Below are 104,127 nucleotides of genomic sequence, written 5' to 3'. Positions count from 1 at the left end.
TTAGATGCTGCGTTTGTCAGTGCAGCTAAACCATATCTACAGCTCAAGGTGGACATTAAGCCATCTGAAGACAGTAAGCAGACTTGTTAAATGTTCTCTCATATAACCAGACCCCTCATTTTACCACAGTTAATTGTTTTTATTTGAATATTTTTTTGTGTTCCTTGGCATCACCATCTTTAGAACTTGAACAATATTTTGTTTCTATTTGCATGTGTGCTTTTATTCAGTTTTATACTTATAGCTCTATATATTTACTTATCGAACTCTGCTTCATAAAGTACTATTGATCCATCGCCTTGTTTTCCAACTTTGTTATTTTCTTTAGGTCCTGTTATGGAAGACTGGGATATAATAAGCCCCAAAGATGTGATTGGTTCTGACCAGCTTCCTGGTGATAGGAGGTCCTTGGCGGCTACTGCCCTTCCTTTCACCCAATCCCTGCTGTCCCAGGTTACTGATGTCGCTATCGCTCTTCACCCTGTCAGACATCTTTTTTACCTGCCAGTCACTGCTGCCTTGAGTCAGGTCCTTCTGATAATGCTCAATAACTCCACTAGGTTAGTGTTTCTCTCTATTTCCCACCTGTGGTTTAATGTTTGCTCTCTGTCTGTCTCTGTTCAGATGATGGGACGAACATTGTCCAGAGTACAGCAGGCCTTGAGCTGGACTTACGGGGAAGAGGTGAAGCCTTTCAAGCCCCCATTGAGCGATGCTGAGTTCCATAGTTACCTCAATGGCCAGGGCCAGCTGTCCCGTCCTGAGGAACTGAGGCTACGCATCTACCATGGTGGGGTGGAGCCTTCACTACGCAAGGTAACAGGAACGTCGTGGACAAATTCCAACAACAAAAGTGCTTCAGGGAAGCACTTTTCACCCTCAGTACCAAAGGATATTGTATCATAGCATATCACATATGGCTGAATCCTAACATGTAACTTCCCCTAACCATTGCATCAATAATGTCAATAAGGAATTTGTGCAAGCATTTGACTTGTGATTAAGAAGGGCCCACGGGCTCCTTGTGTAAACAGAGTATCAGTTTAGGTAAATCCCCAGAAAAGGTTTGTACAAACATATCAATTTGATGGTAGGATGAACAGTGTTTGTTTACTGTACTATGGAAACTGAGGTTTTAGATTTATTGTGTGTTCCAAAAATATTTTATATTAATTTCAGATATGTCTCTTTCCTCTGTGGCCAGGTTGTGTGGCGATACCTTCTGAATGTGTATCCTGATGGGCTCACTGGTCAGGAGAGGATGGACTACATGAAAAGAAAGACCCGGGAGTATGACCACCTGAAGGGAGAGTGGTTAGCAAGGGTCAGTCCAGAGGACCTGGAATTCATAAGAGGCAACGTATTGAAGGATGTCTTGAGGACCGACCGGGCCCATTCCTATTATGCCGGCTCTGAAGACAGCCCCCACCTCACTGCTCTCACCGACCTGCTCACCACCTTTGCCATTACACACCCACAGGTGTGTAGATATCTTTTGTCTTCTCTTCTGATTAGTTGGCTTAGGGTAGCACTATAGTAGACATGTCTGCATTTCTTTTAATATCTTCGACATTCAGAATTACTAAGGTATGGTCAACTTTAATACAATCCTACACATTTTGCCCTGAGACTGAAAGATTCCGAAATGTTATACAAACTTCCATGCCATTCTACGTATTTCTTCTTAAAATAAAGAGAATCATTTCTAGTCTTAAAGCAAATACATTAATTTGATATCTGCATGAGCATGTCTAACACAATCAAAAGGGGCAATACGAATACTATTAACATGGGCTAACTTGATGTAACTGATAACAGAGGTAGCCAACATGAGCTAGATGGATAACTGTCACTTTAAAAAGAAATGCATTAAAATTATATAATGTGCATTCTACATTTATCTCAAAAGTATGTTTATGCCAACTGAGTAAAAAATAAGGAAATTGTCACATAAAACGGGCACCAGTGGGCCTTCTGTTGCCCATCCCTATTCTAAGAGTTGTGGCATTATGAGGTCAGTATGTTCAACACTGGTGTATGACATGCCACCAGCATAACAGCCTACAGTACATCTCACTGTTGGCTTGCCTCCAAAGAAAAGCAAGGTCAAAAAGAGTCATGACTGCATTTACGTGTGTGTTCTGCTGTGAAAAAATCTGTTGATTCTGTTCAGTGTTTAATCAATTTTCAACTTTGCTTTTTAGGTATCATACTGCCAAGGCATGAGTGACATCGCTTCTCCGATACTTGCTGTCATGGACAATGAGGCACATGCATTCATTTGTTTCTGCGGCATCATGAAACGCCTGGAGGGCAATTTCCGCCCGGATGGCCAACTCATGTCCGTCAAGTTTCAGCATCTGAAGTTGCTGCTGCAGTACTCAGACCCCGAGTTCTACTCTTATTTGGTGTCCCGCGGAGCTGATGACCTGTTCTTCTGTTACCGCTGGCTGCTCCTGGAACTCAAGCGGGAATTTGCCTTTGAGGATGCCCTGAGGATGCTGGAAGTCACGTGGAGCTCCCTGCCCCCCGACCCTCCTGAAACGGAAGTGGAGCTTCTTGGGCCACCCCTGGAAATGGACCAGACCCTAGTGACCTCTGAGAGTGGCTTTGAAAAGAGGCTCCCTTTCACAGGAAATGAAGAAGGGGAACGGAAAGAGAAGCAGCGGCGACGACATATGTTGAGGCCTTCAAGAGAGGAGGCAGACGGGCTGGGGAATGTCAACATAGAGGGGGTAGAGGGGGTAAGGAATATCGACATGGAGGGAGAGGGGGAGGACAGACGAGAGGCTGAGGGGAACTTAGACATGCACAACATTGGGAAGGAGAAGGCGCACCCCAACGCAACGGTTGCTGCCTTTGAAGAGCAGGGGAGTTTTGGTGAATTCAAGTACTACAGCGCACGTAACGAAGACAATTTTGATTTCGAGGAGAGGCCCCCACCAGAGGGTCCAGTTGGACTGGAAGCCTCCTTGCAGCTTGTGTCAGGTCTACCGGTCCGGCAGGCCACTGAAGACAGCGAGGAAGATCCGGAGGAGAGAGTGCCTCTTATAACGGACGAGGACAAGTCCTCTAGCCCAGAGACTGAAGAGAGGAGTTCCCCCAATGGGCAGACGACCTCTCCGGCCTCCCCGTTTCCACCTGGTTCCTCTCCTGGTTCTACTCCCTCCCCCTTGAGTTGGAGGGGTGACTCCCCAGACACCCCACCCCCAAAGTACATCTCCCCCATTTTACCTAACGAGTCACCAGAGAAAGCCACAAGAGGGATCTCTTCCTTTCCCTCGGTCCCGAATGGAACCGGAGCCGACTCGCCCGCCACCCCGACTGGGAGGTCTTTGGTTTCCTCTCCGCTGCTGTCTCGATCTCTGCTCTCGTCGCCTATTTTGTCCATCGGGAGAGCTCTTCCTTCCCTTCCCGTTGGCACGGTGAAGTCCTTTTCCAGTAACCTTCCCTCTCCTTGCAGCAGGGCCTCGAGCACCATGCCCACTCCGAATTCTACCAAATCGGAGAACACCACCATTAAACCTTGTTCCCTGCCACCGCCTCAAGAGTTTGGCAAAGGGAATCCTTTCATGTTGTTCCTGTGCCTGTCAATCCTCCTTGAGCACCGAGACCACATAATAAAGAACAGCTTCGATTACAACGAGCTGGCAATGCACTTTGATCGCCTTGTTCGCAGACACAACCTGAGCAGGGTGCTGCAGCGAGCCAAGGCCTTGTTTGCGGACTACCTGCAGAGTGAGGTGTGGGATTCGGAGGAAGGGGATGAGGTCAGCTCGGATTCGCCTGTCACTGGCACTGGTGCTCTGCACTCGCCGCCTTCCGCCACAAGGCCTCTTTTTACCCCTTTTTCATCCCCGCTGCCATCCTCCCCTAACTCCACCTATAACCTGGTTGACACCGTACCTTCCCCGAGTTCACCGGCCTCCCTCTCTCCCTCCTGACTTATGTGACTATATCCCCAACACACTTAAAGTACAATGACTAATGGTGGCCTACTTTGTTTCTTTGTCCCTTTATCGTACTGTTGCTCATCTCATTTAGCTCTCCACCCATGCAAAACTTGACTGGAAGGTTACTACTACTAGTTTTCCCTGTTTGCTATTAGTATTGCTTATCTCACCATCTCCTCAATTAACAAGTCCCCATGCTTACTCTTGCCTAGCTATGCACTGTTCCGTCAAGTCTTCACTGTTTCATGATGACCATGTATTTGCCTTCTCTTTTCATTATTGGGATAATTAAACGTTTCAAACGAATTTTAACTTCAAATGGTTGCCCATGGCTGGATACATGTGTTCGCCACGGGTGGCATTGTTTAGAAACTCATATTGGATGAGTCACAACTGTGTCTTTTTCACTAAAGAGCTGTGGTTGTGTGATCACACTGCTACGGACCAACACTGCCTCTTTGCTAGTCTGGACTCCTCAGCATAATGGCGGTTTGTGTGTGGTTAGTGGTTGAATCCCTACCCCCTTTTACCTGTAGTTAGAGGTAGTAGTGGGCACTGGATCTATGCTCTATACTCTTTTTAAGAAAACATCCCAGCATAGGGATTAAGTCAACACAACAACAACTCAAGAGTTTTTCTACATTTTTATATTCATGAGTCATAATTGCATATACGTAAATTACGTATTCATAACTGGGTTTTGTTGATCACCTTGACCATCACTTCCTTTTCTATGAAAATGTTTTCAGTAGGTTGCATTTTAAGTATCAGTTGAACCGAAATTGTCCTCCCCTCAAAAAAAAAACAATGAAGCTTAGTTTGCTTTATGGGAATATGCGCGGCTAAGAAAACCTATTTTGTAAGAGGCTTTATAGGAAATGAACGGGGATCAGTGTAGTTTAATGGCCAGTTTCGTTGTTTGTTCTGTCAAGTGTCTTTGTTTGCTTTAGATAGTAGATAACCAATACGACAGGGCTAATCGACTCCACTCCTGGAGGGCCCAAACACTTTCTACCTGACAGTCACTTCTGCATTTCTACCTGATTGCCCTCATCTGGTGTTAACAGGTCTGCATCAGTCACGTATATGGAGAAAATTAAGAAAAAATATTTTGGCCATTGAGGATCAGAGTTGAATAGCCCTGTGTTACAACGTGAATGGTATATGATTGGGTAATGTTTTGCTATTGAGGGGTTCAATAAATCAATGGATCATTCAAGTGGTTAAACGGTATGGCCCAATGACAAGTGTTACACACTATGCACATAGGTACTACTGTAAATTGTGCTAAAACATTACATCAGATGTTTACTAATCTTGGCTGTACAAACATGAATGATAAGGATTTTTATATACAGTGTCCTCCGTAAGTATTGGTATATCAAATAGTTTTTTCTTTCAACTCATATACTTTAAGGGTATTTTTGTGCCTAATTGTTTTCTCCATTTAGAAATGGCAACACTACGGGAACCACAGGTCTTGTATTAAGTGTGTCACTACGCTTGTCCTGACATAACAGCACGGCCCAGGGGTCCAGCAGACAATGGTGCATATTGACTTACCTCAGAAGACCACCAGAACTACAGTGGCTAAGGTACCATGCACTACTGTAGCTAGCCTCAAAAACAAAATGACCAGTATACAGTTTGTTAGTTTTTTATTGTGTGAGCTTGATAGCCTACTCGTCTTTATTTACTCCATCAAAAAGATTAATCTCATATTAAACTGCGTTTGTGAAGCTAGTAAGTTTGATGAATTTGTGGGACCTACCAAAACCAGTGTTTTAAAAAAACGTCTCAAGAAGATTCTACATATCAGAAAAGGGCAATGTGGCACACAATGCCTCCATTTAAATGAAGTACATATAGCTGTAGGTGTTGAAGACATTTAGATGAATTGTGAATGTAAGATCAATTGTGAATGTAATCCCTTGCACTTGTGGGAATTGGCCTGTATTGTTAGGACTAAATGTAAATAATAATGAGAAATATGAAAATATATGCACACCATGGTAGCAATTAAAATGGAGTGTATGGAGATAGAATATCTTATTCACAGGAATTTCACTTGATTTTCCATTTACTATACTTATTTAAATATATTAATCAACTATACAGTAACAATTTCAGCGTTCCTACTGTAGCTGTGTCGGTGAGGCAAGAGTCGTAGCTGCAGTGTCGCTGTTGTGTGAAGTTAGTCAGACAGCTTCAGAAGTTGTTTGCAGAGATGAGGGAGCCCCACCAGAAGGACAACCATTTCTGCAGCACTCTTATCAATCAGGCCTTTATGGTAGAGTGGCTAGACAGAAGCCCCTGGTGATTAAAAGGCATGTGACATGATGCCTGAGGGACTCAGAGCATGAAGAAATAGATTTTCTTGTCTCATGTGACCAAAAGCGAACTATTAGGCAGGAATGCAAAATGCGGCATCTGCTGAAAAAACAAGGTACTGCTCATTACCTGGCTAATACCATCCCTAAAGTGAAGTCTGGTGGTGGGAGCATCATGCTTTGGGAATGCTTCTCCCAAAGCATGATGACTAGTCAGGATTAAGGGAACCTCAAAAGCTGATCCGGAGGGCACAGGACCTCAAACAGGCAAATCTTCATGTCTCAGCACAATGACTCGAAGCACACTGGAAATGTCCTTCAGTGGCCCAGCCAAAGACTGGAAGTGAACCCTACTCGCAGAATCGCAGTTGACCGACGATCTGTATCCAATCCAACAGATTCAGAGGATCTGCTAGGAAGTAAAAGAGAAAGTGTGCAAATACAGGTGTGCCAAGATGGTAGAGATATACCTGTGAAGACTTGAAGCTGTGATTTCTCTTAAAGACGCTTCTACAAAGTACTGGATAAAGGGTCTGAATACTTACGTACATTACTGGTTTTCATTTTAAATAAATTGGCCCAAAATTATAAAAATTTGTTTTTCCTTTGTGATGATGGGGTACTGTGTGTGGATGGATGGGAAAACATTTTTTTTATCAAAAATTAATGTCTCTAAAACAAACAATTGTGGAGGAAGGGGTCAATCTAATTTCAAGACAATGACAATGTAGTGTGTACCAATACTGGAATACAGTCTTACTATATATTTAAACAGTACTTTATCATCACGATGTACAGTACGTACTTATTTTGTAAAGGTATGCGAATTGTCATCCACCACAGGTAAAACTGTAGAGCTGTCAGGCCTATAGTTTCTGTGTTCCAAATTAGAAAAACAAGTTACCAATCTCTGCCTATGTAATATTACCATGTGAAGGAAAAGAATATGCTGGAATAACAGGTTTTCCTGTGGTTGCCTGTAAACCGTAACTTACTAATTAAATCTGATTTGTTTCTTTAAAACTTTTAATGAGATTGGAAAGTTTATCTGCTTTAAAATTTTTAGGACAAGCATACATTCAGGTCAGGTAAGTCAGTATGTTTATTTTCATTTCTCCTATAAATTTTATATGATCTTGAGATACAATACAATAAACAATGCTCGCAATTAACAGAAAATAAAACAGACAAAGTATTACAAGCTAAACAGTATATACAGAATTTAGATATAAACATTACAGAATTTGTGAAGCCATTAGGTATATGTTAGTGTCTTCATGTCAATGTATGCACAGTAGGACACTACACTACGGTTGTTTGTGCTCTGATCTTCAAAATAGCAGTGTAGTTATACAGTAGCATGCTTAAACCAGACACTTGGGCAGCATTTTCCTTTTAAAAACCTTTAAAAGATGGACATTTTATAAAATGTAACCTCAGAATAGACTCAGAGGGAAAAATATTTAAATAGATAAAATGATCCCTTGGCTAAATAATGTCTTTTTAACTGGAGGCTCATGTTAAGTCCAGGTTCCCATCTGTTTCTCCCTGCACCCAGATTATATCCCATGTTCCTTTTTTAATGTTTCTAAATGACAAGTCTGTTGAATAAATACATTACAGAAGCTCCTTGTTAATAGGTAGAACCAGGATTAGTGATTAGAAACTCAGAGAAATGTACATGTATTGTGTGTTCTTCACAAAGTCCACATCAAAGCACTAGATGAAGCATTGTAGAGCAGGTGGGATTATTGATATAAACACACACACAGACTCACCTGGATGAACGCATAAAATGATACACATACATGCATATGAAGCTGCACAATCAGACGGCGATTTTTTGAATTTTAACTAGATATCATACTTTGTTAATATCCTCAATTTCAATTTAGAGGATTTGTTATTGTATATTTCCATCCATATCTGTTTACAATTTGAATGGTGACAGAAAAATCTATCTTCAAATTTAGACAGTTCCTCCATGTTGCTCAGTCATCAACTTCGCTGAAAGCAACAAAATGAATTAGGCCAGTTGTCACCCATACATGCATAACATAAACAAGCATGTTACATATGAAACATAAGTATACAACATGAACAAATCTGTATGTTTAAAATAGTGTCAAAGTAGTGAGTATAAATGGCATATTTGTCTAGTGTACTGGAAATCTGTACCCATCAATCTATATTGTGTTGAATACAGGTTATGCTTTCAGCCTGTCTTTAATTATCATTACACCTAATACTTAAGTCTGGGCCAGATATGTTGGAGGTATAGATTCAAGCTGGCAGTTAGGTGTTAATTTTGCGTTTACTGTGTATCAACTAAAATGAATCGTACCATCAACCATCTGACATTACTATGCTGCTGAGTTATCTTGCCAAATTACATGATCTAATCCAAATATGGAACTTGTAACACTAAGGTGTATCATCCCTCCGGTTATACTTCAAATAACATTTTTAGCCAAGAAGCACAGTAACATTGTTTAGGTTCCACTGATGTGTTCCAACCTGAGAGGGGCGCCAAAGCCTTACGAAGATACTGCTGAGGATTCCATGATCAACTCTCCTGATTCTCTCATTCCAAAACAACAAGGAAGCCTGAGTCGCAACGTTTTTGAACACTGTTTAGGTTGAAATGCGACCCTGTAAACACTGTGGCAAATGCTGAATAATTGCAACTGTGTCCCAAATATGACATTATTTTTGTATTATTAAATAGGACAGTTATTGTGTTGTGGTTTTCAGTTTGGCTTTAGATGCACACGCAGACATGCACATTCACGCTAATATCGGTGTCCAAAAAAATATATACATCTGGAACATTAATACATTTTAAAAAGCATAATAAATGTATTCTTTGGACAATTTTTGACGTTTCACATGCATGTTGACTAATTTATCCCAAAAAATATTTTTCAAAAATGTTTTTCCTTTTCCATATGGAAAAGTAGGGTTGGTAATTTCAACAAAAGTTATCTTCAATGTTAAAAAAGCATAAACTAGTTTGTTGTGCTGGATCTGTTCGTTTTAGGTAAATGATACCGAGGTGATACTAACAATTTCAAAACGGTCTGGTATTTAGATTATTTTAATTCAAGAACATTTATGTTTATGCATGAAGTGCATTTCAGAACTTGCTCAGGGTCCCATTTCTTTTTCAAAAATAACCAGATGATCAAGCAGGATATTTTTGCATGCTGAATGTGTGTGACTTTTATTATAATTTTTCATTGAGCCAAAAGAAATAATTTTGAATGCTTCAGCAAACGATGCATTGACAATCATTGTTGAATACAATTGCTTGGACAGTCTACTAGTTTCCAAGTCATACATCTTTAGGGTTGGGAGAAATTGACTTTTTTTTTAACTTAGATTTCCTATATGATTCAGTGGCCAGATATTTCCCAGTCTTGTTGTAAATGTGGAAGTAGGCAGATGCTTATTTCCAGCCAACAATGTTTCTCCTGTAGCGTCTAGGATCTGTAGTCCTTTTTACTGTAGGGCTTGTTGCCTAGGATACTATCCATCTCGTGCACAATGGAAGAAGACAACTTTGGAAGAACCTGTACAAGGACAGTGACATATGTTACACAATGGCCCTAGATCAAACCACTATCAAATACAAAGCAACAACAGTAAACAAATACAAAGCAGATGATACCAAGAAAACAGACTATCACCCCATAAGGAAATATTTCCTAATAAGACTAAAATATAAAGTTAAAAAAAAAGTTTAAAAAAGTATAATAACAAGATGTTCTGGAAATCATGCAGATGCCACTTGCCAATTAAAGGCAATGCTTCGTTACAATACAATATCTATAAATGCAGTATGTGTGAATTGGAGTTCTTGCAAAATTGGATTCACTCAGTCTGTCTCTGTATCTTTATGTGGGCTTGTTACTTTGTGTGGGTCTGCCTGTCAATCAGATCTTTGTGACATGTCTTTTATATTGCTGTTCATTGATGCTTGCCAAGAAACCTGACAGAGTTTGAACAGTTTTATAAAAAAAAGTGTGCCAAATATAGGTGTACAAAGTTAGTGCAGACCTATCCCAACACACTCACAGCTCTAATTACTGCTTCCACCAAGTTTCAACAAAGGGATTTGAATAAATAACATTAACAGGACTTGAGATTTTTTAATTACAACCATATTTAAATTAGTTCCCAATGCATGGAGTCGGGGGGAGGGGTATTCAGACAATTGTTTTACCTCAGATTTCAACACCAAACTACTGTTGAGTTTTGCATACTGTTCCAACATACAGGGCATCTGTATTGCCACTGCTCTTAGGTTTAAGTTCTGTAACAATACCAAAGCAACAGTTGTTCAAATTGGCCCATATTAGTGTGCTTGCTTGTTGAATCTATGTAAAAAATATATATATAATCTTTAAAATGTGCATAAATTAATATGGATTTACATACATTGGGTATAAAAAGTCTACACACCCCTGTTAAAATGCCAGGTCTTTGTGATGTAAAAGAATGAGACAATTTTCCACTTTTAATGTGAACAATTCAAATGTAAAAAACTAAATGAAATCTTCGAGGGGGAAAAATGAAAAATAAAAATCTTACAATAACCTGGTTGCATAAATGTGCACACACTCTTATAACTGGAAATGTGGCTGTGTTCAGAATTAACCAATCACATTCAAACCCATATTAAATAGAAGTCACAAAATAATTTCCAAAGCAACAACAGAGACATTACCAAGAACTGGACGTCCCTACAAAATTGATGAAAAGATGAGAAGAAAACTGGTCAGGGAGGCTTCCAAGAGGCCTACAGCAACATTAAAGGAACTGCAAGAATTTCTGTCAAGTACTGGCTGTGTGCTACAGTGGGGAGAACAAGTATTTGATACACTGCCGATTTGACAGGTTTTCCTACATACAAAGCATGTAGAGGTCTGTAATTTTTTATCATAGGTACACTTCAACTGTCAGAGACGGACTTTTGTTTGTCAGAAACAAAAATCCAGAAAATCACATTGTGTGATTTTTAAATAATTAATTTGCATTTTATGTCATGACATAAGTATTTGATCACCTACCAACCAGTAAGAATTCCGGCTCTCACAGACCTGTTTTTCTTTAAGAAGCCCTCCTGTTCTCCACTCATTACCTGTATTAACTGCACCTGTTTGAACTCATTACCTGTATAAAAGACTTGTCCACACACTCAATCAAACAGACTCCAACCGCTCCACAATGGCCAAGACCAGAGAGCTGTGTAAGGACATCAGGGATAACATTGTAGACCTGCACAAGGCTGGGATGGGCTACAGGACAATAGGCAAGCAGCTTGGTGAGAAGGCAACAACTGTTGGCGCAACTATTAGAAAATGGAAGAAGTTCAAGATGACGGTCAATCTCCCTCGGTCTGGGGCTCCAAGATCCCACCTCGCCATCAATGATCATGAGGAAGGTGAGGGATCAGCCCAGAACTACACGACAGAACCTGGTCAATGACCAGAAGAGAGCTGGGACCACAGTCTCAAAGAAAACCATTAGTGACACACTATGCCGTCATGGATTAAAATCCTGCAGCGCACATAAGGACCCCCTGCTCACGCCAGCGCATGTCCAGGCCCGTCTGAAGTTTGCCAATGACCATCTGGATGATCCAGAGATGGGAGAAGGTCATGTGGTCTGATAATAGAGCTTTTTGGTCTAAACTCCCCTCGCTGTGTTTGGAGGAAGAAGAAGGATGAATACAACCCCAAGAACACCATCCCAACCATGGCCTAGCCAGTCTCCAGACCTGAACCCAATAGAAAATCTTTGGAAGGAGCTGAAAGTCCGTATTGCCCAGCGACAGCCCCGAAATCTGAAGGATCTGGAGAAGGTCTGTATGGAGGATTGGGCCAAAATCCCTGCTGCAGTGTGTGCAAACCTGGTCACGAACTACAGGAAACATATGATCTCTGTAATTGCAAGCAAAGGTTTCTGTACCAAATATTAAGTTCTGCTTTTCTGATGTATCAAATACTTATGTCATGCAATAAAATGCAAATTAATTACTTAATCATACAATGTGATTTTCTGGATTATTTTTTTTGATTCCGTCATTCACAATTGAAGAGTAACTATGATAAAAATGTGTAAGTGGGAAAACCTGCAAAATCGGCAGTGTATCAAATACTTGTTCTCCCCAATGTACATGTGACAACAATCTCCCATATTCTTCATATTAATGGGGTATGGTGGCAAGACAGAAGCCTTTTCTTACTAAGAAAAACATACAAGCCTGGCTGAAGTTTGCAAAAACAAACATCAAGTCCCCCAAAAGCAAGCGGGAAAATGTGTTATGGTGTGATGAAACCAAGGTTGAACTTTTTGGCCAGAATTCTAAAAGGTATGTTTGGTACAAAAACAACACTGCACATCACCCAAAGAACACCATACCCACAGTGAAGCATGGTGGTGGCAGCATCATGCTTTGGGGCTGTTTTTCTTCAGCTGGAACCGGGGCCTTAGTCAGGGTGGAGGGAATTATGAACAGTTCCAAATACCAGGCAATTGTGGCACAAAACCTTCAGGCGTCCGTTAGAAAGCTGAATATGAAGAGGAAGTTCACCTGTCAGCACGATAATGACTTAAAGCACACATCCAAATCATCAAAAGCATGGCTTCACCAGAAGAAGATGAACATTTTGGAATGGCCCAGCCAGAGCCCAGACCTGAATCCAATTGCACATCTGTGGGGTGATCTGAAAAGGGCTGTGTACAAGAGATGTCCTCGCAATCTGACAGATTTTGAGTGCTTTTGCAAAGAAGAGTGGGCAAATACTGCCACGTCAAGATGTGCCATGCTAAGAGACTCCTACCCAAAATGACTGCTGTAATAAAATCAAAAGGTGCTTCAACAAAGTATTAGTTTAAGGGTGAGCACACTTATGCAACCAGGTTATTGTGAGTTTTAAATTTTTCCCCCTCAAAGATTTCAGTTTGTTTTTCAATTGAATTGTTCATGTTATAGGTCACATTAAAGGTGGAAAAATTTCTGACATGATTTATCTTTGTCTCATTCTTTTACATCACAAGAACCTGGCATTTTAACAGGGGCGTGTAGGCTTTTTATATCCCGTGTATGAACTACATGAATAGGGTATTTTCTATTTATGATTATCATGCTTCTTGGTCTATTTAGCTACAATACCAACTTTAATGCTTTAAGGTTGTCTTAAATTCAAATTTCATAAAACGTTTTTTAAACTGTAGATTTCTATTAGCAAAGAATTATCATATTTAGCATAAACTAACCACAAAGAATCACTCTGGAACTGTTCAAGCTACAGCTAACAAATTAATCTTTCATACTGTATGTTTATGCTATACAGTACAAACTTGTAATTCTTAAAAATGTTTATGAACTATTGCTACATTTGGATAATTAGCATAACAAACCTAGTAGTAACAGTAACTATTGAACCATTCAATCTAGACACCAAACCATCTTTGTTTTCACGTTTTTAGGCTATCCGATCATTAAACATGTACATTACGTATACACTGTAACTATGTAAATGTGCATACATTTGCATGATTAGAATGAATAAACCCATTGACAGTAACTCTAGAACCTTTTAAGGTACAAATTAACTTTTTTCCACATATAATCTATCCCAACTTCAAGATCTTCAATTTATATCAACTACATACTTTTAACTACTTCATATATATATTTATATCAACTACATAAAATGTATATAACTCAACCCACTAAGAGCAACTATTGTTCAAGCTCAACACAACAACCATTGACATCAATCATCTACCTACATTTTCAACTATCATTACTAATGAAGTCACTACAAAATCTTGTTTCAAAACCATAAACACTTTCTTTTAAAAGCTAGCAAGGACAACACATTTACTTCTGTACATGTATTTTCTATTATTATTTTTGCACATCTCTTAGTAAGTAAGCATAAGTATGTGTGCATGTCATGTATTTGTGTGTGAGGACTATTCACTTCTGACCTGTATTGCCGCTAGGTTTTCCATCAGTTGGTCTTTGCTGGATGCCCCCAACAGCACAGAGCTCACTCCTTCATTCCTTAGGCACCATGCTGTGTAAGGGAAAGACAACATCAAAAGGTGAACAATGTTTGTGTTGAAGCAAGGAAACACACGTCTCCACACACACATTTTAAATACTTTATTTGGGTCACAAATCAAATGAAAATGTTAAGGGCCAAAATCATGATAAACGGTATTAATATACAAAGACACTTAAAGATGTATTAACATTTTTTATAAAGATCATCTTTGGCCATTGGCTGTAAAAGTGGCACTGTCAAGCCAAATGGGGTTTCCAAAATGTTGTACTATGTAATTTATGGTAGACGCCAATATGTGCCTCATGTCATCAAAAACACTCTCTTTTGGACTTGTAATTTCATGGCTAACTGAGGTGTGATAGTGATTCTCCACATATGAATGAATTACACATCCAGAACAAAATTGGTGGTTTAACTTAGCCTACAATTTAGCCTACAATTTGAAGGCCATATACTGTCTGTAACTGTACTGTAAACACGGCCAAGACGCTTGCTATCCACACAACCCATTCATAGTATGAACCAATTAATTGGCCTGAATCTGACATGTTAATTAATGTACTCTGTCCTTTTAAAATGAACAGACTACTGACTAACAGATGGTTAAACTCTGAACAGACAGATGAACGGAGAGGACAAACAGTAAAAATAAAAAAAGTGTGGTAGACGTGTTACCGATTGCTAGCTGGGCTAAGGTGCAGCCCTGCCTTTCCGCAATGACCTGCAGTTCTTTCAGCTTTGCCTGTTGACGGCGCCCCTCCTCACTCAGGATCTTGTCCTTCATCCACTGGTAGCCCTTTCACAGCATGGCACATGCACAAACACCCACACATCATATTTATTTTCATGACAAACATTTTTATTAGGTTTATTATCTAAACCTAAACCTTACCCTAATCCTAATCGTAACATCAATATCTAACATTTGTATTTAAACCTTACCCTTACCCTGTAAATACTACCTCTAACCCAAAACCTTACCTTAACCTTTATGGGATCTAGTTTAAGTCCTGTTTTTTAATGGTTGTGTGTATAAGATACCTGGGCCTCGCTTATATACTATATACACAACCATTAAAAAACAGGACTTGAACTCAATCCCATAAATGTTGATAATTTAGCTTACAATTTCACTGAACAGGAGGGGGAGCTATAGGCAACATGATACAGCACTCATGGATGGAAAAAGGAGCCACTGAGAGGATTGTGATTGTGTTATTCTGGGTGTGCATGCGTGTAGTAGAATCTCCAAGGAATGGTCTACTGACGTTAGCTGACCCATATTCACTGCAAATTCCCAATCCTCAATTATAGATGCAATCTGGGACTTTGGCGATTTACTAAATAATTGCTAAAATCTTCTATTTTGGGCTATAAGTGTACAATGTTGGTTATATGTGAATAATCTATAAGTAGAATCCCTATTATATATCAAATAATATGTCACATTTCACTTTATGAAATTCAAGGTTTGAAAGCCAGTGGCTATGATGACATGAGCAGCACTGCTTTGACAACCAGCGGCAAAAAGTCACAGATTGCATCTTCAAGTCAGAGGAGGGTCCTACAACCAAGTTCCATTGGAATAAACTGTTGTTACAGAAAGGAAGACAGTGCAGTGACAGGACTGAAAATGACAACAAGAAATACAACTAAAAATGGTATGAGTCAAAGGCAACCAAATTCCTGGACAAAAGGCAACAGTCAAAGGTTACCTTTAGCGAGGCCCGTGAGTACAGGGGTACACCACTATTGTACTTCCCTGAGATAATCCCGCATGCCAGCGGAGACCAGGTCATAGCACCCACACCTGCACAGATAAACATCCGGATCTAATTATTAGTCTCCATTTTTTTGTGTTCAAGTGTTTCTTATCATACAAGGAAAGCCCTCCTCGTTTCAGTTGGGTGTCTTCCATTTGGTAGCTAATTAATATCCAGCTTTAGTGCCTCTATAACGTGCATGAGTGTTATTTACTGTGAGTGACTGTCCCTGTGAATGGTTGTTTGAACCACAAGATGGCCTCTTTGAGCACATAGAAAAGACAAATGCTTTGGACCTGACACATTAGCAAGAGTATAATGTATATTGAGTAGGCAATAATAACAAACAGGAACAAGGGAACATGGCATGTCGCTCTCTTTTGCACTCTCCCACCAATCCCTGCGCGATATTCATTAATATCATTTTGAAGTTTATGCCACTTAATTGTTAGTCTGTCCATTCCAATCCCAATTACAAATTTCACCAGAAATGCATTTAACATTTTCCCAATAATTTATTGGAACGCATTGAAAATCATTATTATTACACCATTATTATTATTGAGACAATATAGTGTTAGATATTGCCAGAGGTATGGACAGCAGATATATGCGATCCTCTGTAAACCATATGATGCAGAGCCTATAACAAAAGAAAACACAGTACAGATTTTTTCTAAAGCTGAAACTGTTTTTTAGGAACATGTTACTCAGATGAATTCTACATTTTACAATCTCCCCTCATTATTGCAGAATTGGTGAGGTAATGAAAGATACATCAACCCCATACTAAAATGTAAACTGAAAAGTACTATGACAGTTCCATTCCATAAACACCAGAAAATTAACATATTCATTGAAAGTACAAATATCTCTGCCATAAATGTTTTTGGAGAGAATACTTTTTTTCACAGCAGTGCACAATTTACATTCCAATTCAAATGGTTGCGTTCAGTCTAAAACTCATGCTCAAATGCATTCATATTGGTTGTTTGACTTGGCAGTATGTTTTTGGTCCTGCTGCATGATGAAGCACTCTACGATGATTTTAAAGGCATTCGCTTGTATCTGAACAGACAAGATTATTTAGTACACTTCAGAAGACATCCTGCTGCTACCATCATTAGTTACATCATCAATGATGACTAGTGAGCCAGCACCAGTTGGAATCACATACCCATAACATATCACCCACATATAGTCATGTAAAAAAGTAAGTACACCGTGTGGAAAGTTCTTTTTTACTTACACTGATCAAAAAAAGTTAAGGGAACATGTAATCATCACAGTATAACACCAAGTCAATCAAACTTCAGGGATATCAATCTGTCCAGTTAGGAAGCATAATCAATTGTGAATCAGTGTCACCTGTTTTGGTGGAAAATGAAAGTGACATCAGGTGCACTGTAGAGGCAACAGCAAGACAACCCCCAAAAAGAGAATGGTTTTGCAGGTGGTGGTCACAGACAATTGCTCTCTCCTAATCCTTCCTGACTGATTATTCTCTAGTTTTGTGTTTTTCAGGTTGCACAGGTAGTCCAGCTCCTCCAGGATGGCACATCCACATGTGCCGTCACAAGAAGGTTTGCTGTGTCTCCCAGCACAGTCTTAAGAGCATGCAAGAGATACCAGGAGACAGGCCATTACACAAGGAGAGGTGGACAGGGCTGTAGAAGGTATCTGCTCCTGTGTGAGGAGTAACAGGAGGATCACTGCCAGAGCCCTACAAAATGACCTCCAGTAGGCTACTGGTGTGCATGTTTCTGACCAAACGGTCAGAAAGAGACTCCATGAGGGTGGCATGAGGGTCCAACATCCTCTAGCGGAACCTGTGCTCACAGCCTAGCACCGTGCAGTTCGATCAGCATTCGCTAGAGAACACCAGAATTGGCAGGTCCGACATTGGCGTCCCGTTCTCTTCAAAGATGGGGGCAGGTTCACACTGAATACATGTGACAGATATGAAAGAGTCTGGAGAAGCTGTGGTGAATGTTATGCTGCAACATCATCCAGCATGACCGGTTTGGCGGTGGGATAGTGATGGTCTGGGAATGCATGATCCTTGGAGGATCTCACAGACCTCCATGTGCTAGCCTACACTACCCTGACTGCTGTTAGGTACTAGGCTGAAATCCTCAGACCCATCGTCAGACCTTATGCTGGTGCAGTGGGCCCTGGGTTCCTCCTGGTGCAGGACAATGCGTGTAGGCCGAGTGTGTAGGCAGTTCCTGGATGACGAAGGCATTGATGCCATTGACTGGCCCTCACGTTCCCCAGACCTGAATCCAATTGAAAACCTCTGGGACATTATGAATCTGTGCCTCCGATGCCGTCAAGTAGCGCCACAGACTGTCCTGGAGCTCACTGATTCCCTGATCCAGGCCTGGGAGGAGATCCCCCAGGACACCGTCCACTGTCTCATCAGGAACATGTCCAGATGTTGTTGAGAGTGCATTCAGGCACGTGGGGGCCATACACACTACTGAGTCACATTTAGAGTTGCTGTGATGAAATTCACACAAGTTGGAACGGCCTGTGATTTCAGTTGTTTACTTTGATTTTCAGTGTGAGTTTGAATCCAGCCCTTGATCGGTTGGTGATTTTGGTTTCCATTGACCATTGTTATGTAATTTGATTCTCAATTAATTACATGATGTACAGTAAAGATTTTAATCTTTAATATATTTCCTTCATCGAGACCTGATGTATGATTTAAGTGTTCCCTTAATTTTTTCAAGTAGTGTAAATTTCAACCACATCCATTGATAAAGGCTACTAATTTAACAAATCATACAAAATATTTTTACTTGAACCATTCGTGCAATACAAATAAAAGCAATTTCCTAAAGCAGAAAAGGTTAGCACACCCCTACTTCTATCATCACAGAAAAGAGCTCAAATTAGAATCAGGTGCACTGAAATGGGTGCAATGGTTAGAAAACCATAGAGTAACCTGGGGGGGTTCAGGACTAGAGATTTGGTTTGGTTAGGCTGAGTCAAAGCCCATTTCTCCATCCTATCAAAATTCTGAGGGAGGACTTGAAGCTGGAAAGTTCATGAAGTACTGGAATGCTATGGTTGTATTTATTTCCTCTGCACTATGAAAATGCATTTGTGTTGATTTTTATATTAACAAGTTGCAAAGTATATAACCCTTTCAAGTCAATAGTGTTGAAGTGACATCACATATCCGCATGTCCAAGTGTGTAAGAAGCGAGGCTTTCTAGGGGTGCAACTATTCATTTCTATGTGTGGACCTGATGAAAGGCAAATGGTTTCTGTATGACTCACCTATTTTATGGAAAAGCTCAGGGAGCTGCACTTCCACCTTCTCCCTCTGGAACATGTGGTATTCAGCCTGCTCACATATAGGGGGGATCAGGTTGAACTGCCTGGCCACAGAGTATGCCTCCTACAGGACAGAATAGCAACAGCAACAATGTACTATGATAACAAGAGTGGGATTCCAAGTCATTTATTTTTAACTGTCAGGTGACAGTTTTTGCTAACAAATAGGTCTGTCCAGTTTCTCAAGGTTAGTAATTAGTTCATGTTTCTAAACTCTGGACAAAACAAGAACAACTTTATTATACTCCTTCCTTAAGGACACCAAATCTACCTGCTACTACAGAAAGGCTTGGGGGTTACAACTGGTCATGCAGACATGTTCAATCTCTGCACAAAAGTCAACTATATGAAAAGGTGAAAAACCAAACCCTCTGATAGGAAATAGGCATGAGAAACTTAACAACACATAAAAGCTGACTAATGCTGAACAATGGACAATAGATAAGACGAGGTGGCCATTGCTGATAGGCCCCACACACCCTGTCCACACCTCCTGCTAGGAACTGTCCATATGACTGTAATAGATTCTATCGATAAACCCATGGACCATAGGGGAGGTTGGAACATACCATACAAGCATACCATGTAGGATAAACCTTTCTTATTGGAGGATAATATACTGTGTTATGGTTGGCTACAATCACTGACCGCCTACTATGTGTACTGGCATAAAGGACTGTGTTAATTTGCAATTATTAGAGAGAAAAAATGAAAGAATGGAAGGTTAACATCGTAGCCTCATGCTGAATAAAGATGGCTCTCCCCTGACTTCTGGTTGCATTCATTTTGTTCATGGATCAAAACTGGATGGAATCTAACACCTCCAACGTAGCAGAAGCAGATTTTTCAAACCCCAAATCAGTAATTCACAGAAACTGTTTGCTAAAGCATTGTAACCTACTCTATCCCGCCCTGAAGGGCCCACATTGATGCTCACAATAAGACCAGCATCAGTTTCATGCAACACAAATACTGAGATTGACGATAAACATCAAAACATTTCAGATCAAATAGGCTGCAGACCAGCTTTAGGACCAAGGTCAAAGTAGAATGTGTATAACATCTGAGATGGTGGTGAAAACATTAAATAAACAAAGGGACTTTGTATGCAGCAATGTACCACCCTAAAATGTCAGTTGAAGGGAGTTTAGAGTAAGAGAACTGCATATATAGTTCAAATAGGAAAACTTAACCTGAAGCCCAAACATTCAACGGGCAAGCTTGACGATGAAATCTTGCCCTCAAGCAGGTCAACAAGTAATTGCAAAAGCCTATGATTTATGCATCTGAATGTCCGGCGTCTCCTCTCTAAACGTGACAAGCTGAAAGCTTTAGCTCGTACTCCTAGACCCGATGTTCTGGCCATGTCAGAATCTTGCCTCAGAATATCACAAAAACCAAGAGGCTCTCATTCTTGGTTACCATTTTTTTTTTTGGGATAGTTCCTTCAAAGGAGAAGGGGTGGCCATTTATTGTAAGGACAATCTGTGACACTGTCATTTTATCAAATATCTCTGCTCGAACAGTTCGAGCTGCTGCTTGTAGAAATCTGACTGTAAAGACAAATCTCTCTCTCACCATATGTTGTAGGCCTCCTTCTGCTAATGTCTGTGCTTTGACTGCACAAAGTGAACTTATTGATCCTTAATAAATTAAATCTCAAGTTTTTGGAAAAAGTTGTTATCTTAGATATACAGTGGAGAGAACAAGTATTTCATACACTGCCGATTTTGCAGGTTTTCCTACTTACAAAGCATGTAAAAGTCTGTAATTTGTATCATAGGTACACTTCAACTGTGAGTGAAGGAATCTAAAACAAAAATTCAGAAAATCACATTGTATGATTTTTAAGTAATTAATTTGCATAATTTGCATCAGAAAAGCAGAACTTAATATATGGTACAGAAACCTTTGCAATTACAGAGATCATACGTTTCCTGTAGTTCTTGACCAGGTTTGCACACACTGCAGCAGGGATTTTGGCCTACTGCTCCATACAGACCTTCTCCAGATCCTTCAGGTTTCGGGGCTGTCGCTGGGCAATAAGGACATTCAGCTCCCTCCAAAGATTTTCTATTGGGTTCAGGTCTGGAAACTGGCTAGGCCACTCCAGGACCTTGAGATGCTTCTTACGGAGCCACTCCTTAGTTGCCCTGGCTGTGTGTTTCGGGTCGTTGTCATGCTGGAAGACCCAGCCATCTTTAATGCTCTTACTGAGGGAAGGAGGACATGGCCCCATCCATCCTCCCCTCAATACGGTGCAGTTGTCCTGTCCCCTTTGCAGAAAAGCATCCCCAAAGAATGATGTTTCCACCTCCATGCTTCACGGTTGGGATGGTGTTCTTGGGGTTGTACTCATTCTTCTTCTTCCTCCAAACACAGCGAGTGGAGTTTAGACCAAAAAGCTCTATTTTTGTCTCATCAGACCACATGACCTTCTCCCGCTCCTCCTCTGGATCATCCAGATGGTCATTGGCAAACTTCAGACGGGCCTGGACATGCGCTGGCTTGAGCAGGGGGACCTTGCGTGCGCTGCAGGATTTTAATCCATGACGGCGTAGTGTGTTACTAATGGTTTTCTTTGAGACTGTGGTCCCAGCTCTCTTCAGGTCATTGACCAGGTGCTGCCGTGTAGTTCTGGGCTGATCCCTCACCTTCCTCATGATCATTGATGCCCCGCGAGGTGAGCCCCAGACCGAGGGAGATTGAACGTCAGCTTGAACTTCTTCCATTTTCTAATAATTGCACCAACAGTGGTTGCCTTCTTACCAAGCTGCTTGCCTATTGTCCTATAGCCCATCCCAACTTTGTGAAGGTCTACAATTTTATCCCTGATGTCCTTACACAGCTCTCTGGTCTTGGCCATTGTGGAGAGGTTGGAGTCTGTTTGATTGAGTGTGTGGACAAGAGTATTTTATACAAGTTCAAACAGGTGCAGTTAATACAGGTAATGAGTGGAGAACAGGAGGGCTTCTTAAAGAAAAACTAACAGGTCTGTGAGACCCGGAATTCTTACTGGTTGGTAGGTGATCAAATACTTATGTCATGCAATAAAATGCTAATTAATTATTTAAAAATCATACAATGTGATTTTCTGGATTTTTGTTTAAGATTCCATCTCTGACAGTTGAAGTGTACCTCTACATGCTTTGTATGTAGGAAAACCTGCCAAATTGGCAGTGTATCAAATACTTGTTCTCCCCACTGTAACTAACAGTGTCTTCTGACAAGACTTTATTGTAGTCTCACAGTAGTATTGTTCGTGTCCACAATGGAGATCGATTACTCCATTCAAGTATCGACTCTTATTAGTTCCAATTAAAACACTTTAATGAGAAGGCCTTCCTAACACAACCTAGCAGCTGTGCATTGGCCCAGAATTGACCTTATGCTTTCAGTAGTGGAAGTGTAGTCTTATTTTAACTACTATTTCCTTGCAGTTCTTAATAAACATTTCCCACTCAAAAAATACAAAAAACAGTTAAGCCCCTGGTTTAGCTTTCAATTGTCTGAGTTAGTCTAATGAAAATACATGCTCTGATGCATAATTTGTGGGATTGATCCAAAAATGTTTGACCCTAAAATATGCTATCCAGTGTTTAGTGATACATCTAAATATGTTGACAGTTTAAACAGTCATTTTGTTAGGACTGGCCATGCATTTGTATCTGCCTGACCTATTGTTCAGACTGTCTGCATCGATCCTAGCCCATATATTACCTGCCTTTTAAACCTTTTATTACAAACTGTGTCTCAGGGTGGGCCTGCGGTTTAAGCGCTTGCCTTCGATGCACATGAGGTTCTTTTACCAAATCTCTCTGCTCCATCTTTACCATAAATCTACTTTTCAGTGAAACACTTTAAATGGTGAAAAAGCTTGACCCTGACTATATCTCCTTCCTAAATTGCAACATTGCTGGAGGAGGGCCAGGATTAAAACCTTAAAATATATAGATGTATGCTATGTTTTGTAATGAACCATACCCTTCTTTCAAGACCGAATACATGACCAAACTTTGCGCTAGCTTAAAATAATATATCTGAACCTGCAACACAGACGGGTGAGTTTTCTTAAGCAGTATGTAGCTCTTGTTGCCCATGTATGTAGCTTTTGTAGCCCATGGTTCTGAGATGTATAATTAAACTGCTTAACAGTAAAACTATTAAGACCTCAAGTTATTAGGGGCCTTGTGAACTTGGCATAATTAATAAACATTAATGTAATTACATTGTTATTCATTCAAAGTCTGCAAACTGAACACTTCTGTTCCTCACACAAAACCTTCCTTTTCAACTTTTTTCAGAAAGGAAGAAAAAGGTGCAGTGGTCTCTTAGTTTTTCCCAGAGCTGTATATGCATATATTTCTTGACTGTGATTTGATTTGCTTTTTAAACCTTTAATTACAAACTGTGTCTCAGTTGCATTATGCATTTGTGACTCACTTGTGTACAGGTGCTGGTCATAAAATTAGAATATCATCAAAAAGTTGATTTATTTCAGTAACTATTATATTCATTCATTACACACACTGATATATTTAAAATGTTTATTTCTTTTAATTAACTGACAACTAATGAAAATCCCAAATTCAGTATCTCAGAGAATTAGAATATTACTTAAGACCAATACAACATTTTTTTTTTTTGAAATGTTGGCCAACTGAAAAGTATGAACATGAAAAGTATGAGCATGTACAGCACTCAATACTTAGTTGGGGCTCCTTTTTCCTGAATTACTGCAGCAATGCAGCGTGGCATGGAATCGATCAGTCTGTGGCACAGCTCAGGTGTTATGAGAGCCCAGGTTGCTCTGATAGTGGCCTTCAGCTCTTCTGCATTGTTGGGTCTGGCGTATCGCATCTTCCTCTTCACAATACCCCATAGATTTTCTATAGGGTTAAGGTCAGGCGAGTTTGCTGGCCAATTAAGAACAGGGATACCATGGTCCTTAAACCAGGTACTGGTAGCTTTGGCACTGTGTGCAGGTGCCAAGTCCTGTTGGAAAATGAAATCTGTATCTCCATAAAGTTGGTCAGCAGCAGGAAGCATGAAGAGCTCTAAAACTTCCTGGTAGACGGCTGCGTTGACCTTGGACCTCAGAAAACACAGTGGACCAACACCAGCACACTGGACTTCAAGCAACGTGGATTCTGTGCCTCTCCTATCTTCCTCCAGACTCTGGGACCTTGATTTCCAAAGGAAATGCAAAATTTACTTTCATCAGAGAACATAACTTTGGACCACTTAGCAGCAGTCCAGTCCTTTTTGTCTTTAGCCCAGGCGAGACGCTTCTGACGCTGTGTCTTGTTCAAGAGTAGCTTGACACAAGAAATGCGACAGCTGAAACCCATGTCTTGCGTAAAGTCTGTGCGTGGTGGTTCTTGAAGCACTGACTCCAGCTGCAGACCACTCTTTGTGAATCTCCCCAACATTTTTGAATGGGTTTTGTTTCACAATCCTCTCCAGGGTGCGGTTATCCCTATTGCTTGTACACCGTTTTCTAGCACATCTTTTCCTTCCCTTCGCCTCCCTATTAATGTGCTTGGACACAGAGCTCTGTGAACAGCCAGCCTCTTTAGCAATGACCTTTTGTGTCTTGCCCTCCTTGTGCAAGGTGTCAATGGTCGTCTTTTGGACAGCTGTCAAGTCAGCAGTCTTCCCCATGATTGTGTTGCCTACAGAACTAGACTGAGAGACCATTTAAAGGCCTTTGCAGGTGTTTTGGGTTAATTAGCTGATTAGTGGCACCAGGTGTCTTCAATATTCACAATATTCAAATTTTCTGAGATACTGAATTTGGGGTTTTCATTAGTTGTCAGTTATAATCATCAAAATTGGAATGAATGCATACATTAAACAAGTTTCACTTTTTTAATGGAATTACTGAAATAAATCAACTTTTTGAGGATATTCAAATTTTATGACCAGCACCTGTATATTTGTGACATGCTACCTTCAAGTTTACAACATTTTGATAGAAATCTATCTCCATACCAGGCCTCCAAATCACTAAGCCTGCCTCTGGTTGGGGGTATTGGAGGACAAAGTTTGGGAAACGCTGATTTAGAACATACAGAAGCACAGATTTCGTTCTGTTACTAAGTACTTGGTTATTAATCTGACACTACAAACCCTTGCTCCATCTGTCTGTATTCTGAAAGTTCAGTGCAAACAGATGGTCATGAATACTAAATGGTGCATCCAGAGATTAATTTGGGTTAATAACCAAATTAGGTAATTGAGATATGAATAGACAGTCAATCAAATTATTGGTCAATATTTCCAACAAATGTATTACATCTCACCATAATCTCCATTGAGCTCCAGCGTGATGTTCCCCAGTACATGGCCATTCCATGATTGATCACATGGCTCATTGCTCGCACTGTCTCTGCCAATTAAAATATATCATTCATTAATTGTCCCCAACATTGGCAAATAGGAGTGGAGTAGGTGAAACATAAAGAGAGTAGAAGAGTTTTGAGTAAATAGATATAAATCAGTTGGTATTTAATTTTACACAAAATATAATAAAAAATTCAAATTTTATTTATATGAAAAATCTGGCAGTCACAGTCTGGAGAATTTGATCATGGCAAAACAGCACTTCAAAATAAGAGGAGATCAGTAAGATTGTGTTTTTTTGTGTTTTTTTAATAAAAAACAGCCTGTTTTAAAGGCCTATTTTAAAGAGAAGTGTCTGCCGATTGATTGGCTGAGTAGTAGAGGCTGTGCCTAGTGGCAACAGCATTTCCTATTTCAACCGAGAACCCAGAACAGGCCCTTGATGACTCCATGTTTCGTGATACAGTACATCAGGAGAGATTGGCGTTCATGTAGAGAAAGGTTCAGCCTACCTTCCATAGGTGTGTTGGGGTCAGGTCTGTTGGCGAATACAACATCTGCATACTCTAGCTGTAGTCTGTCTAGTGATGCCCTTAGACCTGTATTGTTAAAGGCCAAAGATCATATAGTTACAGCAATACATTAGTGGTTAGAATGGGATCCCCGGGGGTAGTGTATTTTCTTGGATTTTGACTAGAATTTGACTAGATAAACAGTTAATTAGCCCAATGGGAATAAAGGGGACTTCTATATATTAATTTCACTGCAATCAACATTATTTTAAACTACATGATACCTTGACAGAATCTTTTGATAACACAATAATTAATAAAAAGGTGATTCCATATAACAATCTGACCTTTAACCAATTAGTTTAAGAAAGAAATAGGCTACCTATGTTAACATCTTGAAAAAACATGCAATCAATGAAGATGACCACCTGTTGAATGCAACCAATAGACTAGGCCCTTGGCTAATCAGGGAAATTAGGGGCTAGTCTAACAAAGAGGTTCCACTTCTTATTTGACCAATGACAAATATTTTCACATGAGCTAGTGTTTCCAAGACAATAAACATAACATTTTCATGGGTCTGATCATAGAATAATTAAGATTATGTACATATTATCTATAATCTCTGTGAGTAATAAAAATGGGCACTGATTGTCAATCAATTCAAAAAGTGATTGCTAAAATAATGTTCGCTAAAATAATTCCAGCATTTAAACCCTGCACTGTGTTTCCACAATTTGATGAATGGAAAGAAACATCTGTTACAAATTTTTTTTATTGCCAAACAACAATTGGTGAACCTCATTGGGCCCCCTGCACTGAATTGATGTGTTTGCTCCTGTATGTTGATGTCTCTGTCTTGACCACAGTATCTCCCACCTTGACCACATTTTAGTGTTCCATCTGAACTACAATGTTATTTGAAAGGTACCGCCAAAGCCTACAGCTAGTTTTCAAGTCCATGTGCTAATTTTCGTACAGCTGAAATGCAGTAATGTTAAATAATGGTGACATTGCCTGTACAGTATGTAGTTGTCTTGGCATTTCACATTCTTCAGATGTGTTAAAATCATAATTTATTTTTCCGGGAGGCCATACCAGCTTATGTTCAAACCCTGTGCTAACTGCTGAAAAATACATTTTCTCTTTTCAGCAGTAAAATATGCTATTTCAACTTTCGTTAGTTATAAGCTCACCCTAAGCTACAGCCCCTTTATATTAAAGCCACCATCAATGTTTTTTTAAATGCGCCCATGTGTAGTAGGTACTACAGTACACTCACCTAAAGGATTATTAGGAACACCTGTTCAATTTCTCATTAATGCAATTATCTAATCAACCAATCACATGGCACTTGCTTCAATGCATTTAGGGGTGTGGTCCTGGTCAAGACAATCTCCAAACTGAATGTCAGAATGGGAAAGAAAGGTGATTTAAGCAATTTTGAGCGTGGCATGGTTGTTGGTGCCAGACGGGCCGGTCTGAGTATTTCACAATCTGCTCAGTTACTGGGATTTTAACACACAACCATTTCTAGGGTTTACAAAGAATGGTGTGAAAAGGGAAAAACATCCAGTATGCGGCAGTCCTGTGGGCGAAAATGCCTTGTTGATGCTAGAGGTCAGAGGAAAATGGGCAGACTGATTCAAGCTGATAGAAGAGCAACTTTGACTGAAATAACCACTCGTTACAACCGAGGTATGCAGCAAAGCATTTGTGAAGCCACAACACGCACAACCTTGAGGCGGATGGGCTACAACAGCAGAAGACCCCACCGGGTACCACTCATCTCCACTACAAATAGGAAAAAGAGGCTACAATTTGCACCAGCTCACCAAAATTGGACAGTTGAAGACTGGAAGAATGTTGCCTGGTCTGATGAGTCTCGATTTCTGTTAAGACATTGAGGTGGTAGAGTCAGAATTTGGCGTAAACAGAATCAGAACATGGATCCATCATGCCTTGTTACCACTGTGCAGGCTGGTGGTGGTGGTGGTGGTGTAATGGTGTGGGAGATGTTTTCCTGGCACACTTTAGGCCCCTTAGTGCCAATTGGGCATCGTTTAAATGCCACGGTCTACCTGAGCATTGTTTCTGACCATGTCCATCCCTTTATGACCACCATGTACCCATCCTCTGATGGCTACTTCCAGCAGGATAATGCACCATGTCACAAAGCTCGAATCATTTCAAATTGGTTTCTTGAACATGACAATGAGTTCACTGTACTGAAATGGACCCCACAGTCACCAGATCTCAACCCAATAGAGCATCTTTGGGATGTGGTGGAACGGGAGCTTCGTGCCCTGGATGTGCATCCCACAAATCTCCATCAACTGCAAGATGCTATCCTATCAATATGGGCTAACATTTCTAAAGAATGCTTTCAGCACCTTATTGAATCAATGCCATGTAGAATTAAGGCAGTTCTGAAGGCGAAAGGGGGTCGAACACAGTATTAGTATGGTGTTCCTAATAATCCTTTAGGTGAGTGTATATACAGTGTAAATGACAAAATTGGACCCAAATGCCATATTGACTTTGTTCACTAAGTGTGACTTACCTTCGATTATGTGTTTTCTGGACAATCCTCTTTCTGTTTCTGCTCTGAAAAGCAAAAAAAAACAAAAACCTTTGCCCGGATATAAAACCTGAATGTCCTTGCTACAACTCACAGTTTCATGTCATACTGTAGCTTGATATATCCATATAAATTGGTTGAATGTGAAACAGATAGGAATAGGGAACATCCATACAATGTATTTAGCAGACAGGTATCCTCTTTCCATGTTTATGATGCAGTACATTGCAGTTTAATGGGTTCCTACGGTTATTGCTGGTGAATATCTTTTATTGGTCCGCAATGATAGAACATCCTATTAAAAGGGGTTGGCACACAAGCCAAGCGTGGCACAGGAAGCATCTCACTGCATGCTCTCACTAGAGAACATTTTTGCTATTTAAAAATGCCCAATGCCGCTAGTAGCCAGGATGTCCAATCGAAGGAGAGTAAATCAAAACAAAACAAAAAGACCTTGAAAACAGAAAAGGAACAAGCCAATCCTAGTTCAGCCGATTAGGAGGGATGAATATTGTTGTCGCTGGCAGGTTTAAATCCCTGGTTTTCTATGTGGCAGACTGTCTTTAATCATTACACTATTTAAACAGTAGAATGCAACGGTTATCTGAGCCGTTACATTTCTGCTGAAATAAAGTGGACAAAAACGGAACTAAAGAATAGTCTTGCACAAAGACTATATAGCTAATAGCTATACAGCCTATTTATAACGAAATCAATGATTCCAATCACTCCATGGCTGGTTCTTTTTTTTGGAAAACAATAACAGCATAAAAGGGTCACGTAATACCATTATTCTCGCAAATAAATGAAAATCATGGTATTTCAGATATGTATTGTTGTGTAAAGGCTGAAAAGCACCTAGTGGAAAAACTTTGAGATACAGAATTTGGAATGTCTGAGAAGGGAATCGAACTGGGGTCATAATATTGAAGGACCGGGATGTTCCCACTACACCACAGGGCTGGCAGGCAGACTGCATAATCTCATCGGGTTGTGATCTATTATACCCGAAATAGCACACACATGCATATTTTGAAAATCCACCAGAAACATTTACAATAATATAACTTTTAAAGACAATGGTCCAGTCGTCCTTTACACCAATTGTCATCAAAATCCATTCAGCTGTTTTGGAAGAAATGCAGTTTAAGTGTGTTTTTATCAACAGCAAAATCGTGAGAAACATTGGTTATGTTTATAGTGCCACCAAGCGGTATTTCTGTATGGGAGTTTTCCTGTCCATTTCTAGCAGACACATTCATGAGTATGATTTGTTTCGTAGCTGTTTGATGTTCCATTTGGGGTTAATGGACATCTAAAGTCATAGACCCGCCCAGCTCAATTTCATAGAGAATACTAATAATAATAATAAAAAAACATACAAACATAAAAGGGTTCCAACAACTTCTTTGCTTGGCCCCCATCACATTGTATGATTTTTAAATAATTAATTAGCATTTTATTGCATGACATAAGTATTTGATCACCTACCAACCAGTAAGAATTCTGGCTCTCACAGACCTGTTAGTTTTTATTTAAGAAGCCCTCTTGTTCTCCACTCATTACCTGTATTAACTGCATCTGTTTGAACTCGTTACCTGTATAAAAGACACTTGTCCACACACTCAAACAGACTCCAACCTCTCCACAATGGCCAAGACCATAGAGCTGTGTAAGGACATCAGGGATAAAATTGTAGACCTGCACAAGGCTGGGATGGGCTACATGACAATAGGCAAGCAGCTTGGTGAGAAGGCAACAACTGTTGGCGCAATTATTAGAAAATGGAAGAAGTTCAAGATGACAGTCAATCTCCCTCAGTCTGGGGCTCCATGCAAGATCACACCTCATGGGGCATCAATGATCATGAGGAAGGTGAGGGATCAGCCCAGAACTACATGGTTGGACCTGGTCAATGACCTGAAGAGAGCTGGGACCACAGTCTCAAAGAAAACCATTAGTAACACACTACGCAACACTACCCGTATTGAGGGGAGGATGGATGGGGCCATGTATCGCGAGATCTTGGCCAACAACCTCCTTCCCTCAGGAAGAGCATTGAAGATGGGTCGTGGCTGGGTCTTCCAGCATGACAATGACACAAAACACACAGTCAGGGCAATTAAGGAGTGGCTCCTTAAGATGCATCTCAAGGTCCTGGAGTGGCCTAGCCAGTCTCTAGACCTGAACCCAATCGAAAATCTTTGGAGGGAGCTGAAAGTCCGTATTGCCCAGCGACAGCCCTGAAACCTGAAGGATCTGGAGAAGGTCTGTATGGAGGAGTGGGCCAAAATCCCTGCTGCAGTGTGTGCAAATCTGGTCAAGAACTACAGGAAATAAGTTCTGCTTTTCTGATGTATCAAATACTTATGTCATGCAATAAAATGCAAATTAATTACTTAAAAATCATACAATGTGATTTTCTGGATTTTTGTTTTAGATTCTGTCACTCACAGTTGAAGACTACATGCTTTGTAAGTGGAAAAACCTGCATAATCGGCAGTGTATCAAATACTTGTTCTCCCCACTGTAAACAACAGGCTGGCCCACAGAAAAACTCACTGGCATCTTCCAAACAGTCCCAACCAACATGAACGCTAACAAAATTAACAACAGCAAAGCTGTAGGAATACATATAAAAGTTTATTTTATAAACAAGGTTTCAAAGCCAATTTGTGTTTTCTCAATACAGATATTTTCCAGTTATTTTATAGGACAAAGATTAAATGTAGGTTAATCTCTCCAATTTCAACAGAATCCTACAATTATTTGGAAATACAGAAAATAAAATAACAGTGTAGGTTTATTTGTCTTGAGTGACAAGTTTTTCTTCTTGGGGTTAGGTCAGATATTGTAATCGCTATAAGCTGTATATTAATATTGGGCACAGTTTCATAGAATGAATCAAATTTCTATATTGGAGTCCCTACTCTAGAATATTCAACAGCCAATCACTCTCACCATTATTTATCATCAACAGAGATGATAGATGAGACAAGCATGTACACTTTTGCAGCTGCTTTTAGCTAGATCTCTTATCAAGGAATTGTAAGAAACTTTAAACCTCATTTTTCACCCAAACACACACCCTACACAAACAAAAAGACACAAGAAGGCTTCACAAAATACATACTTTCCTCCCCAGAAGATCTTGGTGGTGATGACCAAGGTGGAACGTCTGTTAAAGAGACCGTAGTGTATGAGAAACAGGTGCATGGTAAACGTATGACTTAAAAACATGGAAGATCCAGTGTATTATGTTATAATCATTATTATATTTATAATTATTTTATTCTAATGATTCTGCATTTTTAGACCATACTGTTGTCCTGGGCCCAGTAATGATATAATAGGCAAATAAATTGCATCTGCTAATTCTCCAAACAAAAGTATTTTAATTTATTTTAATAATTGGTCATATTATCAATCAATGATTGCCCATGTGCCCTCAATATGTATTGGGACTGAAGCATATAAAATATGGCAGCATTTATATAGCACTTTTTATGTAGACCTTTATTACCACTGCTGCCTCTGGTTACATTACTGAACAGGAAAAGAGCTGGAAGTAGCAGTGTCCTCCAGATGTCTTTGTTTTGCATCAGTGCCCCGATTTCTTTTTAGATGGATAGTCTGTATGTAGCATCAATAGATCAAATCAGTCCATGTCAGTGTTTTACCCCTGAAAGACCTACAATGTTTCAAATGTTGTGACTTTGTGGAAGACTAATGACCTGGGGCAAGTGCATAGAGATAATTAGATGACTAGAGAAGAACATGTGCATGTATATATTGCCATTTTAATGTTATTGTCAACTAGCTGGGACTTCCAAATTCACTGACTGATCCTTTCTGATTACCCAGTGCGTCCTTAGCTGATCCTTTCTGATTACCCAGTGCGTCCTTAGCTGATCCTTTCTGATTACCCAGTGCGTCCTTAGCTGATCCTTTCTGATTACCCAGTGCGTCCTTAGCTGATCCTTTCTGATTACCCAGTGCGTCCTTAGCTGATCCTTTCTGATGACCTGGTTGTTTATGTGATTACTATTGTCTCAAGACAACTACAAAAGTCTTCCAATACTCTACTCACCTCCAACCTTTCTTCTTGATTATGTTCCCCAATACTATCTCTGCCCTGGAAAAAAAGAACAGAAATAAATCCTTACTACAGTACCACTTAACAGCTAATTAGTACCACACTGAATACCAGAGGCTATTTAGTGTTCTAGATTGAACCTTCTGGTTATTTGGGAGAGATTAAACAACTTTACATAAAAAACATTCTACAGTATGCAGGGCTCTCCAACCTTTGGGCATGAGAGCTACTTATAATATTTTTTTGCAAGCTTCGCATTTTTCAATACTGTGCCTTCAGAAAGTATTCAGCCCCCTTCACCTTCCCAGATTTTGTTACATCACAGCCTAATTCTAAAATTGTTTTGATAGATTTTATTTTCCTAAGGAATCTACGCACAATAACCCAGACAAAAAGAGACACATAGAAACCCATTAGCAAATGTACTGATAAATAACTTTGTGAAAGTATGTGAATGTCCTTATGAATAGCCCAGCCTGAGCCCAGTTTTGAACCTGAACATTTCTGGGGAGACCTGAAAGTCTGTGTAGAAATGGCAGGTGGGGAAGTGAGGGGCAACCTCCCAGTCGCGGTTTTGCGGAAAATGGGTTGAGCGGTATATCAAGGGTAGCCTTGCATGGCATATGCTTTCCTTCTTTCGCTTTTTCTTATCCCTGTTTCTGTTTTTCTTCTCCCCAGAGCTGTTCTGCTCTGGCCCTAACGTAGAGCCTCTGATGAGGTCCTTATGGGAGGCGGCTGGGCTGGCCCTAATGTACAGCCCCTGATGAGGTCCTTATGGGAGGCGGCTGGGCTGGCCCTTATGTATAGCCCCTGATGAGGTCCTTATGGGAGTGGCGGCTGGGCTGGCCCTAATGTACAGCCCCTGATGAGGTCCTTATGGGAGGTGGCTGGGCTGGCCCTGCTGGCTGCCTCCTCGAGGTTCCGGAAACTGCCAACTTTCTACCTTGGGGATGTTGGTGCGAAACTGATGCAGCCCGTAGAGGTGTGTTCGCGCCACAATATATATGAGCTGTCCAGAGCCCCGCCTGTGCCCAACAAGCCTTCTGGAGGTGCCAGGTCACCCCTATTCGTACACAGCTGCCTCTGGGGCCACAGCAGAGCAGCTCGGGAAGAAGAAAAAGGAAGAGGGAGAAGAAATCAAAAGGAAATGCTGCCCTCGATACCACTCAACTCATCTCCCAAACTGGCAAGGGGAGACTGCCCCAGAGATGACACAGCTACCCCTGGAGAGTGGTTTGTCGTCTGTTCTTGATTTTTTTATGACACATTTAAACCACGTTCTAAAGATGTGAAAAGGGGAAGATGGAGGATAGATCAGGTCAGGGACACAGCATCTCCCTGCTGCTGCAAATGTTGACAGATGTTATTTCTGCCCCAAGGACTAATGTGTTCTCCATGAATGGCTCTCATCATTTCCAATCAAGCATATCTGACTCCATACGACAGCTCTTATCAAACACAGGTTTGTAAGTGTATATTTGTAGCGTTGGTACTGCGTGTGTGGTGTGTATGCATGTTTGTCTGTCCGAATCTGACAAAGTGGTTCCGGCACAGTTCCCATTAAAATCTTAGATTTAAAAAATCTTCAGGTAGCATTTTAAAATCTTTCGAAATTCTAAAAATGGATTATGAAGCTCACAAAAGTACTATATAGATGATATGAAGGAAGTTGATATGCACCAAAAATTATAAAATGTTAGCATTTGTAAAAACAGTGAATTACAAAGCACACATTTGCAAAAATGTGTGGTATATAGATAACACTACCAAAGTGTGTAATATCTAAGCAGTCATACTTAGTTAAAGGTAACAGTACTAGTGGGTAATTTTGTCCTTTGGTGGAACTATTCCTTTAAGGTCTACTAAGAGCCATGGTTATCACTCCATCTTTTCTTTATCAGGCCACTCATAGTTGGAGGGGATAGAAGTTCCACCAGTCATGTTTGTTTAGTCCATTGACACCCAGTAAAACAGACAGATAGAATGTAAGCATGGTTCTGTGTGTTTGTGTGTGTGTGTGTGCATACAGTTAGGTCTGGAAATAATTGGACACGGATGCAGGTTTTATTATTTTGGCTGTATACCAAAACATATTCAAGTTACAGTAAAATAATGAATATGGGCTTAGAGAGTGCAGTCTCTCTGCTTTAAATTGGAAGAAGGGTTTAGGAATTACCGCTCTTTAATATGCAGCCCCCTCTTTTTCATGTGACCAAAAGTAATTGGACAGCTGTTTCAAATATTTCCGGACCTAACTGTATGTGTGTGTGTTTGTCTGCATGTGCACGTGTGTGCACTCACTTCCCAGCAGCGTAGACCTCTGCTGTATCAAACAGATTGATCCCATTCTCATAAGCCAATGTCATTATCTCCTCTGCTATCTACAGAGAAAGAAACACAGGGAGAGATAGAGGGAGTGATGACATCTGTCTGTCAAAGTTATTGTAGACAACAGATATTGTTTAAAGTGAAAGGACCTAATTAACACGAAGGAATTCTGCGTAGATACATAATAAAACTCCCATAGGTGCCTACTAAACAGATGAACATCACCCCGTTCTGTTATAAATATCTAAACACAAAAGGGTTCGTTTTAGACCTTGTTTTACTCTGCCTCCAATCAGGCCTTGTCAGGGGGATAATAATATGTCCCCAGAACAGCAGCTCTGGGGGGTCAAAGGACAAGGAGAAGAATGTGACAACGTGCTTGCATAACTGCCATTGTCAGGCTGTCTAGATTGGGCGGCATTACCACCATCTGCAGCAGTTTAATTTTTGCCTTTCTGTCTGCAATTTTTTTTATGAAATTCCATCCATGCCATGGAATGTGTCCGTTCCCTGTGATTGTCTCTATTACAGGAGATAGGTCTTAAAACTCACAATGAAGTTCCTAAATGATCCATGGTATGACCAAAATTGTAATAATTCCATATATAAGCATAACAGAAATTGAATGAAGGACAAAGAAAGGAAAAATAACACCAGGGCATGAATTAAGTAACTAAACTGGATATTGAAATCTGGATTCATGGTAGAGTAAGGATGGATTAGGATATTGTTCTATTATAAAATGGACATTGAATCAATGGAGCTTGTCTCTGCTTACCTCGTCTGTGATCTGTCCTCCGAAGGTAACCCATGTGCCTGTGAAGAACAGAGAGAGGACTGGACTTAACCTGTGTCTGGGAAACCATCGTTGTGTACGTGATACAGGTCTACATCTGGGGTAGTAAACCTGTGAAAGGGTCCCCACTAGGAAAAATAATCATGTTATGGTTCCTGGAAAACTCACAGTTGGCATATTGTTAGAATTGTTGTTACTGTTGGGATTAGGCATTACAGCCATGTCCCCAGGCTATTACACACAGCGCATATGAGTCTGGAACACCTTCCATAAAAAGTTGGCCTTGTAGGAGGGACTTCACTGAGGAAAATTTTTGTCATCTTTGAATTTTGCCGAATAACAACACTGCAAAGCTTGGCTCCAAATGGAGGCAGGATTCTGGCAGGGCGTAGTGTACTCGCAAATACAACTTTCCAGCTACTTAATTAGCAAATTTCCTACTGCATCTGAGCTAAGAGGTCAATGCCACACAGAGAAGAAAGACTATCCTGAAAAAATGTGGTAGATCTATACTACAAATGTCAAGGAAGCACCCAGTTAGAAGTGCAAACGCCATCTCTTTATTCAATCAAATGTATTTATAAAGCCCTTTTTACAACAGCAGTTGTCACAAAGTGCTTTTACAGAGACACCCGGCCTTAAACCCCATTTTATTGGCAAGACATTGGACAGATAGGTCCCATTACTGAGCGGGATGATTTTTCTAAGGATTGTTAAAGTTTACCAATTGAGCCAATGGTTATTGAGATGCAGATATCTGGCGGTATTCTTATAGGCTATGGAAGGCCATGTTACATCAAGGGCCAGAAGGCCATGTTTACATCAGATTTGTGCAGAACTGTCTGGGAACAAGATTAGGGCAAGGTTAAGTTTAGGGTTCGGTTAAGGGTTAGGATTAGAGTTATGTTTAGGGCTAGGGGATAGGGAACATGGATTTTTGGTCCCCACAAGGATAGATAAACAAACGTGTGAGTCTGTGTGTGGCTTATGTCTGTGTCAGCCTATGCAGGAGTCTATTTTCTGCAGACTATCTGGTAAACATATACAGAGCTTAGAAGTTGATTATTTTGTAACTCCCTGCAATAAATGTCCTGCCGTACACATGAATAGTGCATTGCACTGAATTCAATTAATGTACACACTCACCTAATCCCAGACAGGATACCCTGAGTCCAGACTTGCCCAGGTTTCTGTGAACAAAGAGAACATTTTCGCCGTGAATGCGGACATTTCTCTTCATGTGCTGTGACAGAACGAAAGGATAATAATATGAACTGTAGTCTCTAAATTCCAAATGGCTCTCTGTTCCCTAAATGGTGCAGTACCACAATGTTTTAACGTTGTCCTTAGTTGTTCATTTACGCAAAACCTAAATGCAAAACCTAGAGCTATCGTCTAGAGTCGTCTACACCACAAACATGACAATCTGTTTGAATATTTGTAAAGACACTACATCAACAACAGTTTAAATCAAGGGAGTAGCTTCAAAGTTTTGTCCAGCGCAACTGTTTTTCTGTGCTTGAACTTTGCTAGCTAATTTTCACATTGCATATCGGCGATTTTGTCGAATTTCGATTGGAGAAATGTGAAATACGATTAGCATTAAGTTTATATAAATAGTTCTCGTTGATTGATTTATGTAATACAGTCGAGGGATTCCAATTTCAGTAATTGACTCGTTTTAAGTGATTTCAAGGAGAACTATATAAGTTATTCTCCACGTGGAAACTACTGTAGGTGAATTGTAGCAATTAGAGTAATTAGGACAGATGGGCTTCAGACCAAATCGTATCATGTCATACATTTTAGTAAAATCTGTAAGAAAGCATGCAATTTTGCAAATTGATTACATATCAATGTTTTGCTAAATTATTCTGTTCATTTCTAAATAAAAAGGTTCGAGAGCAGTATTGGGCAGAGTGAGTATTGCAAAAAAATATATATTTAAACTTTAAAAGTATTAAGTAGTCACTTGTGGCATCCTGTGTGGGTGACAGACAGTGAGAGTGAGAGAGACATTTGGGCAGAATGTTCAATAAAACCTCACAGTATTGATTTTCCACAGATGACCAACCCTCCTCCCTTGGTAGGTGTAACCTGATGGAATATATTATAAACAGGAAGGTTGTGACAGTTTTCCAAACCTAAGGTTCTGAAATGGCCAGAACATTATGTCTGGCCAGTGTTCATATTGATTAAAACCTGCTGTTTTTTTAGCGTGTGTGGGAGTTTAGAATAAACAGTATGATAATTTTGTCTAATTAATAATTCGATAAAGTACTGTCAGCAGCAGTGAACATTTTACTTATAACGATCATACTCTAATTCCTCCATGTGATAATGATGGTGTACTGTATGTGTTCCTCTTCTTCCGAACACACCAAACTGCTGGACTAAGGGATCTGGGATTCAAGGATTCATGCCCGGCTGGTTCTTCCAGGTGAACTAATGCCTGCATGGAGAGATCCGTTCCAGTGAGCATCTGTTACTCTTCATGAGGCTTCACCGTCCCCGTTTTAGTCTCATAAAATAGTTTTCAACCCCAATCCCTTCCACAGTCCTTGCCGATTAAAATGCTACTTTCTGATGTTGTGCTGTCTACTGCCAAGTAAGTGTTTCATAGCAAAGGGAGTACAAGGTACATGCCATCAGATAGGATTACCACTGGTACAGGGCTTCCCTACCTGTCTCTGGATCAGACAGCATGGGTTGCTGTCTTGACCTTTCCATTTACATCCTGGAGTTTCCAAACACCTGGGAAACTAAAGCTAATGTTCATGAACTTGCTTGGTGTTGTAAAATACCTTGAGGCACTATAGAGGGGAATCCAAATGTAGAGTAATGCCATGGTGCGCTCCAAAACATTGTGGGTGACCCCCCCTTGCCTCTAAGCCACAGACCCCCTCCAGTGCAACGTCTCCTCTGGGAATCTTCATCTCCTCTCATTCCACTATGGCCTCACACACCTGTCTCAGACTTCAACATAAAGTAGGTCCTGTAATTTAAAAGTACAAATACCTGTGTGGTTCATTGGCACTATTCAGGGTTTTTCTTGGCTCAAAATTAGGCAAAAGTGGTACCCCAACCCCTGCTCCCATGTGCTCTACTGGAGGCCCTCTGTGATATACCTTATATAATATCTGGATACACACTTGAAAAAATACAACTATTATAGTGTTAAATCTGTCCTTTTGTCCATGTCCACTTGAGCTGCTAGTGCATGCTACAATGTCCTCACTAATAGCAACCAAAATACACAAGCAATATATTTATTCTTTACATATTAACATGCTACATATTGCATCTTAAAAAAAAAGGTAAAATATGGAGGTTATTAACCTGATGTTTTTTTGTTATCGCTATTGTTTCTGCTTGACTGTTTTATTATGCTCCCAATCACATTGGCTCCACAATGATTCTAGCATACAGAGCATATCATTCCCTCTTCATTATGTCTGAGCCATCCGAAAACATTTATCCATTGAGCATCAAAACCAATGTTTATTAGAGGATCTAGGAATCACATAAAAATATATCACTTGTCAGCCTTATTACTAATCACAGCCAATATTATTGTTGTCTATTTTTGTTGTAGTGCAATGTTCTTGTTAATTTGCCTTGCATAAAAAATGAAACAGCTGTATATATTACAGCCTTCTCACATTGTTTTTTCTCCATCCTTGCCTTGATGCCACATTGTTATCAGAGAGAGGACAAGACTTAATGTGTCTGGGAAACCTCCATTCTGTACATGATACAGGTCTACATCTGGGGTAGTAAAACTCTGACACCACATCGTTCGTCCCCTCATCTCAACTCTCTTCAACTGTACTTGGCTCTGCTGCTGGCGCTGATCCATCGTCTTCACTTTCATGTATTTATATTGTTAGTGATGTTGTTTTTTAAATTAAATATATTACATTTATAGTTTTTCAACTGTATAATGCATATGTAATGTTTTTGGGAACAGTACAAATCCTAATCTGATTGTCTTTACATTAGAGAGTCTTGCGAACTCTCTTTAAAAAAAAAATCTGTAATCTACTAGAAGTAATATGAAACGTTAAAACAATGTTATGTGGATATGATGTAGTTTAGGCGTTATTAAGTTTTTTTTTAAATATTCTGACATGCTTTTGTGTAAAAGAAAACTTAATCGACTTGCCTATTAAAATGAATAAAATAAAATAAAAATGATGGACAAAAAGGACTGCTAAGTGCTACATATACCTAATGTGATGTTTTACTAACCTGGTGCACACCCAAACAGTTGGACAATGGTTCTGTATTCAGCGTTTGTAGCCAAGCACCAGAGCATCATGAATTTAACTAAAGCATGTGCAGAAAGCGTAAACATTTGTTGTGTGTCCGTGATGTACATTGTCACATTGGTTGAGTGTCAGAGATATAATGTAACATGGTGTTGCATTTTTCTGTTAGCCCCAAGCATATGAATACAAGCATGAATCCTAGCCCAGGGCTAAAGCTTGTGCTGGGTTATAAACGCTTGTGTGAACACATGCCTAGTTTGCCTGCAGGCCTGATTTTTGGGGATACAGAAAGGAAGCTTGTGTCAAGCCAACATGTCATTAATATGCTACATTTGATAAATTATATTTCAACTAATACAGAATTTATTTCATTGAAAGTGTGATACAAGTGTGATACAAAATTCACAAAGTATGAGTGTGTGTTTGGGGTGAGTCTGGGTGAGTTTAAACAAGAACGATTTAGAGAGACCCCCTCCAGTGCACTGTGTCACCTAACACAACACTTCCCTAGCCTGGATGCAGAGGGGGTGGAGGGGGGTGGGGGGGAGTGAGAGACAGCGCCTGGCCTTAAGGAGCCAATGGGAACATTCTCTGTGGCTTTGTTTTGCTGATTCTCTGGCATGACAGACAACCAAGCCTACAAAGCTTTCACTCTGGCATCCACAACAACAAGGCTGGGAAGTCATACCGTTGAACAGTTCTACTATTCTTTCACTGAAAAGATGATGAGTCTGGGAATGTAGTCTGAAAAACCGAATGCCTTTTCAGTTCGACTGACAACCTTGGCTCGTACAAAATCAATGCTTATATAATCCTGTACAATGTTTGGTAACAAAGACTTGGTTACCTTCTGTAGGATTGTTTCTCGCTACAGTATATGGTGACTTTATGGTCTTCATTTAATGAAAAAGCAAAGATGATTCCAAGATGTGATGCCACTGATGTGCTAAACTATGATTTGATATCAGTGAAATGTGCATGTTTGTACAAATTAACAGAGACGAGTGTGGTATTCTAACCGTGTACAAACAAAGATGGTAACACAGGTTCTCTGAAAGGATTTCACAATCCATGAAAACTCTTGTAACTCATCACCAGAATGCATGTGGGAGTGTTAAAGTGGTGATAAAAAGTACACTGTTCCAAACATGACGCTTCATTTGATCCTATGACTTGAGTAGGACGGATTGGAATGCAGAACTGAATACTTTTGGAGTTAAATGTATACTGTATGCCAACAGGGGATAACATTTATTAAATGTAATATTCCGTAGCTAGCTAGTAAAATGGTTTACATTTCTTGCTAGCTAGCTGACACTATGGGACCTCAATATCTAGTTACTATGCTCTGAGACATCTCCATTGTTGGGAAACTCAACAAAGTAATAATTAAAACAAAAACCCTTTTAAGGAACTTATGGGAGTTCTTGCAGTCAGTTATTGAGAATCTGTGCTCCCCCTTACCCTTCAGCTAAGCCCTGGTACTGTGTGGCAGCTATGTAAGGCAATGTATAAACCAGTGCTTTCCTCTGGCTTTGTATGTGTGGAGCAGTGGATATAGCAAGCAGGATTATTTTAAGATTTGACATCTGTAGATAAATAAGAAGGTGCTACTATGAGAATAGCAATGCTTATAAAGGTATAATAGGACGAACAGCAGACATTCATTTTGGGAGAGCTATTCTGCAGATGGGAAACCTATTGAATGCAATCCCCACTTTAGTACTGTACCTCATAGCACTAACGTAATGGTGGGCCTGCAAAAATCAATCAATGACCTACATTGTATTCTCCTCGTACTTTTCTATTTTTGTTATACTGTCCAGGCAAACACGCAAGTAAGCAATATATGACACAGGTTACTCTATGTATATTGTGTCTATATGACTAATAACCAAACCTCAACTTAAAGCAGGACTACCATATCCAATCCATGCCTTCCTGAGCCAAAGTCTTCTTCTACCAGTACCTGTGAATTGCTAAACAACCCCACACCTGCAATGCATTATTTGATACGATTGATATGTGGCAACACTTGGTTTCCATATGACTCTACTCTCCTTTTTATCTTGGAACAATATTTTGTAAGCTGTCTTATGGAAACAGTAACTAATTCAAGATAATAATGGTATATGCAATGTAACAAGGTAATAAGGTAATCTCAATAGATTAACCACACACTAACCACATTCTTCATTTGGGCATTAAATTAAATGAAAAACAATAACGATTGAAACTGAAATTAAAATGTTCACTTTAACAATGCCCTTCTAATAAAAAAAGATAACTTGAAAAATTTAATGATAATTAACATTCTTACACATATGCCGTTTGCTTTTCAGGAGAATGGTTCAATCTTTTTTCCAGAAAGTTCTTCAGGTGAGAGAACTGCCCTGGAATATGTTGCTTAAAATGAGAACTTAACAACCTTAAGCATCTCATATATGGGTTTCCGGATATATGTACAGTATATTCTGAAAAACAATCTAGTATTTAATTCTAGGTACTTTCTTAATTGGGCTTATAGCAACAACTTTACTATCCCTGCATGAGAGATCATTGATTAGGTAACTCTTGATGCCTTCTGGTACACTCAAAAATACTGTGAAGGAATAAAATGTTAATGTGAGTTTGCCTCCAATATACATAAGGCAGTGGTTTGCATGTATGCCAAAAGATGAATTCTTCAGCAATTTATTTTGCTAATGACATTTTCTGTATTAATTAATACTGTTGCATTCTGATTGCATTTTCTGTTGTTATTCTGTATATTTGTGTTCTTATTTTCTCTGTCATTATTGTGGAGTTACCACATTGATATTTATCCATACTTTTCTCCCATAATACACATTTTACAGTTAGGTCTGGAAATAATTGGATATTGACAAGTTTTGATATTTTTGCTGTTCACCCAGAAATATTCAAGTTACAGTAAAAAATTTTAACTGCAGTATCTCAGCATTCATTTGAGGGTATTCACATCCAATTTGAAGGAAGAGTTTAGGAATTACATCTCTTTAATATGTAGCCCCCTCTTTTTCATGGGACCAAAAATAATTGGACAATTGACTCAAAAGCTGTTTCATGGACAGGTGTGGACTATTTCTTTGTTAATTCTTCATCAATGAAGTAGGTAAAAGGTCTGGAACTGATTCCAGGTGTGGCATTCACATTTGGAAGCTCTTGCTGTGAACCCACAACATGCAGTCAAAGGAGCTCTCAATAGAAGTGAAACAGGCTGCAAAGAAATCTGAGAGATAGCAGGAACATTATGAGTGGCCAAATCAACAGTTAGGTACATTCTGAGAAAAAAAAGTACACACTGGAGAGCTCTGCAACACAAAAAGGCCTGGACATCCATGGAAGACAACAGTGGGGGATGATTTTAAGATCCTTTCCATGGTGAAGAAAACCCCTTCACATACTGCCATAAAAAAATGCCAACCCAGTTCTGTAACAGCATTCTTTGGACAGATGAAACTAAGATCAACCTGTACCAGAATGATGGGAAGAAAAAAGTATGGAGGCTTGGAATGGCTCATGATCTGAAGTATACCACATAATCTGTAAAACATGGCATGGGCATCCAGTGGCACTGGGTGTTTATTGATGATGTGACAGAAGACAGAAGCAGCCGGATGAATTCTGAAGTGTATAGGGATATATTGTCTGCTCAAATTCAACGAAGTTGATTGGATGGCACTTCGCTTTATAGAAGGACAATGACGCAAAACATACTGTGAAAGCAACCCATGAGTTTTTTAAGGCAAAGAAATTGATTTTTCTGCAATGGCCGAGTCACCTGATCTCAACTCGATTGAGCATGCATTTCACTTGCTGTAGACAAAACTTAATGCAGACAGACCCATGAATAAACAACACCTGAAGACAGCTGCAGTAAATGCCTTGCAAAGCATCACAAAGGAGGAAACCCAATGTTTGGTGATGTCCATGTGTTCCAGACATCAAGCAGTCATTTCCTGCAAAAGGTTTCTTGACCAAGTATTGAAAATGAACACTTTATGATTGTGTTAATTTGTTCAATTACATTGAACTAAGGGGACTGTGTATGAAAATAGTTGCATTTCATAAATGTTTCATACAATGTTTTGGTTCAACCCTTTGAATTAAAGCAGAAAATCTGCACTTCAACTGTATCTTGGTTGTTTCATTTCCAATACATTGTCGTGGTGTACAGAGACAGAATTATGAAAATTGTGTCAGTGTCCAAACATTTTCAGACCTAACTGTATCTGTGTCACTTTGGTCACTTCCATGGACCGCTCAGGTCAGATGGACGACTGTACCGTTAACATGTCTGGATGATTTAATACCTTGTTTACAGTACAATTATTACCATGACCTTACTTTCAGAGTTATTCAATGTTGGATTTATTTTTATCTGTGCTTGCCTTCCCTTTTTATTTAATAGGATGATTCCTTTTAACTCAATGTAAGCCACATTTTATTTCGAAAATAGTTTAGGTATGCCTTAACAAACAGGGAGAATTGTTATTTTTTAATTGTGTTTTTTTATTTAATGTTTTTTTTAAATTAATTGTTTTTTCACTTTGACATAATGGGGTACCATTTTAAGATAAATTATACAAAATCACCCTTGGATTTTTCAATCCCACTTAGCAAACCACAAAATGTCGTCAAAATAGTTTTTAAATGCACTGTCCACATGTAAACCTTGCATGTCAGAGCTTAAGGTAATGGTCTCTCAAATTATTCTACACTCTTGAACAGAAAGTCAACTGAACAGAAAGACACTGAATCACTGAACAGAGAAACAAGTTATCTTCTACTCAAGCCTGCCTGCCTTGCCAAGGTGCAGGTATGTAGTCTTTTCATTACTTAAGTACTGTAGTGTAACTCTTACTAAGGTAAAGAGGCGAGGTGTCACTGCTGATATACATTCCACTCTTACCAGAACACCCAACACAACCATCAGCATTCCAAGACTCCTACCTATACTTCATGCCAGTGCGTATACTCTGGTCGCTGGACAAAGGGATGTTGACCGAAAGCTGTCCCAGGCTACGGGCCACCATGGCCACGGCACGGAACCTGCTCTTGGTTCCCAGACTGGGGCTGTTGGAGTTCCGCTGGTTCAGACGTTCCTCAGTCGTGCGCGTGACGCCCCCTCCGCGATGGTTATCGGAGCACACTAATGACACCTGCATGTTGGCGGCCCAATGACAGCGGCCCCACAGGGCAGCCTCAACTCGGGTGGAAAAGCCTCAACTCGGGCACTCAAACAAGTTTGAAGGAGCTCTCTGATGGAGACAACTAATATGACAAAGGAGAAAGGAAACTTTCGGAGTGAGGTTGGTAACAAAGCAGTTAGGTTTTAAGTCTTAGCGTGTTGCCTACCTCACCAGAAAAACACGATGAAAGAGAACAAACCACTGACAGTTGAGCCGCAAGTTTGACACAGCTTGGCAAATTGACAGAAAGAGCAGAAAGGAGAGTTGTTGTGCAGCAGCTTCGTGTCCAGTGTTGTCACAGAATCCACTATGGCTTTCAGAGGCAGAACAAAAATGAATTTCTAGATCCAGACTGTCCAATGAAGCAGAATAAGAGATTTAGACAGAGTGAAGCACAGCTGCTCGTCCGGTGGTGTACTGTAATGATGCGCCTACGCCTAGAACGTTGCTGTTTGGAGCACACGCCACAGTTCCGACAGACAATCAGTGCCAGGCAACCAATCACATCAACCCACTAATTCAATGGTCACGTGTGTCTCCAGAGCACTCAGGGAGCCCTTACTGTCCCCCTCCTCCTTCTCCCTTTCTCAAATCACCCGTTTGTATTTTTTGGTCTCTTCTCTTTCTTTTTCTCTTGTGCCTGTCAAGCAGATATTGTACAGCAATCTTCTTCCTGTTTGACTGAATCATTCAATAGTGCTTACCTATTGTAAACTTGAGCGAGAGGGATAGCGTCTGTGCATGTGTGTGAGAGCGTTATAGTTATAAAGCGTGCGCGAGAGAGAGTGTGAGTCTGTGGTGAGAGGTAAAGGGAGAGAGAGTGTGAGTCTGTGGTGAGAGGTAAAGGGAGAGAGAGTGTGAGTCTGTGGGTGAGAGGTAAAGGGAGAGAGAGTGTGAGTCTGTGAGTGAGAGTTAAAGGGAGAGAGAGTGTGAGTCTGTGGTGAGAGGTAAAGGGAGAGAGAGTGTGAGTCTGTGGGTGAGAGGTAAAGGGTGAGAGAGTGTGAGTCTGTGGGTGAGAGGTAAAGGGAGAGCGAGTGTGAGTCTGTGGGTGAGAGGTAAAGGGAGAGAGTGTGAGTCTGTGGGTGAGAGGTAAAGGGAGAGAGAGTGTGAGTCTGTGGGTGAGAGGTAAAGGGAGAGAGAGTGTGAGTCTGTGGGTGAGAGGTAAAGGGAGAGAGAGTGTGAGTCTGTGGGTGAGAGGTAAAGGGAGAGAGAGTGTGAGTCTGTGGGTGAGAGGTAAAGGGAGAGAGAGTGTGAGTCTGTGGGTGAGAGGTAAAGGGAGAGAAAGTGTGAGTCTGTGGGTGAGAGGTAAAGGGAGAGAGAGTGTAAGTCTGTGGGTGAGAGGTAAAGGGAGAGAGAGTGTGAGTCTGTGGGTGAGAGGTAAAGGGAGAGAGAGTGTGAGTCTGTGGGTGAGAGGTAAAGGGAAAGAGCATGTGCGTTTTTGAGAGGGAGGAGAGGGAAAAGGGAGGGGCCATAGAGGAGTAATGTATATGTGGGACAATGGAAGAGTGTGAGATATGTATATAGGATGTATATTTGACCAAGATTACAGTTAAAATATTTATATCAATGTATTAAAACTATGAAGCATTTAAGAAAAATATATATATATAATTTTTTTAGATATGTTTAACGTTTAGCATTCAAAATAATTGATCTGCCTTAGTTGAAAATAGTGTTTGCGTTTTTTTTACTAGGATTTAGACTAGTAAAATGATTTTACACAAATACACAAATCTTACCACCCCTTTTCCCCAGCAACTTTATAAGATATTAAATGGATTTTCAGTAAGCAATAAATATGGAAATCCTCTTTTAGCCATTTAAACAATGCTCTTCCTTGTCTTTATTAGCTAGGCCACTGGAATTGTACTCTCACTTGGGGTGGTCATCCTTGTGACTGTTATGTGTTATCTACAGTAGAAGTCAAAAGTTTGGACACCCCAACTCATTTAAGCGTATTACTATCTTTCACATTGAGAATAATAGTGAAGACATCCAAACTGTGAAAAATCACATTATGTGTCAAAATAAATGTCATATTGTCCATTTCCAAAGTTCTGTAGCTACCAGTTCCCTTGATGACAGCTTTGCACACAGATGATATACAACCTTTAGCCTCTTGCTAGAACAAAGACTACGACATGCACATGGTATACAGACCATGCCTCATCTACATACAGCGTATGAACATCTAGACTCACCTAATCCAACCATAGAGTGCATCCATCTAGTATTACAAACTGATACCTACATCTATAACTGCTACAAATACACACTCAAAGTGCACATTGTTGTTTACTGGTAAGTTCCATAACTAGTCGAACACAATCTATTCTTTTGACCTATCATTTCCTACCATGAAGCATGTACATAATTATGACTGTGAACTGTGATTGCAATCCTCCAACTATCACTGATGTATTGGCTTGGTATTTACAGTTACCTTAAAATTATTTATAGCACAATTTTCACTACCAGCTAGCGTGATAATGCAAATATAATGAACGTTTGGGGCAACTTCAACTTACAATAGGCCTACTTCTAATGGCTTTGGCTTTTGTTCTGCTTATGCACCTGTCCAGATGAACTTTTCTTTAATAAAGTTTCATATATTAGCAAAACGATTTTGAAAACCCATGAATGGTATAGTCGCTATAGTAATAGTACAATTATTTTGCTCTTATCAATTTCCCAGCACAATTTGACATTACAAATATTTTGCTTATTGCCACCGAAATGGCTCCATTCAGACAGTGGAGCTGACTGGTTGGAGAACTGACTGTGCCCGGGCTGGAGTGAAATGGATGCACAGAAAGTAATGTGGTGTACCGCAAAGTAGCCCAGCTTTTAGAAATATATACCATCAATGGTAATTAGGCCATGCATGGCTTTAGTGAGTTTTTAAGCAGCATGTTAGCTGTGGTAGGCTGTCCTTATCAGTACACTATTCAATGGGCATAATTTGCATTTCCAAACAGTGGCCAAGATATTTTTCAATCAAATAGGGAATTTGCATATAGGTGTAATAAATCTGACATGATGTCGTCCTTACCATATCGTTTTTAAACTATGGTGTGTGTCACCTAACAGAGGTCCAGGGCTCCACAGTTTTTTCCTGATGTGAAAGCACATGGGTTGCTTATGCTGGCACTGAGTTTGAAACAAATGCTATAAACTGTGTTTTGCTCAGTAAGAGTTTTCACTTCTCCTAGTCAATTACTACGCCCAAAATAAATATAAATATTAAGGTTCTTTGAAATCATGGACAATCTTCGTTCAATCTTTTTTAATTGTGTAATATTGAAATACTCTAGTATTCTTTTTTTTGGAATTATGTTTAAAATAAAATAATGCATTAATAGTTACAAACAAAGTCTTAATTGCAGGCCAGTGTCTTTCCAGCATCTCAGTTTACAGCACTATTCAACGGTTTTGTAGTATTGTGAGAGTTGTTTTGGTTCTAGTGGCTGGAGTTGGGCCTCGTCTGTGGTTGGGGTCTTGTGCATTGGCTCTATCTGTTCTCGCGCCCATTCTAAAGAATAGAAAATGAGTATTATATGTAGACAGTGTAGATGTATTGATTGTATGAGTTAGTGAACTGTTGTAAGCTGTTGTAACCAATGAAACAAAATATTAATTGTTTGTAATATGAGCTGAAACTGAAGGTGCAAGTAGGAGAATAGGAAACCCTGTTTAAGCGGTTGCCGGGGAGAGAAAGATTTAGTATGTCTGTCTTGTGAGAAACAGGTCACAGGTCAGAGACACACACACATAGTCGGACAGACAACACAGAAACCACAAGGGGGGCAAGGGGGTACTTGCAGTTATCCTATAAGGAATAGAACTGGGATTGGGCCAATGGCACACTTGCTTTGTAACTTAACGCCTCTATCTTTTGGGCGTAGTGGAAGTATAAAATTATCTGTTGATTGTTGATCCTTAGACATTTGTGCGGCGACCCTTGTCTCCAAAAGCTTTTGTAATAAACGGAATATGCGGTACGATAATTGACCTGACTCCTGGTGTTTTATTCTCCTTTCCAACAAACCAACTCGGGGAAGTGTTAGACTTCAACAACAGGCATTATTAAATGTAGCTACACATACCATGATAAATAAGACCAGCAGAATGTCTTAGCATTTGTTTGGATTATGCTTGGTGTAGCCTAGTTTTCAGAGAAGCCTACCCCTTGCTGACAAGAGGGAAAATATTTTTAGCAATAGTCTTACAAATAATTTAAACTTCAGCTTTGTGAATGCACTATTTTCTGTTGTTTTCATTTATTTTCAAAATGGAGTGCAATGAATGGGGTCTTAGTCGTAAAGATGCCACTACATAAAATATCAAGGCTTTCACACAGTCCAAACATTTGCCACTAGTGGGCTATGACAGGTAGAAATAAGCTACAGTTGTTATTTGTCATTTAGCCAGTTAGCCAACCAATGTTATCTAAGGGACCCGAATGGGTATTTCACAGACACTACCTTTTAGCAACACTGGCCCATTAAAACATATTTAAAGCAAGTTCAGCAAGGAAGCAGATTCAACGTACCTTTCCACATGGCAGTGCATGTCAATGAGGTTGTGAAAATGTCTGTTTTCAAACTACAGATTTTATTTCTTTCAGCACTACAGCAGTAATATTTTGAAGCGGATTGCACTTGCTAGCAAGTAAGTTACATAGAACTCAGGTTGTCCCATCTCTGACTGTCACACAGTTTAGTTAGCTGCTCCATCCATCCATCTTCTTCCGCTTATCCAGGGCCGGGTTGCGGGGGCAGCAGTCTAAGCAGAGATGCCCAGACTTCCCTCTCCCTAGACACTTCCTCCAGCTCTTCCGGGGGGACACCGAGGCGTTCCCAGGCCAGCCGGGAGACATAGTCCCTCCAGCGTGTTCTAGGTCTTCCTCGGGGTCTCCTCCCTCTGGGACGGGCCCGGAACACCTTCCCAGGAAGGCGTTCAGGAGGCATCCGAAACAGATGCCCAAGCCACCTCAGCTGACCCCTCTCGATGTGGAGGAGCAGCGGCTCTACTCTGAGCTCCTCCCGGGTGACTGAGCTTCTCACCCTATCTCTAAGGGATCGCCCAGCCACCCTGCGGAGAAAGCTCATTTCGGCCGCCTGTATCCGGGATCTTGTCCCGGATACAGGACCCAAAGCTCATGACCCAAAGCTCATGACCATAGGTGAGAGTAGGAACATAGATTGACCGGTAAATCGAGAGCTTCGCCTTACGGCTCAGCTCTTTCTTCACCACGACAGACGATACCTCGACCGCATTACTGCAGAAGCTGCACCGATCCGTCTGTCAATCTCCCGTTCCATCCTTCCCTCACTCGTGAACAAGACCCCTAGATACTTTACCTTTTCAAGCGTGAGTTTCAAATATTCCTTACCGACCCCCCAGTGTGAGTTTTTTTGCATGTGACTTCAGTACTCTCCAGCATTTGAACTCACGCCAGCATTTGAACAGTCACCTTGCTAGGTAAGGAACACTACATGCATTGCATTGCAAGCTTCTCTCGTTGACTCGAATTCTAAGAGCTGCAAAAGTTGGTTGATTTATTACTGTAGCTAGCTAGAAAACGTCAGCTAACCGCTAGCAAAAGTCAGCTGCCCGCTAGCTAACAAATCGTGACCAGTTATTCAGTGCAGTGAAAATGAATAAACTATATTAAATGCATACAACGGGGAACGTAACTTATAGAAAGTTTTTGCAATGGTTTTGATCGGTAGTAGTCGCTAATATAATTTGTTTTTATGTATTAGTGTTGGCTGTTTGTTGGTACGTAAGTGACACTTCTTGTCCCGATTTGAATGCTTTCTACCTGGTTAATATCATAGTATGGTCTTGAAACAATTACAATCAGGAAATAAAGTTATAAACACAGTTTGAGCTAAATGTGAGTAAATAATAGCGCAGTTTTACAAGCCATTGTTACGTTACTTGTAGCTAGGCATGCTAATGGTGCGTTCTAAACATGACGTTCTAATCACACCAGTGTGATCGTACACTTCAGGGACCACTCTAGAATGATCACACCGGTTTGATCATACGCGCAAAAGGGTTAAACTCCTCCACTTGAGGCAAGAACTCTCCACCAACCTGAAGTGGGCAAGCCACCCTTTTCCGACTGAGGACCATGACCTCGGATTTGGAGGTACTGATTTTCATCCCCACCGCTTCACACTCGGCTGCAAACCGTCCCAGTGCATGCTGAAGGTCCTGGTTTGAAGGGGCCAACACGACAACATCATCCACAAAGAGCAGAGACGGAATCGTGTGGTCCCCAAACCTGACACCCTCCGGCCCCTGGTTGCACCTAGAAATTCTGTCCATAAAAATAACGAACGGAACCGGCGACAAAGGGAAGCCCTGCCGGAGTCCAACATGCACTGGGAACAAGTCTGACTTACTGCTGGCAATGCGAACCAAGCTCCTGCTTCGGTCGTACAGCCCCATACTCCCGAAGCACCCTCCACAAGATGCCGCGAGGGACACAGTCGAATGCCTTCTCCAAATCCACAAAACATATGTGGATTGGTTGGGCAAACTCCCATGAACCCTCCATCACCCTGTAGAGGGTATAGAGCTGGTCCAGTGTTCCACGGCCCGGACGAAAACCACACTGTTCCTCCTGAATCCGAGGTTCTACTATCGGCCGTATTCTCCTCTCCAGAACCCTGGCATAGACTTTCCCGGGGAGGCTGAGAAGTGTGATCCCCCTGTAGTTGGAACACACCCTCTGGTCCCCCTTCTTAAAAAGAGGGACCACCACCCCGGTCTGCCATCCCAGAGGCACTGTCCCCGACCGCCACGCGATGCTGCAGAGGCGTGTCAACCAAGACAGCCCCACAACATGAGGTACTCAGGGCAGATCTCATCCACCCCCGGTGCCTTGCCACAGAGGAATTTCTTGACTACCTCAGTGACTTCATCCTGGGTGATGGACGAGTCCACCTCTGAGCCCTCTGCTTCCTCAATGGAAGACGTGACGGCGGGATTGAGGAGATCCTTGAAGTACTCCTTCCACCGCCCGACGACATCCCCAGTTGAGGTCAACAGCTGCCCACCTCCACTGTAAACAGCGTTGGTAGGGCACTGTTTCCCTCTCCTGAGGCGCCAGACGGTTTGCCTAAATGTCTTCGAGGCCAGCCGATAGTCCTTCTCCATGGCTTCACCGAACTCCTCCCAGGCCTGAGTTTTTGCCTCCACAACCACCCGGGCTGCAGTCCGCTTGGCCTGCCGGTACCCGTCAGCTGCCTCAGGAGGCCCACAAGCCAACCAGGCCTGATAGGACTCCTTCTTCAGCTTGACGGCATCCCTTACTTCCGGTGTCCTCCACCGGGTTCGGGGATTGCAGCCTCGACAGGCACCGGAGACCTTACGGCCACAGCTCAGAGCGGCCATTTCGACAATGGCGGTGGAGAACATGGTCCACTCTGCCTCAATATCTCCTGCCTCCCTCGGGATCCAGTTGAAGCTCTGCCGGAGGTGGGAGTTAAAGACCTCTCTGACAGGAGACTCGGCCAGACGTTCCCAGCAGACCCTTACAGTATGCTTGGGTCTGCTGAGTCTGTCCAGCTTCCTCCCCCGCCATCGGATCCAACTCACCACCAGGTGGTGATCAGTTGACAGCTCCACCCCTCTCTTTACCCTAGTGTCCAAGACATACGGCCACAGGTCAGATGAAATGACAACAAAGTCGATCATCGACCTGCGGCCTAGGGTGTCCTGGTGCCACGTGCACTGATGGACACACTTATGCTTGAACATGGTGTTCGTTATGGACAAACTGTGACTAGCATAGAAGTCCAATAACTGAACACCTCTCGGGTTCAGATCAGGGGGCCGTTCCTCCCAATCACGGCCCTTCAGGTGTCACTGTCGTTGCCCACGTGGGCGTTGAAGTCCCCCAGTAGAACGATGGAGTCCCCAGTCGGAGCACTTTCCAGCACCCCTCCCAGAGACTCCAAGAAGGTCGGGTACTCTGCACTGCCGTTCGGCCCGTAGGCACAAACAACAGTGAGAGACCTATCCCTGACCCGTAGGCGCAGGGAAACGACCCTCTCGTTCACCGGGGTAAACTCCAACACATGGTGGCAGAGCTGGTGGGCTATAAGCAAACCCACACCAGCCCGCCGCCTCTCACCATGGGCAACTCCAGAGTGGTGAATAGTCCATCCTCTCTCAAGGAGTGTGGTTCCAGAGCCCAAGCCGTGCATAGAGGTGATCCCGACTATCTCTAGTCGGAACCTCTCAACCTCACTCACAATCTCAGGCTCCTTCCCTGCCAGCGAGGTGACGTTCCACGTCCCTAGAACTAGTTTCCGTGTCCAGGGACCCCGTCTTCGACTGCCGCCCGATCCTCTACGCACCGACCCCTTATGGTCCCTCCTGCAGGTGGTGAGCCCACGGGAAGGTGGCCCCACGTCACTCCTTCGGGCTGAGCCCGGCCGGACCTCGTGGGGAAAGGCCCGGCCACCAGGCGCTCGCATACGAGCCCCAACCCCGGGCCTGGCTCCAGGGTGGGGCCCCGGCTGCGCCATACCGGGCGACGTCACAGTCCTCAAAATGTTTGCCATCATAAAAGGTTTTTGAACCGCTCTTAGTCTGACCCGTCGCCCAGGACCTGTTTGCCTTGGGAGACCCTACCAGGGGCATATAGCCCCAGACAACATAGCTCCTAGGGTCACCCAGGTACTCAAACCACTCCACACGTTAAGGTGGCAGTTCACCTTAACGGGTTAGCTGCTCCATTGCTGCAAATTGGTAGATTTCAACACTCCCTGCTGACATATACAGACTCTGCCCATGAGTGATGCCAGGATTTTGTCTCATCTTCATTAGTGATCAGGCCTTCCGCCATTGTGTAATAAGCAAACCTGGAGTTGACTGGTCACTCAGTCATGGTTGAACATGGAATACAGGGGAATTTAGGATGAACCCCTGAGGAGCCCACCGATGCCTTGGCATTTTTGGCCAGGTGGTATTATGGCTGGGTGAGGAAGAGGTTGAAGAAGTCTGTCAAGACACATGCCAGCTGGTCTGTATATGTTCTGACTACATATGATCCCTGCATTCCAAATGTGCCTTATAGGGAAACTCAAGGAGACTCTATTCATTAACACAGATGGTACCATATTTCCCAATCCCCTCGAGGTTCCTCAAAGACCAAAGAACTTAGTGAGGACACGGCTGAAAGCAAAGTTACTTACGGTATAGACCTATCTGGCTAATGGTTGCCCTGGGTTGTTTGTTAGAAAGAAGCACTTCGTGTACATTTGTCTGTCTGTGCGTGTGCTGATGTGAATGGAGCTACTCTCTTTTAAACCCAGACAAGCATGGCTGGCATTGTTTTCCCTAACTCTCCCTTGGCCCCGTTAGAGGAAAGGATATTTCTGTCCCTGTCTGAATTTTTGAGGGAGCAGTGTACTGTGTGTGTATCAGTCTGCCAGTGTGTGTGCATTCTTTACGTAGCTCTGGCTAATGGATATATGGCTCTGGACTCAGATAAGGCAGTGTGAAATGGCATATTCCACTATTATTATTTGTCTGTTCCTGGAATTATTTTGATGAGTTTTTTGCATTGTGTGTGTTTGTGTGTGTGTGTGTGTGTGTGTGTGCAGGGCCCCTCTAGTGGTTCTTGTCGCACCAGGATGGTGCTCATGCATATGTATGAATGCATTACTGTCATTTTCGATAGGGTCTCCTAAATGGCATATTTAGTACACATACTTTGAAAATATAATTGTTATTGTTGCTAGTGTCTCCACATGTCTCTGTGTGTATGTAGTATGTACACTCGTCTGTGTATGTGACTGAATTTCACCCAAATGTGAACTGGCCTGGAAAATACAGCAATTTGAGCAGAGGCACTGTGTCAGACACTGTGGATAATGAAACAGTCCAGCACGGCGGGACTGCCCCCCGTGCTGAAGACCAACATTTGAACAGGGCTACTTAGGACTGAAACAGGATGGGAAATGTAGGTTGTGATAAAAAAAAGAAAAGAAAAGAGGATTACATTATGGCTGTTTGTCAGACCAAGGACATGAACACTCGCCAGGAATGTTTTCAAAAAATTTTGTCAACTTGGTAGCTCTGTTAGTCACTCAGAAAAAGACTGTCAACTAAATGACCATAATGTAAAATGTAATGCTAGGCTTTGACCTTGGGGTACTGTATATGAGTCTTATAAGAGACAATGAGCATGGGACAATGTTTGTCTAATAAGAGGCCTTTTGATTTAAATACTGATTTGTCTCATCCTGGACCATCAGTCTTGTTCTGACACTTCTTCTGTCCAACATGACACACTGGTCACTACGAATCAGGGCACGCTTACTCACCTAAAAAATTCATTTAGCTTTGCAGACCAGAAAATCACTGCTGACAATACCTCCCTGCCACCCAGGTAATGCTAGCCAATTTGTGCTGCCTACCGGTCTTCCCAACAACTCGTCAGCCACTTACACAGTCAAAACTAGAACCTGGAGTGGTGGTCAGCTTGCTGCTACAAAAGAGTGCCTTATACTAATATGTGACCTGGGAGGCCCCTTTTGGTTGTGTAAATTTGTTCCAGTTTTCTTTCAGAGGTAGAGTGTTTCTTGGTTTTACAGTTTCAATTGCCACAGAAACATCCTGTCTCACTGTGCATTAATCACTGTAAAATAACTTGTAAAGGAGCACAGGGCTAACCATTAAATGCAAAATAGATACATAGATTCAAGTAATGAGCAATCATATAGGTTTACTCAAAATCAGCCTGTTGAAATGTAGAGAAACCTTTTTTTAATATATTTTTTTTAATCTGACAATTAAGGACTTCAATTATCAGTAGGAACTAAAAAACTAACTATTAAACAATACTATTGCTGTTTATTTTCTGAGAGGGAGAAGAGGTAAGCCAGTTGAGTCACCAGGCATTAGTTGGTGGAGATGTTTCTGCTACCATGATAATTAACAGCTGTCAATTAAGGAGTTGATGTCTTTCTTTCAGGATGATTTCAACTTAACCCATCATTTAAAAATATAAAAGAATCCTCCTTTTTTATTTGAAATAATGTTAGACCATAATGACAACTATAATTTATGACAGAAGGGATACATATGTAGGAAGCAGGCCATTAATTACAGTCCACTCCACAGACAATGTTTCACTGGGGGCAAATGAATGGATCCACAAAGCAGGGAACATGACTTCAGCCACGTATTATGAGATGGAAAACATGAATCAATCTGCTCCCTGATTTTATTATACGCTTCATAACTGTAGCATCATCAGTATGCTATTCACGCTAACTCACTCCACTCATTCAGTGCAGAAAGATACAGGAATATGGTGAACACTAAAGCTCTGATGTTATTTAATCTTAAAATACAGTATGTTCTTTTATGCATGCATTTTCTTAAAGTCATAATGTTCATTGAAATCTGCCCTAATCACAAATTATCTTTATGATATGTTTGTTTAATTCTAAACACCTCAGTTGTCAACATATTAGCTATACCACTTCATTCACAACAAATAATCACTCCTACATCACATGGCCATTGCTTGCTACATAAAGTGGGCGGACAGATATTGGAACATTCAGTTATGGTTTCAAAAAAAATTGAATTGTCAAAACTAGTGACCTAAACATCTTTGAGTGCAGTATACTGTGCAGTTACATAATATTAGGCTGTATATAATTACTCTAACTGCAGTTATTTGGTCGACTGTAACAAGATATACAAACATTTGTTACTTGAGAAAGAGTATAAATAAAGCCCACAGAGAGTAGGTTCGAAAGTACGCTTTCTTTAAAGAATTCACTACTTTATAGTCACTACTTTACAGTATTCACGCCCCTTGGACCCCCCTTACAACATGAAATCAACTTAGATCTAATAAAGTTTTGGATCAACATAAAAAAGTCCACAATGTCAAGTGTAAAATAAAATCCATAAATTGATGTAAATACATTTCATACTAAATGAATAAGTATGTTATTGGGTATTAACATGTACCACGTTACTACCCACACTTGCTGCTAATGTTATGTAGAGTTCGAAACACATCGTTTTTTGCTATTCCCCTTCTAGATGCTGGAGGTCTGAATGCAAGAGTGTTGAATCAGATACAGGCAGATTTAGGGTCATTCACTGTGTCTTCAACTTGCCCAGATTCTTCAAATTTAAGAAATGTTTTATATTTGGTCCACTTAATTAATTATTTAGCATTTTTAAATGCAAATAAACACGTATAAACTAGGTGAATAGCCTTAAACAAATTTATCAGGTAGACTTTTGCACTGTACTCTACATATATATATACTTAGTTTGCTAAATTATCAATTTTATGAATATTGTAAAACAATGGTATATATTGTCTTGGTAGATACTGGAAATCACGATAAATACTCCTGGGAGTTATAGAAATAGGTTTCAGTCTAAGAGACAGGGAACTCAAATCCAGAAGCTTGCAGTTATTAATTGTGGAACATTAATTTAACCATACTGCTATCTGCTGGACTAGAGAGGTATTGGAATATGCCGTGCTGCAGTGGCAGGTTAAAGTTGCTGTGGATAATCGTGTCTGCAGAAAATGACTTTAAGTGTGAATCTGAAATCTGCCAATTGGTTTAGAGGTGGCTGATAGCCTAATGGTTAGAACATTGTTTCTGGAATGAATCCTTGAGCAAATTTGTGCTCCTTAAGGTTCTTTGGATGAAAACCATCTGCTAAAAGTCAAAACAGACTTTTAAACAATTTTATGTAGTTAGCTCAGGATACACTGGATATAATTTCTGAAACATAAATTGAATATATAGCATTATTTGGTCAGCTCTGTGATTTATCTTTTGTGCCCATTGCTGTACACTGCTTAACACTGATGAAATATCCTGTTCACACATCAGAAAAAGGACATTCAGATCCAAGTATCTGATATTCAAGTATCTGATATATGTATCTGCAATTTACAGACAATTTAGCATTTTTTCCAAATGGCTACGGGAAAACCATAATTTAACAACAGAAATACCAGTCTATTTGGAGCCACTCCTCACAGTATGTTCCCTAGCTAAAATAAAAATACAACTATTACTTTATTCAAAGCTCCTAGGAGGCTTCAATAGTATCATGTGGTCACTCACTAAAGCCAACCTGGAATGGATGCTGTGCCAGGCTTATATTCACTGTGTACAATAGACTGGGTATGAGCCTAGGCACTAAATGATCCCCATGTCCACATCTCCAGTGTTACATAAAGGTACTCGATCAGAGGTCAATTACTAAAATAAGCAGAAATGCTTCATATTTTATTTGTTTTGTTGCCCAGAAATAGTAGCTGCTGCTTTAGCAGGAGCAAATGGGGATCTACAATAAGTTAACCGAAACACATACACACACCTTTGGTTCCCACATGCATTTTTAGACCTGGATCTCACACACACACACACACACACACACACAGACAAGCACAGTCTGTAATCCAGGGAATGGACTATAAGTCCAAGCCATATGTTATAGCAACCCAATAGAAGCCTACTGCTATCAGCCAATAACCCTTCCCATTAGTAAATGCAAATACTAGATAAAATATTCTCATTATGCTACATCAAACTGCTATTCTTCATTCCCATAATTTCCTCAGTGAAACTGAAGACATATCAGCAATGTGTGGCTAATCCCCTCTTCTCTTTAACACTATATGTGTTTTGGACAGTAGTCAAGGGATTCTCTTGCCAAACCCTTGAAAACATAATATTATGCCTGACCAAGGCTGTTAGACTGAATGGATTTCCTAAGAGTCTGCTTTGCTAAAGATGTTTTAGTTGTGGGACCTCATCACCAATCTACGTTTCCCACAGCCTTTCATGAACGCCTGGGTTCCAGTTCTGTGCCTCATCCCATAACCCATGAGTCATCCCCCGCCACCCACCCCACATTCCTATCCGCCCCTTACCTGTACCTCATCCCAGTGGTGTAGGACACACACTCGCGCAGCGACAAGGCGTTCATCTTTAGGAAGTCCTCCAGGTTCTTCAGCTGGGCGGCGGCTCGCACCTCCCTCAGCCGCTGCATCTCGGCCAGCTGGTCGCTGCGCTGCTGCCGCTCCTCGTTGTCCAGGGCCTGCTCCGACAGGAAGCAGCTCAGGCCACTGCGCACGCTCTCGCTCATCGATGACAGGGACAGCATCTTACCGATGCCCGAATTGCTGGTGTGGGCCCCGCCGCCGCCGCTGCTGGCGCTGCTGCTCCGTCGCATGCTGGCCACGGGAGGCCCCTGCCCGGCGCCACCTCCGCCGGCTCCGTTACCGCCCGGCTTTGGCATCTGGTGGTCAGGGATACTCTGTTGGCGGCTCATTCGGCGCCCGGCACCACCATGCCCGGGCCCGCCTCGAACCTCGCTTAAGCTGCTTTTGTGCGTGCCGAACATGCCCAGACCAGTGCTGCCAGTGCCCACCCCCTGGCAACGCCTCAGTACAGTCGGTATACTCCACCCGAAGCAGTGTTGTTAAACGGTCGGGCCGGAAAGACGGATAGACAATATGAACGCAGAGAGAGCCGGTGCTGGTGTTGGGTGTGTGGCCACTTAACCCCTGAGCTAAGGCTGGGGGGAGTGGGACAGAGCAGTCACTTTAAATAGCACCTGTTCTTCTGCTCCGAGTGGGTGACAGGACAAAAACACCCCCAGCCACTGCATCATGGGCTGTAATCAGAGCTGGCCGGCAATCGCCAATAACAGACACAAACACAAAGGCACTGCTGAAAACTGAAATAGGGGCTCGAGCGGGGTGAAACGAGTGTGGTGTTGCTCGAGCATGGCCCATCCACATGCACAGTCAGAGAATCCGGTGGCAGAAGCAATCATGTAACTGTGGCATGCAAAGAGAATGTTGGGGCGTGGTGGAGCCGGCCATAGCTTTATACCACGTCCAGCCATGGCAGGAAGGAAAGAGAGGCAAGTTGAGTGACAAATCTATTGAGGTCTAGCCAGCAACCAATTATACAAAGCTGTCCACTGCCTCAAAAAATAGACAGACACAGAAAGAGAGAGGCTGGCCTGGTTAATTAAATCAACTATCAGATATGGCCTGGCTTTAGACACCTACAATGACCTACATTGTGTCAACAGCAAGTCAACAGCAAACACACTGAGCAGTGTAGAATGTCTAAAAAAGTTTCCTGTGCCTCAAGATAAACTAATTGTATACATTGCTACTCTCCATTCTTTATTAAATTAGTTGTCATATAACTTAATGCACCATGGATTGCTATTTTTAGGTTCACATTCATTTATTTTAACATGAGTGTAGTCTGAGGGCATGGAGATGAACAATGTTTCAAATTCACTTAACCACCAAGCCACCAACATGTTGGATATACATACTGGTACATCGATTACCAACTAGGGTTACTTTGACCCAAAGAATAAATAAATAAAAATAAGCACATTTATTCAATGCAAATGTTCAACGTTCAATAGACCAAAATATGAAATATACAAAATGTTATTGGAAAAATACTATTGTTTATAGTCTGTATGAAAGAATCCATACACAGCCATTGGACAGTGTCCCTTCCTAGACTGTAACCATTGCAATGAAGTCCATGACTGCATTGCCTTTTAGCTTACAGTGTTCCCACATGAATCTATGAGGGCCTGGCAGACAAAAGATAATGCTCATGACTTGCCCTGTTTTCACAAACTAGATACGTGTCCTCAAACAGACTGCTTAGCTCCACATGCCCTGACTATTTGTAGTTTTCCTTCCTACTGACATTTAAATAAAACATAATGTGAACAATACAACCAAGCCAATGCTACAACAATACTATCACTAAGCGTCCATTCACAACTTAATAAAATTTGTATAATATTCATCATGCCTGCTTTCAAAAAGCATAGCTAGCTAGTTACCTAAGTTAATAGTCCATACAGATATTTTGGAAACGTTATAGTGGTCGTTTATAATACATGAATAGGCATTGCGATCAAGCTTGATTGTTATGTTTACTGTAGCCAATAACTTTGCTGACAATACTAGCCAGCTAAGCCTACATCTACTGACATAAAAATCTTGCTTTGCTTTTGTTATTAAGCTTAATGTTGTAGAAATTGCACTTTTTAACCAGTGTGGTACAATTGTTTATAAATAGTTTATAATGGATATACATAAGTCATTATAAGCCCTTTATAAACCCTTTCCAAATGTTACCTTATTATAAAGTGTTAACCTTAATACATCTGCCCGGGAATTACAATTATTCTCATACTTTTATTCTATTTTATGGAATATTTGAATTTATTTATGAAAAACCAAGATTAATTCATGGTTCTTTATTTATTTTTTATCATATTACTATAGGGTTCATTCGGTGTTAATGCTGGTGTCAGAATTATCCCAAAGGACTTACAGAAATCCTAAACAATTATTTTTTATTTGTTAAGATCATGAAGATCTCCCAATACGGAAAAGTAATATATGGCAATACAGTATGTATACAGTATGTATGTAACTAATATATGTCTTATTTGGGCATATATGTTGTAAAAATATATTAGTTTTTTTTTGCAACACATACAGTATGTACATATGTCAAAATACACAAGAATATACTAAATACATATTTTATACCCATATATGCACATATATGTATACTACTCATATAATTATATGTGTGCCATATCCATGGATACTATGATTATTATGTCTTTGGTTATATCTAAAAATACATGTTAACATGTTTGCATACATGTGGCATAATACACAAGTGGTTAATAGAGATATGTTCCTTACATGTTGCAATACATATTAACATATGTAAGCATATATGTGACATAGTATTACAATACTTATTACATGTATGTCCCTTATAATGTAAAATATATGGTAACATAATATGCTTGCAGATGTTTGACTTAGTATAAAAAAGGGTTATTACATATATGTCCCTTAGAGATTACAATGCATGTTGACATATCTGTTAAAGAAATTATTCCTGGAAGCGCTCAAAAGCTGCGTACTCACGCACGATTCCGTAAATAACACCTTATTTACCTAATTTCAATGATCAAGCCTATAAAAACAAATAAAACTCCAGAATTTTACCCTGCGTATAGACTTTTATTGAATAATTGTTTACTCATTGGTAACGTAATCTCTCATTTTGTTTTTTCCATGACACTACTGCTACTAATATCAGTAAAATTTGAACTAATTATCTACTAACCAATAACCTTAATCTTTATCCTAACCTTAACCCTTACCCTAAACCTTATTCTAAACCTTTCCCAAATGCTTAGCACGTTCCATCATCTGTTCAAGTGAACAATAAGGACATTTGAACAATATAAAATGATTCAGAATTAAGGCATGTACATACAGTGGGGCAAAAAATTATTTAGTCAGCCACCAATTGTGCTGGTTTTCCCACTTAAAAAGATGAGAGAGGCCTGTAATCTTCATCATAGGTACACTTCAACTATGAGAGAATTATGTTGGAAAATTGGTATTTGGTCAATAAACTCTGTGCACCAGCGTAGTCAGGAACTTCCGCTTTTGTCTAGAAGTCGGTATTGCAGTTTCCGGTTTACTTACTAATACTCATCTGCATTAGTAAACACCTAAACTCACAACAAGATGAGTGATGCTGTTGTACGAAAAAAAGAAAGAAATATAATGTACGTGACTCATTAAAGTTTCAAGGTACAAGTGGGGCGTCATTTTGATCAGGAGAATGTCTTCTTTTTAATAGAATATGGCTTGCGCCATTCAATGACTTCAAACGCTAGACTAGAAATAGTCACAAAAGGCGATTTTTTTTTAATATACTTCCACGTAACGCAGGTTTAAGCGCAATTAGTACCATATAGGACCAGATGTTTACTTTCTATGCCAGTTGTTATTTTTCAGTTTCGTTGTGAAATGACGTTACAGTAGTAAAATAAAAGAGGAGACCTGTTTTGGTGCTTTTTTGAGGCTATGGAATTTTAAGCTTCATTCAGGTTGAAGAGGCTGAACGAAGGCTTGTTTCAATTCACTTGCTATGGGGACGCGCTGGCGTTCCAGCTCAGCCAGCGTTATTTTGCCGTTTTTGAGGCTAGGGTGAATTTTTATGTATTCTATTGTCCTGCCTAATACTACTCTAAAAAGGAACATGACGCTAACTAGCTTAGCCGATAGCCGGCCGGCACACCACGGTAAACTACTTACCCTCGTAGTTGTGCAGATAACTCGATACGTAGAGTTTGAATCCCTTGTTCCGCTTGCTTGTTGGAGCAGGGGACCAGGCATCAACAATTCGATGGACATCACTAATGTTTATTTTAGGCAGGTCTTGGAGACCTACTAAAAAACTAAAATTTTGGGCGACGCGGGTGATCGCCTTAAGTAAACCGGAAAATTATATGCCAACATCTGGCTAAAATGGAGGTTTGTCCATACGCTTGTGCACAGAGCCTATAACAAAAGTTAATTTCAATACTTTGTTATATACCCTTTGTTGGCAATGACAGAGGTCAAATGTTTTCTGTAAGTCTTCACAAGGTTTTCACACACTTGCTGGTATTTTGGCCCATTCCTCCATGCAGATCTCCTCTAGAGCAGTGATGTTTTGGGGCTGTCACTGGGCAACACAGACTTTCAACTCCCTCCAAAGATTTTCTATGGGGTTGAGATCTGGTGACTGGCTAGGCCACTCCAGGACCTTGAAAGGCTTTTTACGAAACCACTCCTTTGTTGCCCGGGCGGTGTGTTTGGGATCATTGTCATGCTGAAAGACCCAGCCGCGTTTCATCTTCAATGCCCTTGCTGATGGAAGGAGGTTTTCACTCAAAATCTCACGATACATGGTCCCATTCATTCTTTCCTTTACACGGATCAGTCGTCCTGTTCCCTTTGCAGAAAAACAGCCCCAAAGCATGATGTTTCCACCCCCATGCTTCACAGTAGGTATGGTGTTCTTTGGAAGCAACTCAGCATTCTTTCTCCGACGACTTGAGTTTTTACCAAAAAGTTCTATTTTGGTTTCATCTGACCATATGACATTCTCCCAATCCTCTTCTGGACTATCCAAATGCTCTCTAGCAAATCTCAGACGGGCCTGGACATGTCTGGCACTGCAGGATTTGAGTCCCTGGCGGCGTAGTGTGTTACTGATGGTAGCCTTTGTTACTTTGGTCATCATTTTGTTATAATTGTTATAATTGCTCCCACAGTTGATTTCTTCACACCAACCTGCCTACCTATTGCAGATTCAGTCTTTCCAGCCTGGTGCAGGTCCTTTGACAGCTCTTTGGTCTTGACTATAGTGGGGTTTGGAGTGTGACTGTTTCAGGTTGTGGACAGGTGTCTTTTATACTGATAACAAGTTCAAACAGGTGCCATTAATACAGGTAACGAGTGGAAGACAGAGGAGCCTCTTAAATAAGTTGTTACAGGTCTGTGAGAGCCAGAAATCTTGCTTATTTGTAGGTGACCAAATACTTATTTTACAGAGGAATTTATCAATAAATTCATTAAAAATCCTACAGTGTACCTATGATTTAAATTAAAATTTTCATTAAATTACAGGCCTCTCTCATCTTTTTAAATGGGAGAACTTGCGCAATTGGTGGCTGACTAAATACTTTTTGCCCTACTGTATGTATGATCCTAATCTTAATGCAAAAGCCAGGAAAATAATTTTGCATCAACAGTTATTATTTAGATTATATCTAATGGACATTAAAATACCAAGAAACACAATTTGGTAACAGCCTGTGTTCTATCAGTGGGTAAAATATAAATATTACCCATTATTAAACCATGTTCTTCTGTAAAATCACAGAATTATGTAGAAATGTTTCATAGTTCTCATGAATTATGTTACACTGTTTTAATGTTACAAAACAATTAACTGCTTTCCAGTTCTCCAAATCATCCAGTAGATGGCTATACTGGCCACATCCATTAGTCTAAATGAAAAAGTGTATTTAGTTCAAATTGCCTCATACTGTATAGTATGCCATCAGTTAAATATCCTTTCCATCCTCAACTCAAGCAGTTCCCATGTCTAATTTTTTTCATCAGTTGGCTATCAATTTTTGCCAACTCATGGGCATAATCTTAATTTTTCAGAATAAGGAATGGAGAAAGTTCATGTAATGGGTAGTATTTTATTTAAAAAATTTGAATTGCAATGATTTTCCATTTTCAATGTATATAATATTATTAATATATTTTTTTTGGTGGGGGGAAAGGGGATGAAATAAGTATTACTTTGAAAAGATGATTGATGTACAGGTGCTGGTCATAAAATTTGAATTTATTCAAAAGTTGATTTATATCAGTAATTCCATTCAAAAAGTGAAACTTGTATATTATATTCATTCAATGCACACAGACTGATATATTTCAAATGTTTATTTCTTTTAATTGTGATGATTATAACTGACAACTAATGAAAGTCCCAAATTCAGTATCTCAGAAAATTTGAATATTACTTAAGACCAATACAAAAAAAAGTATTTTTAGAAATGTTGGCCAACTGAAAAGTATGAACATGAAAAGTATGAGCATGTACAGCACTCAATACTTAGTTGGGGCTCCATTTGCCTGAATTACTGCAGCAATGCGGCGTGGCATGGAGTCGATCAGTCTGTGGCACTGCTCAGGTGTTATGAGAGCCCAGGTTGCTCTGATAGTGGCCTTCAGCTCTTCTGCATTGTTGGGTCTGGCGTATAGCATCTTCTTCTTCACAAAACCCCATAGATTTTCTATAGGGTTAAGGTCAGGCGAGTTTGCTGGCCAATTAAGAACAGGGATACCATGGTCCTTAAACCAGGTACTGGTAGCTTTGGCACTGTGTGCAGGTGCCAAGTCCTGTTGGAAAATGAAATCTGCATCTCCATTAAGTTGGTCAGCAGCAGGAAGCATGAAGTGCTCTAAAACTTCCTGGTAGACGGCTACATTGACCTTGGACCTCAGAAAACACAGTGGACCAACACCAGCAAATGACATGGCACCATCACTGACTGTGGAAACTTTACACTGGACTTCAAGCAACGTAACTTTGGACCACTCAGCCGCAGTCCAGTCCTTTCTGTCTTTAGCCCAGACAAGACGCTTCTGACGCTGAGTCTAGTTCAAGAGAGCCTTGACACAAGGAATGCGACAGCTGAAACCCACGTTTGTGCATGGTGGTTCTTGAAGCACTGACTCCAGCTGCAGTCAACTCTTTGTGAATCTCCCCCACATTTTTGAATGAGTTTTGTTTCACAATCCTCTCCAGGGTGCAGTTATCCCTATTGCTTGTACATTTTTTCCTTCCCTTCACCTCTCTATTAAAGTGCTTGGACAGTGAGCTCTGTGAACAGCCAGCCTCTTTAGCAATGACCTTTTGTGTCTTGCCCTCCTTGTGCAAGGTGTCAATGGTCGTCTTTTGGACAGCTGTCAAGTCAGCAGTCTTCCCCATGATTGTGTAGCCTACAGAACTAGGCTGAGAGACCATTTAAAGGCCTTTGCAGGTGTTTTGGGTTAATTAGCTGATTAGAGTGTGGCACCAGGTGTCTTCAATACTGAACCTTTTCACAATATTCAAATTGAGATACTGAATTTGGGGTTTTCATTAGTTGTCAGTTATAATCATAAACATTTAAAGAAATAAACAATTGAAATATATCAGTATGTGTGGAATGAATGTATACATTATACAGCTTCCACTTTTTTAATGGAATTACTGATATAAATCAACTTTTTGATGATATTCTAATTTTATGACCTGCACCTGTAGTACTGTTGATGCCAATGTTGCTGTATTGATTAATAATATTACAATTTATTGCATTCTATGGAGACCTCTCCCAGATTAATTATTGGACCTCTAGGTAATTGTCAAAAAAAGCTATTTTATGTTTATCAGTTTCATTCTACACTACAAATGTCACTGAAATATAATCTTTAATTTAAATAAAAATAAAATGTAAATAAAAAATTATTGTTTAAATTCAAATATTGTTCTCAAAAACATGTTATTGGCACATCCCAGCAAATATTGGCACACCTAGCAATTCGTATGAACCTAATTGAGTAAAAGTTCCTACGACTGAAAATACCTATGTATATTTTGATCCCATACACAGTGAGGAGGTTGTTTCCGTAGTAAACTATTTATCTTCAATAATCACAGTTTGAGAACTGCAGTTGGTTAATCTTGGGGTCATCAAGTCCCTGGAGTTTGCTAAACATCTTTGCAAATTTTATGGGAATCAGGTTCTATGAGCGAATGAGATAAAAAATTAGATTTGGGGCCCAAAAATCAGGGTTTTATGTTTGGTGGTGGATATGTTATGTTTTTGTGTTTTTTTGCCCAAGGAGCCTGATTAGGATACATGTCATTATAATACCAGATTTCATCCAAATCCAACAAAACAATAATCCTAAGCATTTCTCCAGATCCACACAGAAATGGAATCAAGACTTTGCAAAGGTCTTATCAGTCCCCTGACCAAAACCCTTTAAGAGTATGTGGGGTGAGCTAAAGAGACGAGTCCACAAGTACAAGTACAAGCAAGTACTATTTATTCTCATCCTTAGTTCAGTTTTTTTGGCAAGGGAAGGGTGCAAAAAGTACTAATTAAAGGGTTGCCAATAATTGTGACATTTCTTTGAGATAAACAAACGTCTTGCTTTATAAGGGCTGGGCGATATCAACAAAAATCTGTATTTCGATATGTGGACAAAACTACCTCTAACAATATATACCGCAATAACTTTGTGTTATTGTTACTATTGTTATTGTTGTGAGTAATATATATATATATATATGTGTATATATATGTGTGTATCCTGTATGTATATATACCGCTACGCAGAAATACAGAACTAGAAAAACCCTGCAACCACCAAACACAACCACATCCTCAACAGAGGATTAGTACATTAATACCGATGGGTCCAGCCACAGTGCAAACAAAACATTGACACAAGTCATTCACATTCTTCTCAAACGAAATCTAGAAATTATCTGTGTTGAGCATCTCTGTGTTTCTTGTTCCATGACAGTCAGCCTCCATCTTTCCGACTAGCAACCAACACATGCCCATATACTGAGCCATGGGAGCGAAGCCACTAAATGTTTCAACAGCCTCATCTCCCATTCCTTTCTTCATGACTAAGATATAAAACAGCAGCAGCGTGTGCCTTGTTGGCTGACTTGGAGTATGCACCAGTAGTCATGGTGGAGTCAGAATCCCAGAAACCAGAAAATAAATCCATCCGCCCCTCCACCAACCTACCGTCCCTACCCAGCGTGCTCTTGCCAGGACACAGGGTGCCACACACAGTCCAGACCATGGGCAGCATCTCCATGCAGCATCCAACCTCTCCCTCCATTCCTTCATTCCTCCTCCGTCTATATCGCCATTCATTCTTCCCAACGTCAGGTCATGTGAACCTAACACTTACCCGGTTCCGGGTGGGGGGCCGACTGATGTAGGGGTTTTGCACCACACTAGCGCTAGTCATTAAGACGACTGCTGGAATCCTGAAGCAACAACAAGGCGGTTGTCTTCTGTCACCACCCAAAGAGACAGGCGGAGGTAGTGCAGAGGTGTCAAGCTGCTGTACTAACACTCTGGGACAGTTACAGCAGTTGCAGTGGTGTGCCAGCCGGCGAGCAACGCCCACAACGTCCCCCCCTCCCACCTCCTATGCCCGCAGCCATGACATGTCAGACAGGAAATGTTTTTTTGCTCCTATCAGACGATGGCTTCTGTTCTGCGAAACTCAGGGAAAAAAATTATGCTTGGAATAAATAATTCAGGTCGCTTTGGACTAAAAGCTTTTTATTGTCTGAACCACTAGAAAGAATAAAAACATTCATGTTTCGTGTGTGTGTGTGTGTGTATACAGTAAAATGTAAAACACAAACTCACTGTCTCTATGTTTTCAAAGTGGCTAGACGAGGATAACCAATAGACAGGAAGGGTAGAGAAATTGATTTTTATGACAACAAGTTAATATCTTTTAAACTTGTAGTAGGACACTGATCAGATAAGGGAAATTTTACTTTGAAAGAAACACAGGATTTTATTGCCAAAACTGGTCAAAGCATGAGACAACAATATCCCCAGCACTCAACAAATCAGGTCTATACCAGGAGTTTGCAAGAAGGAAGCAAATTGTGTTATAATCCATTAGTGCGATTGCTGGTTGATGTACACTGATGAGCCAGAACATTATGGCCACCTGCCTAATGCGGTTGGTCCTTCGCGTGCCGCCGAAACAGCACCGACCCGCTGAGGCATGGACACCTGAGGGTGTCCTGTGGTATCTGGCACCAAGACATTAGCAGCAGATCCTTCAAGCCCTATAAGTTGCGAGGTAGAGCTGCCATAGATCAGAATTATGTCCAGCACATCCCACAGATGCTAAATCGGATTGAGATCTGGGGAATTCGGAGGCCAGAGCAACACCTTGAACTCTTTGTCATGTTCACTACGAGAACTGATTGTTTTCTTAGCATCTGATCTACCAAGACCTTTACATGTGCCCCTGTTAGGAGATGATCAACATTATTCACTTCACCTGTGAGTGGTCATGTTTTGGCTCATCTGTGTACAGTGCCTTCCAGACTTAGTGGCACCACAAGAATAAGAGAGACTCCCAAAGTGACCCCGTCCAACATGGCCTGTATAATGTCCATTTAGGAAAGTTAGTTTAGAAAGGGTCTGTTTACAGTTTTCACCCAATTTTCCTGCCCACTATTTTATGGCCTTGCCTTGTCACGACAACTACAGAGTGGGTACGGATAGTTGAAGATCGAAACTTGTTTCCTTCAAGTGCATCTTTCCAAGTTGTTTCCGATTTGTGTGTCTTTAGCTGGTACATGTGTGCTTTAGGGTAACACATCGCCCAAAATGATTGTGATTGCAGGCCCCCATCCTTACCACAAGATGTCGCTAGAGCATGACATAACAAGGCAGCACCTTCCGACTTCCTCCTCTCCACCAGGCAATGCTTAGCAAAACTGCGGTGCCCTATGCTGGACTCCTGGGCATTGTCAGTATCCCCTAACCAGGATTAGAATACTAGGCCGCAATAATGCAGCTGCACTGCGAGGCTGTGACACATGTGCCTCTCCGGGCATGCTGATCCCCCTTCGATTGTACACCTGGGTTAATCTACAAGCATGATTTGAGCAGTGGTCTCACAATGACACAATTAAGAACATTATTAAGAATGACACCTCAGGAACTACAGTGTGTGTAAGTGTCATTTCTAAATGGCAGACATTCCAACTCCAGTCTCCTGCATTTTAATAGTGGCTCCCAGGGCGTAGTAGCCGGTGAAGCCACCTCCCTGAAATGGGTTTTTGCAGGTTGGGATGTCTGAAATGGTGAAATCAATCTGTTACATTAGGTGCACACTGTACATTTTTAACTGTTTCATCAGGTTACCACTAAGGGGCAGTATAGGCCAGATAAACGATACACGATTCTGTGGCTTAATCAAATAGGCATTGTCCAGATGTTTATATTTTGTGCAAAATGTCTTGTTCTCGCGGATAATAATTTTGTTCTCGTGGATGGGATTGTGTCTAAGAGTTAGTAGAGTTTTCAACCTTCTAAGTCTTACGTATTAGGCTACTCGTTTTATTTTCCCTCATTTTGATGTGCTGACATCCAAAATCATGCATAAGAACGTATTGTGCATAATTAGAAAAACATACATGATCATCAGTACAAAACTTTTTAACTCAACAGTAACAATAATTTAAAGAGTATGTGTAGTAGGTATGGATTGTCATTGGGAGAATTCAAGCCAGCCTCAGACGTAAAAGCAAACACTCAACACATCATATTCGCAATGTAAATCTAGGAGATTGAATGAACAGGCGTTCCACTCGTCCCACTTTAATGCACCGCTGTACTTTATATTGCATTAAGACATTCTGCATTTGTGTTTCTTAAAAGAGCCCAATGAAACAACGGATTAAACAAAGAGTTGAGCTGCTCGAGCCAGCCTATTTCCTATATGTCTGTATGCAAATCCAGCAGGCAGTCACGATGATTAACCAAATACGCAGCTGGGATCCGTTCAGCTCGCCACAGCAGCAGATACGCCAGCTACCCTGAACAAGCACACTCTTTCTCTGCCTTTATTTATTCATTTGATTCCACACAAAATGAGCTTATAGTGTGCATATGATCATACTCTGGGAAACTTGCTTGTAAACCAGGTAACCTCGCAAGAATAGGGATTAGGCGGGAAAACACTGACGATGCAAATTTCCTTGCTGAGCTGTCTGTTTAGGGCTGCAAAGTTAAATCAGCCATGGCGAGTGGATACTCCTGAAGATCCAACTTTCTTTTCCAGGCCCTCTTTGTTGTTGTTGTAAAGCACGAGGGAAAGCCTTTCCGAAAGCCGGGAGTAAACAAACAATGCGCTTTTATAGCCTAATTACTCTCCCGGCTATTCTTTTGCTTACTCTTCAACCTTTTTTTATGATTAATTCCAATTTCTTTCACTGTGAATCCGGTTTAAATCCAATTCACGCTTACATTGGCAAACATTAAAAAGAAAACTGTAGTGATAACAGTCCTAGCTATTCAGCTCAACTTTGTTTAGGAATGTGACATCACCTTACAGTAACTACATTTCAAGCGAATAAAAATGTCTTGGGTGTCTGCATCTTTCAATACGCTTTTTCTCAATAGTAGGTTAAAATAAATCGTCAAGGCAGTTATTTTTGTCAATGCCACGGTCATACATAAGCAACGCCACATGAAGTTTCCTATACTAGTCTAAAATAAAATTGTTTCCAAACCATTCATTTAAGCTCATCTGACAACTGACATTTAAAATGTTGACTTTCATATTTTATCTTTTCAAATTAAGCCATATGAGAGAGAGCGAGAGAGAAAGAGAGAAAGAGAGAGAGAAAGACAAAGAAAAGAATGCAGATTTTGGCTATTGAGATTCACCTTAACCCTTGTGCCCTCCTCAAATTTACTACCATCTTGACACCTTCGAGGATAAACATTTCCCATTGACTTCCATTAAAAGCAATTTTTTTTATCTCACCGCCATTACAGTATAAAACCATGCTTTCTGTAATGTAAGCATTTCATTTTGAATAAAAGTAGTGATATTTGAAATGTTTACTGTATTCCACCACACACGCACACACACTTTTACTGTATTCTACCAGATTCAACCATTTTCCCATTGTAGGCCAATGGATGAAATTCTTGTATTTTTTGCCAGTTATATTATGGAACCATGTGACTACCAAGGGGCCCCAAGAGTTTTTGTGTGTATGTGTGTGTGCGTGCGAACATTTGTGCGCGCACACGTGCACACGTGTGTGTATGTGTGTGTTTGTTTGTGTGTGTGTTTGCGCGTGTGTGTGTGTGCGTGTGGTGGAATACAGTAAAAATTTCAATTTCAAATATCACTACTTTTCTTCAAAATGGAATGCTTACATTACAGAATGCATGGTTTTATACTGTAATGGCAGTGAGATAAAAAAATTAGTTTTTAATGGAAGTCAATGGGACATTTTTGTCCACGAAGGTGTAAAGAGGGTGCAAAATTCGTAAAAAGAGTATGAAAGACATGTAAGAGTTAAAGATATTGGATTTCAAAAATGTCACTAAAAATAAGAATTCTGCCAAAAAATCATGCCCCTAGTTGCAACACAGACATAATTATCACCAAATGAACATAAAGAAATTGAGCAAAAAGGACAAAAATGTCAGAGGGTGGCATAAGGGTTAAGACTCTCTCCTATGCATCTCTAGCAAAAAAAAGTTTCTAAGAGGTGTATTTCATTCCAAATCTTGATGATGGTTACAGACGTTCAGAAAACAGAGAAAAAAATACCATAGCATTTTAAAATGGAATTACATTTGGTTGTACTGTCAAAACATTTTACAGTACAACCAAACGTAGTTCAATTTTTAAATGCTATGGTATTTTAATTGCACATTTGTTGTACAATAGCCCACTATATATCTGCATTAGTATTATATAGGTATTTAAAAAATCCTATAAATCTTTTTCTCTCCCTATTGGCCACAAGATGGTGGTAGTTAATCGCTTTTAATCTGTCTCAAAATGCTACTGCACTAAATAATCTCAAAACATTTTACCTAATAATATAAACACAAACACACACACACACACAACACACACACACACACACACAACACCATGCCTACGGTTCCTGCAGCAGGGTCCGGCATCCCGGTGTTTAGTGTGAATGTGAGACACAGCCTTTAATGCTGTGAGTTCCATTCCCAAAGGGCTTCTCCTCTGCTCTGTCAGCTCACACACAAAGTGTGATGTCTGTATTACAATGGGTGGCGAGTGTTTTTCTCTGACGATTCTGTTTCATACACTGGATTAAGTGGGTTTGAATAAAGATATGGTTTCAAGTGGTGAAACAACATGCTTGTTTGATAAGGGCAAATATATTGTTGCTGAGTCCTTGAGTGAGCCATTTAAAGGGAGAATGATACAAATGCACAGTATGCTATGAGAGACACATACACCCCAATAGTTTTAGGAAATAAATAATGTATTGATTTTCAGTGTCCCATTATAATTGATTGCAACATGCAACTCAAACAGCAAAAACTAAAAAGAGAAATTGGCAAGTTCCACCCTCTAGCGTCTACAAGCGGAATAGCTGATATAATATTTTTACAACTCTAGATAGCCTTAGCAGCTAAATACAACAAACTAACCACAATGTTTGGCTTGAAATGACTGTTTTTATATTCTATCCTGTATGTCATATATTGATAGCGGTCTGTCTTAATCTGTATTCTTATTTAATATTTTTATTGAAAGATAGCATGTGATCATGTACTATAAGCAAATTGGTTATTTTCTCATAATTACAGGGCATTCGGAAATTATTCAGAACTTTTCCACATGTAGTTAGGTTACGTTATTTCTAAAATGGGTTCAACTGAGATTTTCTTCGCACCCAATGTATGCAGAGTACTGCATAATGACAAAGCAAAAACAGGTTTTTAGAATCTTTTGCACATTTAAAAAAACAGAATTAACACATTTACATAAGTTTTCCCAACCTTCACAGTGACACTGGAAATTGAGCTCAGTTGCATCCTGTTTCCATTGACCATCCTTGAGATGTTTCTACATCTTGATGGAGTTCACCAATGATAAGTTCAAATGATTGGACATGATTTGGAAAGACACACCTGTCTATAAGGTCCCACAGTTGACAGTGCATGTCAGAGCAAAAACCATGCCATGAGGTTGAAGATATTGTCCTTGGAGCTCAGAGACAAGATATGTAGCATTGGAGGTCCCCAAGAACACAGTGACCTCCATCAATCTTAAATGGAAAAAGGTTTGGAACCAGAAACACCTTCCCAGAACCGGGATACTTATTTCTACCTCTCACCTTTCTTCCTATTACTTCCTCTCCATCTCAACTCTAATTTCTCCTGCTCTCCTCTGTCACTCTTCCATTATCTCCATCTTTTTCCTCTACTCTCTGCCCTGTCTTCTCCTCTGTTCCACTTATTATAAAAAACACAGAGCATAATATTTTACACTTATTAATCTACACTTAATAGTTTTCTCCTAATTAATAAGGTTAATTTCATTCAGATTTTCATCAGACTAGCTAAGGTTATCTGACGGGACTGTCCCTGCTCCCCTTTTCTCTTCTGCTGCAACAAATAAATATTTAAATATTTAAACAATATTTAAACCAACTAACTTAAGAAAGAAAACACCGAAAACGTATCCATTTACGTCGCGCTTAATATTACACCTAACTAGCTATGGCGAAATAGTACTGTTAACTTGCAAAACTTGCTTTGCCTAACGTCTTTGTTTCCCAATATAACTGAGGATACAATTTTGGCAGCAATGTTGATAGCTACATCTAAACGAGGTGAGAATAATTTGTGTTTTAACTGAATAGTTAGCTAATTAACGAAGTCTAACAAACAAACGTCTGCTAACTTCAACGTACGTCCCTCTGGGGATCTCTCTATCTCCTTCTACAGAGGAATACACTGTAAAATTAGCTATTTCGCGCACGGTTCTCACTGTGAAAACGAGAGGTGTTTCGAACGCGGTGAGGACGTGTGCTTCTCGTACAAGTCGTCAGCATTGAGCGTATTGGTGGCTCCAATTACTATGACAATGCGGTCTGTGTTTCTCAAATCCCATGCAGAAAATAGCACAATGAGTTAAATACCCTTAAGAAAGATGTTGTACCCTGACAAATTAGTTGGCAAAACAAAACGTTTTGAATACAGATTTTTTTCTTGACGTGGCGAGAAAGACTGTCATGTTGGGGCGCCACGGTAAAACGAACGCAACGTAATCACTGCTAATATGATATATATTTTTTTTGAATGCTTTAATGCATGACCGGAATTAGAGATGAATAGGTCGGGGGATTTTTTTATTATTATAACTTTTGTAAAATCGCGCAGCAATGCCGTTATGCTAAATAAACGGAGTGCAAATATATTATTGGAATTGGATCAAAAGACCCGGGGCTAGTACAAAAAGACCCGGGGCTTAAGCCCCGGATGCCCAGGCCTAACGACGCCACTGGAAGTCAGTCCTTAGTGAAAGGCTGTATAAGTCTTCATTGACTGTATAGTGTGTCTGACTGATTTATTTATTTCATATGTCTCCCAGTTCGTTTGCCACTGCTGAGCTCACCTATGCTTTCTTTCTTCTTAATGTGATAACCAGTTGATTTTGGCACACCTGATGTTTTGGCTGTCTTTGAATGATTTATTTTGATTTACTTGCCTTGACACTTCTTCGGTCATCATGTTGTCAGATAATAGAAACAGTCTCCAAATGCAAATACAGAGCCTAGAATCAGCTCTCAAGTCCCCATCTCATGCCTAAAATTGCAAACCTTTTTTCATGCACTGAAAATCTGTTTACGCTTTGACTGCCAGTCACGGTGGCTGGGATACTCACTATAGTGTGTGTGTGAGTGTGTAGGGTTGGGTAAAAAGGCTTATCTGTTATGACTTGGATAAGTTTACATGTTTGTTCACACTTGATTAGGCTGAAGAAACCTGTGTTCTCATGCGGTTGTCCATGTGTCAATACAGTGACAAATGGACATGACCAGATGTAACAAATGGGTAAAATCTAAGTTGGAAAGCACCATATAGCTGACAAGTACTTAATAAAATGGCATTGTTATTGCTAATACAGTGTATCTAAAACAAAAAAAAACTAAAATATGAAGCACACCATTACCAAGTAAATGACTAGTTACCTGTTTTTCAGAACACCCATATAAAGTCCTTTTACTAAGTCTCTCTCCATTTTAGCAACAGCAATTTGTCCTTAGGGAACATAACAGTACATAGTTACACTTGTAAAAGCTAACATGCATTGCAGTATATTCTAGCTCTTGAATAGTAAGTTGCTATTTTGGAAGGAAGTGCAATGTTTTAAAGTAACATAAAGCAATGTTTATTTGACCCCAAAGCCCCATATATTAATTATAAACAAATTAATGGACATAAAAATCTTACCTTGTAGACTTGATGCAAAAATTTTCCAAAATAGTCTACAAAATGTTAAACTTGTCTATTAACTTCAATCCATGAGCATGAGAAAGTGTAGGAGACAAACAACTAATAAGGCAAGCAGTGGACAGCTTGTGGTGCTGAAAACTTAAGCCCTGACCGCTGCATAATCAAATAGAGGTGGACAGCAAATGGTGCTGAAAGTAATTTGAGTAGGCCCGATTCCTTAAAGCAATTGACCTCATGAACAACAAGAAGTTTGTTGTCACCTGTTTCATCCTATTTAATAATAGGTTAGCCTGTCATTTTGACAAATGCGATTACAGTATACCAGTCATATTATAGAGCCACACCTTTAATATCTCCTTTTAAATCTCTTTAGAAGTTTCTGTGAAGAGTTTGGTTAAAACCAAGGCTTTAATTAAAGTGGTATGAAATACCATTATAAAGAAAATGTATAAGCATTATGTTTCCAAGTTAAATTAAATTAATATAACATTCTATAACAATGCTCAGTTCTGTTGGGCCATATGCTAGAAACAAGCTTTAAACACCTATGAAAGGTAGGACTCCAAAGCATGAGGTAATTGCTTTGTTTTGTCTCTATATCACTATATGGCTCAGCTATGGTATATCAGCTATTCACTTTTTAAAAGTTCATTTATGCTCGTAGTGAAGCATTGGTTTATTATTTTGGGTTATTTAAGCAACGGTTGAGCTCCGGGTGGAAAGGTAACTTTTAAATTCATAAGAACGTCTTGATGATTTGCTAAAGGTTACTATTCGCTCCGAAAATATTTAGCCCAGAGTCAGACTTAGTTGTCGACCCCTGTATTATAGGACAGGGAATAATGACCTGCAGACATTAAATCGAGAATTACAGCACCTTTTCCTAAGGTTAAATTCTGTTTCTTGTCTCACCATAACAGTCTGTGTCCTTAAGGATAACAAATGCACCTACAACAAAGAGAACAGCCCTATTACATTACAAAATTATGTTCACCCCAAAATCAAACAAGGGTAATTGACAATGTAAGCCGACAGCTTGACAGTTGTACCTTTTTTGTTATTACCACTTTGGGCTTCACTGTGTTGCAGTACTTAGCAGAGTTTACCTCAGGATTCTTATACATTCACTCCACCAGGCGTTCTCCCTTTAAGTCTCCGCTAAAGAGACTTTTAACTAGCTGAACACTTTTTTTTAATGTAATGTTTGCTTATTTTACAAATGTAGGAGACCAGACAAAATGCCTTGCCCGCTCCTGTCAGCTGAATGTAAGTATGGTGGGAAGGCCACTGTCATTGTCTATTGTAAGCAACCAATTTGAACCATATTTTCCTCAAAATGTTGTGTCATACAATCCATAGTTACGACCCTTGTCTCATCGTAGGAACTCTGATGGCCTTGCTAAAGTTGAGACATGCCCCTTCTGAAAATACACTAAGCAATGCTGGTTCTATCTCACTGCTTTTTCAAGCAGGAATTCAGGTGAAAGCCGACTTCCTCGGGCTAGAGGTAGCTAGCCCCAAAGGGATGAGACAATGATTTATCAGTCCGATATCCCTCCCTCTACCCCAAAGAGTTCTCAGCCAATGTGCACCATCCTTCTAGGCAGTGTTGCCATATCCTCTTTTTTTACCGATATTGGGCTACTTTGATATAAAAAAAAATACTGATGAAATGATATTGGTCATGGGTGGCAGGTTTTTTGGGCTGCTATTAAATTGCGCTGCGGATGCCATGGCGTTGCTCTTTAAAAATGTTTAGGGAATAATTTCACTGTGACCTGCTGCTGACTATGAGGCAGTCAGCACGGGATGGGGAGGGTACTTGCAGCAGGCAGCTCAATGAGAGGAGGCTCAGACCCAGGCTGTAATGATGCAGCAGCACAACAATGTGGTGCCTCAGTGTGCTGAGCCATGCAGGAGGCCAGCCGCTGTATTTTTCATTAAACATTGTATACATGTTCCTTGTGCAATGTGCTTCATTCAGATAATAATTACCATATTATAAAAATATGGTCACTTTTTTTATTTTCTGTTCTCAATTCCTATTGTGAATGATTACGGTTTTGGTTTACTGTCCAGAGCAGATAAGATTATGTGTGTATGATTCTCTAGACTGAAATAAAACCTTGACAAATTGTCCTCTTTTCTCTTGGACAGAAAAACTAATATGGACATTTCTGATAGAAAGGACCTTGAATATTTCTGCCACTGTCACATCAGAAAGTAGACATTTTGGCATTGCCATGGAGATCCAACAGTGGTTGCATCAGCTCCATTATTTCTGTGTCACATCATCCAGAAATGAATCCACTGGGGATCATGCCCCTCCCCACTTTTTCCAATATAAAAAGCAGGTCTGATGTTCCACCAACCAGATGACCATAAATGGAAAGTACGGTTTTGCTGCTAGGGGAGAGTAGAAAAGAAAACTCAGATAAAGAGACAGCTGTTTCTGCATCACGTCCTTCCTTCAATCTATCCATCACACAGCCTCTGAGAAGTTTGCTCTTTGTTTCAACACCAAAGTCTTGGCTTTCTCTTATTTCTCACATTTTTATTTTTCTTAGCTTCTCTCTACAGATAAGAAGTGTTCCATAGAACTGTGTGTGAACTCACAGCTTTTGTAGTAAATGCCTGCCATCAAATAGTAATTCCAAAGTCTTTTCTTATACTGAGTTCTCTTTCAATTTCTAATTGATACTCATTGTCAAATGGCCAGCAGTATTTGTGCTTGTATTTGTACCAGTGTTATCACAATGGCAGGCCAACAGCATAATCAGTTAGGATAAAAAAAGTTGACTGACCACATAGGCAGATAACCAAAACATTTTACTTGTACTGTGGACAAATGTACACAAAGGAATACATTTTCTATTTTAAAAAACAGACCCGTAGGTCACAATTCTATGTGTTTTATGAGATTTCTACTAAGCTAATATATATGGTATTGTTTTTAAATGGTCATTCCATGGTTCATTAGGCATTTAAACTATTTGAAAGGACTGTGAAAGGGACCTTTACTTATATTTAGGATAGAAATGCTTAGAAAAACACATACTAAATACAAATATATTACAGATGTTAGAAAGCCCAGCAAAAATAAACATGGGTATCACTGTAACCCTGTGTGCAATAAGGCCTTCATAACAGTTATAGAGCAAAATAACATTTGGCATAAGCTGTCATTAGTCGTTTTAGCTACTTATAAATAAATATATCACATAAACAACTATTCATATTATTTACATTTAATGATATTGGGGGGTAATGTCAACTGCTATCACACTCTGCAATACATTTTATATGAAGTATACAATATACTGTTAATAGGCAACAACAGGCACTTTGTTAGGTCCCAATTTCAAACATTTTGGCCATATCCATTTCATTATTACAGATCTGATATAACGGTGTTAGACCTCAATGTAAACAAAAGTTTGGATGCAAGGTTGGAACACATCACACCAATGTCTCTAATATCTGTCTTGTAACACTATTTGTGAATTAGTAGAAATATGTGGGCTAAATGTAACTCTTTCTATGCGGTTACGTGATTAATGGAATGTATTTTATAAAGCCCTTTTAAGCCAGCAGTTGTCATAAAAGTGTTTACACAAATACCCTACCTAAACCCCCCAAATAGCATGCAACATCTAGAAAACTGTCCTTGATTCCAGAGTATTCTTCAAGGACCAATAGCATTTGGATATGTTAATACTGAACGTAATAGCACTGTTGAAATGTTACATGTGTCATGTCTCAGGTTCATTTTAATTTGCACAAAAAAAGTGGAAAAAGTGACGCACACACACACACACTGTACCATACACACACACATATCCATCCTGTTTATATTTAGGGGTAAAAGCGCTTTATGTCTTGGATTGTGGAGTGAATTATTTGTGATGAGGTTTGGTGGAGGAGTAAAACGAGAAAGACCCAGGAATCTGCTTGTGTTAGTTGTCAGAGCCTGTGATGGGGATCATGGACATGTGGGACCCCATGGGAGTTCGGTGTGGAATCAGAGCGTCACCACAGCTGTGCTGCGGTATGCTGAGAAGTGGATGCCTATAAGCCGACAACATGCCTAAGATAGCTGCTGAATTCCTATGCTGCAGTACACCCTCATCCCCAAACCACACTTACACCCTCATCCCCAAACCACACTTACACCCTCATCCCCAAACCACACTTACACCCTCATCCCCAAACCACACTTACACCCTCATCCCCAAACCACACTTACACCCTCATCCCCAAACCACACTTACACCCTCATCCCCAAACCACACTTACACCCTCATCCCCAAACCACACTTACACACCTCACCACCCCGAAAACCTTATGAACACAGAAACTGCTGTTTCTTTGCCACAACCGTTCAAACAAATCTACTGTATTCATAAAACCATGTGCTGTTTCGATTTTGTTGATTTTACATACAGTCATTGTATTTCAAGCCTTAACACATATGCCTTGCGGCTAATGTATATAATTGCTGGATTTCAGTGGTGCAACAATCAAAATCTCTCTGCCGTTTTACAGAATGTGTAGATTTAAAATAAATAGTTGCAATAGTTGTACAAAGGACTGACCTGACCAATTCTCTAACATTTTGATTGTACAAATGGTGTTGTGACCACAAATTTTGAACAAATGCTTAAATATCTTCTTTCTTCAACAGAAATATTTACACTGACCAAAAATGCCAGAACGGTGCATTCCATGCAATGCAAATACATGAATGCCGTTAACAGGTGGATTCACAATAGTCAGGTGGAGACAGTAAAATAAAATTATGTTGCTACCACAATGGGTAACAGAATCTGATGATATCACGTCATATCTCCTTCAAGACTGCAGACTTTGGGTGGTTGTATTTTAAAGTAATATTCAAATTATTTGGTAATGTTAACTAATGTCAATGACGTGTCTGTGCCTTCTATAAGTCATCGACACATCACTTTTCCCACCAAAACAGAGCGAAGCGATTGCAAGGGAAATAACAGTGTTTTTCAAAAGTGCTGCTTTAAAACAGTTGCATGGTAGATGCCTTCTTTTTAGATTCTGAAGGCCTAGCCAACTACTGGATGAGTTGCCTAGATCTTTCTACTCAGAGAAGATGTTTTATTATTATTCAATTTGCTAAACCTGAATTCTGGAGGGAACTGTATGTTTCATGATTTGTATTTCTACGGGTGGATTAATCAGTTGTTGATCTATTCCCTTGATATAGTAAAATTGTTAAATCGTTTAAACGTTATGGTTTAAAATGGATTGCATTGTTCCTACAACAATTGCAATGTGGCACGCCGAGAGAGAGAGGGCGCACACGCCGCGGAGGTTCATGACCCTGGAGAGCACACTCAGAGAGAAGGCTAGAAAATACCAGAACGGAGCGCCGAGAAGACAGAACAAATGAAAGGCAATTGGAAGGGCCAGCTCCACCCCTCCATACCTACCTGTCACTGGTATGTTCCAGCCACAAATGACCGACCTGTTTTTGATTGTGCTCTACACTGCACCAATAACGATGAGTTGCCTACGCCACCAGCTTGAGGTGGTGAATGGGCTTTCCAATATATGAAAAGCATTACATTTATATATAGTACCTTTATCAAGTCATATAGGTTGTCAGTAACTGAACCCTTTTATTGAGAAACAATAAAAATATATGATATGCCTACCATCAAACAGCTCCTCTGATGCTTGTGTGCATCACAAGGAAAACATCTGTTGATCAGGAGGACCTTCCTGTGAAGAAATCTGTTCTAAGAGTGAAAAAAATAACAACGTCTTGTAGGAGTCCCTGCTTTCACTGGTGTCACATTTGTTAATAGCTCACATGATAAGTCATGATTAGTTAAATAGTTTTCTCAATATTATAAAACAAAGTATTATCATCTGATTACTTCATGTGTCATGGGCTCAAGTCTCTATCATCAACCCAGAAGAAACTTTGGAGTTCAGTGTATTAAGTGAATAGCTAGGAGTTTGTATGAAAGGATCAAAAATCAGTGATTACTCTGGACTTTCCTGGCTGAAATTGATGTTAATTTTTATTTATTTATGGTCAAAGCAGCTCTAGATTAACTCTACAATCACCTTACAAAAGAAAAACTCACAATAACAACGACTTTTGACTGAAGTACTTTGAACAGCTGTTGACATTCCTGCGTTGATACAAAAACAAATCCAGTTTTTATCTTTACAGTACCCTTCAGACTTTATTGATATGCACACTGAATTAAAGGGATGCCGCCAATTGCAGTGGTTTATCAGAGAGTGAAGTTCCTGTAAGAAAATCAAACTATGTTTTTACACCCCAACCATGTGAGCCAGAAAGAAGTATGATGCATCGAGGGAAACCAGAAAAGGAACCAAGCAAGCCTAGTTCAGCCAGCCCGAAATTAGATGTGATGAATGTTGTTGCTGGGTCTCCCACCTGAGAGGCTGTGTCTTTAACCATTATGCCACAGTGATGTACATGTTTGCCGAGTGTCAGTATAGCATCTCGACATTAGTTCATTTTGTCATGCATTAACATCACAGCAAGTTTGAATATTTTGCTAGACACCGCTAAGCATTGTGTTAAACTGATTAACGTTTCTTATTAAGTTTACTTTCACCACAAATAGCATCTGTGAACTGTATGGCTTTTGTCACTGGCAGTTGTAACTGCTTATTAGACAGTAATAGGCTTACTAGTATCTACTAACTTAATACTTGGAATAGTCACAAGAATTGAGCAATTTCAAGCAAGACTGAAGATGAACTTAACACTGCCAAAGCTATTTCATTTCATGGCACAACAACATTGGTTTTTGGTTCATTTGTGAATCACATTGATACAATAACTATCAATATAAGTGACCATAACAGACTTTTTTGACAAGTGAAAAGACGAAAGAATCGTGGAAACCCCTACTCTTTTACTGCCCGAGGGGTTGTGATCCAACCTACATAACACCAAAAAGCATGCACGGAAATAGTCGCAACATAACCGTAAACAGTTTTAGTTTAGGTTTACAGTAATGTAGCTACTGAAGGTTGCAGCCAGCAATGTTTTTGTCTATCCGGAACAAATCCTAATGCAGAATTTATTTTGACTGTGACAAAACTTGAACAAAGGACCTCTTGTCTGCATCTCTAACCACTACGCTATTTAACAAGGGGTAGTTAGTCAGTCTCTCACTCAGTAAAAGACATAGACAGTAAAGTCAGCTTATAATCAGAATAGACTACCTGGCACCAATAACTAAACTAAAAATAAAATAAACGCCTGTACAATTAATGTCAGGGGATCACACACATTTGTTGTTGAGCAAAAACCGAATACTCTGGATAATCGTGTACACATACACACACATCAATGTGCACCGATTAAAATGCACTTACATCTGCATTGGCATTGCAAAACGTACAGATGTTGACCTTTTCCAACCCATCCCTTCATCTACCACCTTTGCATGGGCTCTCGATGACGCCTGCTCTCAGCTTTTTTCCTCTCACCTGAAGATCTCTGGATAACATGATGAAAACTGCCACGCCAAATACTTTTCCCTAATGGCCATAATTTGGGTCATTTGACATATTGCAAGCACATATTAGGCCCCCACAATGTCAAATAAAAATGTAAACTCTAAACTATAAAACCAGAAAAAAGTCTATATTCTGTATTAAGTTATAAGGCTATCCATTGTTCAAAGAATGCCTGTTTGTATTTCCATTCAACATTGTAGAGATTTAAAAAAATGTGCTTCAACGGGCCATAGTTTGCTCATTGAAAACAAATGTAAACTTTATATTATATTAACCATATGATAAAGGCAGATGACTTGAGAAAATGGAATCCTTGTTTCCATTTCACGCATAGACGCGCGCGCACACACACACACACAAACATACATACATCATAAGGACATTAAATCTGCTTAAGCCACTAATGAACCTCTTCCTGCAGCAGGGCCTGATGGCCACACACTTTGTACCATTGAATAGGCTTGGCATTCATGGTAAAGGGGATTGGAATATGATCATATGATGTATTATATGATTTATTCACATGACTCAAATTATAAACCAAATGAGTTCAGGGAAGCATACAGGCAATCCATCATAGTCATGTTAAGACAGTATAGAAGTTAGTGAGTCACTCAACAGCTGTTCATTCACCCGCACCAGCCAACAATTGCTAATTACAAAACCACAGCCACTACTCAAGAACATTTTATAGACATCAACAGAATTTTCAAAATGCTTGTTGAGCAAAATGACAAATTTCTGTTTACTTTTAGATATCAAAACTTTGTTAAGTAATATGCCCAAATGTTAAGCAATACTAAGCAATACAATACTGTTAAGCAATACTCACAAAACTATAACAGGATGGTAAAGTCATGTTTTTAATAGTAATAATTTAAAGAAATTATAAATCTCTTCTCTTACGAATCAATGACACAACATCTTTACAAACTAGAAAAAAAGGCATTAGTTAAAAAAAAATTTGCACACATTTAAGAAAATGAAAAACAGTAAAGATGACTCAACATACTTAAGATAAGATTTCAGTTTGACATGAATCACAAATTTAAATGTAGTTTATTGTACAGGTCCCATTTAGCCAGCAGATCCGACTTCAGTATTTTGCATTTGATGAGGATACCACAGTTTCAATTGTCTTCACACTTGAAACTCAGGTGGGGGCTCCATTGCTTAAGCTATCAGTATTTGCATGTTCACACAACAAAATAGTCTAATATAATAATGTCTTGAGTCTTCTTCGACATGTTTCGGAAAGTGTTAAGTAATATAAATAATATAAGAGCTAAGCCAAAGCAGAAGTTCTGCAAATGGCTTGAATAATGAGTGGTCTGACGAGGAACACAGTTCTAGTTTGGAAGTGAGGTATATTTTACAAGCCTTATCTTGCCCTGTGTCTGCACTATCCAAATCAGAAAGGCCACCTTAATGCAAATGTACTCACAGAAAAGTTTATCCATTTGGAATTCTCTGTCTGATTCTGTGCTTGGATGCATGTTTGAATTGGTTGAATTACTGCTTTAATTCATCTATATGCCAATGAAGATCGCACCTTTACAGGCGTCCCTAAATGTTCATTCAGGTTCTCAAGACGCTGAAAGAAATTATATTCTACATTTCGGGTATCATTTTAATGATGTAGGGGTTGACATAGATCTATATGAGAGGCAATAGTCCTACGCATAAATAATTATTTCCCACAAACTCCCAATCATCACAGATAACATATCCCCTTTTACCTCTACATAATGTTTTTCCCAAACATCAGGCCTACTGTTATTGCCCTCTTTTTTTTTCGCTTATTGAATTAAACACTTATCCAATTAAATGCCAAAACTGTCCCTTTTGCCTTAATGGATTGACATACATTTTAAAGTCCAAGTTATCAAAAGCATTTGCTGTAAATTTGGCATCAGTTAGGAACTCAAGATTGGCTTACGCACTAATGCCAGAGAAAAACATACAGTTACAGCATGTTGCACAACAACGACTGTTGTTTTCTTCATTCAAACCGCCTGCCACGTCTGCCCGGCATCCACATAATATCAATTTCTGTAGAAAACTGGGGCCTAGTCAAACTATACGTTTCATCTGTACTGGTGCCCCTTTTATTTACTTTTGAACGTTTCCCTTTTTATCTCTGAAGCAGTGAGTCGTCCTACTGTGTGTTGGCTGCCATGTGCACCAGTCTGAGTACAGAACACCCCAGCAATCACTCACCATGCCAGTGCATTCTCCTCCAGCTGGCTCTCCTCAGTGACTGGCTCTCACCCTATTCCAGGGCACGCAGACAGCCACAGGGAGGAAGGGAGGGAGAGAAGGGGGGAGGGGGTTGATAGAAAGAATAGGAGAGAAAATATAGAGTTAGAGATTGAGAAAAATAAATATAGGGATGGAGGGAATGAGATGGCGGGGACAGAAAGCACAGCTGCCTCTGCCCTCTCTGGATCAATGGGAGAAAAAACATTACCCAGGAAGCAGCTCCGTTTGGACCCTCTCGTTGTCATTACACATGCCTCGCTGCTTGGCACCACATCACAACCACACTCTCTCACACATCTGTGTGGGACCAGCAGTGAGCCATCCCTGGCCAAGGGGACAATAGGGGGGTTTGCTTCTGGTGGGATTGTGTGTGTGTGTGTGGGTGGTTGGGTGGGGTGATCTCAGCTGTTCTGGTTGTCAAGACCCTGGGAAAGTGGTGTGTTTCTCTTCTCCCCCTTCTGAATTTTGGCCTGACAGTGCCCCCTCCACAAACCAAAAGCCATGGCTGGCTGAAACCTGAAGCGTCACCATTCTGATCATATTTTGGGGGTGAATCTGAGCACTGGGAGAGGGAAGCGAGACCAGGGGGCTTAAATGACCATTTGGGATGAAGCATTAGATCTCTTAACCGATGATTCATGAGAAGTTCTATGGGCTGGCCAGATGAGAGTTTAGGGGAGGCAAAGCATAAAGAGGCATAATGGCCACTGTTTCATTTTAGCACTTCTAGCAAGAACACTTAAATGCAAATAAATGACTGAAAGATACATTTATTACGACGGTATTTCACCCCCCCCCCCCAATAACTGCAGGGTAAGGTAGAATACGGAAAATAAGTAGTTGAGTGAAAATACTATTACAGGTCTTACAGGTGACAGTCACATATTGCCCCACACATTTCACCCCAAACTACCTAAAAGTACCCAAAAGACCTCAAAAGTACCCAAAACAGTTAAAAGGATCAGAAAGTACACCAAAAGTACTAACAAATATCCAAAAGTACACACATCTACCCAAGAATACTTCTAACAGTTACCGAGAAGGACTCATTGGTACCCTAAATTACATCTAGCCAAGACATGGCAGTTGGAACACAATTTATTTTGACTGATCAGAACAAAGGACAGATTTCCACCACATTTTTTTTGCCCAAACAAATCTCTTCTTATTGGTGTCCTTCAGGTGTCCTTCAGTTCTCTTTACTTATTTGAACTGTTTTTGACATAATATTGACTACTACAGTATACAGAATGTATATAATTATGGTCTTCTGTACACCAACCCTACATTTTCACAACACAAACATTGTCTCAAACACATTAAGAAGAAAATTAATTCAACAAATTAACTTTCAACAAGGCACACCTGTTAATTGAAATTCATTCCTGGTAACTACCCCATGGAGTTGGTTTAGAGAAAGCAGAGTTTGCAAAGCTGTCATCAAGGAGAAGGGCGGCTACTTTAAAGTATCCACACTATAGAATGTATTTTGATCTGTTTAATACCATTTGGTTACTACATGATTCCATATGTGTTATTTCATGGTTTTGATGTTTTGACTGTTATTGTACAATGTGGACAACAATAAAAATAAATAATGAGTTATTTGTGTGCAAAATTCTGACTGGCACTGTATATATATGTATATGTACAATTTCTCAAAGGGTGTCAAGGAGAAACACGTTGTCCAGAATGTCTGAAACCATATCAAATCCAATGCCTACAGTTGATTCCCAGTCTGTCAAATGTAATGTAGTAGGCTATGGTGCCATGATGAAGACAGGGACCAATCATTAGCATAGCTGCTGTTTCTCCTCTTTATAGATTTTTTTACCAAAGCCAGTAATCCCACAGTCTTCTGAAAAGTATTGCAGTATCGTATGGGATGTGACTCCATAATCAGGTGTCTGATCCTTCAAATTCAATTGAGGGCCTTGGTCTGTAGCTAGTTTCCTCATCCCACCAGGAAGCCCATACATACATAACTGTGATATCGGGTGGGGTCGGTCCGTTGTCGCTTCACCAATGTTATAAGGCTTTGTAATCCCTAGCTAACATTAAATCCTACTGTAATTGCTCCCTTCCTAAGGCAGGTGGGTTAGAGTGGAGATATTTCCTGTTCTCCAGGCAGCACACAAGGACAATAGGAGGGGGATTTAGTCCCTATGCAGATTTTCAGAAAGGCTGAATATCTTTGTGCTTCATAAAAGAACAGTGCCAGTGCTGCTGACTATATTGATGCTGTACAATGGATATTGAGACATGCTTAAGGATCACACATTTCTATTAAAACGTGTCTGTGTTCCTGCCTGCCTTCCTGCGCCTGCCTGTCTAGATCCAGTCTGTTTCTGTGTGGTTTAAAATGCCACTGTCATTGTTACAGCCTGTCGTCTTGTGTGCGTCAACTGCTCTGGGCTGCAGCGGAGCTACGGTTCAACCAACACAGGGCTGCAGCGGAGCTACTATTCAACCAACACAGGGCTGCAGCGGAGCTACTATTCAACCAACACAGGGCTGCAGCGAAGCTACTATTCAACTAACAGAGGGCTGCAGCGGAGCTACGGTTCAACCAACACAGGGCTGCAACGATGCTATTATTCAACCAACACAGGGCTGCAACGAAGCTACTATTCAACCCACACAGGGCTGCAGCGGAGCTACTATTCAACCAACACAGGGCTGCAGCGGAGCTACTATTCAACCAACACAGGGCTGCAGCGAAGCTACTATTCAACTAACAGAGGGCTGCAGCGGAGCTACGGTTCAACCAACACAGGGCTGCAGCGGAGCTGCGATTCAACCAACACAGGGCTGCAGCGGAGCTGCAGTTCAACCAACACAGGGCTGCAGCGGAGCTGCGGTTCAACCAACACAGGGCTGCAGCGGAGCTGCGGTTCAACCTACACAGGGCTGCAGCGAAGCTACTATTCAACCAACACAGGGCTGCAGCGGCGCTACGGTTCAACCAACACAGGGCTGCAGCGGAGCTACTATTCAACCTACACAGGGCTGCAGCGGAGCTACGGTTCAACCAACACAGGGCTGCAGCGGAGCTGCGGTTCAACCAACACAGGGCTGCAGCGGAGCTGCGGTTCAACCAATACAGGGCTGCAGCGGAGCTGCGGTTCAACCAACACAGGGCTGCAGCGGAGCTACTATTCAACCAACACAGGGCTGCAGCGGAGCTATGGTTCAACCAACACAGGGCTGCAGCGGAGCTACGGTTCAACCAACACAGGGCTGCAGCGGAGCTACGATTCAACCAACATGCAGCAGCAAACTTGCAACCCAGGAGGCACCACCCTTTTCTCCAGGTCCCATTGTAAATATTCACTATGTATTCAGTCTTCACCTGGACATGTGCTGAATCAGACTTGGTGTAAACAAAACAACTGTCAAATTTTCTATTTGTTTTTAGAAGAGAGAGAGAGCGAGAGAGAGAGTACGCTGAACACAAATAAATTAAATTAGAGATTGAGATTTCTACAACCCGGTTTCCAAAAATTTTGGGAGGTAAAATGTAAATAAAAACAAAAAATGTGTTAATGAGCAAATCATTTAAACCCTGTATTCAGTAGAAAATAGTACACAGACAACATATCAAATGTTGAAACAGAGACATTTTATTGTTTCTTGTAAAAAATATGCCCACTTAGAATTTAATGCCAGCAACACATTTCAAAAAAGTTGGGACAGAGTTGGACTCTGGGCTCTACTAGCTGACCTCTGTCCATGGATCCAAGAACCATGCTCAGTTTATATTCTTCAAACATCAGAAATGTATTTGGGGCCTAAACCATCCATCCATCATCTTCCGCTTATCCGGGGCCGGGTCGCGGGGGCAGCAGTCTAAGCAGGGATGCCCAACCATTCAGTGATTAATAAACTGAAAGCACCACTTTAAAATCTATTCTTTAACTGACTGGAAGACAGTGCAAAGATACCAGAGTGATGTGAGATGATAGATTGCTGTTTTGGTGACCGCTTTGATTTGACTGTTAAATGTGAGGTCTGAGTCTATCAGAACACCAAGATTATGCACTTGGTCCCTGGTTTATAGGGCCCGAGAATCCAGCTCTTTACTAATACTAGTTATTTAATTTTTGTTGCCAAACACAATAATCTCTTTTTTGGGGATCCCATTCAGGGAAGGCCTTGCTTATTTCAGCAAGACAATACCAAACCAGATTCTGCACATATTACAACAGCATGGCTCAGCAGTAATAAAGTCCGGGTGCTAAACTGGCCTGCCTGCAATCCAGACCTGTCCCCCATGGAAAACATTTGGTGCATTATGAAACAAAAAATACGACAAAGGAGACCTCGAACTGTTGAGCAGCTGAAATGCTATATCACGAAAGAATGAGAAAATTACAGCAATTGGTCTCCTCTGTTCCCAAACACTTACAGAGTATTTTTAAAGAAGAGGTGATGCAACACAATGGTAAACATGCCCCTGTCACAACTTATTTTAATTGTGTTGTTGGCATCAAATTCAAAATGGGCATGAAGGAAACCAAAAACAGTCAACATGTTTCAACATGTAATATGTTGTCTTTGTACTCATTTTAATTAAATATAGGGATAAATGATTTGCACATCATTGCATTCTCTTTTTTTCATTTTACTACTTGTTTTTAAATTTTTTCATAAAATTTTTTTTGAAATGGGATTGTATGTTCACCTTAAGTAGTCTAAAAGCAAAACCGCTTGCTATCAACAATAAGGAATGGAATGTCCATGTAACCAGAAGGGGTTCTTATTGGGGAACATATTTACAAATGAAATGTGAACTACAGACCCAAGAGATGACTAGTAGCCTTATGGTGGGCCAAAAAAACTTAACAGGCTCTTATTTCTATTTTTTCATAGTTCTAGCACACATTTTTCAACACTCATATTTCTCCTCTCTGCCTCCCCTTAGAAGGGAGCAGAGGGTTCAACCTTAATGGATTCCTTCCACCTCTGCCACCCCTGATACATTTGCAGTCAAAACTTCAGGTAATCCTGAGGTCATGACAGAGCACAAAGGGCTTGGTTGAACATACTGGCAACAGAACACTAAATATCACTATTTTAGGAGGGATGGAGGTTAGGGACATTTCCATTGAGCCAAGCCGAGCTGGGCAGAGTGTGTCGAAATTGATTTTCAATTCAAGTGTGTCACATTAGATTTTTGAAGGTTGACTGGTAGCAGGTACATGTCATTAGTAACACTTTAGCATTGTAATTAAGTTTTTTATTTAGCTTCTGCACTGGCTGATGAATATGAGAGGGACTGTCCAGCTGTGCTTGCTAACCCGTGGAGAGGGTGTTGTTGGATGGGAGGAGCGAGGGTACACAGGAATTGAAAAACTGGGCATAGAGGTTGGTCTAGGATACAGGCAAGAGGGGACAAACAGAAAATTCCATTCTATGATGAAGTGCTCTCAAAAATCTAAATTACGTATGCTGGGAAATATTAGATGTGGTTCCAAAAGCTGTTTCCAGAAATCGTTCCAAAATGGTTGTTGAAAATAAAGTTTTTTTTAGTAAAACCCTTTACCTTACAACAGGGGTGTCAAACCGGTAAACGGAGGGTTCATGTGAGGATAGAAACTAACCAATTAGTGACCTAATTAGTCAATCCAGTACAACGTGAGAGCGAAAACCTGCAGACGCTCTGCTCTCTGTGGAACAGGTTTGACACCTCTCCCTTACAACAAAAAACATTTTCTTGAAAAATCAGTTTCTTCAGATTAAAAATAGTTATAAAAGAACCTTTTCAGAACCCTTATTTTTTCAATTGTGTAAAACCATCATAAACGATGAGTCTCCTTTGAACAGTTATAATTTAGCACTATAAAATACTAAAAGGACATTTATTTATTCTATTTATTTTAGATTGGAGATACATGGAATCCATTTACTGTAGCTCAAAACCTCTGGGCAGGAGTTCAAATGTTATCCTTCTTGGACTGCCTTTGCCTCTCTCTTTGCTTCGTAGCTCTTCAGACCACAGTGAAAGGGGAGAGCAGCTCTACAGATGCCTGCGGCGTGGCCACTTCCCCCAGAAGCCATTGCTTCATAGGGGCTCACTCTTCATTTCCTTCTCATATCATGGGTGTGAAATCACCAGCGCTGTGGTGCTGACCTCCAGTATTACAGGGTCAAGTGCTGAGATCTGATTCACGCCTATCACTGACAGTAAGACAGCAGACGCTGGGGAGGAAGGAGACGAACCTGCGGGTGCAAATCCACAGCTGAAGGAACTGTATCTAACTTCAGACATCTGATTAGACCTGCCTCACCAGTGGAGACGTGTTGTAAGAGCAAACATTCTACAGTAGTTGTATGGCAACATTTTATTTATATTTAACAAAAACACATTTTATTTATATTTAACACATTTTTGAACGTTGAGATGAAAGCGAAAATCCAATAAAATCACATTTGTATTTCAAATCACATTTTATGACACCTACCTCACCAAATCTCACACGTAATGAAAAAATGTAACTGCTCTCCTTTCATGCATCTCCCAATTTGCTCCGACTCTCAATCCGAAATGCACAATTTAACATGTTTTCTTCTCAGACAGATTCGTAATCAGGTATAAACACTTCCTTTGGTCTGGATTGAGAGAATATGTGAGAGAGGAGGGGAGGGGGTTTGGGGGTGGAACGAGAAGAGAAGCATCTGAGCAGATAACCATTAAATATGATTCCCACGATAAGAAGCCATCATTTGTCTTTTAGAGATAACTGCAGGAGCTGCCAGGCTCAACCACGGCAATTTACTGTTTGTTTTTTCTTTCCCCATTCTCAAACTGTTATCTCATCTGTTGAAGGGGTTTTCATCTTAGTTGATTTTCTTCTCTTTTTCTTTTGTACCATCCACAGAAGGTGAGATCACAAGCTTGCAGAAGATAGAAAGCAGGGCATGTTCTAAAACGATGGACAAAATACACATATTTGAAAATGTATTTCATGGTAATTATGTCAAGTTTCATGGCCATGGCACAGTACTGAGGCGCAGCCTGGATGCCTTAATTTGTATTGAAATTGTAATCATTTGTTCATTTCAAGGTGGAAATTGCATTTTTTAAATTTAAATTGTATCCTGTGATAGGCTATTATCTAGAAAAATTGTCTCTGTGCATTAGAGTTTATGACCAGGCTGCATGCATGTTAGGAGCACAATTCCTTATTTTAAAAGGTGTATGTCAAATACTCTTGACTAAATATGTGGTCTGGTTTCTAATTTATTTGTGGTTTTCACTGTCTCAACTTGTCTACATACTTTGTATTAATATGAATTAGTCAAGAAAAGAACAGAGATTAATGTACATAAAAAAACACCTCTGCATTCTTATTTTGTCTCATATTTTATCTTATCTTTGCATTGAATTACTTATGGTACCTTTTAGGTCAAATCAGAAAGGTGTTCATTCTTTGCCACATTGTTTTTCCTGGCTAGACGCTGGGTGACTTAAAAATTGAGAGTTTTACAGATGTGGCAAAAGACTTGTGTTGACTGGGCTTTTTTCATCAATGAGACTGATTGAGTGCATTCGAAGAGCAGTGGGGTTAGTAAAGACCTCCAGTTTCCCCTCAGCTTAATACAGAGGATGATGCTGGAGTGTGGGGATTAGAGAGTGGGGCTGTAGGAGGAGGCACAGAAGGGGAGAGGGTACAGTACATTAAACCAAGAGGTTGGTACTGAGGACTCGTAGGACCATAATACATGAAATAAGGGATTGGTACATTCAAGGGATTGGTGATATAGACCTAGCACATGAAATAAGGGATTGGTTGATATAGACCTACAAATGAAATAAGGGATTGGTTGATATAGACCTAGCACAATAAATAAGGGATTGGTGATATAGACCTAGCACATTAAATAAGGGATTGGTTGATATAGACCTAGCACATTAAATAAGGGATTGGTGATACAGGCCTAGCACATGAAATAAGGGATTGGTGATATAGACCTAGCACATTAAATAAGGGATTGGTGATACAGGCCTAGCACATGAAATAAGGGATTGGTGATACAGGCCTAGCACATGAAATAAGGAATTGGTGATACAAGCCTAGCACATTAAATAAGGGATTGGTGATACAAGCCTAGCACATTAAATAAGGGATTGGTGATAAAGGCATATCACACGAAATAAGGTAGGTTTTTAGAGAAACTTGAAATTAAAGAATGTTACCCTTTGTAGTCAGAAAGAATCAAATCTGTCACTGAAATAAAGGGCGGCCCAGGCACGACAGTGGTAGTTAAAGAGGATACATTCTTCCCCTGCACAATCTCTATCAGCTTAAGTGCAATACTTACCATTCCAGGTTATTAGCCAATCATGGCGATCTGTCTCCCTAAGCTGATTTTGGGAATGTTGGAATCCAGTGGAATCCCCTCAGTGTCCATCAGACAGCCGCGGCTCAGGTATATAATGTACCCTGGAATAATTATGGGATTTAGGGAGATGTTAGGCTTTGTAAGTGCTTTCATTGTGACATTTTCAAGTGTTTGACACAGCAGACTCAGAACGACACAATACCCCAGGGGGAGACTAGTGGCAGTAGGGTGAAGAGGAAAGGAGGAGCAGGGAAGGAAAGGAGTGGAAAAGCCATGATGGGAAAGCAATGCTAGAAACCTATTCAAACACGTTCTGCTCATTCAATACTGTGGCACTTATTCCTTCTTCCTTTCTCTCATAAAGAAAACTTTGAACTGACCCAAAAAAATAATTGCTGAAAAAGTGAGGAGCTCAGGTTCTTTCATCTCTGCCAAATGTTTTCAATATTATCTTAATGTAATACAATAAAATCCACAGTCTAATTAATCATATTTTTATTTTACTATACATTGCCATGTGTTGCCTATCTCCTTACATACAGTGGGGAGAACAAGTAATTAATACAATGCTGATTTTGCAGGTTTTCCCACTGTAAAATCCAGAAAATCACATTGTATGATTTTTTTGTAATTAATTAGCATTTTATTGCATGACATAAGTATTTGATACATCAGAAAAGCAGAACTTAATATTTGGTACAGAAACCTGTGTTTGGAATTACAGAGATCATACGTTTCCTGTAGTTCTTGACCAGGTTTGCACGCAATGCATCAGGGCTTTTTGGCCCACTCCTCCATACAGACCTTCTCCAGATCCTTCAGGTTTCGGGGCTGTCGCTGGGCAATAGAGGCTTCCAGCTCCCTCCAAAGATTTTCTATTGGGTTCAGGTCTGTAGACTGTGGTCTCATCAGACCACTTGACCTTCTCCGATTCCTCCTCTGGATCATCCAGATGGTCACTGGCAAACTTCAGACGGACGTGGACATGCGTTGGCTTGAGCAGGGGAACCTTGCGTGCGCTGCAGGATTTTAATCCATGACGGCGTAGTGTGTTACTAATGGTTTTCTTTGAGACTGTGGTCCTAGCTCTCTTCAGGTCATTGACCAGGTCTTGCCGTGTAGTTCTGGGCTGATCCCTCACCTTCCTCATGATCATTGATGCACCACGAGGTGAGATCTTGCATGGAGCCCCAGACCGAGGGAGATTGACCGTCATCTTGAACATCTTCCATTTTCTAATAATTGTGCCAACAGTGGTTGCCTTCTCACCAAGCTGCTTGCCTATTGTCATGTAGCCCATCCCAGCCTTGTGCAGGTCTACAATTTTATCCCTGATGTCCTTACACAGCTCTCTGGTCTTGGCCATTGTGGAGAGGTTGGAGTCTGTTTGACTGAGTGTGTGGACAAGTGTCTTTTATACAGGTAACGAGTTCAAACAGGTGCAGTTAATACATATAATGAGTGGAGAACAGGAGGGCTTATTAAAGAAAAACTAACAGGTCTGTGAGAGCCGGAATTCTTACTGGTTGGTAGGTGATCAAATACTTATGTCATGCAATAAAATGCAAATTAATTACTAAATCATACAATGTGATTTTCTGGATTTCTTTTTTAGATTCCGTCACTCACAGTTGAAGTGGACCTATGATAAAAATTACAGACCTCTACATGCTTCGTAAGTAGGAAAACCTGCAAAATCGGCAGTGTATCAAATACTTGTTCTCCCCACTGTATGTCCATACAGTCCCTTTGGAAAGGGTTCAGTCCCTTTTTTGTTTCTCTATTTGCTTGTGAGACAGACAAAATGTATAATTGATTTCAATTATATTTTGCCATCAATCTACACACAGTATCCCGTAATAGCAAAGTTAATTTTTTATTTTTTTTTAATATATGTCCATTCATTTATTAAATACCTGATGTCCATAAACAGTCCCTCTAATGTTTTGGGTTACTGTTCAAATGTCTGGTCTCTGAGCAGAAACTTAATTTGAAAATGATGTGCATGTCACATGTAATTACAGTGACCTGTATCCAATTGAATTTATATTTTCAAACAGTAGACAATAGGCCATTGTGGTTATTTGAGCATTATGTAGGCCAAAACGATTCCCCATCTAACCAGACCAGTGGAGCAAATCCTATAGCATTTTCAGATAGAAATAGATTTTAATTTACATGACGTAATAATTTGTAATTTACAGCAAATACTGCAATATCTATTAAATGTTTTATTTGATTAAAGACTCCATAACATATTTAGGCATTATTGGCAGAATAGCTTGATGCAGTAAATTATTAATATAGTTTGCAAATATGTATGTTTACATAAATGAAAAAAATTGTTTTGCTACCTCCAGTTATTAGGGATTATGCACTAGTTATGTTTAAAGTAGTTAACTAGCTACCTAGTTGAATCTCTTTATTATCTAGATCCTTTATACTAAACACATTTAATGTGAACCACAGTTAACCTATTTCTCAAACAAACGAATAGGTATCAATGAAATCCATTCCATTCAGTCTTTTTGCTCTTCTCAACATTCAGCCAGTCAGACATATGCATTGTGATCATGTATGTTGTTTGCAAAATTTGACAGCCACTTAAAAAAAGTTGAGAAAAGTTTGCTCTTCTGCTTGTACCTGTAACTTACAGTTAATTAAACTGAGATGGCCTGTGTGGCAACTGTCATATTTTCATATAGCCCTACAGTAGCTCTAATTGGCTATGGCACACAGGTCTGTGTAGGGTTGAAGACTGACACATTTAACATGGGTCCTAATACTATGTTCATTCAACCAATGACATTTGGAAAACGAATTAGGCAAACTCATTGAAGTTTTGTGTTCCGTGCGGCTTTCAGATTGCATGTAATATGGCTATCTCTTAGAAGAGGCTTCTTACTAGCCACGACAAGCCTGGTTTATGGAGTGCTGCAGAGATGGTAGGGTTCTCCCGTTTCTTCAGAAAATCTCTGAAGCTGTTAGAATGGCCACTGGGTTCTTGGTCACCTGCCTGACCAAAGCCCTTCCTGTTTGGTTACTTTGTTTGAACAGAATGACAGCTCTAAGAGGATTCTTGGTGGTTCTAAACCTTTTCCATTTCACAGTGATGGAGCTCACTATGCTTCTGGAACTTTTCAGGTTTGTTTATCCTCAGATGTATTCCTCCTACCTCAAAGATGATCAAAAGACAGGATGCATTTGAGCTTATTTTGGAGTGTCAGTAAATTGGCAAACATTTCTAACGTGTTTTTGCTTTGTCATTATAGGTTAATGTGTGTAGATTAATGGCAAAGAATATATTTAATCAGTTATAAATAAAGTCTATAAGACAACAAAATGTGGAGAAGGTAAAGTGGTCTTAATACTTTCTGAAGGCACTGTATGTACAGTGTGTATGTTAATGTACAGTATATACATACACTCACCTAAATGATTATTAGGAACACCATACTAATACTGTGTTTGACCCCCTTTCGCCTTCAGAACTGCCTTAATTCTACGTGGCATTGATTCAACAAGGTGCTGAAAGCATTCTTTAGAAATGTTGGCCCATATTGATAGGATAGCATCTTGCAGTTGATGGAGATTTGTGGGATGCACATCCAGGGCACGAAGCTCCCGTTCCACTACATCCCAAAGATGCTCTATTGGGTTGAGATCTGGTGACTGTGGGGGCCATTTCAGTACAGTGAACTCATTGTCATGTTCAAGAAACCAATTTGAAATGATTCGAGCTTTGTGACATGGTGCATTATCCTGCTGGAAGTAGCCATCAGAGGATGGGTACATGGTGGTCATAAAGGATGGACATGGTCAGAAACAATGCTCAGGTAGGCCGTGGCATTTAAACGAAGCCCAATTGGCACTAAGGGGCCTAAAGTGTGCCAAGAAAACATCCCCCACACCATTACACCACCACCACCACCAGCCTGCACAGTGGTAACAAGGCATGATGGATCCATGTTCTCATTCTGTTCTCATTCAACAGAAATTGAGACTCATCAGACCAGGCAACATTCTTCCAGTCTTCAACTGTCCAATTTTGGTGGGGTGGTGCAAATTGTTGCCTCTTTTTCCTATTTGTAGTGGAGATGAGTGGTACCCGGTGGGGTCTTCTGCTGTTGTAGCCCATCCGCCTCAAGGTTGTGCATGTTGTGGCTTCACAAATGCTTTGCTGCATACCTTGGTTGTAACGAGTGGTTATTTCAGTCAAAGTTGCTCTTCTATCAGCTTGAATCAGTCAGCCCATTCTCCTCTGACCTCTAGCATCAACAAGGCATTTTCGCCCACAGGACTGCTGCATACTGGATGTTTTTCCCTTTTCACACCATTCTTTGTAAACCCTAGAAATGGTTGTGCGTGAAAATCCCAGTAACTGAGCAGATTGTGAAATACTCAGACCGGCCCGTCTGGCACCAACAACCATGCCACGCTCAGAATTGCTTAAATCACCTTTCTTTCCCATTCTGACATTAAGTTTGGAGTTCAGGAGATTGTCTCCACCATGACCACACCCCTAAATGCATTGAAGCAACTGACATGTGATTGGTTGATTATGTAATTGCATTAATGAGAAATTGAACAGGTGTTCCTAATAATCCTTTAGGTGAGTGTATATGAGCTTAATTTATGTTTTTTTTACGTTTAATTGAAGAACAATATATAACTATTAATGAAACTGAAACACCTTGAAGATAAATTCAGTGAAGTCAACTATGGTGTCTTGAACCTATTTGGAATTATAGGCGTGTCTCCATGAAATAAAATACACTGAGTGGCAGGTAAAATCAACGTACAAACCAAGTTCCTGCATGCAGCCTTGCTGTTGTGAAAGTGAAACCAAGCCCAAATTTCTAGAATGAGGAACAGTGGGTTAGGATAGAAGGGCCAGGTCACAAGAGAAGAGAACCAATGAGTTGAACCCCGTGTTTCACCCACAAGTGTTACAATTATACACTGGATTTGAGGTTTCCTTCAATGTCATGTGTGGTTACATGCTCCCCTGGCCAAAGTGTCACTAATTTACCTTACTTTAATCAATTAGAAGATCAAAGACAACTACTGTCAGTTTCTCTTTTTAAAAGATAGAATATACTTACATTTCTCAAGCATCAACAACAGAATTAGGTTCTACAGAGACATTTGGAATTGAGTTGTTAGGCCACTACAAATACTCTCAACAGGACTTCTTTTACCAAGACATGTAAAAGCCTTTACCAAATCAACAAGATTGACCTTTACCAAAATTAAAAAGACTGACCAGAAATTAAAGTGTATCAAATAAATTAATTGCATTGCCTGTGTCACCATTGCTTGCTACCCATGTATCTCCGTAAGAATTTCATCACGTTCTTCACGTTGCTGTTCAAATCATCTTTTTTATTTATCCACTTGAATGTTGTTTTCATTTTGTTTATAGCCTAGCATTTAATTTGGTACTGTGGGGTTTAATTGAAGCCTAGCTGTGTGCTTGTCTGAACTTGGAAGATTAAATTCACTTTTAAGATGTGATCTACCCAAGCTGTAGGCTACCATGAGTGTTTGGTGCATGCTGTGCAAATGAGACAATCGTTTTCTTCTAAGCCAGGCAAAATCAGGCATCAACGTTATTATTATTATCATGGACACATCGAAATGCCAAGAGAACAGCTACAACCAACAGAAATGCAGCTCATCATTGTAAATTCTTTTTTGATGTGACTAAGTTAGCTATGGCTTTCTGATTGGGCCAAACAATGCCATTTACCTGTGATTGTATTCATGATGCAGCTCTGCCTCTTGTGTCTCTTCACAGAGTTATATATTTTGTATGTGTTTATAAGGAAAAATACTAGAGAGTGTGTATTGTATCTGAGGAGATGGGGACAACAATATGTACACCAGAACCAGATCGCAATTTAAGAACAGTACTTACAAATATCTTCAGTACTTACATACTACATGGAGTTTTAGCAGTATTAAGGACAACCACATAAAGGAGTTGACAAAGAGAGGAGTGGCCTTGGTTGGGTTTCAAAGCTTTAATCGAGAACAGTTACGTCAGTGTTACAACCAACACACCAACAGGCTGAGGGGAATAAATGCCAATACAAGCTTCCCGCTACTTTAATACTTCATACAGTAGAATAAATTATGCTATGGCAATATACAGACATGCTGAACAGAAATAGAATAAAAACGGAGGGATGTATGGCAGTTTCAGACTTAATGTATGGAATAGATCAGCAAAATGAAATTCAGGATACGTTTTCAGAGTAGTCAAGTGAATCAACCCTTGCATTAATAAATAAGTGCTGTACTACAGACATAGTTTTGTATTTGTATTCAGAGGGAATTGCGGGTTGTGGTGGTCATTGATTCACACATAATCTATATAGAACTGGGGAACTGTGAAGGCCTACTGTGCCCAAGAATATATATATTTTAATTGAATGCAATATGTTTTGTAATTATGTGTTTCCTCTAATTTAATTTATTAATGTTGAAAACAGATTAATACTGAGAAAGATTGAAAAATCCAATCAGGATATTTCTTTGGTGTTAGCATCAACAAGTTAGCAACATCTTTTTAACCATTTATTGTTCTGAACCTGGTTAGTAGTGAGTCACACAACCTCATAGTCCCCAATAATCTTTACTTTAGCCTGTAGTTTGAGTGGAAATGACGGTCAATTTATTAGCAGAGCCCTTTTTGAGATGTTTGTAATTGGAAATAGTAGGACAGTTCAGATTGGAAATGTGTTTTGTGCCTCCTTTGGTTCAAGCCTTGATTGGCCAGCATTTCCTTGAGAGGGGGAGGCATCATCAGCAGGGACTTCCTGATCACAGTTTGCACTAGCGACTCCCTAAGACGGCTTGGGTAACTGCAAAGCAAACTGAGGTCATCAGGTGAGCAAGCCCTCAGATGTGTTAATATTCGTGATGTCCGGGTTGAATGAGGAAATAATCTGATTGGCTTGGTGCCGAGTTTAGGAGGGAAATATGCTGCAATCTTCAGGTCTACCGAATCCTTTGGGAGAAGAGACAAGGCTGTTTAATATAATGAAATTGAATATATATTGAACATGATGAAATTGGGTAAAAAATTGTGGCTAACAATAAACTACTGGATTATTATGGCCAAGTGAATGGAGGCCTTTATTATTGCTGATTGTGACAGCTGTCTTTCTATTGGCCATGCTAGATTACACTGTTCTCTTTAAAACCCTAGTGACATCCTTTTATGTGACTGTTATGGATATTGAGAGTATTTGACTAGCAGAGGTTGTTGGGTGTACATTGCGTAGTGTGGTTGTTGTTGCAAGGCATTATTTCCAGCTGGTAATGCTGTCTCTCTGGGAGAGGCTGTCCAAAATGTTGTTCAGGCCTTTTTGATTGATTTAGAATGTCATCAAAAAGCAATGCTTACCTCGAATAAAATCTAGATGTGATGTCAGACATGTCAAGTGATTCTATGTTATTCTTCTTGATAATTAGGTTAAAATATCAGTTTTGTCCTACAGAAAGCCCAGTCCAATAGCCACTTCCCTATAGTCAGTGTAGCTATCCAGAAAATGTGGATTAGAGATCTGTATAAGAGTGTGTGTTAACCTTTAATTTCCTGACGTGAAGACCGAAAAATACATTGGTCTCGAAATGAGGGAAATATCTGTTTATATGGAAAAGTAACCAATTTTCAAAAGGGAATGTACATTTGAATACTGGCTGATACTGTTCAATAAAAAGCTGGGGCATTATATAAAATATAGGAAACTAACGGAAACAGACAGGCCTTTACTGTCCTGTGAACCTTTATCTGGACAGGCATGATTGATGAAGCTAAACTAGGCTTCATGAGTTGTTAAAATTTCACTTGAGCGTCAAAATATTTTTATAAAAACCATTGGGTATGAGTAAATACATATATTTATTTATACCATAAATTACAGCATTTTCATTAATTATAATTATGAAGACAATGTTGAAACCCATTCAAAAGACCAAGGATATGAACCTGGAAGTAGGATCTAGACGGCATCTCTATCATATGGTATAGTCTTGCTCTGAATTACATTATTTATTGTGGAAATGTTTCACTTGGTTTTTATTTACCTGTAAAAATAATAATATTCATATTTTCTGATTCATTCCATAACTTAACTGGTGAATTGAGTGGTATTGTTTATTTTCATTAATCATATTTTTTTTAGTAAAAGTAAAAATACAATCAGTATTTTTTCTTTACATCAATACAGCATAGTAAAAAGAGAAAATGAAACAAACAAATATTCAGGAATGTAACACAAATATACATGTTAAGACTGAAGAGGTGCGGCATTCACTCAACCATCAACAAAATTCTATCAATCTGATCCTATCATCACCAATGTCTCTGTTGTCATCATCATCATCGTAGTTTTGTATCTGTATACAAACAGTACATATGTGTAAATATATATATATATAAATTAAATAAACAACCCAATTATATTCAATATTCCTTATTTTTACTCAACCTGAATACAGTTGATTGAGTCCAGTACGATCAGATTCTCCAGCTTTCATATTTAAGTTTTCAATGCCTAATTATTCTTGTGTTCGGGGCTAGTTAATAAGATTGAACACTACACCTTTTAAGAGCTTAAAGTAAATTCCTGGGATGCATACCATAACATACAAGTTAAGAAAACAGATTGAATGGCACAAATATTCAGTAAAATCTTGGAATGGTTTGTAAAAAATGGAAAATTAACAAATGATCTACACACATTACTGAGGGATATTCTCATGTGTTTTTAATAGTGCTTTTGTTCTAGAAATGTATTCTGT

The 104,127-nt window shown here is 40.1% G+C and overlaps 2 protein-coding genes across 9 annotated transcripts in view; one reads left to right on the top strand and one right to left on the bottom strand.

Moving 5' to 3' along the window:
* tbc1d25 (TBC1 domain family, member 25) overlaps nt 1-4,259 on the top strand; it is a 13,320-nt gene extending 9,061 nt beyond the window's left edge. For both annotated transcript variants that reach the window (XM_010875649.3, XM_020051971.2), the window contains 5 exons: nt 1-73; nt 329-453; nt 625-816; nt 1,205-1,480; nt 2,205-4,259. The exon at nt 1-73 is cut by the window's left edge and continues 82 nt beyond it. In XM_010875649.3, the coding sequence (XP_010873951.2) occupies nt 1-73; nt 329-453; nt 625-816; nt 1,205-1,480; nt 2,205-3,944 (2,406 nt within the window). In that variant the 3' untranslated portion in view covers nt 3,945-4,259. The remainder of the gene's footprint in view (nt 74-328; nt 454-624; nt 817-1,204; nt 1,481-2,204) is intronic.
* Nucleotides 4,260-7,367: 3,108 nt separating this feature from the next.
* LOC105013840 (voltage-gated potassium channel subunit beta-2) lies at nt 7,368-69,258 on the bottom strand. Of its 7 annotated transcripts, none has more exons than XM_034295770.1 (15): nt 69,061-69,258; nt 59,575-59,942; nt 37,283-37,326; nt 36,119-36,156; nt 35,314-35,393; nt 33,007-33,051; nt 32,050-32,094; nt 28,899-28,942; nt 26,336-26,422; nt 25,784-25,869; nt 19,422-19,542; nt 16,083-16,177; nt 15,043-15,163; nt 14,288-14,376; nt 7,368-9,855 (listed from the first exon to the last, which is right to left on the bottom strand). In XM_034295770.1, exons 1-15 carry the CDS (start codon nt 69,118-69,120, stop codon nt 9,766-9,768), a joined length of 1,413 nt encoding a protein of 470 aa, XP_034151661.1. In that variant the 5' UTR covers nt 69,121-69,258; the 3' UTR covers nt 7,368-9,765. The 7 variants fall into 7 exon arrangements, with proteins under 7 accessions (XP_034151661.1, XP_019906941.1, XP_034151663.1 ...); XM_020051382.2 differs by lacking the exons at nt 59,575-59,942; nt 69,061-69,258 and adding exons at nt 45,382-45,702; nt 45,787-45,836; XM_034295772.1 differs by lacking the exon at nt 59,575-59,942 and having other exon boundaries at nt 69,061-69,077.
* Nucleotides 69,259-104,127: the final 34,869 nt, after the last annotated feature.

Source organism: Esox lucius, chromosome 12 (genome assembly GCF_011004845.1).
Source record: "Esox lucius isolate fEsoLuc1 chromosome 12, fEsoLuc1.pri, whole genome shotgun sequence".
Taxonomy (NCBI): domain Eukaryota; kingdom Metazoa; phylum Chordata; class Actinopteri; order Esociformes; family Esocidae; genus Esox; species Esox lucius.
Note: the sequence above shows the minus strand (reverse complement) of the source record. Positions and strands in the feature narration are given on the sequence as shown.

What these genes read in the sequence shown, in the direction of transcription:
- LOC105013840 (XM_010875650.3), bottom strand. Translation starts at nt 60,047, where the DNA reads ATGTTCGGCACGCACAAAAGCAGCTTAAGCGAGGTTCGAGGCGGGCCC. An exon ending in CCCCAACACACCTATGGAAG is followed by an intron (nt 25,870 to 26,335) that starts GTAGGCTGAACC and finishes TTTAATTGGCAG; the next exon opens with AGACAGTGCGAGCAATGAGC. An exon ending in TGAGCTTTTCCATAAAATAG is followed by an intron (nt 16,178 to 19,421) that starts GTGAGTCATACA and finishes TTATCTGTGCAG; the next exon opens with GTGTGGGTGCTATGACCTGG.